Source organism: Apus apus, chromosome 1 (assembly GCF_020740795.1).
Source record: "Apus apus isolate bApuApu2 chromosome 1, bApuApu2.pri.cur, whole genome shotgun sequence".
In the NCBI taxonomy this organism is placed as follows: Eukaryota; Metazoa; Chordata; class Aves; order Apodiformes; family Apodidae; genus Apus; species Apus apus.
In genome coordinates, this window is record NC_067282.1 from 45086590 (window position 1) to 45230768 (window position 144179).

Below are 144179 nucleotides of genomic sequence, written 5' to 3' on the forward strand. Positions count from 1 at the left end.
AAGCTTGATGACTTAATTTAGACTCCTATAAAGCATTTTCAATATATTTTTTAAACTTATTTCCACTTCTCAGATAAATAACCACCTAAAAGTACTCCTTTGAAAATATCTCTCCTGTGGCAATTTCCAGACCTAAGCCTGTTGTCTCTAAGAGCTGTGGGAGTTGTTCTCTAGCCAAACACCCAAGGGCATGGATCTGCACAATGCTCAGGGATGTAACATAAAAAGTAGCCCGCTTTACAGATACATGAAAATAAGTAGGGACTGAAGGCTTGCAAAAGACAGGCTTAAACTTTTAAATAAGATACTATAAGGATATTTTAAGGAAAAAAAAATTATGCTCTTTGGATCACCATATTATTCAGGCATTAATTTTTTATTACACAATCTGCAGCTGTACACAGAAGAAAAAGATTTGGGTAGATTTAGGTTGAGACGTGGCCAGATTCGGACAGGTGTAAACTGGCATAACTCCGTGGAAGATTGGCTCTGAATGAGTCTCTGGCTCAGGCTATGCATAATTGAACATACAGACATCATGACTATTTGATTTAACCTTGGTTAATGCATCTGAGCCTGCAGCATTGCTTAGGGAAACAAAATAAGTGGCTTTGGATTTAACCATTAGCTTTTCGCTGTCTGATTACTCCATTATGTTTGGGCTTTGACTGAGCTTATTTTTTTTCTGCCCAGAAGCCTCAAACCACATATTGGGAATGACATTGCACTGAGAAAAAGAGTATAGATAAGTAAAAAGCAGATTAATATATTAACCTTTTGTACTTTTCTTTGATAAAAAGACATTAAAATGCTGGAATCACATAAAGGTGATGTAGTGGCACAGTATAATACTGACAGAACCAGTACAACTTTTTAAGATCAGAGGTGCAAGTATGGGTTCTGACTTGTGGTCTTGTGACCTCTTGCTCCTTTAGAAGAATTATGAAGGAAGATGATTATATGCCCCAGATTTGTTTGGTGAGACACATTGTCAGTTGTGGATAATCAAAATTTTCACTGTAATAAATATTAAGCAAGGCCTTTTTGTGTCATATGTATGTTTTAGATTTTAGTAGTTAAGATTAATCTTTACTAAAATGTACATGAGCTAGACAAAAGACACATTCTAGAGAAGTCTTCCTTTAGTTTTCCATTTTTCTGGGTGAAGGGGGGGGAAAATAAGTAAATAAATGGTTTGGAACCTATTTCATTTTTAATATTGCCAGACAAAATATAAGTGTTTTCCTTCATGTGCTTTTTTTTTTTTTTTCCCCTCCTGACAAAAAAAGTCCTCTTTATAAAATATAAAATTGATATTTTATGGACTATGAACAATTGGACTTGGACAGGCTCAAGAGGAGCAGAGTTACAAAAGAATTAAAAGCAGAAGAGAAAAATTAATCTCTTACTTATCATAAATGGAAACTTATGTTTCATTCGTATTACACATGAACTAACAACTTCCATATTTTCTTTCTGAAAAGTAGAGGCATGATGGTAAAGATGGTTGAAATTTTATAGTTGTTTTTGCTGAGAAAAATGACTCTTTAACCTAATATTTTGATGACAGTTTGTGTTCCTCCTAACAAATAGAGGATTTGAAATCTCAGGTTTCAATGCCAAATTTCTTGTGTTTTCCTCTTTTACTGATTAATTTAAAAAAAGAAAAACCCACAAAGAATTGGTTGTCTCATATACTTTTTTTGTTATATTCATGATCACTAGGCAATGGTGCAATCACAGGCACCTTCCTCGGGGAGTACTATTAAACATATGCTGAGTTATAATTGAGTGAAGTGGTGATAAAATTAACACAAATAATCAACTATTCACACAGCAAATTACCAATGGGAACACTATCATAGAAAGTGAATAAGTTCTTATTATATCAAAGGTGCATCAGGAATACGAGAATGTCCATCTTTCTAAAACCAAAATGTGTCCTACCGTCTCCCTACAATCAACATGCACAGACTCTAAAGACATGTTTTATTTTAAAATATTCTCTGGGATGATCTTGGGAACATTACCAAACTTGACATAAACCAGAGCAATAATATGTGGCAAGAAAATAACAGATGTACTTGACTTAGGTCAACTTATAGTTCTATAAGAACTTTAATAGAAGACCAACCATATGTAATCATGAAGGAAGATAAATTACTTCCTGCCTACTTCTATTTTGCTGGAGTGGCTAGATGAATTTACTCTGAGAATTCAGGAGAAGAATGTAAAGAATGACCAATATTTTTCCATCCCTGCACACAAAATAATACATTAAAGGCAAAATGCTTCATTTACTGCAGCAGCATTTGGGAGATTTTTGACACAGACAGGAAACTGTGAGCTGATTTTCTCCTGGAACATTTGCTGTGGTTTCTTGGGGATAACATTATTAAAGGGCTCTTCATGAGGGTTATGCTGCATCTTAGTTGGGATGATGTCAGTCATTCTTAAGGCTTTTCACGTCTCAAAGGGAGAGGACAAATGGTAGTTATCAAGCATGCAGGTAGATCCAAAAAATATAGATAGCCAAGGATCAGAGTGTGAAGATTGCAATGAAAAAAGGAGAAAACACATAGGTAGACAGACATCTCAATGGGGCAGCAGAAACAGTGAGATAATTTATTCTTTGCATATTGTGTTCTCAACCAATTTATGATCTCATTATAGGAAAGACATGGACCTGTTGGAAACAGTCCAGAGAAGAACCATGAAGATGATCAAAGGGCTGCAGCACCTCTACTATGAAGACAGGCTCAGAGAGTTGGGGCCATTCATCCTGGAGGAGAAAGCTTTGGGGAGACCTTGTAACAACAGTCTTTCAATACCTAAAGCGGGCCTTCAGGAAAGATGGCGATAAACTTTCCACCAGAGAAGGTTGCGATAGGACAAGGGTTAATGGTTTTAAACTGAAAAAGGGTAGATTTAGGTTAGATATTAGGAAGAAATTCTTCACCATAAGGGTAGTAAGGCACTGGAATAGGTTGTCCAGGGAGGTTGTAAATGCCCCTTCCCTGGGGTATCCAAGACTAGGTGGGATGAGGTCTTGTGCAGACTGATCTAGTGTGAGGTGTCTCTGCTCATAGCAGGGAGGTTGGAACCTGATGATCTTTATGGTCCCTTCCAATCTTAACCATTCCATGATTCTATAAACTACAATGTCTCAAATGTAATACTGTTCTCATAGCTCTGCACCAGCAGCTAGCAGATCTTTCTTCAGACAATGAATGCAATCCAAGGTCTGGTGAGGTTAATGTGGCCCAAGGAATCCAAGCAGTAACTAACCTACATGACCAAGTGAATACGATTGGTATAACATGCTATTCAGTAATATTTAGACTCTAAAGAAAAAGGATTATTTTGAATCTTTTTCTATGATACCAAGGAGGTAAATCTGTGCAAAGGGATTAGAATGATGTGTGTTTCATTGATTGTTAAACTCTTTTAACCCTACAAGCTGAAATCACAGCAGAAATCCTTTTCAGGTAAAATTATTCCCAAACTAGATCTGTACACGATGTAGGTGAAGGATAAGGACAGTGATCAAAATCCTGAACTTTGCAGGCCAGGATATGATCCTAATTTTCTGATTGCATTGGCTAAGTTGTGGGTACTGGAACTTCAACACTGTGCTTTCTTTAATTAAATGTCTCATTCGTATATTCCTGGCATCTAATTATCAGTGGGGAATAACCAGGTCTGTTATTTGAAGCCACTGTCAATAGTTCTGTCACTGAGGTTGGACTGTGAGCTACTACTTTCTAAGAGTAGGTGTACAAAAATAAAACTAATTTTAACAAGTTTTGGAAGGCAAGTACGGCCTCATACTTGAGGGCAATAGTCAACCTCTATGGGATGTTAAAATAAAACTTTCCCAGGGCAAATAATATTTTGTAAGTGCCTATTCTGAGGTTTTTTGCTTCTACCACTGAGGCAGCTGGCAACAAACACTGATGATGGAGAGCTGGTACTCATGGTTTCTTCTTCAGGGGAAGACACTTCCTTCTCCCAGAAGGACAAAAAAAATGTATAGGCATTTATGTCTACAAATTACTTGTTCTTTATCTAGAATTGAATATTCCAGACTTTGTAGGAATTAATGAGAGCACTGCACTTAAACAGCTTTTCAGTGGTTGGTGTGGATTGACTTGACCTTTGTTAGCCAATAAACAGATATCATTGTGGCACAGATGGTATACGGAGATTATTACTCAGTCTGCAGTGGCAAATAGCATCAATTATTATATTAAATTCTACACAGAAATATCATGAGATAGGTCAGTACTTACAATCCTGTGCAATTCTTGAGTAAATATTTTCAATGAGCTGTTGAAAGTAGTCTCTATTTTCTGGAGAGAGTGCAGCCAATGTGCTGGATAACTGGCTGAGTTTTTCTTCCAAGGGACTTGGATTTGCAAGGAGAAAAACTGGTGTTTGTTGATTAGGAGGACTGAGATGAAGAAAAAAAATATGTTTTTGTCTGTAACTGAAATGGTGTAACATCTATATTTGTTTCAAGAGCTTGGAGCACAATACATGTTCTGGTCCAGATTTACTTAAATGAAGAAATGGATAGGAAATCATTCAGAAGCACTGACCAGAAGGTTTTGTCATCTTGTGCATTTGCCAACACACACCACTAACAAGAAAAAAAAGAAAAAAAAAAATCCACTGATGCAATTTGTCTCTAGATTTGATTACTAATTGGTTTTCATAGAATTACATGTTATATCACCTCAGGTTATGTCTTTTCCTGGCTGAGTCTATGCCCTTTCTAATCTAAGGTTCACATAGTGATGAGATCCAGGTGTGCACCAGCAAAAAAACCAATAAATATATATACACATAGTACACGCACACAATCTGGATGCACATGCACAGACATGTATATGTACAGAATTTGTATACCACATGTATAGCCTACCTGTCTTACGTATGCATGCGAGTTTCTGTACAGAGCAAATCCGAACACGTGTCTCTAGTAAGGGCAAGTGACAACCGAGATGGCTGGAGGGCAAAGACCAAAAATGTGCTGTTATAGGTACCAAAAAAGGAAGTCTAAATGTAAATAATAATAATAATAATGTCATAGAGCAATAAATGAAGACATTTGTGAACGACTAGGTGGCAGATTTTGCTATATGTATGACATGAATATTTTGATGTGTCCTAGCCTGTTACTGAATTATGAGTAAAGCTTAAGAAGTTGTTTTTGTCATTTAAAGCACTTCATGACTTGGTAGTAGGCTCAAACACTGTGCTGCATACCCAGGTGGATCAGAGCTGAGTCATCTGTGAGGTGAAAAACACAATGTTGTCCAAGTCAGAGACAACCAATTCCTATTTTTCTATGTTTATTCTTATAACAGTGAAGATGGAATTTCTTAACAGTATTGGTCCTTTTATTTTCCAGGACATTAATGTAAATTTTCTTTTCTTTTTGTACATATTTTGTAATTAGAAAAGCTTGTTGGGTATGCCTGGATACAATTTTATTTTAGATGTATAAAAGGACCAGGTCTGGAAAGTTCATAGAAGAAACAAATTCCTGTGCTCTGGATGTAGCTAATACTTTTTTTATATGCTTTCAAGTCTGAAAACACACTGTACCTGACTAGCAACATCCTATTTTTTGTGTAGTTAAATATATCTGACCAATATATTTCTAAAATGTCTTTCCTAATATTTTTCTACTAAATTTTGTGTGAAGGTAAATGACTATGGTGTGCAAAGCAACAAAGATTAATGTATCTTCTCTCTCAGATCACCTGATATGAGAATGTTTTGCATTATATATCTTCATTTAAAGTTTTTTCTTTTTTCCTTCATCATCACTTTAATTCCATTTTACATCAGTCATTTTGAAATTATCCATCTATGCAATATCTTCTTTGCACAGTCTGGAAATGGAAAGAGGTAAAAGAAAGATAGTCACTTGTTTGTAAGTTTAGATTAGATATTTGTCATGTTAGCTCTGAGCAAAAATAAAAGTATTCCAGTCTAGTTCCACTGTAATCCTATGATCATAGGATCATAACATCATAGAATGGTTTGGGTTGGAGAGGACCTTAAAGATCATCTAGTCCAACCTCCCTGCTAGAGCAGGGTCACCTACAGTAGATCACACAAACATGTCATAGAATCTTAGAATCATTGAATCATAGAATGGCTTGCGTTGCAAAGGACCTTAAAGATCATCTAGTCCCAATCCTCCTGCCATGAGAAGCAGCACATTTCATCAGACCAGGTTGCTCAAAGTTGTAATGGCATGAAACAGAGCATGGTATCATCTAGCTCACCTTGTTTAGGTCCAGTAAAATTTCACAAAGCTTCCTGAATAACTCTAAACAGGAACATTTTCTTGAAGGGATTTCAGTATATACAGAACACCCCAGGAGGTCTGTAAACCTGTTCAAATATTAAGAAAGACATAGCTTTTAAAAGAGCAGTTCTTAAATCATCTCCCTGGTGGAATATGAAGAAAAAAAACCTCCTACTGGTTCAAAGTAACAGTGTTGCATTGAAAGCTGATGTTGTTCAGTTCATTTAGAAAATACTATAAACTACTTTACTATGGGAATTTGGTAAAGAAATCTTTCATTAATAGGAAAGATTTGACTGTGCACTGCAAATTAAGTGATGTTTACATAATTTTGAAAGATCTTTCAAAGACTGATCCTTCTGCTGTGGCTTACAGTAAACAACAAATTAAACTTGCCATTTTTAATAAAATTAAAATGTCATAATTATGTAAGTACATTGTGAGGAACATGATTGCACTTTGAACAGATACACAATTAGATCTTTAGCTACTCCTGAGGTTTTTTTGTTTTAAACAAAAGCTTTTGCAGTAAAACGCAACCCCAAAAAGTAGCTGTCAGCATGTATCAAATTTAGTCTGACACCAAATTCTGAGGTTTATAAAATGTCAAGTTTTAGAGTAGCTAATAATTTGTTTAATTGTAAACAAAACTTCCCATGTTCATCTATGCCTGAATAATTTAATATTAAGACACAACATGAATACTCCTTTTCAAAGTTCAACTGTTCTCCTGTTAATGGCTTTTAGGAGATTCAATTATTCTCTAGAATGTTACAGGAAATTATTTTTACCTTTCACAGAATCATAGGATTGTCAGAGTTGGAAGGGATCGCTATAGATCATCTAGTCCAACTCCCCTGCTAAAGCAGGATCCCCTAGAGCACATTACACAGGACTGCATGCAGGCAGGTCTTGAATATCTCCAGAGAAGGAAACTCCACAGCCTCCCTGTGCAGCCTGTTCCAGTGCTCTAGGGAATCCTGCTGTAAAGTTTTCCCTCATATTTAAATGGAACTTCCTGTGTTCCAGCTTGTGCTCATTGCCCTTCATCCTGTCAGTGAGAACTACTGAAAATAGTCTGGCTCCATCCTCCTTGCACCCATCCTTTAGATACTTATGGGCATTAATAAGGTCTTCCCCCAGTCTTCTCCTCTCCAGGCTAAAGAGTCCCAGCTCTCCCAGCCTTTCCTCATAAGAGAGATGCTTCAATCCCCCTGTCATCTTTGTTGCTCTCTGCTGGACTCTTTCTAGTAGTTTCCTGTCTCTCTTAAAGTGAAGCACCCAGATTTGGATGCAGTATTCCAGATGTGGCCTCACCAGGGTGGAACAGACAGGAAGGATGACCTTTCTCAACCTACTGGCCAGCTCTTGCTAACGAACCCCAGGATTCCACTGGCCTTCTTGGCAGCCAGGGCACATTGCTGGGTCATGGATAATTTATCTAATTTATCTAAAATATCTACCAGGACTCCTAGATCCTTCTCAGAACTGCTTTCTAGCAGGTCCACCCTTAACCTATATTGATGCATGAGGCTGTTCCTCCCCAGGTACAGGACCCTCCACTTCCCTTGTTGAACCTCATTAGGTTCTTCTCTGCCCAGCTCTCCAGCCTGTCCAAGTCATGCTGGATGGCAGCACAGCTCTCTGGAGTGTCAGCCACCTCTCCCAGTTTGGCATCATCAGTGAACTTGCTGAGGATTGATGACTCTGTCCCCTTGCCCAGGTCATTGATGAATATGTTGAACAAGATCGAATTGGGTACCAACTGCCTGGGGACACAGCCGGCTACAGGTCTCCAACTTGAGTTGCTTCATTGATCACAACCCTCTGAGGGTTGAAACAACTCATTCAATAATAGGTTGAATAGATTGCCTCATAGTTTCCTCCATTGGTTGGTTGGTTGTTGTTATTTTCTTTGCAGAAACATGTTTTAATTCATTCCCACTGTCCCACAGGTAGGAGGACAGGTGAGACACAGGCTTTATGGCACCCCTTGTTTTTATATTGAGTTCATAATTTGAGTGGGTTTGGTTATGCACATTTCATATTAATTTTGAGATTGGAGTTGAACTCAGACTTTCAACAACCACACTAAGGGAAATGTAGATTTCTGAAGACCTTGTTGCCCCGTGAGACTTTGTGAGAGATTCTGAAGAGCAATGTGTATGGTGAGGACTGTGTGCTTGTTGGTGTGTTGAGGTAACCATTGCCGGGCCAACCAGCACAGCAGATCTCATGCAACCAGGAATAATAACCATTCATATGCAACACTGTGGAGATGCAGAGGAGTGCATTTTATATCAGACTTGGTGAAAATTAAATATTTAAATTTAGGTATGTGTGAGACGCATAAGTATTTCCAGATAGGCTTGGTAGTCTGGATTTTGTAGAGGCTTCTTGCTTGTTTTAAATACATGAAAATGGAGAGTTTTCAAGATAAAATATGTGAATTTCTAACAGAATCGAAAAAGTTTTTTTTATCCAACTTTAGGAACTAGCTCTTTGTTGACAACAATGAAAGGGAACTTGGGAAGTAGCAGAAAAAAGCTGGTTGAGGGAAAGGAGGGAAAAAGAGTTCAGTGAAAGAGAAAGATGAAGGAAGTATATAACTCTGTATATAAACAGTAATGAGCATTAAATTTAAGCTCCATTAAAGGAGATTTAAGATTCACTATGACAATTTTTCATAGATCTTTTAAGAGGGCATCCTTTGTGCAGCATCATATATAAGTGTAATGAATAAATAAATTAACAAGATACATGAGCAATGGATTTAAGACAATATTTATGTCCAATCTAGTCTCTCTTTAGTGCCATAGTTAAATTGATCTAATGTCTGGGATTTTCTGTATATTTAGGATAATACACAGAGTAACTTTGTTCACTTGTGTAGAGTGGAGAAAAAAAAGCAAAATGTTTTTGTAACTAGAATGAATGGACATCTAAGGTTTCTTACTTTTTAAGCTTTTGTACTGTTTAACAAAATCAAGAGAACAAAATTTGTCTTGAAATTTTGATATACACCTCACAGTACAAGGGCTGCAGCTCATAAAGAAATCCTGATTGAAAGATTTATCTTCTGGAAGAAATCCATGTGGATAAAGTGGCTAGATAAGAGAGGATGGAATAGCATACAGTAGAAATAGGTTCTTATGCTTTTTGTAAATGGCATTCTTTTGTTCATTGTGTAAAATATTCTAAAAGAAAGGTTCAGTGTAGGTATTAATTGATGGGATTTAGGAGCACCAGATATGAAGCCCACACACATTACCTCTGGTTGGCTCAGAAATCAAGTTTAATGGAGTATAACAAAATAATAATATAATGCTTTTTTCCTGGGTTATCTGAGGAACACCTGGATAGCACCCAGGAGGAATGTGTGCATAAAAATAGTAAGCTTGTCTTGTGGGGTGTTGTCCCAATAGGTAACACATTAGGAAGTAGGTTTGTTGTATAAGAAAAACAGGATTGGAGCCCGTTCCTATTTTTATCCATGCAGCTAAGCTTGTTTGTTTACTATACTAGTTAAAGAGCAGATTGGCTTTTGGACAAGAAAGCCCTTTTCAACTCCGTGTAGCTGAAAGTTCTGTCAAACTTGAAGTTACTCTAATAAAAACCATTATTTCTTCCTACAAATCTTGCTCATGGTGATGATTTGAGAAAATGTTTAGGTTTGTGCTGAAATCTGCCACTTTTAGACTAATGCCTAACTTCATGTCTGACTTTAAGCACATGTTTATTATATTCATTGATTTCACTAGGAGAAACACAAACTTCAAATTAAGCAAATGCTTAAGGCTTGTCCAGCAGAGGGATGCTTTCCAGAAGTGGAGCAATGATAATCACAATTAAATTAAGCTGAACATGGCTATCATGCACATACACTCCTTTACTACTTCATGCCTCTGATTACCAATAATCCTAAAAAAATATTGCTGCTTTTTATCAGTTTGACCTTATTTCACACATCTATAAAGCTTGCCATGGCTGTATTGGTAATCCCTTTCACAGTCCCTGACAGGGTTCACTTGTGAAAGTTGGAATAAACAGAAATTGGGTTAGTACAGAAAGGTTAGGAAGTATTTATATGGTCTGCAATTGTGGTTATCTGTATCCAGCCTAAGGGGAACCTCTAATTTTCTAGTTTATGTAATTTTTAACTGGTGCACACTGAAAAGCTTTTTTTTTTTTTTTCCCCTTGAAAGAAACAAACTATAATTATAATGCATGCAGGCTGCAACATTTAAATAAGCAAATAGTGGTCTATTCTTGACATTTCCTCTTCTGGAAGAAAAATACAAAACCAAGCCAAACTACACCTCGCTGCCACCCAGACCTGTAGGAAATACTTGAAGACTTGAATGTTTTACAAAGAAATTACTTCCTATAATCAAAATTGCCTTGCTATTTAGTTGAGGAATTTGGATCTAGTAGGCATACTAATGATTTTAAAAGACAACCAGATGCACGTTTCAGTTTACACTTTCCTTTTATTTTATTTTTTTTCTCATTTCAGTAATTGTACCATATGTTCTTTTCATACAAACAGTTAATGACTGACAGACAACTGAGAAACTGAAAAGCAATAGACGATCCTGGCTTGGAATCCTGCCATGGAAAATAAACGACCCAGGTATATTGCCGTCTCTTAAACCACACTTTGCTGATGGGTCTCATCTAAAACAAAGGAGAAAGAAAAGCTATTTGTGGTAACATGTATAAAATATTAAGATCTCTCCGGATACTCACAAAGAGCTGAGCTATGCTTCAAGGAAATCAAAATCAATCACAGATAAAGAAAAATGCTAGAAGGAAGGAACAAAGTCTAGGGATTAATTCTGTCTATATATACAGTCAAATGCACTAGAGTGAGCATCTTCAATAAGAAATTACATTTTACCTCTAATGTTAAAAATGAAGCAATGATTCTCAACCCATTTCCTTCTAAGAAAACTGTCACTGCAATGTGAATTAAAGGATAAGTGGTGGTTTTCCAGGCCCTCTGTGTGTTTACAAAGGGTGCTTCATGATAAACTGACTATGGTACCCAGATCTGCCATCCCTTAAACTGTGTGTAGGAGGTCTCTCCACATGCAAGGAACACTCACAAGCCCCTAAGGGCTTTACTTACCTCTCAGGCTGTGTTTGCTTTGTAGGCAATCAGGCTGTTATGGGACGCTTTCTCTTGCAGCAGTAATGCACAGAAGTCTCGTGGGTATAAGTTTAATTTTGGTTTAGAGGTTGGAATGGGAAATAATAACAGCTATATTGTACTTTAAACCTAGTCTAGTTCAATATGAACACTCGTAATTGGCAAACCTCAGTCACCCTGACTGGAAGAGGAATGATGTAGACATACTGTTTCCCATCAGTCTGTGTCCTGCCCTTCTTAAGGATGCCCCATCTCCAGCTTCCCCACTGACCTTGGTGGAGAGGACCACTGGGCTCATGTTTTTAGGCCAGAAGTGTCTGGAGAAGTAAATAAAACTTCTTTGCCCTCTCTCAATACATGCTGTTGCAAAGTTTTCTAGTAGCGTTAGATTCACAGAAGCCAGAAGGTTTCTTCTCGAAGATCCACAGAATAATGTCATCAGGGGTGAATACATTTGTCAGGTGAATAAAACCATGTGTTGGCTCAGTCACAAAGGGTTTAGGGAACATAGGAACATGGTCAGAGCTGGCTACTAGACCTAACTTAGAGAAACTCCGGTAAGAGAAAGTTATTTGAAACACAGAGTCTAAAATTTCACAGTATTCTGTTTCAATACCCTCAAACATAGATGTAGTACTTTCTTGCAAATATGGTGAATGCATTTGGATGTTTATCTCTATATATACTGATATAATGTGTCAGGCAATTCACGTGGGGACCAAGTCCACTAAAATGAAAAGGAGTCTTTGTATTGCTTTCGTTGATTTACGAATCAGACCTCCAAAGAATAATAGTGAGGTGAATTTTTAAAGTTCTGGGCTTGTCTCATTTTGGACAATCACTTAAAAGCAAAACTGTTTCTCCAGTTTCACCAAAGGCTACTTCTTGTGATTTCTAGAAAATATTCTGAGGTCCTGGAAGAAGTCGTATGGTTTAGATTCAGTTAATTTTCACTCTGTCTGGACTGACCTGTATCAAAGATTCTGTCGTTAGCTTTCTTTTCATAGCATTTCTGTTTACAGATTATCAAACATGCAATTCAAATTATCCTGGTCTCTTTGGCAAAATTCTCGGGTATTTGATAAGCCTTTCCCTGAGGGAATATCTCTGAAGTCTTTTGAATAACTTACTGGACAAAGCAGGACCATTTGCATTCTCAGGCTAATTTGCCTGCTATTACAGATGAGAAGTTTTCTGCCATATATTGATCAGGAAACAAAGGAACTAGGATAAGTAAGTGCACTAAAATTGAAGAAATAAATAAGTAAATATTAATGATATAGGAATGGAAAATGGTAGGCTTTGATCTAGAGAACTAATGTAATTATCAGATAATCTTCAAGAGGAAGTAAGATTGAAAATAATCAGGAAGAAACAGCAACTGTGGCTTAGGTCCATACTTAAGCATGGAAGACAACTGCTTTGTAGTCTTTACCTATATATTTGTCTGAGATGTCTGTTTTTTCACTGATGTGCATGTCAAGTAGGGTAATTGACTCCCCAAAGCCCAGAGTTCTAACTTATGTAAAAGCCTCACTGGATCTGGAACAACTTTCTTACAAAAAAAGGAAACTTAATTAACTGCAGCTTTTCCCAGTTCCTCTAAAATGCTCAGAGACTTAGGCCATTTGGATTCATTGCATGTCTCCTACACCTTCTTCGGATAGGGTGTCCAGTGAGAGCATCCTAAGCTATGGAAGACTGAGCATCAAGTCCATGCTGTGACACAAGCATCACGAGCTCCATCTTGTCCCACCTGGACCACTATAGACAGTGGACAGCTGTCCAAGTTTGGGTTAAACGATCCATATGGCATATACTTTGAAATATTCATTGACACCTATATATGATCAATCAGCTCCTAAAAGATCAAAACCACTTTCCTTTATTTTCCATGTCATTCTACTTATCTGGGTTTGGGCTACTTATCAGATGTCCAGTTCCCCTACCAATATTGGTGGAGGTCCTGGAAATATAATATGGTCCAAGAGGCCTCTTGAGATTTAGCTATTGAAGAGCTTAAATGTTTTTGAGCAGCTCATTTATGTACATCTGCTAGTTGAGACAAACATTTGAAAAACCCAGGAAGATTTCATTCTTCAAAAAGGTTCTAAAATATGGAATTATTCGACCATATGGAAGAGTAGCACTGAGAATTTACAGAGCTCACAGCTGCAGCAGCTGCTGCAGAAAGGAAATACAAATTAGATACTGTGTGAGAAAGACCGGACAATTCATTACCTTTTCTAATAGTACATTAATAGAAATTAATAGTATATTTAGTAGTATTAACATATATTAACTATACCATGAAGTTCCTTGCTAATTTATCACTTGGGTTGGAAGACGAAAATCCAATGAGAAGCAATTTGGAACTGCCCTGAGAAAAAGCTGAGTAAAACCTGCAGAGGAACTTTTCATAAATATAAAAGCAGATGAAGCAGGCAAAGTTACAACTGGAGATCACTGTAACTGGAGCCCATTTAAAGGAGGAAGACCTTGTTTGTGCATCAATTTATAGAAGAACGTACAGCTGGAGACCAGAAAGAAATTGCATCTCCTCATATACCATTCTGTATAATTGATAGATCTGTAGAAGCCACTGTCATTAGCATTGCTCTTTGTCTGACATCGGCTACTGCCAGAGGCAGGATGCTAAAGTGAGTCTCATTCTCTAGGATGTGGTCTCAGATATAATGGTTGTTGAAAATCGTCTCTCCATGCAAGAAGCAGAAATGCCTGTTCAATTTAAGAAGAGCTGTTGGTAAGAAAGTGACTTTACATATGCCTCAAGTGTGCTTTTATTCCATAACTTCTTACCCAAAGTGTTATGTTATTCAACAGCTTGTTTTTGTGGCAGATTGTTCTGATGAATGTGCTAAATTCAGTGGTAAAACAGGAAGAGAAAAAAGAAATAATTGGTAATACTTTAAGTCTGCTTCTGCTTAAAACTGCCTTCTTAGAATTCAGCATCAAAAGCCATGAATGACCTTAGATTGAGCAATGTTGATGAACACCCTTGAGGAACCAGTTAGCAACAGGAGAAGTTTAAGCCATTATGTTTAGAGCTATTTTTTGATTGAGTCCTTGTTTATTTTCTTAAAAAAAAAAAAATCTGTTTTTTAAATAAAAATGCATTCCCAATATTCATAAAAGGAATCTGCAATACAGGAATGAAAAAAAAAAAAAAACCTAAGAAGAAAAAAAGAAGAAAAAAAAAGAACATCAGAGCTATGTTTTATCCATGCAGGAGGCAAAATGAAGCCATGTCGAAGGGATAAATGTCAAACTGACCTAATGCACGATCTGACTGCAAGCAAAAGGGTTGCAGCAAGTACGATTCTGTCCCCTTATGCCTCTGACAAAGGTCTCTGTCTTTGAGATTGTGGTGCTACTGCTAACAGTAGTTACTGCCAAGACTCCAGCGATATTATATGTTATATATCTATTGTGTGACTTTTTCTACCAGTCTGCTGGGATTTCTCCAATTTCCAGAGTCTGTTATAAAATAAGCAGCATTCATCAGCACTGCATACCTGTTGTTGATGTTGGCATCCTGAAGGAGATGAAAAAAGAAAAAAAGAAAAAAAAGAAAAAAAAAAAAAGGAAGAAGAAGAAAGGAAAAAAGCTCCTACTTTATCTTTGAAGTGGCTGGGCTGCAAGGGGAAGTAGTTAATTCCCCATGGGTAGGCACAAACATTCCTTCACTTGTGACATGTGTAAAGGTTGCTGTTCAGAGCAGACTCTTTTCAGGACCTATTTCTTCTGGGCACTTACATTTCTAAACCCCTCAAGAGGGCTGTACTTGTGAAAAAGAGAGTGGAAGCTCTGGTGCTCTGGTCTAAGATTACACCAGCATTTTTGTGAACAAACTTTGGATCAACCCAGAGTTGGAAGTGAACATGAAAAGTCTCAGTAACTCTTTTATAAGTCTTTTTGTGGTCCATCTGATTGACCCACATTATGATGTACAATAGCATGAAAGAGTGTTAGTAATCACTGCTAATGAATACATGTACCTACCTGATTCATATACTGGGCATTACCCCTCACTAATGCTTTTGTTTTGCAGTCATTAAAATTCCCATCATGACACAAAATGCTGAACATTTACTATAACAAAAAGAAAAGCAAACAAAAAAATGAGACACATTTATTGCAAATTTCAGTCAAAAAAGATATAAATAAGGAAATCACATAGCACAAGCACATTGTCTCAGTCCTACTCTACTTTAGTTCATTAATTAATGTTTTTAGAAAAGATATTTACAGTGAGACCTCAGGCAAATGCTCTGAGAGAGCTTGTGGCATAATCCTTCTCTCTCCTCCCCAATTCCCCTTCCCCCACCTGCAAAGGAGACTTGTTACTCGTGTCTTTTTTTTTTTTTCCCTTAGAGTCCAGGAAGGACTTAGAGAAGTTCAATGTTCATGGTTTAGTTTTATATAAGCTATTTCATAAATCTCCTTCTCAAAAAAAATGTCATATGGAGCGAAATTTGACATGGCTTGCTGAATTTTGGTAGAATTATTATTGAAGTGGTTTTGATAAATATAAGATCCTACCAAAAATCTATGTATGTATATAAGCTACAAAAAGCTAATGTTTTACTTTTTGCCACAATATTTAGCTTGAAAAACTTGCCTCGATATAAAAAAACACTAGAAGTTTTCATTCCATAACAATTGAATTGTCTATTTGAACTGTTTTTAATACAAGCTATCATAACTTTATTTGACATCTGTTTTTTTTGTTTTGTAAAAACAAATGTTAATTTGAACATGACATTGTATTCTTTTAAACAAGAAAATATGTAACAATCCATTCTTACTACATGAAAAAAAATTGTCAAATGATGAAACATTTATGACTAGAGCCTTCACAGAGTGCGAAAGAAGGAATATGTAAAAGAGTTTTAAATAAAAGCCCTTTTAGTCCTTCTTAAATATAAGGGCATATTGTGAAAGCCTGATTTGTACTGATGGTGATTCCATGTACATTCTTATAGGTTACTGTACAATGTATTCAAGTGGTACAACACATCTACTCAGAAGCAAAGGAGAAAAAAGGTCTGTTTTGGGAAGGTACTTACTATGGTATCACAAAAAGGACCGGAGAATGCAAAATAGGCTGTAACAAGACAAAAAGGCTGCTCTGCATGTAAGACACTATCTCAAAGCAGGCTGAAAAACGAAGATTTTCTGAACTTCTCTGTTTTTATGTGATGATGCAAATCGTGATTATTTATGAGAAGTTCAGCAATGGAGAAACCTGGAGAATAAAGAGAAGTGGATGGCCAGCTATGCTCAGGGTCATGCAGCTATGCAGCTAGGAATCTTTCCCAGGCTTAGACCTCCAACTACAGGTGTACTTTTCAACCTGTTAGGTAAAACCAGGAAACTGAAGGTTTTTTTCCACTGAAAAATTTTATTTAAAACCAAACAACCCCCCACAAAACAACAAAGAGAAAAACCTCATTCTACTCTGTTGCTCAGTGCTATGACAGCACTAGCACTTGTGCTAGCATGTTCAGCCTAAACCCCAACTAAGAAGAGCTCTTACCATTCTTTTCTCAGCTGCCATGAGATCTGTTTGCTGAGGTGAGATCTATCACACTGAGCCCTCCAGTGATGTATGTAAAGAAACTATTAATTTGAGGATTAGTTTGAGGATTCCTCACAGATATAGGTATTGGAGTTGTTCTCACATTTCCTAGGATAGAAGCTATTGCAGGGGTGCACCAAAGCAGGTATAAATTTTCTAGAGAACACATAAACATTTTAAAGAGTCTTTAGGCATGAAGGAACACTATTTTATGCATGGGCCCCAAATTTGGGCCTATCTGTCCCTTTAGGAAACTGGACTTGTTCCGTGAAATGAATGTGGTTTCCCTATTAAATCAGCACAAGTAATTCTACTCAAAGCTCACTTTCCAGACAGTTCACCACCATTAAAACCAACTTGTGTTTGTTTGGGGTTTTTTTTAAGACTTTTTCTATAATTCAGATAATTAGCATTCTGATTGTAGCTATGTATGTAAGCCAACTAAGACATCTTGATTGTTACAATTCAGCTTCAATCTTATTTTGGCTGTATAACACTTTTCAGTACTTCAGCTGCGCTTTTCTGCTCTTGTCATAGTGATATTAGTATTTGCAACTCCTTATAATCTCTCAGATTATTTCCCTCTTAGGGGAAAATGTGAATCACAGAAAGCAAAGTTTTCTGGTTTATCAGAGCTTCTCAGAAGGTGCTAATATGGGAAAACAAAATCCATGCATTCTGATACTTAGCTCTGCGCTCCAAGAACTCAGAAATACCCAAATAAGTCAGGCTGATGCTGGAAACATAGCAATAACGACTATGAGAAGGGAGAATGTATAGAAGTTTTTTGTGAGATTTCACAAAGCACAGAAATAGTAAATAATCCTAGGTGGAGTAATTGCCTATTCTTGAATTCAGTCCAATTCTAGATAAACACATAACAATATATTTTGTTATGTATAATTTCTAGAATATTGGCTTCTGTCTGTTCCAGCTGAAGTGCAGATGCAGTGCTGTTGTCAGACCAAGGCTATCCTCCAGTGTTTGCCATAATTCTGTACAACTGAGGCTTGTTTAATGCTGGAAAAGAAGGAAAACAAACAGAAACCTCTAACCAAGAAACACCAAACAAACAAACCAAAAACTTTGTTTCCTGAAGAAGAACAAAAATAGACTTCAGCTGAACCCCACTAATTGGTCTTGTTGAAAGCTTGACTTTTTTAAAGTCACTTTAAAAAGACTGGCTTTTCTGAGGGGAAAATCTACTACAATCTGCCTGACACAGGGGAAGCCCAGATTTAGGCATGCTACATTTTGGACCTGACCCAAATAATCTGCTTCTCATCCTTATTTACTTCACTTCATGATATGACTCAACTCATTAAACATTTCAGACTCATATTACTTCCAAGAGAAAGTGTTTCCATCCTGCCAAGGCGTCCTAAGATGGAGTTCTATTATCCAGCTCACTCCTAAACAGGGATTTCCTCCTACTTGATTCTGAGTAATAGTTTGGAAGTGAGACCTTGGTATTCCCTCTGAATGACCGAGCTGAGATTGCAGTTCAGTAAGAATCACTTGTGTAGTAGGTACATTGAGGAGAGGGCAAATTGTGCTGTAATTGATTCTAATTTTGTAGCTGGAGTGTGTATTTCCACTCATTTCATTTGCTTCATCCGCTTCAGTTCAGCCTTCCAGCAAACCACACCCTTGTCAGAAATTGTTGCAGGAAGACGAGGCTGAGCAAGCATGGCCACTCATCTCCCTCAGGGCAAATTGCCTCTTATCAGCCTTCAGAGGATGCTCCTGTAAACAAAACCAGAGATCTTGTTATTTTTTATTTCTTGATTAAAAGGTCATTGCACCTGCTATGCAATGGCAATCACACCAAGATCCTGTAATTTCCAGCCTCCACCAAGCAATGCTTTCAGAGACCTTCCCTGGAATTCTTTCATTCACCTCCTCTGAATTCCTTCTGCTTCTGAATAGAAGACTAGTAGCTCTTGAGATCAATAACCTGAAAAAACAGTAGCTCAAGAGATTACACGTCAAAATGAAATTGGCCAAATGAAACTAGCTCAGAGGTGGCTGATACTCTTTTTGAACAGAGTTTCCACTATAGATGCTGAACTATGTTTTTTGGAACGTACCTTCTAAGGCTGCATTACAAATTCTCTAATTCCACCCTTTCTGTATTACAAGGGCCACAGAGCCAGGATTTGGGCCAAAAATTATAGTAATAAAATTTTCTTTAAGTACTGAATCCAGTAACAAAGAATTATAAAAGAGATGGGATCTGGAAAGAAATCAATCACCATTGTCAAAGACCAGGCCTCTTTTCCCTTATGAACAATCTGATTGTGCATATTTCACACATATAATAACTTATAAAAAAAATTAATGATGGCTACAATGTTTTCAAGAAGACTCAGAGGAATTGGAAGCCAGTTCATAAGCAAGCATCTAAATCTTTAAAGGTTCAAATGTCTGGAAGCTGTCACAGAGAAAAAAAATTAAAAGAATAAAAATAAACTGTTCATATTTAAATGTCCACATATGTGTTTAAGGCAAGAAACAAGAGGGGATTTATAAATTGTGGTGCTGAACATAGAGAGATGTCTGCAAGTTCTATGGACTGAACTGAAAACACTGAACTTAGAACCTAAGAACCAAGAGCCATGATCAGCAGAGCTAGTAGGCTCGTAGGCGTGGAACCTGGACTATCACTTCAAATGGTGAGGTACAGTATCCTTTGAGTAGGAAATGGTAAAGGGACATGTCTGAAACTGTAGAAAGAAATCTTATTCTGAGGACTCATGGATTTCACAATGGCCAAAAATGAACACTCTGCAAGAGGCAATTCAGAGCATCAAAATTTGGACTTGCAGGCATTTGATTTGCTTTTTACTCTGAACATATGTGAAGAAGGTGAAAAGCTATCTGTTAGAGCCATCACATGAGCCCTAGGAACCCAGGCAATGAACCCACTGAGTATGTCTACATTGCTAAATGAAAGAGGCTCAGGGAGAAAGTTGATCACTCAAGCTCTGATTACCCAGTGTTTAATTATTATCTCGCTCTCTGTGCTAGCCCTCTCCATCCAGATTTCTCCAATATCTATCTGCCTGAAGGAGTCTAGCTCTTGGCAGACAGCCAGCTTTTTGGCTTTCTCTTTTATTTACCAGTAGAGCTGCTGTGATTAGCGTAAGCAGTTGTTTTAAGTGAAGTAAGTTACCTCTGAAGGATTTGTGTTTATGCTCCACTGACTATCAGAACTCAGGCATGCACCTGGCTTCAAAAATGTTAGTTTATGTCTTCCTCATCAGAACTAGATGCCTAAAATTTAAGTAAGCCTGAAACTCCTTCTGTCACACTGGATGCTAGACTTAAATGCTTCTTATTTTCTATTTCACACACTTAAGCACATGTAGTGAAAACAAAATAAAAGCTGTACTCAAACAGGATCTGCATGCAGTTTATATCAAATCAGTAAAGGGAGGATAGAAAGAAACAAGAGAAAGGGAAAGACATATTTGTCTTCCTCCAAATCTATGAAGGAGAAGGTTTCAAGAGAGGCTCCTATACCTGGGGTCCAGTAAGATAGTCTAGAGTTTGAGCACTGAAACTGCAGATCTTGGCAGTCCATCTCTGGGAGGCCCAGGGGCCAGCTTTGTTTAAATTCTGCAGAGTGGCTATAGGGAAGTGTTTTCACAGCTTAGCTGCTCTCCTTCAGAAAGGAGATTATAATGTTAATTTTATCTGCTCTGTTTGCTCGTTCAGAGCAGCGTCTAATTCTTGTGAAGCAAGGTTCATAGCTGAACACGCTATGGCCCAGATCCTGTAAAGAAAGTCAGTCCTTTCAGGCAAAAAACCTGGCAGGGGAATAGTAGGTATTTCCTCGTTCAGAGCCTAATTCTGCAAGATGGGTGAGATCGTTGTTTTTTCACCTGTGCCTGCTACCAAGAACTGGAAACATGAGTGTGCAGCACTTTAAGGTAGTGCCCGATACCTTGCAAGTTATGCCTTGTATCCTTTTCACAGAAGACTTTGCAATTTTGGTTATCAAACGCAAAGTGTTGACACATCCATATGAAGAATATACAATAACAGGTGTCAGTAGAGCTTCTCTGTTATCTGTGCTGAAACCAGCTGAAGCTGGAGGCTGCTATACACCATTAAAATGTCAGCAAAACTACACAGAAAAATTCACTTGACTGCAGTGCCTCTAATTCATGGGAATTTTTCCAGGGTAAGCAGGGAAACATTTTTCTACTTTATCTTAGTTTGCTCAAGGAACTGAAATCATCGAGGACTGAGTCACATGCCGTTTGCAGAGCCCGTGACTACAGCAGAGCAAATTCTAAGAAATCCTTTATTCAGAGTGTCCTCTGGTTCAGCAAGGCCCTGGAATTTGGGTGACCACAGGAAGCAGTTGAGAGGTTTTCCAGCCTGACTGTATCAGCCGTCTCACCACAAGAACTTCCTATTTTGGCTGACTCCCTTCAATCAATTTGAAGCTGCTCTGTATGATCAATAGGAGGGAGTTTAAGGACAGCTTATTTGCCTTATGTTTGTGAAGTGGTTCTTGTTTCCTGGCTTCTCTTCCTTATGGCAGAACTACTCTCCTACTTGCTGTAAAGCTTTAAATCATTGCTAATTTTTACAAAGAGAAACAGAATAGAAGGTGTATAATATATTTCATACTAAGTCTCTTGAAAAGTTAATAGTAAAATAAATAATACAAAACAGAACAAAGGGAGACGTGTAAGATAAAGGAAACATTAATTGTAATATAGAGGATGATTTTATAGGTAAACTGCATTTAAGTAATGGCATAAAATACCTAAAAGATAAATATTAAAAATCTTTTAAAATTCTATTTAAATGGAAACATAAATGCAACTGCAAACTTTACAATACAGACTGTTGATATAAATATGATATAAAAATATGGCAAAATTAAAATAATAAAATACAAAGTACTATTTGCTTTCATGCAGCCCATGAAAAGTTTCATTATCATAGGGAGAAAACAACAGCCACAGCACAAAGCCATTAGTGTCTGATGAAAATAAGCTGGTGAAAGCTACCTCAGTAACTGAAAGATTCTCATTCATGGTTTTCTAGAGGTGTGGGTAAATGAATTATTTCAGTTACTGGAAAATAATATTTGCATTAGATATCTTAACATTTGAATAGGGCAAAAGGAGTGTGTCTTGTCTGTATCAGATCATTGCATCCTATCTCAAAAATAACTCTGAATTTGTTGGTTTTCATCCACAGAGAAGCTCTTCTTTTTCAGGTATGGGCACAGCAGAACAAATGTTTAATTGTTTTGCTTAGCTCATGATCTTTTAATCTCAAACTCAGCACAGACATATAGCAGTGCTTAGTGGGGCAAAACAGAGATTAATTTGATTGAAATAAATGTTTGATCCCTAACAGGACACATAGACTACCTGGAATACAGTGACTATCTTGTTCAAATGTTACGCACGTTATTATTAAGTAATTTAGTTGATTTGCAAGCCCTTTGAGGCAGAAGCTTTTTATCATTAGCTGCTTTTTAGAAAATCGGGCACTAAAAAGCTATAATAATAAAACTGGTGAAAAATAAATTTTATTTAGTTTTTTTACATAAGAACAGGGCATTAAACCATGACAACAAATATCCTTCCTCCAGCAGAGATGAAGGATATTAAAATGGAGGACCAACGTTGGTTTAGTTCTTTTAACATACCTACCACATGTACAGTATTGGAAATGAAAATATACTCCTTCTTTCCTTCAATATTTGTTTCCAAAACCTGGAATGAAGACTACCATGCATGAAAGGATTTTTGTTCAGGGGGTGTTCAGCTGCATAATGAATACGAACCAAAGCCCACTCTATGAGACAGAACTAATTCCTGTTAAGGCCCAGAGGCAAAATGTATAGCTGAGGAAACTTAATATGCAACTTGACGTAAAAGCATAGACTTCCAACAACTAAGATGGGTGAAGAGCAGAATCAACCAATCAACCCTCAAACTTAGCTTCCTGGTTTCACGTTCACCAGGGTTATAGGCCTGCATGTTTCATAAAGCATATCTTGAGAATTACTCTGAAAAAGATAATTTCACCTTAAAACCAACAGTGATAAACAGTGCATACTACCTCAGCAATTAAGGTTCTAAAGTAGTTCAATCCTCTTCCACTGCTATACTTTGTGCAAAGATCTGTTGTGACATTCCAAAAGGACACAAATGAAAGATACGGAGGTAAGAGAGTTTGCAAAAAAGTGTTAGGGCGTCTAGAAAGCACCCTAATTTATTATTTCTTTTTTTTCTGTCTAACTCTCAGATGTGCTAACTTTGCTCAATGTTGCTTGCATAAAGAAGCTTTAAAAGATGTGTGTGAATAGTTCCATAAGAATATTTCCAAGAAGGACATCCTCCTTGCACAACAAAAAGCTAAATTAAGAATTCCTCTCTGTTCTTGTCCTATCATAAAGCTTCCAAAACTGGTGGAACAAGAGCTGAGTTCTGTTATTCCCATGGCACACCTTGCCAGACCATTTGCTTCTGTCTCACCTGGCTCTCACTGTCCCCTTCTGCTCCAGGCCAACCCCATGACACAGTTCTTTTGGCTCCTTTGTCCAACAAAATTAAACTGATTTACAGATTTCACACTAAACTATTTTGAAGATTTGGCGAAAGAAAAGAGAGAAAACAGAAAAAATGTACATGTGGGATCACTTCAGTTGACATTGACAGAAATGCTCTGCTTCATTTGCCTCAAACTCACTGGATAATTTTTATTCTGGCATGTGATCACACCTGTGGCATTTCAGAGGATTTGCTTAGATTTGATGATGTTACCACAGGTCACAATCTGACTTACAGAAAGAACCTGGAAGAGAACTAAAACTATGGAGTGGCTATTCTTTTTCCCCACACATAACTATGGAGACAAGTTATTCTCCAAAATACAGCTTTGCTTCTGAAACCAAAGTTTGTCATCAAGAAAAGAGCTGATGAGAAATGCAGCATTACCAACTGAGTCATTGGCATTTGCTATATATCCTCCGTGCAGTTCACTATGAAAAGCAGTAAGTCTGAGTCATAGCTAAAGCTAAGAGTGGTAGAGAGAGATAAACCCAAAGATTTTCTCGAGTAAGAAGAGGAAGAAAAACTCTGGAGACTCCACTAGCATCACGTTTATTTGCTAACCTTTAGCATATAGAAAGTCAAGGAAAATGTGAAAGCATAAAAAGGAAATCAGTTGGACCTGACATTTTAAATGGCACTAAAATCAATTTTTTGCATTGCAGCAATGCATCTTGTATCAGTGTTTTCTCCATGATGAAGTTACAAATTCTATTCTTCAAATATTTATATTAATCTGCTGAGCAAATTCTATTAAAATTCACAATTGCCTTACACATCGTGGTTCCTTGAAATAAGGTCATCATGCTTTAATCATTTAAGACAGCCTCCTTCCTGCATATGTACATATAAATATACTTCTTTTTTTTTCTTTTTTTTTTTTTTTTCAATAACAAGCACTCACTATTACATGGGAAATATTTGGCTCTCTCTCACAGCTTTGCATAGCTGTAAGGAAGCAAGTCTTTCCCTGCAGTTTAATCACACCTTTCTTTTGTCACTTACACTTTGAGACTTCCACATGCTGGCAATTGCGTTTTCAGCTAAAATCAGGCTTATAGAATCCTCTTGTCCCCTGGACAGACCATAAGCCTCTTCCAAGGTGTTTCTGGTAGTATGGCTGCATTCCTTTATTTTAATGTCAAGACTAGGTGGACTACAGCCAAGAAATAAAATTATACCCAAGTCCCTGCATTGCCGCCAGATAATCTGAGCCAATGACTGAAATACAATTAAAATTAATTTTCCTTCTTTCTCTGGAACTACAGCGGACATGGAGTGCAGCTGTTGTAATCCAGTTTACAGGCTATCATTCCCACCTCACTTAACTCTTACTGGTGCATTTTCAAAGTGAAATAGTAGACGTTCTTTCCGCTCGTTTAATGGAAGTTGTATCCTCCAGATTTCACATAATAATTCTCCTTCTTTATAGAGTGTCACGATTATTCAGGTTTCTTTTCAAAATAAGTAAAAAGCAAGGTGAGTGAATTCTGCTCACAATTATAGTGGTGTTACCTGGCATTATTCTATTTAGTTCAAAGGGATAAAGCTGGATATGAATCATTATAACAAAACAAAATATAGACTAAAATCCATTCACTATTATACACTATGCCACTAATTCACACATCAAAATATTATATATATTATGAAAGAGAGTTTGCTGCATGGTAGGGTACCCAGATTAATCTACTGAGAATGCAACACTGATGACACTGAGACCAAAGTCCTGTGTCACACACACCATTACGTCCCTGGTACCGGTAAAAAGGATTTCTTTCTTGCTCAGGAGGACAGTGTCAGACTCCCTGTCAGGAAGTCTGAATACTTGACCCTGTATTGGTACTTCCTCCAGCTTCTATCCATTTTCATTTAATGGATTTTCTGTCAGAGTTTCTGTGGGCCTTCTTACAGGAGCACTGAGATTATTTTGCCAAGATGCTGTTACAGTGTGACAAATGAGGGAAGAATACATACTTTGGTCTTCAAATTGTGCCTGAATTATACTCTTTCTTTCTTGGACAAGAATTGATAAAAAAATAAAACCTTTCTAACTATAATTTTGTTCTCTAGTAGTGATAACTGGAGACCTGGATACAGCATTTCCTTGAAAATTGGTCTTTATGATAAGCAAACTCTGAATCACCCCAGTGTTGGTGGAGGAGACATAGTAAATATAAGCTACCAAGCCAAAAATTACTTTGTACTTGTTTCTCACCAGTTTTCATTGGTTTCCACACAGAAACAGTTGATTACATAGAATAGAAACCATTTTCTGATGGAAGTGTTAAAATTCAAATGGATTTAGATAATTAAATATTCTTTTTGGCCTGGACATTCAATTATTTTGTATCTGCATATGCACTATTTTAGATATTTCTTATGTGTGTTCACTACTGTATGCAAATCAGTCACTATGCCATTTGGGAAACTTTTAATTGTATATCTACAAGGGGATGATACAGTGACTGAATGAACCTGTTAAACAGAAGTTTGGGCTATGCCAAGAAGAATCTCCCAGGCAATCTCTGCATGTTGTCTGGAAGTTAGTACAGAGCAAAAACGCCTCCATTGAGCACTCTACAAGCCCCTATGCTTCTGGCAGGTGGAGAATTCAGCTGGGTGGATGAGGACTACACTATGCAAGTTGGACTATCATGTCAAGTGTTACTGAGCAAATGCTGAATAGCAGTACCGATGACAAATGACCTGAGACTTTTATAGCTCTCACCTCTCACAATAGCCTTTTAAATGCAAAGCAAAGCTGGACTGGCTTTATTTGTGTTATATCCATATCGCAAATGTGGATAACTTTGACCATTTTTTATTCTGTTTCAACAAATATCTGTATTTCAAGTCAAGCTTCCTTTTTTTTTTTTTTTCTTTTCTTTTTCTTTTTTTTTTTTCCACTTCATATACCAGTTGTCTGCTCATGGTTCTCAGCTTATGAATTCTGCTAGTTCTTTAATTTTATTATTAACACAGAATAGGATAAGTCAGATGGGAAGGGATCTCAGGAGGTCTCTAGTCTAAATTTGTTCTCAAAATAGAGTCAGCACTGAGGTCAACTGAAGCTGATCAAGTCTTTATCTAATTGGGTCTTGTACGTTTCCGAAGAGCAAGATAGCACAACCTCTCCAGCAAACTTGTTAGTATTACTTGTCTTAAATACAAGTTTGATTTTATACTTAATTCAAAAATTCAGACAGAATACCAAGAATTTAGACTATTCTTTCTCTGGCTGAGAAGAGTAAGAAAATGGCATACAGCTTTTTTGTTTTGTTTTCTATTTAACCCTCATCTAAACTATGTATCACACACTTTTAAGAAAGTACCAGAAGTCATTAATTCTGTGTCTACTTCCCCAAGAAATTAACTTCACTTTTTCTGTCTTGTTCCTAGTAGCAGTGATAATATCTGCTGTCCTTTGCATATTTTGAGACTTTCTTTCTAGTACTGAACAGGTTTCTTAAGCCATGGTTTTATGACAAAGCAAAGCTATCTTCTAGAAGCAAGATACAGTTCCAATAACTCCTGGTAAGAGGAAGAAGAGTTTTTCCAACATTATTAAATGCTTGCCTACTGAAAACCTACATTTTCTTTTGTTCAGAACTAAATGTTATGAATTCCAGCAACCCAGGATTAGACATAGTTTGGAATTAAAGTGTATTTATAGCTGTTGTTTCAGTGATTGGAGTGATATGTTTGCTCAGTGAAGTATATGGCTTTTTTAATAGGATTGGGAAAATACTAAAGCTTACAACTGTGTAGGGGTAGGTGCAGAAAACAGTTCAGCAAAGTAGTTAGCAAAACTGGGCAATTTAGTGAACCTATATGGAACTCTGCTACACTTAGTGAAACTCTTTTAAGTTCTGTAAGAAGTTAATCCTGCTCCAACAACTTGACTAAAGACTGTAAAAATACTTTGCCAGGAAAGGGTATCAACATTTTAATCTACTTAGTTCTGATAAAGAGAGGAAGGGGGTAGGGGCTCATTTTTGTACAATAGGTTGGAGGTGAAACAAAAACCTCTTTGTCTGAAGAAATATTGCACCTGCATTAAGTTCACTGCTGATTCCTTAACCGAAATTTGATTTTTTCTCCTCTCTTCCTTCCCTTCATGAGTTTCAGCACTCGGGAATGTGAGGCATGCAAGCCATCCTTCTTGTCCCTGACAAATTTCTTTCTTCAACTGTGAAAAAGAATAGACCTTCCTCACCTAAGTTACCATCAGCAAGTCATCTCAGCAATGCACCTGTACTGTGTAACACTATCTTATACTTTCCAGGACTTCATATTTGCATGACAGACTTAAAAGATCCATTTCCTGCTCATTTTAAATCTATGGTTAGGGGTCCTATTCTGACTAGGAAGGTGTCTTAGGAATGTATTGTGGTTTCCAAGCAAGAAATCAATGGAGAAATAAATACTTTATGTGATAAAGAAAACTCTTTTCATTAAAGGAGAAGGTGCAAATTTCGTTATACTACCTTTCACCAAATGAACTTAAAGTGCCTTCAACATATTGCATAGAAATTATTTTTTTCTTGGATCTACTTTTCTCATACGTTTTACATTTTAATATGGAAAATTTCTGGTAAATCTATTTACATATGTACAAATAAATACAGTATATATAAACATACATATAAATGCACCTATATACATACATACACACACACACACTCATCCTTAACAACATCAGAAGGATGTTTTGGTTTGAAAGTATCTGTAAGAAACCCTTGATGGCTTTTATTTCTACAGCACCATATTATTTTATAGCATGCTGTTGTATGGAGGGAGAGAAATTTTACAGAGGACTCTATTGAGGACCAGATTATTACTCAAGATTCATAGATGGTAAGGTCAGCTCAGACAGAGATCTTCACAGATATTTTGGTGTCCATGGAAACCCATAAAAATAGAAAATCCACCTAGACTGGTATGATAGCCCTAAACAAGATTACAAATTGTGTAGGCAGGCAGGCACACAAAGTTGAGTAGGAAGCCTTTATAAAGGCTGTGTGATTATGAGGACTCAATAGATTACACAATCTTGCAGTAGGTAATCATGTACTTTAACTTATCCTAATTTCTTAAGACCTATTGTGCAATGTGCAATCTTCAGTGTGCAATCTCGGGGCCAGCAGAAACCTGGGAAGATTTATCTTCCAGTACCATCCCCTGCTGATGCACCAACCTGATACTGAAAGGAGCCTACTGATGTAAATGCGACTAATTTGTTTCCAGTTTGGATCTAGTTCAGACATCCTGAGTGGGACAATCTGTGTATCTTGCTGCAAAGAATAGTTAGCAATATTTCAATATTTCCATCTCAAGCTTGCAGAGTATTTCAAATAGGATTATCCAAAAGTCTATCCTTAGCCTGGTTTTGTTCACCCTGTGCAATAACAACTTCAGTGATGGAATAGAGTTTATATTGATGCCTTTCACAGATGGCAGCAAGACCACAGAGGGTGTGTGCATTCAAAAATCTATGATGAGATTTTTTTAAAGCTAGTGAAAATTGAGAAAATGCTCAAATTTAGCAAGACATAATTTTGAAAAGAGTGGTGCCTTACATAGGAAGCAGGAAATAAATTCTTTTGGGGAGTAAAAATCCCAAAATACTGCCTAGGAGGTTGCACCAATAAAATAGTATCAAAATAAGTTCTTAAGTCAAAATGGAAAGCAAGTTCATTGGCAGACACAAAAAAAAGTATGTACTTTGTATAGAAGCACATGTTAGTACTTGCTAGAAGTAATATTTCCCATTCTACTGAGCCATAATATATTCTGCTGGGACTTTCAGTGTCCCTTTTAAGACAAAATTATAGCTGTTCTGAATAGAGACCAAGATGACAGTCCAGAGGGCAGCAGTTAGGAAGATGAGTGAAATTAAGAACAAACTAATATTTTTTAATATTGGAAAGACATGTACAAAGACCAATATTGTCTCAGCACGTTATAAGATGGCAGTGATTTGTTTGGCAAATCTTGCCTTTTCAAACTTGTTTTCTCAATTTAAATTGAGAAATTTAATTGAGTTTTTAATATAATTTAAATTAATTTTAATATTCCCCATAAATCTCTTAAAATTGCTATTACTTATGTTAATATCTTAATTTTTTCCATCTTTTGGATGAGGGGCAATGGATTCAAACTTGAGCACAGGAAGTTCCACCTCAACATGAAGAAAAACTTCTTTACTGTGAGGGTTACAGAGCACTGGGACAGGCTCCCCAGAGAAGTTCTGGAGTGTCCTTCTCTGGAAACTTTCAAGACCTGTCTGGATGCCTTTCTGAGTGATCTGCCCTAATTTTGGAGGGTTTCGTTTGGTCCCTTCCAACCCCTACCATTCTGATTCTGTGTGATTCTGTGATTTTTTATTGATAAGATCCCATACCTACTCTCCCTTATATTGACTGCTTTGCTATCTCTATCTAATATTTATTATTTTTTTTGTATATTGAAAAATAATAGCTTTCTTCAGCCCTCTGGCATTTCCCATTTTCCAAGACTTCTTTGAAAACATCACCAGTTCTAAAGAAACCTCTTCCAGATGTTTTAAACATCTAAGGTGTGAATTTTATAGTCTTACGACTTAAAGTATCTAATTTTAGAGCCTGCTACTTAACATCTTGATGAAATGGAAAAAATCTCATCATTATCCTTCGTGACAGAAATATTGCCTGTCTTTTCCTTCTGAGTCCTTAAGGTTTTGTTGTTTGTTTGGTTTTTTTTTTGTCTTTCCTCTCATTTTTACTTCTAATTCTGCTCTTTCAGAAAGTGAGGGAGAGGATTTTTAACCAAACTGAAGACAAAATCGGAAAAGAAAAGGGAAGAGTGGTAGCATCTTATAGCTCTTCTTATGTCTGCAGCAGTTGATGAATTAATGATCTCAGCTCCATTCCCACAGAAACACGCAGCTCTGTATAACTAAGACACATGTAGGAGGGAAGATATGTCAACCATCTCATGAGAGGCTAATTGTGGATGCATTCGAGTGTCTGTATATTCACACAAGTTAAGCACTACCATGAGCCACCACCATGAGCTGAATTACATTACTTGGCGTTTATAGCAGACTATGACTATTTCTTGATGTGGGTCAATGATGGACAATATCTTCTTAAAGTGCAACTTGATGACGTATCTGAGATCTCAGGCTGTGTTATTAGAAGAGCTTTGCAGGCTCTCCTAAGGATCATTTGTACCAGATCTGACTGAAATATTGAACCATGTTCCGATTTATGCAGAAGATCACAAACGTACTTGCATACAGACCTTTTCAAAATCTGTTTCAACACAGAAACAGTCTTGGGCACAAACAAGAAATTTTGGTCACAGAAATGCAGTCTGTATTGGCAAATGTTTGTGGGTTCCTTCCTAATATAGTTTGTGTAGGTTACACAGATGAAAAAATGTACACTGAAAAATTCTCTGTTTTTAAAAAAAAAATATTAGGCTATTGTCCACATTGATATCTATGTTTATTACAGTCATTAATGTTTTCATACACTGGACTGACATGAAAATGTCAGCAAAATCAGTTCTTTCAGCTCTAGAGTTAAAAATATATGAAAGGGTATAATGCATTATAGAAATTCTCATAATTGTTACAGCTTTCCTGTCAGTCAAAACCATGGAATTTTAGTGATGTATTGTGAGCATGACCATTCCCAAAATACAATTGTCACAGGTATTAAGTTAATACATTAACTAATTCCTCTGACTGGAGCTGTAAGAATTGCCTGGAGAAAGACTTCAACAAGACTTCTTGTTGACCAGTTATTAATCTCTGGTAAATGCCTTCTACCTTGGTCATTTTTCCTCCTTAGTGCTGTAACTAGAATGTTTTGTGGATCACCAAAGTTATAACAAACAGGAAAGGACAGATATATGCATGTTTTAGACATATATACTCTTGTATAACATTTTGCAATTTGTTTAAAAGTCGATGCCACATAGTATCAGTCTTATCCTAGACTCCCTAGATATCATGTGTTATATGTTTGTCTTCACTCCTAAGTATGTCATTTGATAATGTTCTATTTTAAAATTTCCAAAATTTTCTTTCCTACTGTATATTGGTTTGTTATCATGTTCCTTCACATCAATGTCACTCTAATTGATTTTCTTTCTGGGTGAAGAAATTAGTAGGTGAACTTTCCAGCTGAGACCAAACCAAATCAACACTCATGAGTAGATCCCACATGTTTATTTATTGGTCAGTATTAAAGTGAAAGAAAAGAACCTGCTTTTAAAAACATGGCACTCAATTCTCTTCTGAAATGTTGTCTGAAGAAGAATTAGTGTCCCCAGTGAATGAGAATATCTTTGAAAGGTAGCTTTTTGTCTGAAGAGTTATCTGAATTCTGAGTCTGAACTAGTGGCGAAGACTTGTTCAACATGCAGCTACACAGTAATGATTCCTTTAATGCCAGGAAATTAATAAAGCTTGATGGATTATAAGATTCTGCCCCAATGGATGTAGAACAACTGATAAAACTGTTGACACTTTAAAGACCTCTATTAAGGGCAGGGTCACCGAACCTGCAACATTTGTTTTTTGTATTATGGCTTTGTGTATTCAGTTCCAAAAGGCTCAAACACTCACCATTTTTCATACTCCTGGTTGCAAGTAACAAAGATGAAAAAATGTTTCCTGTTACTTCTCCTCAATCATTTCTTCCTTCCTCAGTTCTTCTCCTTCTTAGAATTTGAAAGAAGTCAAGAAAAATGTGTAAATGCCCTTCAGTGTAGCTGCTGAACTGTGCAAAACCTGGTCTGACATCAGAGCTGTCCCTGCTAGGAGCAGCAAGTCAGACTAACGGACTCCTGGATTCCCTTCTCACCTGCATTTTCCTGTGATCCTGTGACCTTGAAACTTGCCAGCAATTAAAGACTCAAAGAAGAGCTGAAGGTACTTAGTATTTACGGTACCAAATCTCAAGCACATAAAATCTTTGTCTTATTGCCACACGTACCTTATCTCTTAGGATCTCTATACAAACCAATAAGAATTAGAGAAAATACACAATTCAAATACATGATCTCCATATAGATCTGAAACTGCTCAGTTAAACACCATTGGAATCTTCAAACAAATCACCACATTCCAGTTTCCTTTCAGCTTCAGTTATTTGGCATGTTATCAAAGATAATGTTAAATGCAACACATACTAACAATGTGGTTGACCTTAATGTAATGATGTGAACTTATCTAAAACTATCCCATATTCTTTAATTTGAGTAGCAGTTATGATTTCCCCCCTTTAAATAGTATCTTGCGGGATGTTCCCAGATGAGAGGCCTCAAACAACTGGAATAATATTGTTTCATTTTCCACAGTTCATTTCACCCACAACTACAGCAAACTTCATGTAACGAGGATGCATGAGGAACAAACTGGTTCTCCTAGAGACGTTTGACTCAAACATAACAGGTTAGACTCAAAGAGTTAAGTCTCTTAGTGTTGTCCACTAGAAAACAATAAACAATATAACTTGATACAAAATTTTGGAAAAAAACCCCACAAATAGTTATATACTTAGACCACCAATTTCTGTCCACTAGCACTATCTGAAATCCCCACTAATCTTTGTGACAGATATTTGACACTTATTTCTGAATTCCCACTTACTCTCTTATTACAAAAAATATAAATAAATTGTAATGGTGCTAAATTTTCTACCTCATCTTCCATATTTTTGAGGGGTGTTTGATACTTTTGCAGCCTAGGAGTGCTTAGATGACCCATTGGGTTGATTGGACATGATAGGACAAGTGATCTGACCTTTCACACTGCATACTAATTCTTTTAACTTCTGCCTTAGGAGGAAAGGCAAAAAAGACCTAGGGCTTTTCAGTTTAGACAGGAGAAAACTGAGGGGGGATCTAATTAATGGCTATAAATACATGAGGGTGGGGAATCATCATCAATCATGAACTGAAGGAAGAACTCAGAGAGTTGTGGTCAATAGGACAAAATCTAGTTGGAGGTCTGTGACTAGTGCAGTCCCTCAGGGGTCGGTACTGGGACCAGTACTATTCAATATTTTCATCAACGACCTGGATGAAGGAACAGAGTGTGCCCTCAGCAGGTTTGCTGATGGCACTAAACTGGGAGGAGTGGCTGACACACCAGAAGGCTGTGCTGCCATTCAGTGAGACCTGGACAGGCTGGAGAGTTGAGCAGGGAGAAACTTGATGAAATTCAACAAGGGCAAGTGTAGAGTCTTGCATCTGGGGAAGAACAATCCCATGTACCAGTACAGGTTGGGGGCTGACCTGCTGGAGAGCAGTGTAGGAGAAAGGGACCTGGAGGTCCTGGTGGACAGGAGGATGACCATGAGCCAGCAATGTACCCTTGTAGCCAAGAAGGCCAATAGCATCGTGGAGTGTATTAGAGAGAGTGTGGTTAGAAGGTCAAGGGAGGTTCTCCTGCCCCTCTGTTCTACATTGGTGAGGCCGCATCTAGAATATTGTGTCCAGTTCTGGGCCCCTCAGTTCAAGGACAGGGAACTGCTGGAAAGAGTCCAGCACAGAGTCACAAAAATGATTGAGTGGAACATCTCCCTGATGAGGAAAGGCTGAGGGAGCTGGGTCTCTTTAGTTTGGAGAAGAGGAGACTGAGATGACTACCCTACCTGTTACACTGGACTAAGTATCACCTATTCCCTACTGTTAAGATCTGAGGATGTGGGAAGCTGAAGGGTTTTGAATATAACTCGGTGTGAGAACTGTAGCAATAAATAGACTTTTCTGCTTATTGGAACTGTTAAGGGAAAAAAAAGGAATATCACCTTGAGTAGAATGAAACATTTAATTCTAAATATGAGAAGTTATTTTTATTTAAAAAAAAATTAAACCCCCCAATTGAATAGATAATTATGTACTTAAAGATGATAAAATATTAAATGTCTTTAACATGAGAAAATCAGTAAGATAGAGGCACAAATCATACAATCACAACTCTTCCTCTTGTTTCTTCACATACACTTTCTGCCAAAAGGATTTTAGCCAAAAATTGATTTAGTATTATTTGATATCTTTTTTGGTTTTGCTTCTGTCTTTGTAGGTCAAAAGAACCTTTTGATACAGTATACAGCAGAAATATAATTTTCCAAGCATTTCTGTCTATCATTTGTAAATGGCTCCTTTGACTAGATTAGAATAATCCAAAAATGCTGAGGTCATATTCTAGTATGTCCTTAAAAGCCTGGTTTTCAAGCAAGATGAATGTATATTAAAATTAATGTCAAATATACTGATGCTGTACAAAATATGGTTTAAAAAGTGTCTCAACTTGATTAAATTCAAACCAGTGCTCTTTGGTCCAAATTTCAGCTTTCTTTACTTTGGCTTTATTATTAAAAATTATTGAAATTTTTAATATTGGAAGCTGATATAAAATGTTTTATAAGTACAAGTAGTTCAGTTTCACTCAGCATATAGTGTGGGTAGTGACTAAATTGCTTCTATTAAACAGTGGAAATTTCAGACAGATATGCATTGCTGCATTGCAGAAATAGACATTAGAAAGAAAACTGTTGCACAAACTTATCTTAGAACTTCCTGACCAAAATAGTAGTATCATTTCCTGGGAAAGGAGAGAGTGGGGAGGGGAAAGCAAAACAGACCAAAAAAACCCCCGAACAATCAAACAAAACATAAAACCAAAAACCCAAAAATGTACCCTTTGGATTTTGCTTTGATACTGCTCCAGTATCTTATTTTCTATATTGCTTCATTAGGTTTCTTCTCTCTCTGAGTTTTCTTTTCTGCACAGGGAGGCCTATATTATTTAATCTCAGCTCTTTCCAGCAGCATGTCAGGTGGTCTATAGGAGCATCTGCTTTCTAGAGATTGTCCTATAGTTTGTGCTTTCACTTGCTTTTGCTGACAAAATATTTCTTTACTATCACTTGAAAATGAGTCACAGTCAATGCCAAGTCATCTCTGTTTCAGGTAAAATGCAAGAGACATTTTCTCATGTGAATGCATTTTTTGAGGTTAACATGATTCACAGGCAACAGAAAGTCCTCTGAAGTTTTACATTAATGAATTGGCACTTCCAGACTCTTAGAATCATTAGAGGGTTTAGTAAGTTGGTGCCAGGCTATAGTGATCTGAAATGGCAGTGACAGAGTACATTAAACCATTTGGGTTTTACAGTTTTTCTGCTTCATCCATTATGTTAGAAATAGAACTAAGCCTGTAGACTTAGGTTATCCCATGTAGCATTTGTCCCTGCTCCAAAGGCCAGAGTTCAGTAAGACTAACTGAAGTACTAGGTTTCCAATTTGATCTTACTCAGAAGTTCCAATTTGAGTTAGTTCCAAACCACAATTGAATCACAGATTTCTTCCAAGTTGCTACCATCTTGGAAACATCATGGCTTGTTAGCGATAAGGAAAAGTATGTGAAGTACATGGACTACAGATTAAGTACATGATTACATGTATAAGAATACTAGGGTACATCCTGTCCTTATTTGTCACATCTACTGTTTGGGTATTGCTTGCTGTCTTTTTCTGCTTGGAGTGGTTTTATTTTTGCAATTAAAATTTTATTGTTTAAAAACCTTCTGGGAAAGCAATGTGCAATTTTTCCATGTGCCACAAAGCATAAAAATACTAATATCAAGTCCCTTACATACTGAAGTGCTAACAGTGGATACTCAGAAGGTTTCTCAAATCTGCTTAACATTAGACCTAAAAATAAATTGAAGTAAAAAGAATGTTTTTATGTGCTCAGATATTAGGACCAGCTTGAGCTGCAGATCATCTTGGCAACCATTGCTGGACCTCCCTGGTGTCTAAGGAATTGCAAACTCCTTTCCAAATCCTTTCGGAAATTGCCAGTTTGATAGAATAACATTGCAGGAAACCACTCAAATTTAACATATTTGTTGTTTCATGTTTTGCCAGAACAATGACAGGACACCAAATTAGGTCATACCTCAAAAAAATCAGAGACAATAGATTCAAGTTCTGCATTTTGTTATTTAAAAGATATCTTTTATTTTTGAAAATGTGGAGTGGGAAGAATGTCTTCAGTTCCCTATAGCATTCCTTTGTGGCTAGTTTCACTATAGCATGAACATTTTGTTTCAAGGAATAAATCCTACTACTTCTTTATAGGAAAAAATGTTATTGTGTAGCTGAAAGGGATATCATTTGTGTTTTACATTACTGGTACTACATAGAAATGCACTGAGAGAGGTGATTATCAAAAAAATAATCATTTTGCTCCCAAAAGTTTCTAAATTGAATTACGGTACAGCAGAATAGTTCCAACTTTAAAATTACTGCATTTAGTTTACAAAGTAAATTGAAAATTACTACTTAACTGATTTTGCTTGTAAATTTAATTATTGTGCAAATTTAAGATAACGTTTTATTTAAAAAAACAAAAAAAAACAAACAAAAAAACCAACTGAAAATTTTGCAAATAATCATAGAATGGTTTGGGTTGGAAGGGACCTTAACAATCATCAGGTTCTAACCTCCCTGCTATGAGCAGGGCCACCTCACACTAGACCAGGTTGCAAAAAGCCTCATTCAACCTGCCTGAGGGCTCCAGGTGCAGTCAAATAATAACCTACTTCTGCTGCTTGAAGTTGCATTGGAATAAACTGAAGAAGCTGAAGGACTTCAGCAGCAGGTTCTAAGTGAGCAAAACTCATATAACCCAGAAACAGGCAGACAAATGATACCTTTGTAGGTATAAATTAAATGTATTTTATTTGCAGATGTATCTTTGTGGAAACTCTTAGTAAAAAGAAAAAAAAAGTTTTTTTCTGCTCCCTGGCTTTTTAGAGATTAATCAGCAAGATCAAACTTAACTAATCATGGATCTGGAAGGGTTATGTGAAAGGGTGTGACATGCTTTGAGAGCTACTGAGCCTTGCTTTAAAATACACTGAGACCATCTATATTAATTCCTCAGAAACAAGCAGTTTATAGCCCATATGTATTACCATGAGTAATTCAAGTTGTGCTCCCATGGAATTATACTGGCAAATACTGATCCTAAATCTAGTAGCTGAAGGAAGATGAAGCAATTCCTTTGCTGTTCTATGGCAGTAAAGAGATTCTGATTTCCTCCAAAAGACGGAACTTCTCTATCAAAATTCTGGTCTTGCATCTTTTTGTGGGATACTGAGCACTCAAAGTTAAGACTGATTTTGTTACCAGCCAAGAATGCTCAAGTCAGGAGTTTGAACATCTCACGGAACATCTTTCCACAAATAAATGCTGAATCAACAAAAGGAAAATATATCCTGAAAAAATATTTTTAATGTCACCACTTTCCATGAAAATATCTTGTTTCAAAAACAACAAAATATTTTGCTTTCATTATGAGTCAACTGCATTCTTACCTAAAGGAGTATAAATTAGAGTGGTTTAGCTTTTAGATACTTTGCTGTCAATAATGATAATCCTATTAAAAAATAAATGCTTTCAAAGAAAATTTACATTTATGATTTTTCATTCAGATTAGCATAATTTTTCAAAAAGATTCAACTTGAATTCTGATGGAAACATTCAGTATCCACCAGGACTCATCAACACAAGCTTTATTTTTCCTTTGATAGCTGCAGAGCAGAAACTATACTGTTTCATGGGAGTGTTGGACTCTTTGGAAGCACTCCTATCTTCTGCAGTTTTCAGTTCCTTGTAACCTTGACAAATAAAAATGCTTTAACATAAAAAAAAAACCCAACAAACCAAAACCCAAACAAATTATTTTAGCCCTTAGAAAGACTTTTCAATATAATACATAGAGGTTGCTATCTTTTTAAAATGTTGGCTCGTCTCTTTTATTAAATGTATTTGAGACACACTAAAAATGAATGGAAGGAACAGTCTATTTTTCTTTCACATCAGATAAGAGGCCCTTATTTCACTTTAAAAAATTGAAATGGCAGCTGTTTTGGCAGCTGCATACCCATGTAAACAAGATACTGTTTTCAAGTTTCCACATATTTATCATATTACAGGCACTGGGAGACTGAATTGGTAAAACAAAAACTCGAAGTAGAGGTTGAATGTGTTAGAGTACCAACAAAGGGATGTGTTCTAACTATAGCTCAAAAAAATCTAAGGCAACAAGGAATGTAAAGGTTAAAATTAAAGCACAGTTTACTTCCTAAACAGAAGATTAGTATTTATCTGGAATATAATGAACTGAATGCACAAACAGATTAAGACAGAAATAATTAATATTTTAGGTAGCTCTTGGTTTTTTTGTGTTGTTTGTTTGTTTGTTTTCCAAAAAAAGGAAGCAGTAAAAGTATTTGCTAAGCAAAATTACTTACATAAATGCTTCTAACAAGACTAAAATGCAGAACAGAGTAATAGCTATCTGCATTTTCTTTCATAGAAACGTAGTAATTAATTTATTTTCTCCTTGTATTGATAGAAAAGTGGTGTAAGAAGAATTTAAAATATTCAGCTGGAAGTGTAGAGGGTAGAATACAAACTGTTTTTACCAGAATAAATATGAAGATATCTTTGGATTGCATTTTGAATGCTTTTGTATCTATTTTCCAGCCCTATACATCTGAACATGACCGTGTAAGACAATAGATTTTGAATGCAAAGACATAGATAAGTTCTGGTAAAAGAAAATATAAATTATGCAATTTAAACCAGAAGAATGTAGCAACTCAATAAAGCGGTTAAGCACTTGTTTACTTTAAGCATGTGAGCAATCTCACTGACTCTAATAGAACTCACTTTTGCTCTACTCTCACTGATAGTATTCAGATACCCAATGTTCTGCATACTTTTATTTGTTTTGTTGAATAGGTAACTATGTCTTGTCTTTCTGCCATATTTGGCAACTTTGTGTTCTCCAGATGTTAGGAATTTTGCAGAAAACTATTCCTTAGATACTCTTCAGAAATTCCAAATTTTACTTAATGTCTCCACCTTTAAAGAACCTCAGGTTATTAAAAAGCTGACTGTAGAAGGCTTTCAGAAAGTGATAAAACCTGTAAAAATGGATGACTGAGAGTTTAGTCTAGAGTCTAATGGTTTCAATATTTCCAGCATAAAAACAGCTGGGAAACAGGCAGACCCCATGAAGACTGACTTGTTTTGGATACTGTGGAAATAGAGTCTTTTGTAATCTAAGAAAGCAATCAAAAAATCTTATTCCCAGCATACCCTGTCTTATATGTAGTCAGTGTTGATGTTTTGGATCACAAAGTTACCTAAGTATACATATACACACAAAGGTGTGCTTATTTAACTCCCTGATATGCTTGGACAATCTGGTCTTTATGTCCTTATGTCCCTTTTGAAACTGGTGATACACTCTATATAGCAGGACAAACCTAACACTTCTGATTCTGCAGTGCTGGAAAAAAAATTACTTATTTTTTAAAAATAAATAACTAATGAAGTATAGATAAAGATGTATAGCTGCAAACTAGACCCAGTCTTTCAGATAGTGTTCTGTCCTCAGGGAAGAAAGACAGAAATGTTTTATGGTCACATAAATAAGAAAATGTGGCAGTTGTCTGAGGTCACTCAGATGTATGTTTTGTTTCCAAGACCTGCCCTAAGGGATTCAGGAATATGGAGCAAAGGCTAATGAGATGTAAGATCTGTAAAAGCATGTAATACAGTTATGGTGTAGCTGTCTCAAGATACTTGGACATGTGGCATAACTTGTGTGTGTGTGTGTGTGTGTGTGTTTGCTTGTATGCGCACAGCACTCGCAAACAGCCACGTACCAATATATGCACATGCATACATACTTTATATATATATATATATATAAGCTTTTGAAATATTTTATCTGAGTGCGTGGCAAGAAAATAAAATTAAAAAAAAAAATCCCAGCAAACCTATCTTGCCTAAAGCACTGAACTTCTAAGGCTGGGCCTGACTAGTAAGTTAGTTAGCATCAAATGATGGCTTCTTGTGCAAGGACTGGACCACAGCATGTTTAGTGTTCATTGGCAGCTTGCCCTCCCTTAAGGCAATAATAAAATGCCTCCTTTAACATTCAAACAAATAAAACTAATTAAAGGATTAACGCAAAAAGGATATAAATTGGGAGAAATTAATAAATAAATATATGTATATATATATATACACACATATACACACACGTATATAGGTTGCTTCTTCAGTCATGCCAGAAGGAAGAAATATTGCATTCTTCTTTTAAATGTAGGACAGAGAAATCGAAACAGGTGTTAGAAGCAAACAAGGTCTGCATCCCACAGGCAGTGCTGGAAGGCTGTATGTGCCAAAGCTGAGGTAAGCCACTGGTGACAGTATTCCTACATGGGTGGTCAGGCAGATGCCTATCAGCCCAGAGCTGAAATGTAGCCAGGATAGCAATTTTGACTGCATCTGAACTGAGCTGCAGGTGTGCACCACAGTATGTCTGGAATCAGAAATCTGGTGGAAGCATGTGATGGCTCCCATCCAGACAGCATTTCCAGGTAACCATCATAAGGAGAATAGATGAGACAGAGAAGACTTGCTCTGGTTTGGAGGCAGGGCCTTCCTCCAGACCTATCAGCTCTGAAGTATTCCCAGTTCTCCTCCCAGCTTGATTGCAGACGCCAGATTTTCAAGCACCCACTATACTTCCTGTCTATCTGCCAATTTGTACAATAATAATAATCATACAGTTTTCAGGGTGGAGTAACAGGTCTACGTATCTCAAGACAGCAATTCAGTAAACTATTTAGACACCTACTATGCCATTTAGGACTCTAAATTTTAGGAAAAACAACCTAATCCACTTTGCACTTGATGTATGGTAAGCACCTAACAGGTCATGCAAAAGCCTGTCTGTATGCTTTGCTTTGAAAAAGATATAAATGCTACCTAAGATCCAGTCTGTGTGACATGAATGTCTGAAAATTCTAGTTTTAAATGGCGTCTATTTCCTGTACATTATTTGCTAAACTGCTTAGTAGAAGATCTAGACTTAGTTACTGCATCTTTACGATTGACAAGTTCCACATCTCCCTGGTCACCAGAGAGTGAAACAGTGAGATATGTAGTATCATTATCCTACCCAACATCTGAAATGCACCTTTCAGACTTGAACAGGTCAAAATTACTGTTTCAATAGCAATCAGTACATGGCGGTTCTTTTTATATACTCCTGCCTACCTGGCTACACTTCTTAATGAGACCAAAATATCAAGCAGTTGCAAAAAAAAAAAGCCCAAACAACCAGACAAAAAAAACTAAAGAGCATGAAAAAAAGTTTCTAATTGTTTCAACTCATTCCTGCAAAAACTTATTGGTGCAAATAAACCCGCTTTCCCTCTTTCACCTTCTCTGCTACAGTTGATAAGCCAACATTGCAACATGGTTTGAAGCTGAATAAATATTAAGTGGCTTATAATTCTGGGAGAGGGATTTGTACCTACTCAGCAGAAGTTTCAAATTTGTGACTGAACGGCTGCCACATCAGCAGCTAAAAATAAGAACCATAATTTTTTGTAGATTTAAGGCAGCTCTGATTTAAGCCTGTGACTGCTATCTGGTCTTCTCTTCCATGTGGTTATCTCTCAATCTGTCAATCAAGCCAGGAGTTTTCTGAGGACAGAGAAAAGCAGCTGCAGATTCAATAGGACCTCTGAGTAGCTCATCAGCACAGCTGTTCCCCTACATTTGTTTCCAAAGCAAAAAGACTTCTGTGATTATATTAGGTAAAGAAATGTACTATTTGTGCCTATGAGACTTTTCATTAAAATTTCTGAAAGGCAAAGGCAAAAATATGCTTAAGAAATGGAATTGTATAGGAGGACAGTTTTGGATAAGAATCTAATTCATTTCAATTACGTTTACTTTAGTAACAGCTTTTGCATGGGAAGTTAAAGTTAATTTTCTTAGGAATAAAATGCACGTTAATATTGGGGAAGTCTTTTACTATTGTGCTTCTAAAGAGAATCATGGCCTGGATGTCAGTCAAAATACCTAGTATGTATCCTTTCCCTTCCCTTCCCTTCCTTTCCATTCTCTAGAGGAATAGAAGACAGTAACTACATTTAGAAATATTGTATTAATACTTTAATCTGTAAATGCAGTGCAGTCATGGTATTGCTCTCTGCAGTGCACATGAGAATAGCACTTGTAATTTAAAACAATTGGGTTTTTGGTCAAAATTCTGAAGCATTCTGCCTCTGAAGTTTAGGGAGAACTGACTCTAGTCTTTCATCTTCATGAGAAAAACCTCATTTTAAGAAGAGGGACTTTAAAACTTATTCCTGCACTAGAAAGGTTAATCTGACACTGCAAGAGAGATCATTCTCTGATTTCTAACCATGCCAAAAAGATTACAAGTTGTCTTGATTTTGTATTGCTTTTACTCACATAAATTCTTGCATCACCTGTTTGATGAGCCTAACTAAAGTGATTTGTGATTTGTGTTGTTTTCTAGCAAGACTTTGAAGCAGAGAGACTTGTGAAGTCTCTGCACACCAAGAGACAAAGTGATTTCTTATTAAAACACATCAAAAATAACTGTTACTACATATTTCTAAAAAATACATGCCTGGATCAGTAGTTTTCCTTTTTGTCTTTGTACATTTCTATCCAGCCGTCGATAAAAGGACTGACCCAAACCCATGAAAATCAATGGAAGTTTCTGTTGACTTCCAAAATCTTTGGACCAAACCCAGTGTACACATTCATGGCTTCAAAGTAGGAGACCCATTAAAAAAACATGCAGTTCTTGGTGACTAGCGCTACAGTCTTTTGTGTTTTCATTATAACAATTACAACAGAAGATTTTTGTGCCAGATGTTGGGTCACTCACAAGAAACATCTGTTACCAGCACGCAAAACCTGGCTGGATCAGGGCCATTAGGAAAAATAAACAAAAATACATTCTTTGTTTTCATTACAAGAATTATTGTAATTCTCCCAAGAACATGATCTTTCCCCACGAGAGGAAGATTCTGTGAGCCATATACACTAAAACCTGAAGACATGACATCTGTGCCAGCAAGAGCTTTCCTGGAAACTTCTAGACTTGTTTGGATCTAGCCTGACTCAATGCAGAGAACCAGCTCCTCTTTTCCCAACATTTCTTGTTTTTCTGCTGTCTGAGGATAAGAAACTAGATTCAACAGAAAATATGGGTAGCATAAGGGCATACACAATTCCTTTTTTTCAGCTATTTTTTTTCTTTTCTTCTCCTTTGTAGGCCATTTGGACTGGACTATTTCAAGCTGCTTAGATTGCTAAAGGTATAGCGAGAAGTTCAGTCAGGCTTCTAGTTAAAAGCCCTGTGTCAAGTCAATTTTTAAAGGTGAGCAGCCAAAGTTCTCACAAGGTAGTCATGTACCCCAGAAGCAGACGGGAATCAGTCCCAGGGGATTTGCTCTTGGCAGAGAGTATTTGTACTGGTTTGTGCTAGTGGGAGAGCTGTGGCCTGGGACACAGACCGGAGGTCCTCTCTCTGGGAAGGGTCATGTGTTGAGCTGAAAACTTGGGGCCATGCCCAGCCATTCTTAGTAGCTGAGCTCACATCTGCAAAAGATCTCTGAGAGGAACTCCCAAAACTATCCAGACATACTGATGGAGAAAGGCTAGTTTCCCTTCGAAGAAGCATAGCTATAGTGCTAATAAAATATCTTTAAATTGATGAGGGAAGGTGGAAAGCTGATTGCATAGAGACTGTGATGTCAGCAACAAGCCAGGTGACAAAAATTAAATGCACTGAGGTCAGTGGTGATGGTGGAACATAGCCAAGAGCTGCAGTAGGGTTACAGTTTGGTTTATTTGAGGAAGAGGAGGGAAGGGACTATCTCATCAAGATCTCTAATATAAAATGTTGAGGAGATAGAGGAGTCTGGTGAAAGTGAAAATTTCTCAAAATTCATTGTGTTTTAATATTAATATATTGCTTTTTTCAGTGGAAAGTGTGAATTTGAAGATCAACAGTTATTCTAAAATCAAAGCTGACATTTCTAATAATACAATTGAAGAAATGTTAAAAATGCAGTAAAATCAGTAGTTTTATAACAACCCATTCTCTTTTATCCTTATTTTTCCCAAACTATATTTGGTCACAACATTCTTCTCAACTGTGCCCCCGCCCCCCCTTCCTGTTTTTTAATAAAGACCTTCAGTTATTTCTGGTACAAAGAAAGTAAAACTGGCCTCATGTGTATCAGTTGCCTGTTATAGTCTTGGTCCTGCACACACACAGGTATAAGATGTATAGAAATTCCATTGCTGTTGACAACTGCAGTAGAGAGGAAGCTTAAGGCAATATTAGCCCTCTCCTCTTTGTATGTGCATTTGCCTGTGGAACACATAGCACACACTGCCCACGTGGGAGGCTGCAGATGTCAGGCCAATATTTTTCATGACCTGTCTCAATATTATTCTCTGCAAAGACCTCCGGGGTGATGCTGTGAATCCCCTTAGTGAATTTTGCTTTTGCTGGCTGACACTGTCTCAGTACAACTTTCCTGCCTGGAAGGTCCTGGTCATATAAGGGAAGGAAACGCAGACGGTCACAAACCTCATCCTCCTGGAATGAAACAAAAACATGCCTCTCTGGGAACACCTGTTACTGGTTTAAATGTCTGTTTACACTTACTCTTAAAACAAGCTGAAACTCAAAGAAGGGTGGAGCTTGGAAAGGAAAAGACAGCTGAGAAAGATTTGTCCTGCATAGGGTGAGGATTTATAATTTGCAAAAAATAAGAACTCAGACAATACTGTCTACTGGTATCTTGATGGGGCAATGGGAAGCTGAGCCACAGAATAAAACTTTTGTCTAATGTCAAGCCAAATGCCCAACAGGTGTAAATTCCTATCAGTCACAGGAGCTTTCCTTCCTTATGCCGTATTGCTCTGTGTTGTGGGGCATACAGACAAGTCTCTGTTTGGATTTTCTATAGGAGGTTGGAGGGTTTTTGTATGACCTGCCTCCTGTTTTAGACATCTTGCCATTGCTGTGTCAGACAAAATAGACCAGTCTGAAGTGCTTTCTTTAACATCTTTTACTCACTCATTGCCTCCTTCATGTTCATGCTCACGCCATTCACTGTCCTCTCTCACTCTCATCTCATCCTTTCGTAATCAAGTGCATGAAATACATCTCCAAAAAGAGATGATCTTACATCAGCCAGTCAGTGTGATGTCTTGACAACTTCATAACCAAAAATGTCCCTTGTTTCCTGGACTCACCCCCACAAGTCTTCTTCATAACTCCTTTAGGAGCAGAGGCAGATGTGCTGTCCATAGCCAGCACGTGTTCCCTGTCTGAGTACAAGCTGTCAGGAGTTAGTCATTCTGATTTGGAAGCAGAATTATTGTTTACACTTTCAAAATGGTAACTTTACTGTTTTAATTATGAGTTTTGCAGGGACATGTGCAAGACCCTCTGCCACTGGATTATGCTGTTTTGAAAGGTTCACCTCTGACTGATGATGAAAATATTTAGTTTCTCAATCTCTGCTTAGCTCTGCTAACCTATTTCTTTATTTTGTCTTGAGCATTAACTGTTCTGCCTTGAACATATTTTAAGAATTAAGAATTGCAAGAAAACTGCTGGCTTTTCTCCACCATATGAAAGTTTCTTGGAATCTATTGACAGCCTGGCTTTATCTATTTCCAATACAAATTAACTGACTGAGCAGAAATTACTATTTTTTTATCCTTAGCTATAGGGTGCATTTTCTTCCTGAAAATGCAGTTCAGAGTCCAGGTAATGGAGGTAGATTTCTGCACACACTGGGTGAAATAGAAGTTAATTCTTACAGAACTTTGAACCTGTCCTTAAAAAGAGCAGGAGCACAATATGTCTGCTCTGCAATGGGGCTAAGGAAATGTAGAGAAAAAAACTTACAGGTAGAACACTTTATCATTTCTAGGGAAACATGGATCTCAGAGCTTTACTTTTCCTTGTAGGTCTTGCAACATTCACATTAGTACAACAATGGAATGGTAGAGAGTAAAGATTTTATCAAGTCAATCTGCAAATGAACAAGTAAGTGCTTTCCTGAAAAGCAGTCACTGCCTCAACGGTTTTGAAGTCTTTTTAAACAGAAGCCTTCAAAAACCGGACAGAAAAATTAGTTCAGTTAAAATGGGAGACCAATTTTAGGCAAAACAAAAGTTTGCTAAATGCCATAGAAGATTTTGTTTCAGCATAAGCAATATAATACCTTTCAATAATAGCCATACTGACCACATAGTGATTAGAATGTGTAGATGCAGTTTGTGGAGTAGACGTTATTCACTGTATAAAGGTATTCAGTGATTATTGAAAAGAAATATGAAAAACTGAAATTCCAAGTCCTTCAGGTAAGATCTTTTCCTACAAAAAATCTGGTAACAAATATTGTTAACATATATTACTTTTCCTTTTGATATTCCTCTTACTCATAAAAGCGTAAATGAAGAGGCTCTGTAGCATTTTGTTTAGCTCCAGATGTAACCCAAATGCTGAAATTCATTACATAGATTTTCAGATTGTATCATTATGATTTTCACCCTAAAAATTAAAGTGGACATTTTGTAGAACAGAAAATTTGAAAGATAGACTATACCATGTTGTTACCGGAAATGTTTATGTGTCTTCTCATCCTGAACACACCTCTCTTGAAATCCCCAATTTCAAGCCATGGTTGATTTTCAGCATCTGATTAAACAGGTAGTGAAAAGTTGAAAGAGAGTGACTGACATGCATAACATTGTGTCTCATCGATATAATTATACAGGCATATCGCTATGGCACACGATAAACAGCAAACAATATTAGGCAATTAATTATTTAAATTTCTTTTTTAAACCCTAGTGTATACAGAATATCATTTAGACAATCAAAATCTGGTATATTTTATGATGAGCTCTGCTAGTTAACTCCTTAAGTATGAGGCTTTTTGCCACCAACCAGCCCATGGTGAACAAACAAATGGCTCCTCAAGACTCTAGCTCAACCAGGGTGTGGAAATAAACTTTTGGAGACATGTCATAAGCAGGTGGGCAACAACAAATTGTTGCACTTCTTTTAGCTGAAAAAATACACATCTTGTCATTGCAAGGCTGCTGAGTCATGTTTTTATGGTATAAAGCAACAGTTTGAGATGTTGTTAGCACAGAGCAAATGCCTGTTCCCTTTGGCCTGACCCAATGCTCACTGAAGTCTGGAGAAAATCTCCCACTGATATCAAGTCATTATGAGCATACACAGGGCTTTTAGCATTTTGAGTGGCTGCATTGAATTATTGTATATTAGTTGTTGCTGTCATTTTTATCCCATGTTGATGCCAAGAAAGACACTGAAGCATAGAACTTTTCAATGGTCAGTCATTAAGCACCATAGATGTTTTTAGGGTGACCAGCTAGGAGAAACACACCCACATTACTAAGTAGCATATTTTTGGCAATGCTGAGCAGATAAATATTGTATTGAAAAGTATAACAGGTTTGTTAGCAGCAAAAAGGCTGAAAGAGACTTTGCATTAATTGAGGTATTAAATATTGCAGAGGTCATGACTCATTAGACCCTTTCTGGCACAAAATATGCATCGACAAAACATATGCTCATATTTTGAAAGTCTTGAAAAAGCCTTGTGGAAATGTCAGGCTTCTTTTGGTGAGATAATACATTAAAGTACAAAGTGCAAGTGAGAGGAGCAGATACCAGTTCTATAGACCATTTAGCCAGACACAACTGGAAAAAAAAATGATCTATTTAGTGTATTTAGGTTAAACTTTGGTTTTAATCTCAAGATGAGGAGTTCAGAAACAGCTCTATAAAAGATTGTGAAAGAAACCCAGATGTAGTTCTGGGCTGCTGAAAGGTGCAGATAAACATGTTGGCTGACAAAAAAAGCTGATTACCCTTTAATTCTGTACAATAGCAGGGCCTAAAAATGATGTTGAAAGTCAAGAACTACATTTGGGTTTATGGCAGCTATGGGACCCCTTCTGGTTTAAGACTATGAAAAAGGATGGAGTTCCAGCCAGAAAGGGTGTTAGAGCTGGTTTTTAACATCTGTAAAAGCATACAGAGACAAACTTTGAGAAAAACTAAGATCAACAAAGCAAAAAAAACCCCAAAAAACTACCTGTGTTAACCTGTTAGTATAAATGTCAATGAACAAATGCAAAATCTCCACCCACCAAAATTATCTCTGGTCTCCCCAAATAGATTCCTGTGTAATTAAGACTCATTATAGTAAGAGCTGTGATCCTCATAATCTAACAACTTCTAATTGGTGTATGTAAGCGTAGACAGAGTTTTATTATATGGTTTCAGAGGCTGGTTCCATTGTACCTCATTGTCCCTAGCTTTGGCTTGATTGTCTGTTGCACATTATAACAACTTTGTGATTAAGAGAATGGAATTATCTGCTGAGCATTGCTCAAAGCATGACAGGATAAAAATGGAAAGAAGTGTTTCAGATCTGATGAGTGGCTCATTAAAGTATGAATAACTGACTGCTAATAAGAACACAGCCATACTTTCCTTATGAATATAAGCCAGTTAAATGAGTAACTCTTCTGTAAGTTTATACTTGGCAAGGCTTGTTCATTAGTCTGCAAGCAACTTCTCTTCTGCATTCAATGTAGAAGTTATGATGAGTTAATAAAATGGGGGAAAATAAAAATACCACAGAGTGATTCAAGCAATGAAAGTTAAATTATACCCTTGTATCTTTTGAGACCAAAGCTTTTACTCAATTGCTTGTTTTCCTTTCCCACTGACATCAAAAAGCATAACTAAAACATGTATTAAAGCAGAACTTAGCACTAGAAATTGCATTATGATATGCCACATTAATGTTTCAAAGCTGCTGATAAAATGCTAGAAACTACACAGTAAAATACTTGTATTTAAATAACAATACAGGTCAGAGGCTGCAAATAGGTATTATTGTCTCAGTGAAATATTATAATTAATGTTCACTTGTTAGCAAAATCCACTATTGTTCACGAGATGTATTTCATGTCTTGCTATGTCTTTGGGACACTTGAGTTGATAATTTACCCAAAAATTACTGAGCTCCCAGGGTGGTTGTATGCCATGGTTTATGTGATTTGTCATGAAAACCTGATTACAATTAGTTCATAGCCAGATTCTTCAAAAACTAGTGGCAGAAAAGAGATCCATTTTCCAGCCACTTAGTGGTAATGGGAAGCCTTTTTCACACAGTGCAGACCCTGGTCTAAGGTCATTGCAAAAAGGAATCATAATCATAGAATCATATAATGGTTTGAGTTGGAAGGGACCTTAAGGAGCATGTAGTTCCAACCCACCAGCATGGGCAGGGACACCTCCACCTAGGTCAGGTTGCTCAGAGCCCCATCCAGCCTGCTCTTGAATGCTTCCAGGAATGGGGCTTCCACAACTTTCCTGGGCAACTTGTTCCAATGTCTCACGACCCTCACACTAAAGAATTTCTTCCTAGTATCTAACAAATATCTCCCCTCTTCAAGTTCTGATCCATTACCCCTTGCCCTTTCACTACAAGCCCTGGAAAAAAAAAAAAAAATCCCTCCCCACCTTTCCTGTAGGAGTCCTTCCAGTACTGAAGGCTGCTATGAGGTCCCCTCAGAGCCTTATTTTTGCCAGTCTGAACAACCCCAACTCTCCTAGACTGTCCTCATAGGAGAGATACTCCAGCCCTCAGATCTTCCTCATGGCCCTCCTCTGGACTTTCTCCAGAAGGTCCATGTCCTTCCTGTACTGGGGACTCCAGAATTGGACACAGAACTCCAGGTGGGGTCTCACAAGAGCTGAGTAAAGGAGAAGAATCACCTTCCTCGAGTTGCTGGTTATGTTCTTTTGATGCAGCCCAGGACACAGTTGCCTTTCTGGGCTGCAAGCACACTGCCAGCTAATGTTGAGCTTCTCATACACCATCATCCCTAAGTCCTTCTCCTCTGAACTGTTTTCAATCCATTCTCCACCCAGCCTTTATTTTTGTTTGGAACTCCCCCAACTCAGATGCAGAACCTTTAACTTGGCCTGGTTGAACTTTATGTAGTTCGCACCTGCCAAGCCTGCCAAGGTCCCTCTGGATGGCGTCCCTTCCCTCCAGTGTGTCAACCTCACTACAGACTCTGCTGTCTTCAGCACATTTTCTGAGGGTGCACTCAATGCCACTGTCCATATCACAGACAAAGACATTAAAATAACACCGATCCTAGCACCAAGCTTTGCGGAACACCACTCATCACTGGTCTCTGGACACTGAGACACTGATCATCACTCTTTGAGTGTGACCATCCAGCCAGTTCCTTACCCAACGAGTGGTCCAACCATTGAATCTATACCGTTCCAGTTTCGATACCAGGATGTCATGCGGGACAGTGTCAAAGGCTTTGCACAGGTCCAAGTAGATGATGTCAGTTGCTCTTCATTTGTCCACTGATGTCATGACCCCACTGTAGAAGGCCACCAAATTAGCCATGCAGGATTTGTTCTTGTTGAAGCCATGTTGGCTGTCACAAATCACCCCTTTATTTTCTATGTGCCTTAGCAGAGCCTTCAGGAGCCCTGCAGGCATGTGCACATCTGCAGTTTCTCTTGTTTATTCCCCATGCTCCATGCATTCACATAGAGGCATTTAAGATGGGCCCCCTTTGAAGCACTCATGCTGGCAGGGATAACATTTTGCAGGTCAGATGCTTTTCTGTTGGCCTGTGATCCTCCTAAAGGAGGGCATCTTTTATTGGTTCTGTCTTCCATGTGGTGGGTGTGGGATGAATTGTGGGTCCCCTCCCCCCTCATCACTAGTTTAAAGCCCTCCTAACTAAATTGGCCAGCCTCTGGCCAAAGACCTTCTCCTCATTCTTTGACAAGTTAATCCCATCAGTCCCCAAGAGACCAGGTTTACCGAAGTGAGTCATGTGGTCTGTATAACCAAAGCTCTCACTCTGGCACTACTCCTGTAGTAATTCATTAACTTCTCCAACTCAGTTGGCCCTTTCCAGCCCTTTCTCTTTGACTGGAAGGATTGATGAGAACACTACCTGTGCTCCCGAGCCCTCCATTGCTGCTCCCAGCTCTCTACAGTCTTTTCTGATAATCTTCAGGTTACTCCTATCTGTATCATTGCTGCCCATGTGAAACAGTAGGAGAGGATTATAGTTGGTGGGCTGTACAGGTTTGTGTAATCTTTCTGTTACGTCTCTGATACGAGCCCCCAGTAAGCTGCAGAGCTCTCTAGCAAGTGGGCCTGTTGTGCACATGGGTGTCTCAGTACCCTTGAGAAGAGTGTCCCCCATGACTATTACTCATTGCTGCTTTTTCTGAGCACTCATTGTTATACGATGCTCCAAGTGAGCTGCCTTAGTCGGCTCTAGCAGCTTATCTTGCATGAGTTGCTTTTCCACTTCAGTCTGCAGAACTGTGAAACAATTCTCTAGGTGCACCTTAGGTTTTGAGGTCTCTTCTTCCCTTGTGTCTTTGATTTTACAATATTCCGTTTCTCTTTATCATTTTCCACATCACTCACTTCAGAAAATTGGAGATGAGAATGTAGATCCACACCCTGGGATAGATATATTCCTCAGGATTAAAGAAATCATGAATACAAAAATATCTGTGGTGGCTCCCACATAGAAAGCAATAAGGAGGGTCAACTGGCTGTAAAATAATACCAGCAACAAGAGGAGTCTCAGCTTTCTGAAGCTCTGAAAAGTAAAGTTGATGAAAAGGCCCTTGAGATGTTAAAATGTTACTTAGTCCAGCAAATGAAAACAGGTGAGCCAGGAATTTGGGCAAGAGAAAAGGGGAATAAAGAAAAATCCTTCCAGACATTTCTTCTTTTTGTTCTCTGTTTATCTAGATGTTTATGAAGGTCACTACTGTTATGAAGCCTGATGAAATCTTAAGTATTTAAGAACAGATGTAATAGTTTATCTTCTCTTTTTTCCCACTCTGAAGCAAAGCAGTATAGGTTCCTCACATAGGATTTTCTTCAGCTACAGCAGAAAGATACAGTTAGCTCAATATAATTGTGATTAGTCTCTCACAATGATTGTCCTCTAAAAGAGGAGGGATATTTTTCTCTCATCAGTGTAAGTCACTTTCAAAATGGCATACATTAAACTGGAAAATGAATGTACTTCATCCTGAATATTATATTGATATTTTTGAAATAACAGCAGTTCTTATTCATGACTCACCTTTTGTGATTTGACCTTTGCAGACAGACAATAATAGAATCATAGAATGCTTTGAGTTGAAAAGGACCTTAAAGATCATCTAGTTCCAATCCCCTTGCATGGGCAGGGACACCTCCCATAAGATCAGGTTGATCAAAGCCCCATCTAACCTGCCTTTGAACGCTTCCAGGAATGAGGCATCCACAACCTCCCTGGGCAACTTGCTCCAGTTTTACCACCCTCACGCTGAAGAATATCTTCCTAATGTTTAATCTAAGCCTCCTCTCTTCCAGTTTTAATCCATTACCCTTAATACCCTTACATAATCCTTGAATCATTAGACTTTGTATTGATTTGCCTTTCTTACCTGAACATATGGATATGAACTTATTGTAGCTGAAAAGATTGCCATGAAGGCCTGGTCTACATTTGTTAAAGCTGGGTACTCATTCACTTTTAAAAGATATTCCAAAATGTTCCATAATTCACATGCTAATTCAGAATGTCTCTGTATGTGCCATGAGAAAAACAAATAGTGTTTGTGCTCAGAATATGGGACTATCTATAAATAAGGTTTCCAAAATATAGTAAAAAAAAAAAAATAGAAAACCTAAAAACCTCAATTTATTAAGTATTTCCTGTTGCATTCCTAGAGCTCAAACTCCACTTATATTTTTGTGAATCTCAGTTTTCTAACAGCAATCTCTGCCAACACATGAAACTCATTTGTCCCTTGAAAAAACAGTATCAGAGATTATGTTAAAGGAAGCCAATGGATTTCAAAGCTGGCTAAAAGAACAGAACAGCACCTACACAATATATTCACAATAGATCTACACACAGAATTTAATCTTGTTGCAAGAGGACACAATGTAGTAACAATCCCTGACTGACACCTAAGTGATACTACCTGTTCAAATACTACCACTGGTAGTGTTGTGAAAACAATGTGTAGATAAGTTTCTCTACTTGAGAGGGATTACTTGCAGTAAGGATGTATTCCTTTGGAATTTTTATAGCTAAATCAAAATAGCATCTAACTACTAGGAGACTGATAATAACTACTCATGAGATCTACAGTTCAGTGCAAATTATTTTTTCCATGTGTGGGAGTCTCACACAAGAGCAAAACCATTCATTGAGCACTGATCAGTCAGATCAATAGTGAAGGCAGCTGAAAAAAGGTACTAATGTTTTTTGAACAATATGGTTATGTGTCTTTAAGATGAAAAGGTTCTTGGGGTACACGTCCCTAGCATGAAGGTTTATAACTTTTTAGATGTTTACAACTTTTCTGAGCACGAAGCTAGAGAGTGGCCAGGTTATACGTCAACAGAGAGTAATGTACTTCTCTATTGCTTCATGGGAATTCTGTTCTCATTTTAAATCACAGTAGTTGTTGCACACACACACACAAACCCAACTTACTTTTTCATGCAGTAAGATTTCATTAGCCAAGATTAATGACTTAAGTGACAAGAATTCCAAACACATTTTTGAAAATGAAACTACCATCCCACTTCCCTAAACTGTTCTCTGGGATCAGTGACATAAGGGAAGTTAGGGATCTTTTTTTAATTTCCCCATCCTTTATCCACCACAAATTTATTTCTAGTTCTTTTTTATGTTCTCAGCTTTATAAAAGCTTTGCAATCTTATGTTGGCTCTCTCACTTCCTAATTGCATCACTGCTCTTTGTAATGTAATTTTTGTAGTCACTCTCTACTGTGTGAGTGCTCAGACTTTCCCATGAGCTGTATAGGTTTTTGGTCATCTCAGCTTTTAAATACTGCTCATCATAGAAGTTTACTTAGCTGGTGCTGTGGCAGTGTAGGACATTGCTTTGCAGTTATGCCACTGAGAGCCTTTCTCAAGCTTTGGTAAATTAATCATAGGCATGTTCTAGTAATTACTCAGGAATCTTCCCACTTCATTACACAAGTCATTGATATTTAACGTTTAATCTATGCATGAAGTTTCTTCAATGAAAAAAACTTTACCAAAGAAGCAAGAAAAAAGTCCACCATAAATCACTTGACAGAAATCTCGCATTCCTGATATTAAATCAGGGGTCTTTTTAATTTATTTTTTTTAACTCTCCAAACAGAAGCTGTATTGACAACATTTATGCCTAGAAGTGATAAATGTATTCTGCTGAAAAGAATGCTAGAAAGAGAACAAGGTGTATGTAGGGTGTCCTATTAACAATTAAACAAGGAGCTTACATATGCATAAAAAAGTATTTTTGGTAGTCTGTTTTATAAAAAGACAGGTGAGAATGTGACAGTCAAAAAGTTGCTTTTTTAGGACACTGAAGTAGGTACCTTGACGTTTTAGAAGTTTTTTAATTAAAATTGGTAAAACTTTCACTCTTGAAAAAAATCCTGGCGTTTGGTGTTTGATTATTCTGTATCTGTGAATATCTACTCTCAGGGCCAGACCCAGAAAAGAGGGTTAAGTACATGAATAATGATTTAGGCAGGTTGCAGACATTTTATTCTACCAGACCAATCCACAAGATGTATAAAAGTTTTCTTATTCTTTCTTGAATACTTGTAGAAAGCCTGAGGTTGTGTAGGCCTGAGGTTTTCATAGAATCATAGAATAGAATCATGGAATGGTTTGGGTTGGAAGGGACCTTAAAGGTCGTCTAGATCCAACCCCCCTGCATGGACAGGAATATCTCCCACTAGATCAAGTTGCTTTCCTAAATTACATAGGTTTCCTCAAAATTATGCAATGACAGGGACTCCAGAGCTAGCTCTGATCTAACATATCCACAAATAAGAATGAAAAATTGTCCAGAGATGCTAGTTTGTACCTCAGTAGCTGTGTTAACATAACTCTGAAGCCCGAATGACAAGTCCTGTCTTTCAAAAGGGTAATTTTAGGCTCAATTATCTGTTGACAAAGCTATACAGTTTGCGATCTGGATGAAGCACAACTAAAGCCAGCTTGGAGGTCCCCACACCATGGTATAGTCCAAGCTGCAAACAACCAGAAATACCACTAACATGGCTGAACTGTGAGCCTGCAAACATTTTCACCAAAAATCAGTAGAACACTCTTATAGTTGGAACCAGTGTTAAGTGGACATCAACAACAAAAAAAATCTTTTGTCTTGACTTAAAAAAAACGCACAAAAACCAGCCATTAGTTAGGTCCAGATAAATACATATTCCTCATCTAAGATACAGAGTATATTCTAAGAATTATGTGGTATGCTGCAATTATTTAAGTATTGTCCCATTAGTGTCATCAAGAAATAATATGATAGAAAGTGATAGCTGAAAAAATGCTGGTGTTCCTTCTTTAGTAAATTACAAAGATTTTTTTAGATTTTCGTTGTTAGCTTTGCTCTAATTACACACTGAAAAAATGAGATTAAAATCAAGCTTATTCTCCAATACACATTTGTAGGAGAAGAAATTATGACTCTTAAAAGCCATGGATATAGAAACCTTTTACATTGTCTCTTGAAGATGGCTGACAGTTTTCAAAATAAACTTATAGCCCGTTCCAACATATCTATTCTACTGGGTTTTATTTTATGAACCTCTGAGAGATGTAGATTGTTCTAACATTCATCATTGATGGACTTAACTTTATTACACAGGAAGTAGTGTTCCCTCAGAATAGGTTTTGCAGGTCAGCCAACTGAAAAAATGGTAATATATTCCTCCCCATTAAATACAGAACACTTAGAAGTAAATGTGCGGATATCAAAAGCAAACTTTGTGTTCCTTTGTTACTCTGCACCCCTGCCTTTTCCCTCCAATAAGAAGCACTACACACAGATCTAAAAAGAACATACCATTTCCTCTTCACAGGTTGTGAAAAGAGAGAGCACTTTTACCTGAGTTTAATAGGATGGCTGAAGTAAATCTGTGTACAGCTGTTCTAAGACTTTGTAAGTCTCTATAATTTAAAAAATTAGAGTGCTCTGTACTCAAACCAGAGATAATTTCCTGACTACTACTTAGCGTATAAAAATCTTAACCTCTTCCAAACCCCACAATTTGAAGGCATACAAATTCCTGGAAGTGATTACTCTTCTTTCCATTAAAAGGACAAAACAACAGCAAAAGTGAAGTTAAAGGCTTGAAGAAATTAGTAAGTTCATGTATTTTCCCACATATCAAACTGTGGTGAAAGTTCATAGTTCAGTTTAACATATTTGTAGCACATAATGGATGAAATGGCCATAGAGGTTTCTTCCTTTCCAAAAAAAAGATAGCTATATGGGCAGACAGATGTGACACAGAGCCAATAAGAGACCTGAGATTTTCAAAATGAGTACTAGGAGACTAGAGTTGATGCTTTGGAGTGCACAAAAGACCAATAGATGCATGTTCAGGTAATTCAATCCCAATCCCAGCTTCAGTGATAAGCATAACACAAATCCCAAATGATTTTCTAATTTACAACATAAAAAATAAGGAGACCGCTCAGGCTACAAAATCAACAATATTTTTCTTCTCTACGTTCAGGTTACAGTCTATGAGACCAGAGACTACTGTTTTGCTACCTAAATGGATAACCATTGTGAAATTAATTTATTTTATTGTTACTTTTCTGTAAGGAAAATATTCATAATGAGCTTGCAAATAAACCTTATTAATCTGCTTCTGTTCACAAAGCGAGAATTTCTGTAGTTAGTAGTAGCAGACTATATTTTGAAACTACAAAATACATTAGAAGCAAAATAACAAACAAAGTAATAGTAGCTTTGTTTTGAACTCTTAGAAGCAGAAAACCTGTATTCTGTATAAGGAAGATCATATTTCATAGAGACTGATTCAGGCAATAGAAACCATAATGAATAGTTAGAATATGTTTGAGTAATGTTCAAAATCTATTTTAGATGCCTGTGGTAAGTAGCGATACAATGATATTTGTGAAATCATCCTAATTCATATTCATAAATTGTTGCAAAAAAATATGTAGCTGAGAGTTGTGAGCATAGGAACAACACAAAGTTAATATGCTGCATTATATAGATAGCCAAGGCTATCCAGAGGAAATACTAGGCAAATAATGCCATGGTTCAGGATATTTTACTGGGACTCTACCTGAATAACTTTTAATGATTTCTTAGTTACCCAGAACTAGGCTATTGGTTTGGCAATAACAAGATGACAACACCGAGGCCAGGCTGTCTTTAAGATGGAGAAAAAAAAACAATCAAACAACAAACAGTTAGATTTGAACCATAACATGACATGCTTCTATCACATTGGTTATTTCTGGTTCATGAATATCCAAAATAATAGTGAAAACTAAGAACATAAGCTTGGGTATTAACTTGGGATATCAATTTTGATTTAAAACCTTCAGAAGAGCTAAGACTAAACCCAGTTTGCTTATACTGCTAAATTAGTTCAAATTAATTGGCTTGATTTATGCCCACTCTGAATTTAAGCAGTATAGACATGCCTTCAATGGGTCCAGTTTTGCAACCCTTTCTCTTACATAAACAATCCTTATTCTTTTAAATAGTCTGAATTTGTTCACTTGACCTCTATGCATTAATAAAGTTCACCGAGTCAGGAGGCCTGTGCTAATAAAATATAAGCTTAGAAATGTTAAATATTAAGTATATTGGAGTTGAGAGATATTACTGTGCCAAAGGGGCAAAACTTCTCAGAACACAAATGCGACATCACTTTATCAAAAGAACTGTCAGGCCTAACTGCAGATCCATGTTAGGAAGTTGCCTTAAAAGCATATACTTAATAACAGGTGATTATCTAGGCAAACATGTACCAGCACTTTTAGCTGGTTTTGTATACTGAAACTGGTTTGTTTATGGAAACTTCAGCCTTACACACTATTAAAACGGCAGAGTTTTCCGATATTTCAAAGTATTTCTCCAAATGTTCAGAGTAATGGAGTTTGTTGCATATTCTGAAAAACGCCATTTACGGCAGTGTCAAAATATGTAAATCAGCAGCATATATGTATCCCAGAACAATGAAATTTTTTTTACAAATTGTACTACAGTGGTGTGAGAGCAAAGCAGGATAATGTGTCTTTGTCAAATTAAGAGTTAATATCATTAGTTTTGTCAAAGGGCTCATGGGATACCCTATACATATGGGTTTTTCTAGATACATAGTTTATGCGCAGCCATATGTGAGTCAAGTTCAATAAAATGCATAGCTGTTGTACAGAGTCAGCATTGAAAAAATTTTGGCACACTTGGGACTTTGAAGCAACTGTAACATGGTGGAAGTCTGGATCTAAATGAAATAGATAAGTGAGAGTCTGATATATATTTTCATTGATCTCAATGGGAATTGAGCCTATTCAGTTTTTCCAGAATTGATTTCTGACTGTAGACACTGCCTAGCATGATAAATACCACATTTTCTGTGAGACTTTTAACTGAATTCCAATATCTGCACAAACCATAAAACCAAAGGTACAGCCCTTCCCTCATTAAAAGCATTTTCACTTAAGGCTTCCCTGCAATCATTGCAACCATTAAAGTTTCTGCATGTGTTTAAGTGCTCTCCTAATTGAGGGTCATACTAAGGTTGGTTGTTTTCCAAATTATCTTTGACAACAAGCACAAATCCACATACTCAGATTTTTATCAGCTATGAAGAGATGAAGAGCTTCAGGTTTCCTCTAAAGAAGTGGTTTCCTGATGTTTCCGGCTCTTCGTTCTGCTACTTTCTCCTCTTTGTCCTGCTTTCCACTAACCAACCCCAAACCACTACCCCTTTCCTCCACTCTGACCCCACCCTCCAAATTCCTTGTAGCTGTCTTCTTCTGCTGGCATCAACTCCTAAATAAAACGTGAGCTAATAAACCCAGGACTTAACTTGGGCTGTCCTCATCTGTATTTTGATTGTTTGATTGCCTTGCTAGTGATAAATTGGTCCTCATGGTTCAAAACCAATGTTTCACCCCGTACTTAGAGCTTCACCAACATGAGCTTTTCCACAATCAGACTTGAGACCTGAGGCAAAATCTTCTCTCACCCATGTCATTACTAGTGGGCAGAACTGAGAGCCACTCACTTTCTCTATAACACATATGAGACTTTTGCTGAAATATCACATTAAGGAAGCTATCACTACAGTTAAGTCCATAATAATCCATCCAACTCAAATTATGTAAATTCAGGAGAGAGACTGGGTTGTCTCATGGGCTACTGGTGTGCATGAGCTAAAGGTTTCAATAAGCAAAGAGCCCATGTAGCTTGATATGGAGCTGCAGGAGGAAAAAAGTCTCTGTTATAGTTTCCACCACAGTAAAAAGGACATCCACTTCTTATTTGAGACCTGTTCTTTCCCAAACTGTTTCATTAAATGTAAGCACAAAGGTGTCTATCCCTTCCTTTTCTTGGGTTCTCCTTTCTAACCTTTTAAAATATGGGCATAACATGTCCTTTCTTCCAATCACCAGGGACTTCACCTGACTGCCATGACTTTTCAAATATCATGGACAGCGGTTTGGCAACCAGCTCCGCCAATTCCTTCAGGACTCTGGGATATATCTCATCAGGTCCCATGCACTTGTATATCTTCAGGTTCCTCAGATGGTCATGAACCTTATCTTCATTTACAGTGGGGATGTCACCTTTGTTAATTAATCTATATGCAGTTGAAATCAGAAGATGGCCTTGCAGTTCATTGTTGCAACTGTGATTAGTATTTATTCCTTTTTAATCACAAGTGTCTTTTCCAGCTGCTGGTTTAGCCAAGTAGAATGAGACAAACTCCCCAGAAATGAGAATCAGGAATCAGATGAGTTGGAAGGCTGCTGGTCTAGATTTCTTGAGTTTACTGTTCTCAGAGTAACCAAGGTAAGTGTAGCATAATCCCTGCCAAGTTATCCTTTAACACACTAGTATCATTAAGGAAAGGCATGTGGCCTTGCATGTTCTGATGACACTTCATTGGTCTTCACTTTATCAGTCTTCTTTTCACAGTTGTGTGCATGATTACTTGTATATATTCTATGTTTCAGTAAAAATTTTTAAATGGAGTGAAAGAAGCCTATTTAATTTGCATCTCATTTTTTTTTAATATAAAGCTGTATGTGGATCTTTCAATTCACCTTGAATTAGCCCCTCCTTTTTCAATCCATACCTCAAATTAATTTCACCTGAAACAAGATGAAAAAACAAATTGGCTCAGACTTGCTTGGAATTGGATTTAACACTTTACTTTTTTTTTTTTTTCCTGCAAATTGCAACAAAACCTTCAATGATCAACAACACAGTCAGCAGCAATGGAGGTGAATCAGAATTATGAGTGTGTCTTAAGTTTTGCTCCAAATATTTTCCACTCTCCTTGGGGGACCAGCATCATCCCTGGTTTAATTCACCCGAGTCAGTGAAGTTCTACCAAAGAATAAATTGGCTTGTTAATTTTTAACAGAGTGCTAAAGGAAACTCTGATTGCATTTTGCAACTCCAGCTCTTTTCGTTCAAAAAGAAAAACAAAAGAAGAAATATTTTTACAGAAAGAATATCGAAGCATCACCTAGTTAGTAAACCATATACTGGTGTGACATTGGGCACATTTGCTAGTGTAGCTTTAAAGTTTTTGGAGAATGCATATGTATTACTGAAGGGGGTTTTGGCACTGTCACTTGATATCTGGATTGCAACAAGCACTTCTTTTATTACTGACAAATAAAAAGCATGTGTTTGGCTTTATTTATTGTTTTCTGTGGAGCATGTGTCAAGTTCTGAAAGTGTGCATTTCACTAGTCACGTACTAAGTTTAGTTGTTATAATTAAGTTGCTAATATCTGGCATGGTATCCAGTCAGCGGGATTTGATTTGACAGTTTGGGAGACTGACTTGACACCTCTGGAAACTGAGGGAGACACACTCAGCAACACACTGAGATAAATACCATCACTTTCTTAATGATTCAGACCACATCTCCCAAAATAGTCATTCATTCCGATCCTTCCATTCCTGAGTGCAAAAGCAGAAGCTGCCCATCAGTAACCTCACTTGGCTAGAGCTGTGTTTCCAGCTTCTAAAACTGAGGGGTGTTTTGAATACAGTTCTTTATGTGTGTGTGTTGATATTAAGGAGTTTGGTTTTTTTTAGAATACAATCAAGATTTCAGAAACCTAACACATAGTTTCCCCTAAAATGGTAATTTCAACATTTTCCCCCCTGATTGTGAAATTCCTAGAGGAGCTGGTCAAAGCTGAGCATTTTTATTCCATGAGAAAATCTCACAATTCCAGATTACTTTACATTTGCATTGGAATGAAAACAAATTACTTTGGAGCTTTGAAAAAAAACATTTCCAAGTGAATTATACTTTGTTTATTTTTTCTTACTATTATCACTTTTATATATGTATGTGTGTGCTTGAATAATAGAAATAACATCGTTTTGAAATGTAAAATAAAAATTATTATTCTTAACATTCAAACCAGCATCTGGTGTTTAACTGAAATTTCAGGTAGGTAAGTATGCTTCTACAAAACATTTTTATTTTGAGATTTTTCTTTCAATTGAAATAGCATTTGAAATACATTTAGCCTTCTGGCTGTATTTCATTATGAAAATGAATATGAGCTACATATTCAATGCTGAAGTAGCTAGCAGGTTATAAGTGTTATACACACAATGAAATCTGGAGTTAAATGCTACTTCTGGGAATTTTTCTTTGTCTCTTTGTTTCTTCATAATGTTCTAAAGAATTCAAAGTATTCAAAACACATAGACATGTAAATGGAAATTTGCATTAGCTTGACAAAATAGTCATAGTGGTTGAGATGATCAGAAAGGCCCTATTCAGCCTTTGGTTTTTCATATATAAATGATATACATTTTATGGAAATCAAAAGACAAAAATGAAGTATGTAATCTTAGGTTACATCTGTACTACTAAAGAAAACAGGTCAGGGAACTAGTCTCTGACCCTGGGGCCAAGTAGCAGGGCACAGATTGCCTCTGCATAGCTGAACTGCTAGCTAGCAGAGGCCAAACCTGCTCAAGGAGTATTGTAAGCAGCATGGATTATTGCAAAGCAGTGCTCCAGTCTGTGTCCCAAATCTGTATTATTGATTAGCAGAGACACTGCCTCAGTGACAGTTGAAAATTTTCCTTTACTAATAAGGACCTTGATACAGTGACCTATACAGAGTCTGATAGATAGTTTGATAGTTTCAGCTCAGTAAGTTTGCAGATGACACTAAGCTGGATGGAAGTGTCAATCTGCTTGAGGACATGGACGCTCTGCAGAGGGATCTAGACAGGCTCGACCAATGGGCCAAGGCCAAGTGTATGAAGTCAAATGTCAGGTCCTGCACTTCAGCCACAACAACCCCCAACAGCACTACAGGGCTGGGGAGGGGTGGCTGGAGAACTGCCCAGCAGAAAGGGACCTGGGGGTGTTGATTGACAGCCAGCTGAACATGACCCAGCAGTATGCCCAGGTGGCCAAGAAGGCCAATGGCATCCTGGCCTGCATCAGAAATAGTGTGACCAGGAGGACCACGGAGGTGGTCCTGCCCCTCTACTCAGCCTTGGTGAGGCTGCACCTCAAGTACGATGTGCAGTTTTGGGGCCTGCAGTATAGGAAGGACATTGAGGTGCTGGAGAGGGTGCAGAGAAGGGCAACTAGGCTAGGCTGAGTAGGTGACTGGAGAACAGGTTTTATGAGAAGAGGCTGAGGGAGCTGGGACTGTTCAGCCTGGAATAGATGAGGCTCAGGAGAGATCTCATCGCTATCTACAATTACCTGAAAGGAGGCTGTAGTGAGGTGGGTGTTGGCCTCTTCTCCCTGGTGACTAGCAAAGGGACAAGAGGAAATGGGGTCAAGGTGCACCGGGGAAGGTTCAGATTGGATATTAGGAAAAATTTATTTATAGCAAGATTGGTGAGGCATTGGAACAGGCTGCCCAGGGAGGTGGTACAGGTACCATCCCTGGGGGTATTTAAAAGACATGTTGATGTGGTGCTTAGGGACAAGGTTTAATGGTGGATTTGGCAGTGCGCTAAGTTTATGGTTGGAGTTGATTACCTTTAAAGGTCTTTTCCAACCAAAATTATTCTATAATTCTAAAATGGAGTACTTTGTGAATGGCTATTTGTTCACACTATATAGGTAACTAGGCCTTGCATACACATCCTGTTTCCATGCAATAATTTTTATTTGATACCAATAATGACCACTGCTATTTTAGCAAATTTTATTACAGTGACCATCTGCTAGGATCTGTCAAAAGGAGGCAGAAAGAGCTCAAAATAATTGTGCACACCAAACAGGAGTCTTTTCCTTTAAGTATCTGTAGTGCTATCAGTCACATTAACATTTTCCAGCCACTCTCACTCCTGGTGCCCCTGGTTTAAGTTGCTCAGTTATCTGAATTAGCAGGGCTTGCACAGGTGTGACCGAGGGCAATAATTAGCCCATTCATTCCACAGCCTGTGCTTCTCTGAGGATCCCCAGGGAACATATTACTGGCAACGGGTATTTGTGACACTTAGTAGTTTCATGTTCAAAGCTGAATACAATATCTTACTGTGTAAATCTCCTAGGATTAACACTTTGATTAAATCTGAGACTGGACATGCTTGCCCGGGAAGAATGGGGAAGACTTTGCTTTGTGTCTGCCTGTGTTTTATAAGCCTAAGGAGGGAGCATGATTTTCCTAGGCTACTGGTTGATCAGACAGGGACAAACCGTTTTTCCCTTTCCCAGCAACTGGTTTAATCAGAAAGCTAAAAACTCAGAAAATGCAAGCACTGCACAAAATGCATCCAAATGTGTGGACTAATCCTTTATGTCTCATTTCTGCTGCTCCAGGTGGAGGGAACTCTGCCTGAGGAGAGTCAGTCGAATTTCACTCACCGCGCACTGCCAAACTGGAGCTGTTGGCTAGAAATATTTTGGCAAGTGTGTTGCTTATCACAGTCCAAGATGCATTATAACACAAAGAAGCTGTGGCTACTAAACACCTTGCTCTGCCTAGTCAGACCAACGTCCTGAGGCCACCATTCCAGTGTTTAAAAATTCCTGTCACACATGGCCTTATCAGGTGGCCCTATTTACATTCAGCTACAGGTGTCTTTACTCATACTGCATGACTAACTTGGGTGGAGATACCTACAGAAAAGAATTTCTCTTCATTTCCAAGAGCCACAATATACATCTTGAGCTGGGCAAAGCAGTCTAGGCTACGGGATCAGAAGTTTTTAGCACTGGCTTGATTGCTCCTACTGCAGCGGCTAGAAATTTTTTAATGTTTTGAACTCCTGAAAATCCCATTACATCTGTTTTTTTATATATTCAGCACTTGAATCTGCTTGCTGTCTTTGGAATTCTACTATTTCAGCTAGCCTCCAGATTCAAAATATAATAATCCCATGGGTGAACTCTGCAGTATCTAATGAAGGTCGTGCTGGAGGATCTAATCTTATTATGAAAATTTAGACAATATAATAACTCAGCCAAAGTCTTCTAAATTGATGGGCACAAGAGAGAAAAAGCTTCGCTGTCATAAACAGTGATGACAGCATGCCTGTAGTTCCCTACAAAGCCAGACTAAGAAAAAGCATTTAGAGAAGGTGGGATACATTCAGCAGGTTATCCAAGATTTTTGGGATAAAGCAGTGCTTTTTAATTGCAGGAGGGCCTATTGAGTGCTTGTGAGTTCTGCAGATGGCTAATATGCAGTGCCGGACACCTGCAAAGAAGAATAGTGGGAAAGGGGTTAAAATTATGGTTTATGAATAAAGAGATGTTCTCTGTCCAGCCAGTGAGTTATTATTCCTCCAGGCCCCATACTGCTTGTCTCTGTAGAACTCTGCTGCTTGCGTTTTCCATAGCTGCCTTAGGCACCTGGTTTTGTGAATCCTGAACATTTCCATGAAGCAGAACCACAGGAAAATTCAGAATAAAAGAATTTCTGTGCATGGGGAGAAAAAGAAGAAAAAATTAAAAGAACTGAAGCTTTGATTGAAGTTAAATATTGCTTGTCCATTACCAAGCAATTGGTTTCCTATCGATCGCAATAGATCCTTGGTCTCAGCGCTGTTCCTGCTCCTTATCTCAGCTCCGTGGGCATGCTCAGAGCTGGCACCTCACATTTCCTGTAATTAGTTTTGATGAATCCAGCTCATGGCTTGCACTGCCACTGCCAGTTTGCTTGCTGATTTTATTTTTTCTGGATTGCATGTGAGATATTACTCATCAGTATGACTAGTCAAGTGATTTAACAAGTGAAGCATCATCCAATGAACACACTCTTGTACTTCAGCCTGACTAAGCCAGCTGTCAGGGACAGCAACAGCTGCTGATTCATGAAAGGAATGGAAATAATTCTTTGTCAAATCGGAGCATATCCAGCAAAATCTGTCTTAAATGAAAATGACTGATTACAGCTATGCATCAAATAATCCCGAGTGGAAGTCTAGGGGTGGGGAGGAGTTTTGCAACTGCAGAAATCTGTTCTAAACCAAAAGTTGTAAAGAAAGGGAGCACTGATCCTCTGTTTTAATTTCCCAAGATTTAACACAAATCCCAATATAGGCAGATGTTTCTACTAGGTAAAAAAGACCACATACAGATCCACGCTGTCTTCTGCATCTGTCAGTCCTAGTCTTAGAATTCTGTATCTCTCATTTCTTGAGGTGTTGCTGTCCCTATATCTTAAAAAGATAATAATGCATACCCTGACATAGCCTCATTTTCATAATCATTATTACTGTCTGCGTACATATAAGATCCTGCTGAAAGCTGTTTTTCCAAGGGTGCTGAGGGAGCTGGCGGAGGTCATTGCTAGTCCACTCTCCATCATCTTCGGTAAGTCATGGGTAACAGGAGAGGTGCCTGAGGACTGGAGGATAGCAAATGTCACTCCAGTCTACAAGAAGGGCAAGAAGGAGGACCCAGGTAACTATAGACTGGTCAGCCTCACCTTCATCCCTGGAAAGGTGGTGGAACAACTTGTCCTTGGCACTATTTCTAGACATATCAAGGAGATGGGGGTCATCAAGAGCAGTCAACATGGTTTTACCAAGGGTAAGTCATGTTTGACTAACCTCATAGCCTTCTATGAGGAAATTACTAGGTGGATAGATGATGGTAGAGCGGTGGATGTGGTCTATCTTGATTTCAGTAAAGCATTTGACACCGTCTCCCACAGCATCCTTGTAGATAAGTTGATCAAGTATGGGTTTGATGATCAGGCAGTGAGGTGGATCAAGAACTGGTTGAAAGGAAGAACTCAGAGTGTTGTAGTCAATGGGGCAAAATCTAGTTGGAGGCCTGTGACCAGTGGAGTCCCTCAGGGGTCGGTACTGGGACCGGTGTTGTTCAACATCTTCATCAACGACCTGGATGAGGGTACAGAATGTACCCTCAGCAAGTTTGCTGATGACACCAAGCTGGGAGGAGTGGCTGACACACCAGAAGGCTGTGCTGCCATTCAGAGAGACTTAGACAGGCTGGAGCCTTGGGCAGGGAAAAACCTGATGAAGTTTAACAAGAGCAAGTGTAGAGTTTTGCATTTGGGGAAGAAAAATGTCATGCACCAGTACAGGTTGGGGGCTGACCTGCTGGAGAGCAGTGTGGGTGAAAGGGACCTGGGGCTCCTGGTAGACAGGAGGATGACCATGAGCCAGCAATGTGCCCTTGTGGCTAAGAAGGCCAATGGCATCCTGGGGTGTATTAGAAAGGGTGTGGTTAGTAGGTCAAGAGAGGTTCTCCTCCCCCTCTATTCTGCATTGGTGAGGCTGCATCTGGAGTATTGTGTCCAGTTCTGGGCCCCTCAGTTCAAGAAGGACAGGGAACTGCTTGAAAGAGTCCAGTGCAGAGCCACAAAGATGATTAAGGGAGTGGAACATCTCCCTGATGAGGAAAGGCTGAGGGAGCTGGGTCTCTTTAGTTTGGAGAAAAGGAGACTGAGGGGTGACCTCATCAATGTTTACAAATACGTAAAGGGTGAGTGTCAAGAAGATGGAGTTAAGCTTTTTTCAGTGATGACCAGTGATAGGATAAGGAGTAATGGATACAAATTGGAGCATAGGAGGTTTAAGGTGAATATCAGAAAAATTTTTTTTACTGTGAGAGTGACAGAGCACTGGAACAGGCTGCCCAGAGAGGTTGTGGAGTCTCCTTCTCTGGAGACATTCAAAACCCGCCTGGACGCCTTCCTGTGTGATGTACTCTAGGTGACCCTGCTCTAGCAGGGGGGGTTGGACTAGATGATCTTTTGAGGTCCCTTCCAACCCCTATGATTCTATGATTCTATGATTCCCAAATCATAGAATCATAGAATATGTTGAGTTGGAAGGGACCCATCAGGATCATCAAGTCCAACTATTGTCCCTCTGTGAGCAACCCAAGAATCACATCATGTGCCTGAGAGCGTCATCCAAATGCTTCTTGAACTCAGGCAGGCTGGGTGCTGTGATCGCTTCCCTGAGGAGCTTGTTTCAGCGCTCAGCCACCCTCTGGGTAAAAAACGTTTTCCTGCTATCTAACCTAACCCTGCCCTGATTCAGCTTGCTGCCATTTACCCGAGTCCTGTCATCGATCACAAAAATGAATAGATCAGTACCTGCCACTACTTGCTTAGTACCTGTCTAGATCATCCAGTTCCAAGCTTCCTGCATGGGTAGGGACACCTCCCACTAGACCAGGTTGCTCAAAGCCCTATTTGACCTAGCCTTGAACACTTACAGGCACAAGATATCCACAGCTTCCCTGGGCAACATGTTCCAGAGTCTTACCACCATCATAGTGAAGAATTTCTTCCTAATGTCTAACCTAAATCTACCTTCTTCCAGTTTAAATCCATTACCCCTTGTCCTATTTCTACATGCCTTTATAAAAAGTCCCTCAAAAAAAACCCTCTTCTTTGTCATCAAACAGATCCCCAACTTCACAAAATGCAACATCAGAAGTAAACTTACTGTGGACCAGTAGATGCCATGCAAGAGACTTACTAGCATCACTGTTATCCACACAGTAACAGCTTCCAAAACCAGAATCATTCAAATTCTTGGACCTTCTATAAATCCTTCCCATATTGTGACATATTTCTACATGGCAACAAATGCTCTTATAGAAAATACAAAGATTAAACAAACCATCCATCTTGTACCAGAATGAAGTTCCTCAAGCTCTCAGTAAAGAACTGGATTACTCAGTAGCTGGGAGGAGAATATCCTTCACGAAATTCCATCACTAGCATCTCAAGTACAGAATACTTTTCTAAGATGAATCTGGACATTAAAAGCACGGACTCAACTGATGCATGTTTCATCATACATATTGATTTCTGGCCCTCATTTCAAAGGTTTTGTTTCATGGGTTTAAAACACCTTTTCTTTGCATGATGGATACCAAACATTTTTTTTTTTTTCCTCAGATAGCTGATTACTTAGAAGGGTTGCTTTTTTTTTTTTTTTTTTGCCTTTTTTTTTGTTTGTTTCAATTAAGCTAGTTAATTCTGAAACTGTATTTAGCAATGAAATGTGTTTCTTCCTCTGAGAACTGTAGGCTTCTCTGAAAGTCTGTGCTTCTTTTCCAGCTCCTTCTGTTGGCTTTGTAAAAGGTATTATCTACCACAATATCATTTTCCTATGTCACATAAAAGATCATCATCGCTACAAACATAGTAATACTACTTTATATATTTCTTTTTCACACAGTAAAATCCAAAACAACTTAAAAATATTTCAATCAGAAATGTCCACCTCTAGAGGTAGTAATTATTGAGATTCCACCTAAAAACTTGATCTGAAAAACTGCAGGTTCCAGAGATCAGCACTGATTTACAAATACAGTTCAATTTGTTATGTTTATTCTATGTTGTCATCCAGGAACAAAGGTACATTCAATAAAATCGAAAGTTCTTAATGTATTCTGAAATTATAAAGCTTTTCAAAGCCTGATTATAAGCTAACTTAATTTTGCAGTGGTTGAAAACAGTAGAGCCAGTGCTTTGACTTTCTTAGTCTTATTATGTGCTTCCTCACATATTAGCATTATTCATAGATTGAATGATGGTTCTCCCATTACTTCTCCTAGAAAGATTCTTTCTGTACATCGAAAAAAAGTATTTAACTGTTTGTGCATATTTTATCTTCTCATACAATATATTATAGTGTCAGATGTGTGCCAGCATTTAGAGAGAAGGATGCAGAAACTCTTCAATGAAACTGCTGCGCTGCAAAATATTTCTGCTTGCTGCAAGAAATACATTTCTTGCTGTTGAACTATTGTTTCTAAAGCTAAGAGATGTTATGCCACAACAACACTGGGGAAAAACTGAGGGTCTTTCCTGCAGATAAATATATGTTCTACCAGCAAGTATGTTTGCCCTTGATATTTTTAGGTTTGTTTTGATTTTGCAAGGCATTCCTCTTAGCAGGTTAGTTAATCTGTCCTACAGAAAATGGATGTGTTGCCAAGTTTCTGTTTAAACAAAGAAGGAAGTGAATATGAGTTTACTCTCTGAAAAGTAAATGTGGGAAACAGCCTTCCGTAAGAGGAGTGATTGTCTAAACTATTGGTGCCGAAAATCTTTCCAGTGAATGAAAATTATAATCTGTCCTAAAGTGGATACATGCTTTTTCAGAAGATGAATGTATTAATGCTCTATTTCTACTATTTCTTCATTATACTACAATAATTATGATAATTATACCTTTACTGTTCAGTTATTGAACTTCAGTAGGCAGAGAGGCGAATAATATGTCCCACAATAAATCAGCCCTGGAGTGGTAAACCTTTGTCACAATGAGCAGACTGTCTAGTTGCTCATGGCAGTCTTTTACAGAAGGTTTTAGTAGAATAACTGTAATAGCAGCACTTGAAGACAGTTTAAAATTTCCCTATTTCTTTAAAATCATACCAGCTTTTAAGTCTCCCTCAGTGGGAGGAAATGTACTATTTTTAATACATCAAAGGACAGGAATATGGTACTATTTGTATAATGGGAACAAAATAAACTCTAGATAATAATGAAAAAAATATATAGTATATAATGGATAAGTCTCTTACTAAGAACCAGAAGGAAAGAAAATTCTAGGGATTTGATCTTGCTCTGTGTTGTTAAAAGGGCAATTTCTCATTGACTTCTAAACACATAAAGTTAGGATTTCAATAAAAACAAAACCTCAAGTAATCTAATTATCTTTTTTTTTTTTTTTTCCTGTACAATACATACATGAGAGTCTCACAAACCAGCACAAAGTTCATAGCTTCTGTGGCTATGACATGTGAGATGGTGGATAAATATACACATATCTAACAAGAAGCCAAAAACTCAGCAATATTTATCTGTGAGGCAAACACCACTGCTGATTATGGATTTAATAGTGAGAAACAAAGACAAGGACTGTATAATGAAAGCTGAAAATCTAGATAGACAGCTTACTAAGATTTGAGCTGACTTAGGCTGTAAAGACCAAAAAATGTATGGTGACTGTCTCTGAAAAGACAGGATGTAAAAGGAGCACAGCAAAAAATTCCCCTTCTAGTTTTGGCTTTACTTTTACTTTGTTGCTCTACTGTGCACTGTATGCTCTGATAGGTAACCACTGATGCTGGATTTCTACATGCACTCATGGCCCATCCTGTCCCTGTAGGCAGGACTGATGAATGTAGATAGCTGAATGTAGAAGAAAATTATTAATTCTTTATTCCCAAGGGAAAAAAAAAAAAAGGAAAAAAAAAAAGGAAAAAAAAAGTGAGCTAAAATTATTTTGAGTTTGTTTTGGGATGTTTTGTAGGTTGGGCTCTTTACTTCCATGGAAACTACTTCTAACTGCATGCTTTGATCTCCAGGCTATAAGCATAGAAAGGGACACATGTCATATCAGATCTGTTTTGGAATTATTACCTTTCCTGTTTCACTCATGGCAATCAATGTACATAGTTAGAATGGAATTCCTTCATTAAGACTTAAGGGTCTTCTTCAGACATTTTGTTCAGTCATTTAACCTCCTCTAAATCTATCTTTAATATAAATCTTCACTGATAAAAATGTGATATTTATTTTCTCTTATAATATACATGGTTTATGGCAGAGTGATTTGGCCAGACCAGAGAAAAACAGTACTAAATAGCCCCATGGGTATATTAATCTTATTTATTAACTAGTATAAAAAAAGAGCTGTCTATAGGGTAAGGTACAACTGTGATTGTGGTGAGGAAGTTTTACAAAACTGAGGGCCCCACCCCTCCTCACATGCCAGAAGGGTATTATACTACATGGTCCTAACACAGGGCTACAAGGTCTTTCCCTCGTACTTTCCCTTCCCCTTTGCTTTCCCCTTCCCTTTCCCTTTTCTGTACAATCCAGGTATAAAGAAGAAAAAGGGGAAAGACAATTAATAAGTAAAGAGAGAAGAAAAACATTAAATAAGTTTCATAATTGGAAAGAGAATACACAGCCAGAAGTTAAGAGACTAATTTCTGAAAACTTCCAGTAGAATTCAGCCAGAAAATAAAGTGAACATGCATGGTTTTCTAAGGAGGTTTTACAGTTGCATTTTTTGACTGCTGTATCTGTAACTGCCATATTATCTTTGGTAAAAAGCAAGCTATATAATTGGAAAAAAATTGCAAAATTACTGTCTTCTCACTAATGTCTTCTCTAACTTCAAGTAATAGATACTAAGTGAAAGACTGACATTTCCTGGCATAAGCATCTCAGGCATGAAGGGAAAAGTAGTGGTCAGCTCCATCTACCTGACTTAAATCATATTTTCTTCCCTGTAGTCCACCTATGGTGGGCGGCAAAAGACAGAACAATTGTCCGCATCTCTACATTCACTATTCCTAAAGATCAAGTAAACATTGTAACTGTTACTCTCGCTTCTTTCTCTTTCTTTCTTTCTTTCTTTCTTTCTTTCTTTCTTTCTTTCTTTCTTTCTTTCTTTCTTTCTTTCTTTCTTTCTTTCTTTCTTTCTTTCTTTCTTTCTTTCTTTCTTTCTTTCTTTCTTTCTTTCTTTCTTTCTTTCTTTCTTTCTTTCTTTCTTTCTTTCTTTCTTTCTTTCTTTCTTTCTTTCTTTCTTTCTTTCTTTCTTTCTTTCTTTCTTTCTTTCTTTCTTTCTTTCTTTCTTTCTTTCTTTCTTTCTTTCTTTCTTTCATGTGATACTAATTTATCTTTCTAATCTATGACAGTCAGTTCAACAATGATAGTACAGGCTTCAGTTCTGCTCTATTACATCTCTAGAAACCGTGAGGTGCATAAATTAGTAACACAGTTGTATCAGATGGTCTTCATAATAAATAGTGAGAGGGAGACAGAAATCTCACCATTGACATCCGAACTACCCCCCAGAGACCAGAGTCTCCAGTCATTGCAAGGAGAGTTGTGGATAACTCCATACCATCTGTCAATGAAAGCTGGGCTGGACAGAATGAGATACGGTAACTTGGTGCTCACTGAAATCGGGGAGAATTAAAGTTACATTATCTCTCCTGAGGCTAGTTTGTTTGTGGGTATCCTCATGTGAAGAGTGGCAACAGTCTTCCTATTTTAATAAGGCCTCAAGAGCAAATGAATTTGGTCCAACTATAGCCTGTAGTTATCAGCTGCTAGACAGGATTTTCTTCTCCTCAAGTGTTTAAAAAATAAAATTATTGAAATCCAATAACATATTGCAGCTTCCATTTTTGTTGGTGTCTCGTTCTTCTCTTTCCTTTTTTATTTCTCATTACTTTTTTTCCCATACATTTTTTTTCCTTTATCTGTCTTGATGCAATTTCAGCAAATCCAAGTCTTTTTGTTTTGAACAGAAGAGGGGTATAAACAATCTTTTCCATCTTTGGTCAGATTAGACTTTCACTCTTTCTTGTGTTTTAGCAGAATTGCAGTGAGAGATAACAGAGACAGGAAAAAAAATCCTGCTGGTTTACATTTATCATGTTGTTGGTCTTCCAAAATTACTGCATACTTAAAAGCAGATGATCATATCCCTTAAATGTATCATACTTCCATACAAAACAGAACATTTAAAAAAATGTTCACATTCAGCAACCCTAGGAAGAGAAAACAAAAATATTCATGGCATGAAATGCGAAGAGAACAAGGAGAAATCAAGAAATGGTTTCAAAATTATGAAAGGTTCTTAAGTCTGAAATAATCCAGCCAGACATAAAGCAAGTACTTGCTCCACTGTGCAACAAAATGCTCAGAGACTGTGAAGCTGTCCTCATATTTTAGTGACTGTTCTTGTTAGTTCAGTGCTGGGTGTTTATTGCCTTCTGCAAGACATAGTTAATAGCAGACCAAAATGTCTTAAAGATAAACAAATGGAAAGAGTCTGTGAATCTAAGTAATGTATTAAGAAAGACTAAAAGACTGACAGGCAGACAACCTTTCTCACTAAAAAAATATTTAACAAAGTATTAGGAGATGACATTTTATCTGAGAGTTCATAGCAGAGGAACTGTTTTATTTCGTCTGATGTTTATACTGGCTGCATGAAGGAATCCCTTCATTACCATTGCAGAGTGGATTCATGCAGCAATTTTATCATCATCAAATATTCCATTTGTAAGCTAAAGTAGTCAGCTGCTTAAGTGTCATGTACTTCTTTTACAAATATTCATAGATTTGTTTTAATTAGCCAATTCATTATGTATTGATGATACAAACAATTTTCAAAACTTTTTTTTAATAAAGAGAAAGGTCTCTTAAGCATACTTTGTAAGCTATGTAAACAGTCAAAAACATCACAACTTCCTAAAGGTGACTCTCAATATATGGCCATCTGGCTACCACAAGAGTGGTAAGAAAAATAAAGGTAAAGATAATATTTTTTTATCTTTGTTTCTAAACCTACAACATATTTTCTTTAGTTAAACATTTCTTTGTTGTCACTATACTGAAAAGATGTGTCTTCATTGTTGATATGACTCCAAACCACTCTGACCAGTGGCTTTCCAATTTAATGGTAAAATATGCTTTTCTCAATATTTCTTGATAATAAGCTATTAAACTAAAACTTCTGTCTAGCAAAACTGGTCAGTACATTGAACAACAGCCAAACCTCTCCTTATTTCTTTCCACCGCCCTCCTCCTCTCCCCCCCCATTTATTTAATCAGGTTGAAAGGCAACAAGTTTTTCTTCATTTTACAAAAACCTTTCTGCAAAGGTGGCTTTTCCTGCAAGCTTTAATTATCTCTGTATCTCCATATAGTGAGACCTGTAAAGACTGGAAGGAGATCGGTAAATCTAGGTCTTTAGTCTAAATGACCTCTGATGTATCTGCTCTCACACCCTGATGTGCATGTTCTCTGATGTTGATGCACATTGTTGTTAGTTTCCCAGGCACTGCTCCTTTCCAAAGTTTGGTACCTACAGGTTTTCACACAAACTCAAAACTTCAGTGGCACCATATTTACTGTGGGAACATTCCTTTCAATTTAGGATGCCTTTCTTGAAGTAACTCCAGAGGCACAGAAGGAAGGAATAAATTGAGCAGCTTCCTTTCAGGAAGCTGAAGAGAGCAAGCTGGATGGCTTACATGACTGTGTAGTTCAAAATAGGGGAAGAAAGTAATAGAACTCATCTCACAATCCCAGAAAACTTGAAGAGCTCTAAATGTTGTTCCCAGAACTGTTGCTTTTTTTGATCGATAACAATTTGATGCAATTTGATAACTCTCTTTACTTAAAAAGTCATGTTGATGTTTCCAGGCAAAGGCAGTAGAAAAGTGATCTAGACAGCAGTTGTATTCTGACAGTGGTCTGTCATTCCCACAGCAAACCATGCATCATCTTCACTTATTTATTTACAGGACTACATACATATGGATTCAATCAAAGGAAATATGTAGGCTGAAGTTTTTTTCACTTAGGAAATTCATTGTTCTGAGAAGTCCCTTATGCATTCTGCCCATCTTTTCAACATCATCCTACATCTTTTTTGTCTTATGGAAATCAGTGAAAAAAAAAAAAAATGTTCTATGTATCAAAGTTACTGTGCACTTTAGAAAGTCCACTTTTTGAAAAATTTGGAAGAAAGAGGGAAAACAAAGATTTCCAAGAAATAACAGCTTATTTCAATTTATTTTTCTATAATTACATTCTTCTGCAGCATTTATTCTCCTTGCAGTCACTTGCAAAATAAAAGTATTCTGCAGAAAAAATTGTTTGAGCTTAGCTGACAAACCAAATCCTGCAGGCTTAAATACTATGGAACTTTCTAGGCCAAAGTGCATGTTAGCAAAAGCAGAGGTAGTCATTCTGGTAGAAACATTTTCATTACATTATAGAATAATTTCCTTTGCTTGAGAGAATAGCTGTAGCATGTATTCTACAAGAACTTGCTAGTGGTTCTTCGTGCTCTTTGATGCTGCCAATTTTGGCCGTTTTTATACTTGTGCTGGAAGGATCTTGCTGCCAGAATGCCAACACAAGTTTCTCAGCACACTCAATATTCTGTAAAATCATTTATAACACAGACCATCTCTGTATATGCTGGCCAGAGATACATCCTGCTGGTGAGAACACTGTTTAAAAGAGTTCCTTTAAAAATATTTCCAGGACAAGAATAGACCAAGCATTTTTTCCCCATTCTACTTATCCAGATTAAAAATAGAATTATTTTTTTAAGGAAGTTAAAGGTTAGATATCAGGAAGAAATTCTTCACTACAAGGGTGGTGAGGAACTGGAATGGGTTGCCCAGGGAGGTTGTTGATGCCCCATCCCTGGAGGTTTTTAAGGCCAGGTTGGATGAGGTTTTGTGCAACCTGGTCTAGTGGTAGGGTTCCCTGCTCATGGGAAGGGGGTTGGAACTAGATGATCTTTAAGGTCCCTTCCAACCTTAATGATTCTATGATTCTATGATTCTAAGTCATGTTCGTTTCAGAATGGTGTTCCAGCCTAGGTCAGAAAATATTGGAATGAGACAGTATTTTGCAGTACTAGAGCACCAGGCCCCAGAGGTAGAGGTTAATGGGTCGTACTCTGCCTGGAGGCCAGCTAAAAGTCTGTTAGAATCCGTCCTGTTGAATGTCATTATCAATGGCATAACAGAACACTCCATCAGTCTTGAAGATGGCATCCAACTAGGGAGGTAAGACAATATGCTGAAGGGCAGGGCTGCTTTTCAGATGGACCTAGGCATTCTGAAAGAATGGACCAACAGGAAACACGTTCTTCACAGTGTTGTCTGGTGGGAGGATGAGAAGCAACGGCCACAAACTGAAACAAGCTGGATGTAAGGAGAAACTGGATATAAGAACAACAGTCAGAAAGAGTGGAATAGGTTTCCCAGAGAAGATTTCAAGACCCAATTGGAAAAACCACTTGAACAACCTGATCTGACCTCAGTTGCTCTGGTTTTGAGGAGGTTGGCCTAGTGACCTCCAGAGGTCCCTTTCCACCTGAATTACCCTGTAATACTGTGATTGCATCTCTTGTCTCTTCCAGCTACTTCTTCATACTCTGAATTTCCATATTGATGGCATTTATGATGAAGACTCTTCCAAAGACATTGTGTAATATTGCTCTTCTGCCTCATTGAGGAAGGGGACAGAAGAAAAAAGTAAAACTAAAAAAAAAGTTATAAAGAAGTTATTTGGTTCTAACAAATCAGTTTCAGACTGAAATAACTTCTGTCCTTAGTAAACTAGAGCAATTACTAGGTGTCACTGAAGGTTCATCATGTTATTTTTTTAAGGTTTTTCACTGTAGTTGAATGTCCTTGTGCATTAGTAGATTATTTAGATTTCTCACACACTTGTGATTTCGTTTGGCAAACTTTATCTTTCAGCATTTGGAGTAAATGTCATGTCTGTCTGATCTGCTGTTTCACAAAATATCCAAACCATTTCATTTCCCAGTGGCAGATAACATTATTTTTCTTTTGACTGGTAGACTTATCTTAACTCTCTCAATGTGTCTCTCTGCCCAAATTCCTGCACTCATTTTCATGTATTGCCAAACTAATTGGATTCTTTTACTGCATCGTCTCCGTTGTAGCTAAAACAGAAATGAAGGATAACAAACAAACAAACAAAAAAACCCAAACAAACAAAAAACCCGAAACAAAACCAAAAAACCACCACCAACAAAAAACAAAACCAAACAAAAAAAAGGAGAAAAAACGCCAAAGTTCAGTCTAATGCTTTTGCCTTATTCAGTGTTTTAACTTTACATTCTTCCAAGTGAGGTTTTATTCTCCCACTAGTGTTGTCATCTTCCTAGTTACTGTCTTTCCATGAAAAAAATTCTGACTAGTATTCTGTCACCTTCTAAAAGATCATATCTTAATAATTCTATTTCTTACTTCAGCAGAAAGTACAAGATTTTCATGCTTGTTTCGTAAACAGCTAGCTAGCTGCTGCTATGTCTGTTTTTTAAGTACACTATCGTGTCTAGGGACAAAGCACAGGTAAAACAAACATGATGTCAGTGAGTAGATATACATTCTGTCATATGATGAAAAGGCCTCAGAATTGCACCATCAGTTTGAATGAATATTCTCAAATTCAGCCTTTTTGACTTAGCTCTCAGCAAAATTGAAGTCGATGAAGGTCTTATTTCCCACACCCAAAGACTGAGCAAAGCCAACAAAGCAATATCACTGGGATAAAATGTATTAATTTGCTGCTTTTTTTTTTTTTTTTTAGATCAAAGATGTCAATTAATATAAGCTCAGCTGATTTTCATGAAATGGCTTGGAAGCATTCTGAGATGTCCAAAGTTTACTCCTGCTATGTTGGAATCATAAATTTTTCGGTAACAGAATGTGAAATACTGATTTTAGAAGAACCTTCTTTTTGTGGCAAAATGGTTGAATTTATACATACTATATTTTTTTTATAAATCTGGCCAAAAGTTTTGGCCTTGAAGATGCACCCTAAGAAGTGTTGGAAAAGGTTTGAGTCCCATAGGGAAAGGTGGCTCCAGGAAACCAGGGGCAGACTCTGTAGCTAGTCAGACAGGAAACTAACCCAAGATGCAAAGGAGACTTGTTACAGTTCTTGGTTTTCTGGATTTGGAGTGAATGAGCTGGAAAACATTACTCTGAGTTTGTCAGAATCTGATTGGCATTAAGAGGCTCAAAAGGTTTTCTTCTTTGTGCCAAAGTGGAACAAATACAAGATTCTGGAACCATGCAAATGACTATGGAAGAGAACTGTCATCCCCAGGTCAGCTGTCCCTGATTATGACTGCTTCCTGACAGCTTGTAATGGAGATTTTTAGCCAGTAGCTGGATCTTCCCCCTGGGCTGCCAAGCATTTTCTCATGGAACCGGTTTCACAGTGGACTAATTTGCCCCACCGCCATCAATTTAATATTGAATTCAAACTTCAGGCTGAAAAGAGTGACCCTACAACAACAAAATGATCCAAAGTGTCATGTCTATGTGTCACATTGACATTGTTCTAGGAGAAAGAGGGAGAAGAAACTTCCTTGTTTGGCAAACCTCATGGTTACTCAAAGACTACATGTCACTACTGCCAGGAGAAGAAGGAAAATAAACCCCAGTATTTAGATCCATCAGCTATTGAGGTTCTGAGGGGTATAAAAGGATGGAAAAAATCAAAATAGGTCAAGGTAGGAAAATAGCCTAGTTTCAAATACATGAAGACTCCTGCTATTCTGATTACTATCAGTCAAGTAGCTGCTGAGCTACTCATTTCAAAATTAGATTTTGCTACACCTGAAAACCAGCTATGTTTCTATACACACTCTCTCAGTAACTATAAGACAATGACCTATTTCACAGACATTTCCTAGTCTAAAGTGGCTAGCACAGTCCCATTACTTAATGGTATTTGCACAATTCACCTGTTACAGTAACAGCAAAGAACTCATGGATGTGAATACCTGAGCGACATTTGTCACTGTTCTAAAATTTGTTGCATTTCCAGTGCTCAGAGAATGTAAGATCTCACCTTGGTCTTCTATGAAGCACAAATTCTTGTGTATATTGCAAAGTGAGTTCAATCATAGAATTGTATTGTTACAAAAGCAGGGTAAACACCATCATATTTTGTGTGTTTTCTGTGACCATCAATACAAATTTAGCTTCTGAAAAAAACCAAACAAATAAATTGTAACTCAGGGAGAACAGATCAGACTGAACACTTTTTTGAAAGACACAATTTCAATCTGCATTGACCCTTACAAGATTTAGAAAACAAGCATATATTTTTATTATGCACCTACACCATTTATGAGAGAACTTCTGCACCATACATTTTAGCTTCATTCATTGCACCTATTCAGCAACCTATTTAAGAGGGAATTAAAAAGAGAACATAAACACTTAAAGCACATGTGTAGGTGCTAAAGAGTCCACTGCATCAGCTTGCTGTGCAGTGTTGGGGACTTCAAGCATTTCTGTATGGAGTTTAGTACAGTCAGCATACTCAGTGTGCATCTGTCTAGAGCTAGGTAATAGAAAACACAGAGCTCATGGATACATCTTCCCTTCACTCCTGAGTTAAAGTGATGCTGAAATTGCTCTACACACTTGGTATCCTGAGCCTGGAAACAGTTCCTGTAAGAAAATACTCCAAACTTTTTATCTAGGGACTGACTGAATTATTTTGGCTCAGTGATTCTCCCTATTAAAGATATTTAGACCTTGTATTTTTGTCCGAGAGTGATCTAATCTGATGGTACTATTTGGTTGGAGGAGTGAGGAAAGAAAAGGAAACAAAAGTCCTTTCACTCAGCATTGCCAGATCTCAGATTGAAGATCTACTGAATCCCCTTGTAGACACCTATTCCAGTCCTTCAATTTCACCTACTAATTTGATGGTGCATTTCAGTCACATGATGTTATAACTCCTAAAACCCAAACTGGGCTGTTGTGTCCATGTTTTACAGAGCAGGGCTTTGGAGTGGTACTAGCTTAAATCCTGAGACGAGTGCAGTCCTATGGTGCAGTCGTACCACTGTCACTGTGCAGCCTCAGGGATATGGCCTGCTCCCACAGCTACTTTGCTTTGTGTGCAAAGGCAACCTGCACAAGATCAGCACCTGCTGTGCAGTGTAGACACACCCTAAGATTCCTGTTAACAAGTGAGATTACACAAACTAAATGTCTTTACATTGAAGTGCCTGTTTCCAAGAGACACCTCAGCATCATATTAAAGACTATAATCTCACGTACAGATTTCCATGCAGTGGAATCTTAGCAAAAATAAAATTATGAGAGAAAAAAGAGTAAAAGCTTATTTGTAACAAAATTTCCTGTCAAACACAAGTGAATACATTCTAATAGGAAATTCTGTTTCATGGTAGTTCCTGGCATTCTTGCTGGCTTTGTAAACTCGATTTAGTCCAAGTTTCTCTAATATTTGATGAAAATCTGAAGCCATTACTGCACTCAATATTCTACAGCAAACAAAAGTTAACAGCAAGTAGAATGGATAGATACCCATTTCAAAGCCTCTGGAGTGATATTAATCTCTCCCTTAGTGTCCGAGTCAATTCTCCTCTGTATCTCCCAGTTGCCCTAGCTTGCAGGAAGGAGGAAACAATGAGTACTTTGCAAGTGGAGCAAGAAGAATGACTAAGGACACCTCAGCTGAGTCCATTTTGCAAGTTTATCTTAGCTGGAAGAGGTCTTCCTGTTGGGTTACTCTCTCTCTCAAATAAACAGACAGACCGCACCAAGAGGAAAGAAATTGCAGTCACCTTTACACAAACATAAACCACTGTAATCTCAGGGTTAGAGTAGACACTTAGATCTACAGTTTTCTGGAGCCAATTTGAGAACAAAGAAGGTTTACCTTTCTTCAGTCTATATCATTACCACTGCCAGCATCAGTCCCCTTCTCCTTTACAAATGTAAATCTGCATCTTTGTTGAAATTAATGGCTCTCCCCAGCACATTGTAAACCTGCAAGGAGAATCAGATTCTGGATATCTACAGTAATAAAACTTGCAAGGTGAATGAGAGCTTAATTACCACTTCAGACTCCTTTTGCCTTCTAGAATGCAAATGGAATGATTCATTGGCACAGGGTATGCCTGGTAAGGTTGGATGTAAGGGAGCAGACAACAGCAATCCCTGGCCAGCCTGGTAACCAGCAATGTGGCTACATGCTAGCTTATATTATTTAAAGGAATTTATAACTGTTATGGATCCATATTTTTATTTGGGATACAGAGATAAATGACAGGCAGTAAGAAGTGTATGTTTTCTTAATTATACTGTGAATTTTCTTTCTAATGGTATCCTGCCAGTAAATGCCATACAAAGCTGATGACATGTGACTCAAGATGAGGCACAGATGCACTTTTATAGAACAGTGGTACATATGTAGCACTACATATATAGAACACATGCATTTGATTTTGTAAAAGCTGTACTGCCAGAGGCAATCATTATTTTAATTTTTTTAACCTTACATATTGAGAGAAGCGCTGTCTGTGTTGGAGGATTCTGGCAGTCCCATTTCCAAAAAAAACCTGTAATTAATGAGCTAGATGTTACATGCAAGTTTGCAACCACTCTTGTATAGGTGTCCATGCTACACTGAGACTGCCTTTGCATTCAGCAAAGCTAACCACTGCATTCTCCACCGTCTATAAATCTACTTCTTTTCAGTGCAAATCTAGACAGTAAATATGGATATAGAACTGGATTAATTCAGTAGATGCTCCTCTTGCTCTCGCAGCAGATACTCTGCTTTAAGGAAATCCACTAGTTTACTTCAAGTTGTTTAAATTATATCCCAAAAAAAACCCAGTAATATAAACAGGAATATACAAAAAAAATCTGCTTCCTTCCGTTTTGCTTCTTCTTAACAAAAAACAAAAGGCATCAAAGGACCCCTCCTGACCAACATAAAAAGCTCAACTTTTTACTAAAGAGAATCCAAAATTAAAACAGATTCCATTTGTGGTCAGTGGAAAAAAACGTCTTTTTAAAGCATTTAAAAATTTTTCTCTGCTTTTTGTAAGAACTAAACATTTTACTTTTTTATCCATAGTTGCAGGAATCTTTATTCATCTTAAAAGGGGAAAAAAGAAAATGAAGTTATAATCACCACAGCAAACAAAAAGGAAGAGAAATCCCTTCACAACCCTGAGACTGTAGCCTCTGGTCTATGCATTTTTCTGGTTTCAGTGCAGATAAGATAGAGAATTATTTCTTGGCTAATAGAGATTGAGAAGAAAACACAAATAAGTATCAGGAAAGAAAAAAAAAAAAAAGTCTGGTCTTTAAAGACAAGGCACAGAAGTACTCTGTGAAGTAGATCCCAAGTTTCAGTGACTGAAGTACCTGTCCATTCTCCAGATGGTAAACCACCTGATAACTGGTGCTTACAGGGCTATTTTTAGCAGAAAAAAATACTGTGATAGGAAATAAGCAGATTTTAGCCTTGGGAAATTCTTTGCTCAGCATAATAGAGAACTGTTTGCTACTATATCAGAGTCAAGAGAGATCAAAAAGTGCATGAAGAGGACTTGGGGAGGAACCCCCCATTTCCAGGCAGCTATAAGAGGGACAGTGTGTTACTCATGGCATTCCTCTCCAGATTCCCTATGGAACCGCTAGCTCACCACACCACTATTGATCTTTCATGTGCATGGTAACCAACCAAAGGGCACTAGAGATATCAAAGTCATAGGAGCAAATGTGTGCCCAAATCCTGCTGAAAGGACCTCCTGGAGGGACCATCTTAGATCTAACCCTCTCCCTGAAGAGGTCAGTTCCTGAACCCTGAATAACTAATAAGCAATAATCTGCTAGGCCTCTCATTACTTAAATACTTGAAACACAAGTTGGGAAGCATGGGACCTTCCTATCTTTCTACAGCCTTGTTGTCTGGGTAGGGCTAGTACCCCAGGGGTACTGTGATGGGCCTAGAGTGCATGGTAGTGGCTCCACCCTGCCCCAGGAACAGTGCAGGGCAATAAGTCTTTTCCCTAATGCACAGGCTTAGAGCCTCAGCAACACTCTCCAACATAAGCCATTAGGCCTGGTACGAGACAGCGATGGGATTATAGGCAAAAGAAACAAAAGGACACTATAGTTATATAACAGAAACAAAAAGAGGCAGAAATTATTAAATCTGAAGGCGAAAGCAGTGAGGAGAACTGGTCAGGCTGATGGAAAAGCCAGCCTATTTGCATGGAGCTACAGGAATCTTTTGTACCCAAACAAGTTGCAGGTACCAGTCCAGAACTACCTGCAGGGTGTCTGCATGGTCACATCCCAGCCAGCAAGCTTGAACTCTCTGCAAATACTTCACTGCAAACTGTGTTTCCTTTCAGACCTGACACTATTTCCATGAAATGGAAATGGATAAGGATTTGGCTGGATGGTTGCACTCAGAGAACAGCAATCAACATGATGTCTAAATGGAGACCAATGATGAGTGGCATTCCTCAGGGGTCATTACTGGGACCAGTGATGTTTAACATCTTTGTCAGCGACGTGGATAGTGGTATTGAGTGCACCCTCAGCAACTTTGCTGATGACACCACGCTGTGTGGTGTGATTAATACACCAGAGGGAAGGGATGCTATCCAGAGGGAACTTTACAGGCTTGAGAGGTGGGACAATGCCAACCTCGTGAAGTACAACAAGGCCAAGTGCAAGGTCCTTCACCTGGGTTGGGACAATCCCAAGCACAAATACAGGTTGGGCAGAGAATGGATTGAGAATAGCCTCGAAGAGAAGGACCTGGGGGTGTATGAAAAGCTCAACATGAGCCAGCAATATGCACTTGCAGCCCAGAAAGCCAACCATATCCATATCCTGCATCAAAAGAAGAGTGGTAAGTATGTCGAGGGAGGGGATTCTGACCCGCTGCTCCTCACTCATGAGACCCCACCTGAAGTACTGTGTCCAGTTCTGGAGCCCCCAACACAGGATGGATATAGAACTCTTGGAGCAAGTCCAGAGGAGGGCTGCAAAGATGATCCGAGAGCTGGAGCACCTCTCCTATGAAGACACCCTGAGAGAGTTAGGGCTGTTGAGCCTGAAGAAGAGGAGGCTCCAGGGAGACCTTATAGTGGCCTTCCAGTACCTGAAGGGGGCCTTCAGGAAAGCTGGGGAGGGAATTTTTACCAGGGTTTGTACTAAAAGGGTGAGGGGTAGTGGTTTTAAACTGGAAGATTTAGGTTAGACATTAGACATAAATTCTTTAGTGCAAGGGTGGTGAGACACCGGAGCAGATTGCCCAGGGAGGTTGTGTATGCCACATCCCTGGAAGTGTTCCAAGGCAGGCTGGATGGGGCTTAGAGCAACCTGGTATACTGGGAGGTGTCCCTGCCCATACAGGGAGGTTGGAACTAGATAATCTTTAAGGTCCCTTCCAACCCTAGCCATTCTGTGATTCTATGAAATGTACCTGAATGGGGAGAGAGAGTGTGGCAGCCATTTTCTCTGTCCCATAAACTGTGAAGAAACTATATTCACAATGTATTGCAGCTACTGTGACAAACTGCTGTTAACAGAGTAATGCTGCACTTGAAATTAAGGTAGCTTGTACTTATGCAGTCCTGTGTATTTGTGTGTACCTTGTTGTGCAGATAATGCCAGAGGTTTACTTGTTTACTAGCAGCCATCTACTACTGCAGCCTCAGCTCTTCAGCAACAAGTGCTACACTAACATCTTCCTGTGACACTGAAATCCCAGTTTTCAAACATGAAACATTCTAAGTCTTTTCTTTAAGTGATAGTTGCATGAGGGGGAAAAAAAGAAGATAGACAAACTGAGGTATAGAAGCATAAAGTGATATATCCACAGTCTGTCATCAGGCATGCAACAACACTAGAAATAGAATAAATACTTCTGGAGTGCTAGTTTAGCACTCTTGCTGGTTAGAGGGGCAGTCTCCTCTGCCAACAAGCATCTCATGGTTACCCTACAGCTACTGCTTTGTTTTAACTCCTCCTTTGGATAGGGCAGGAGGAGGAGTGACTTTGGCTGTGCCAAGACCTGAAATGGGAGACTGGTGTAAATGGCAGATAGCCAGCAGCGAGGAGACATGTGGGATAAGACAAGGCGCTAAGGTGTGTTGTACATAGTTATGAAACTATTCTACCTTTGTTTTCTGTGTAATGTTATATTTTTAAGAACCATGCCTGCCTGAGGAGACAGTAGTGTTTTTGTTCTCTGAATTGCTGTAGCCTTGAGGTGTCAAAGTCATTCAGTGCAGAGGGTTGAATTCCATGTTAAATTATGGTTCGTGGGTCACAGTATAAATATACGAATTGCATACTTCCCAGCACAACAGCATCCCAGTGATGTCAGTGGAAGTTCACACAGAGATAGGCATCACTCAGCTGAACAATTTGCTCCCTTTTAAGATCACAGCTGTCCAATCTCCGTATTTCCCTCTTTCTTCCAACTCCCAATTCCAGCTCCTTGAGAGATGTATTTCTGCCTTTTCGCTGTTACTTGCTGCAAACAATCAACCATGATGCAGACATGCATTCAGAGAGATTGATCAGCCTGGGAGTGTTTCAGGCTGCCTGTGGACAGCAGGGTATGCATCTCCTGTCAGCTATGTGGAGTCATGCTTGGAAGCTTTTCTTTGTAACCAGGAAGTCTAAAAAATGGAAGCAGGATTTTATATCCTGTGCCCCTGGATACGGCCTACAGAGTATGTTCCATCTCCTTATTAGACAAAAACAGGAACAAATTCACTGCCCTTAGTAACTGAATGTTTTTATTTCTCTCGCTCTGGATCCATTTGAACCAAGGACACATGCATGGAAGAAAAATACTTCCACAAACACTCAAGTCTGTTTCCTTGTAGATTTGTGCCCTGTGATGGTCTCACTTTGCTATATAGGAAGGTTCAGCCTTTGCCTACTCCGACTGAAAGTCTCCCAAGCCTCTCACATGTGAACTCCCTTGTGCCTAACAGTGCAATGGAACATACTCAGCCTCACCCTTTATGACTCTGGTTGCATTGTTCTATAAAACTGCAACATAATTTTTCTGAGTCTTTTCCCCTACTTTGTTTGAAGTCATTCAATGTAATAGAAGACAGTTTGTTTGCTTGGAAGAGAAATAGGAATGAGAGCAGGAAGGAAATAAAAAGGAGGATGCAAAACTCTGTGACAGAACTGGTTACTGTTCATGCTGCTATTAAGACACTCCAAATGCTAACATTAATATTGGGCTGCTGCTCCCCAGCACGGAGCATGAGTTGCCTTGCACATAAAAGAAGGGCTGACTTTCTGCATGGGGATGTGTGCTTGCATAAATCTCTGTATATTCATGTCCTTAAATCTCAGCTTCAGCCCTCCTGTCTTGTTGGCTCATCCCATTCCCTCCTCCCTTTCCTCATGTGGGATGTGGATGTTGTGAGAAGATGTTGAGATTGGAACATCGATTTTCTATTCTCCCTCACAAATGAGCAGGAGATTGCTTTTAAAGGTATTAAATGGACACAGGTGGGACTGTAAACTTAAGTGCCTCCACATGGAACATCTGCTGCATGTTCTCCAGTTCCTGTTATCTTTATAGCAGAACTTGATCTTTTAACCCCTTCACAACTTCTCCCCTCAGTATTTGTGCAAAGAAGAAGTGCAATGGCTTTTCTTTGATGTTCAGAGATGTCACAATGGATCTCTGTGATGTGACTGGCATATGGCATAGTGCTTTGAGCTGTGGTGTGCTTAGCAATTTGCACAGGTGGGTGGGGGAGGAAGACAAGTGTTGTCCAGGTGTTCCCAGTCTTGCTACAGATAAGAGGATTCCAGACGTACCGCAATACATTGAATATCCCCATTCTCCCTCCTTCTCCCCTCCCTCCTGCAGTCTCTCCCACCTCAGGAAATGTCTTTCTTGGGGGAAGGGCATACTTATGGGACATTCCAAGCTAGCTAATATAATCTTTGCCATTTGGGGTTAAAAATTTATTTCTAAATGTTTGCTCTGGATCCAAAGCAAGTGATTTTTTCCTTCACCTCCCAAATCCATTCCTTCTGTCTTTCCTCCTGCTTCTTCCAAGCCTTCTTGCTTTCAAGTTTAGGTACAAAATAGAAACCTGGCCTGTGTTGATGTATATTTAACCACTTCACTGCTGCCTCTCACCACTCCACAGCATTTGTGCAACAGGGCTGTATGGCATTTTCCTTTGAAGTCCTAATTAAGTCACAGTGGATCCCTGTGATGGAGCTGCAAGCTGGCCGCCAGGTGAAGCATTCACATATCTTTTCCATATGCTCAGCCTGAAAAGAAAAGGAAAAATTGGCTGAAGGCACACAAAACATGTAGCTCCAAACTAATTTTAATGTAGAAGATTGAAAGCTGTAGACTCAAAGTGTGTTTTAATACTGGTTGATAAGTGTACCTATATGCTAAAACTGTTGATGCTATGTGCATGAGCTCATTGACATCTGGGCTGGTGAAGGGAGATGTCATGGCATGAAGTAAGGAAGGGCTGTATTGGTGGAAACCACAGTTTCTTTTAAAGCTGGTAGTCATACTGTATGGGAGGTGACTCAACAACAACCTTGTGTAGACAAGGTCCAGCATTGAGCCATGCGAGCAACAATAATTAGACCTATTTCTCAGCTATATGTGTGTATAAGTGCAAGTAAAATATACTATTCTGATTAGCAATCTTACAGGCAGTTGTACAGTTGTTCATGCTGAGGCAATTGGATGAGAAAGAAAACAACCAAGACCAAACAAATATTCCCAAGAAACGAGGAAGACCTCAACTGTCTTTGAAAACTTATGTCAGTGTTCCCCATTCTGCTCTTTCTTTGCCAGGAATTAAAATTGTGTGTTGTTATGTTTCAGTACATCCAATACTGCGGTAAGTACTTATATTCTTGTAGTTTTTAGGAATGGATTAGCTTTCTGGAATAGGTATTGGAAAAGCAGTAAGTGCGTGCAGATCTCAGGAAATGTTCCTTGGCCTATATGTTCTCTCTGTATGTGACTTGAACAAGTGTAGGCAAAACTCTTCCATAAAGTGGTAGTATTTTGGGCATTTTAGCCATGGAAATTCTAATTGACCTGCCAGTTTCCCTCACCATCTGATGGTAACCTTTTCCAATAGGGTGGTTTTAACAAAAGCTATGTAATAAAAAAAAAAAAAAATCAGTGTCTTCACTTTTGTAACACACTATTGCTACTTTTATAAAACATGTTAGGGCAGGACCAGGGACTGATATCAGAATAGTTCACTACAACCTATCTTCTCACAGCTCCTGAACTGCTAGCAGAACTGCTCCTTGGGCTGTGCAGGAGATTCCCGTAGTCTTTTCCTAGATGATCTCTCTGCTTTGGATTAATTCCACTTCTATTCCAGGCTTCTTCCTCTTGTGCCATTTCTCTTATTTTCTTCATCTTTCAATTTAGTAAAACACCATCTAACAAAACCTCACCACAGGAGTTTAAGAAAGTGCCACTTCCTCTTAGAGAAAAATGAACAAGCAAACAACCAAATACCCTTAAATCCAGAGGACTTACACAAACCATCACTCCACTCAGTATGTATTCCATTGCTTCTCTCCAGCCCATTGTCCAACTTGTTTACTTAGATTACAACTTTCTTTTGGATAATAAATCTCTTGCTCTGCCTGTACTTACCAGCAAGGGCATGCCATGATACTCTTCAGGTCCCCACAATGCCTACACCTGATGCATCTTAGAGCAGTTCCACCATTCACCTGGAGCATTTGCCCGGGCTGAGCTCCACTGGGGAGCAAGGACATGGACAGTGCCTGCTCCCAGGGTGGGGACTTGGAAGCACTCCTGGGCTTTGCAGCCTAGAAGTCTCCTCTGATATTCTCTGTGCCCTGTTCTTGACTGGCCCCTCGCAATCTTGTAATTTAAAGAAATAATTCTCCAAGAACATATGCCTGGCTGCCATTCATAGGATAAGCACCATTTATGAATATTTTTTATTTTCAACAGCTACACCTGTGTTTTTGTTTTGATATTAGAAAAAAATAAATTAAAATAAACATCACTATTTAAGCAACAGGTATATTTGAAAACTGCTGTTTCTGGGGTAATAAATGGGACCGTTTTTCCAAAAGTGTGTTTAAAACACAAAGAAATTACTGTGGCTGTCCTGAGAGACACCATTCCCAGAGACTGTTAATTCAGCATAATTTTGAGTGATACCTTCCAGTGAAACAAGTCTTACTTAGAAGTTAAGAAGTACCTCCCTTATTGTAAACCCTGCAAGAGGTGGCAAAGCCTCCTGTTCTTTATGGTAAATGCCTTAGGTCAAAAAAGGCTTAGTATGTAAAGGGACGCATAATTTGTGTTATCCTCCTGTCCTGAATCCTGGCCCTTTTAACTGTAACAAAAATTCTAAGCCAACCCATACTTTTTGGATTACTTTAAACCCCATCACAGAGCTTTTCTTAAATCACTGTATTTTGAATAGGAATAGCTCAGTGAAAGGACTCCGATATGGCCTGAAACTAAATCAGTTTCAAGGAAATGCAGCTGGAAGCACACTAATATAAAAGCTTCCCAGGCAAAGCAGCACAGGCCTCTATTCTGCAGCGTCTCCACCCCTAGCTGAAGTGCACCAGGGCTTTCAGAGATCCTTTAACCCTTGCAGTGCAGCATTGCTTCACCTGCAATACTGGGAAGAAAAAAAAAAAAGAAGAAAGCAAGCATATTTCCTTTCAATGCCATCTCTGTATGGCATGCAGTTTTCATCTACTCAGCTGGGTAGAGGGTGGAAGAGTATGTTTAAGTTTTTCCAGATCTTGTATGTGGAACCGCAATACCAGTTCAATCCCTGGGATGCCTGTTTCTGTCAGAGGCTGCTCCTTTGAATCCCAGAGATGACACTGTTCCTGTTGTGTTTTATAACACCTCTTTTTCCCACCTGCTCTGCATGTGGGACACTTTTTTGTGCAAATACACAGCCTAGGTTCATGTGTGTCAGGTAAAGTTGTGACTGATTATTTTTTAATTTATTTATTTTTAAGTATTTCTGCTGTTTATTGGAGGATTCAAGAAACTGTAACTGACAAAAGTGTAAGTTTGAATTGGGAGCAAAGCCAGCTGATGATGAGAGGATTGTCAGAGGGGAAAATTCCAGGAAGTCTGCACAGTAGTTAATCCTTCCATCTTCACCAAAACTCTTTTCTAAATGAAGGATGCAAGGGAAGTGATCTGTGTAGATGAATCTGGGCCTAACCAGGCTGCGGAATGTCAGAGATTTGTTTTGCTTTTCCCATATTATGCTCTCATCTGATTTGTATGCCCAAATTTTTCATTCTCTTTTTACTACCTTCAAACCAGTTGCAACCCACACAGCTGTCATGGACTGTTTCAGAATCCAAGCTATTGATATGTCTGTGCAGAAGATGGGTAAGAATTTCTTTGTGGTATCTTGAAAGATTTCAAGAGGGTTCAATTGCCACAGTTAAGGCACTTCCCTTGTCGCAGAGCCCTTCCAGCCATTTTAATTTTGATGTCCCTGGAGCAATGATGACTTAATGGAACAGATAAGCCTCAACTGCTTCATTTCATGGCCTGATATATTAACATTCCTGAGGAGTTACTTTGTCTTCCATTGAGCAGTTCCTGCCAAGAGCTGTGGCCTTGGGCACAGGAGTGGGACAGGCATATGGCGATGCCCCAGCAAAACCCACCTGTAGCAACAAGAGCAAGCCTTCAGACACCACCATGGTCCTGGCAGCTAAGGTAGTGCTGACAAACTATCTTTTAACTTCAGCTCTGTGAAAGTGCACTGCTTTTGCCCCTGGAATTTGCAGTTTACACTAATGAGCTCATTGAAGCCCATCATTGGTATGATTCTGAGCTATTTTTAAAGGCTCTAAAGCCTGTTTTTCCTTAGAGACAGTGAAAGTAGAGAGCACAACAGCTGACCAGGTGATTTTATGCTGTGTCAGGTGATGCACTTACTTTTACCCCCACAATTGTTAATTTATTTATTTCTTTTACTTTTAGCTAGCAGAGATAAGCCTATTTAAGTGCCAACAGTCTTTTCCACACAGTTTTATAATTAATAGCTATGCCACATATCACAGTGATGGGGACAAGTACTTCAGAAGCTACAGAAGTTACATGATCTGTTTTGAACCTTTTTTTTAGTTACGTTTTCACTTCTCTGTCTACATATATACATATCCATATTTATAAATATGGAAAGAGATTCACTGATATAAGTTAGATATACAGGAATATCAGCATACTACAGTCTCAAATAACAGCATGTCTGATTTTCTGTATTATTTTCTTGGTTATAATATCTTTTAAGTTTTCACTGCGTTCTTAAACAAGGCTATCAGTTTCTGTTATCTTTTGCAAATGTTTTTCACAAGTTTCAATAGAAGCATGTGGAGCTTAAAAAGGTGTAACTGCTATATTATGAATGCTTGTAGTAAATAAGAACTAAGTTAGGCCTGAGAAACAAAAGGAAGGAAAATAGATTTTGTTATTGTTACCCATCAGGACCCCTTGCTCTTTAGTTAGAAGCAGAAAATTAGTTTATTTAATGTATGAAGGATTTTCCTGTACTTCTACTGTGAGGTCACATACTCTCATGATTGAGAAAATTGGAGTCCAACCCAGAAATGGCACTACAAGTACACTGCCATCAGAAGAATAATCCTGCCCCCCTTGTCCAAATAGCCTTGTGCCTCAATTGATGGTTGTGCTGACATAGGGTCCTGTCTCTTGAGAAGGAGCTGCTGGGGAGGGGATGGGAACTTGTGGAGAGAGGGGAGCATTTCTCTGTCTTGCTGGAACCACCCCACAGTTCTGTAAGTGCTAACCCGGTGATGAAAGCCCACCTTCTCTCCCAGCCTAGCCATGGACATGCTGCAACTTCTTCTGCTTCAGTTCCACCTCTGTTTGTTTTGTTTCCCCCTTGTCTTAGTTGCTCGCATTTTTACATAACCTCTGGAGGAAAAGTTTGTTCCTGTTTACCAAAGTTGCTGTCTCGGCTCTATGCATTGCTTAGATGCTGTAAAAAGGAGAAGGACCATCCAAGTCTCTCCCTTGAAGAAGCCGGCCCCTGATACATGTTTTGCTAAACTTGCCTCAGCCCAGATGTTCCCCCAAGAGTGAGCACTGCAGCTTTAAGGCTATGGTCCCAGATCCACATCACACCCACATATTTGTCCTCTCTTTGCACAGCCAGTGCCAAGCGGTGACATCTACCATAGTCTCTGGGACACGCTGGTCTCTGCAGCAGAGGAAAAACGGGGTGTGAGGGAGGGGGAGGGGGGCTGGCCGGGAGAGAGCACAAATCCTGCTGTGTTCCAGGAGGATGAGTCACTTCCTCGCACCAGCTCTGCGATGCTTTATTTATTGCCGCTCTGCTGATAGGAAGGCCGGCTCCCTCTCTCCCTCTTCCCTCAGCGGCATCCCGGGCCTGGCCTCCCGGCCGGCTGCCCCATTAATCACGCTGGGCCGTTGGGGAGTGCTCACAGAGCAGGAGTCCTGCCCGCCAGCAGCCTTTGGCTGTCTCCAGTTCAATGAAATTACCTTGTGTGAAGACTTGTTTTATGAGAGATTGGTTTATTTGTAACTAAACTACTTCCTCCATTATTTGATAAGCTCAAATATTTGCTACTGATAGTCGGAGAGTGTCACATTTATTATCCTGTTTCGGGCATTGCTTAACTCCTTTGTATCAGGCTTCTTTAACCCCTTGGAGGACTTCAGAAAAAAATCTAGAAAAGTCTCATTCCTCTTGCTTATGCTTAAAAACATAACTGGAATTTATCTTGTAAGGGATGTGCCTTGATTAAATTAAATTTCTTTACAGTGATTCTTTATATGCTTAACACAACATTCAGCAGGGCTGACTCACACTGCTTCTAGAAATCCAAAATAAAATGAAAAGTGAACAGTGCCCTTTTGTTCCTTTATATATTGTAACACTTTGAGGTTTAAACGGCTGCATATGAACATATAGAATCATCTAGGTTGGAAAAGACCTTTAAGATCATCAGGTCCTACTCTACCATGTTCACCCCTAAACCATATCCCTAAACACTACATCTATGCAACTTTTAAACATGTTCAGGGACAGTGACTCAACCCCCTTTCTGGGCAGCCTGTTCCAATGCCTGACAACCCTTTCAGAGAAAAAAAAATTCCTAATGTCCTGCATAAATGTCCCCTGGTGTAGCTTTAGGCCATTCCCTCTTGTCCTGTCACTATTTACTTGTGAGAAGAGACCAGCAGCTACCTCTCCACAATGTCCTTTCAGGTAGCTATAGAGAGAGATAAGGTCTCCCATAGGCCTCCTTTTCTTTAGTCTAAATAGCCCCAGTTCCCTCAGCCACTCTTCATAAGAATTGTTCTCTAGGCCTTTCACCAACATAGTGGCATTTCTCTGTACCCGCTCCAGCACCTTGATCTTTTTTTTGTATTGAGGTGCCCAAAAATGAACACAGTACTTGAAGTGAGGCCTCACCAGTGTCAAGATCAGGGGGAGGATCACTTCCCTAAACCTGCTTGTAAACCCGCTATTTCAAGCCAGGATACCGTTGACCTTCTTGGCCACCTGGGCACGCTAGTGGCTCGTGTTAAGTTGCTTGTTGATCAGCACTATGAGGTCCCTTTCTTCTGGGCAGCTCTTCAGCCTCTCTTCCCTCAGCCCGTAGTGTTGCATGGGGTTGTTGTGGCCCAAGTGCAGGACCCAGCACTTGACCTTGTTAAGGCTCATACAAATTGCCTCAGCCCATCAATCCAGTCTATTCAAGTCCCTCTGTAGAGTCTCCCCACCCTTAAGCACATCAACACTCCCTCCCAACTTGGTGTCATCTGCAAACTTACTGAGGGTACATTGTATCTCCTCATCAAAGTCATTGATAAAATATTAAACAGAAGTGGTCCTAACACTGAGCCCTGAGGGACTCCACTTGTGACCGGCCACCAGCTGGATTTAGCTCCATTTACCACCACTCTCTGGGTGCAACCATCTAGCCAGTGTTTTTTCCAGCAGAGAGCATGCCCATCCAATCCATGAGCAGCCAGTTTTTTCATGAGAGTGCAGTAGGAGACAGTGTCAAAGGCTTTATGAAAGTCCACTTAGATAAAATCCACGTAGACAAAATTCCCTCATCATGTTGTAGAAGGAGATCAGGTTTGTAAAACAGGACCTGCCTTTCATAAACCCGTGCTGACTGGGCCTGATCACCTGGTTGTTCTCTATTTGGTGTGTAATGGCATTCAAGGTGATCTGCTCCATGACCTTCCCTGACACAGAAGTCAGGCTGACAGGTCTGTAGTTTCCCAGATCCTTCTGGCTTTTCTTATAGATGGGTGTCATGTTTTCCACCCTCCAGTCCACTGGGACTTCCCCAGTTTGCCAAGACTTCTGGTAAATGATGGAAAGAGGCTTGGTGAGGACATCAAGCAGCTCCTTCAGTACTCTTGGGTTCAACCCATCTGGCTCCATAGACTTGGGTATGTCTAAGTGTTGCAGCAGGTCCCTGACCATTTCCCCTTTCACTGACAAGGTTTGTTTCTGTCCCTCCTCCCTGTCCCCCAGCTCAGGGGGCTGGGAGTCCAGAGGACAACTTGCTTTACTGATATAAAGCTGGGGCAAAGAAAGCATTTAACACCTCAGCTTTTTCCTCATCCCTTGCCACTAAATTCTCCCCACATCCGATAAAGGACTGCGATTTTCCCTCATCCTCCATTTGGTGTTGATGTATTTATAGAAACATTTTTTTTGTTGTCTTTAATAGCTGTAGATAACTTGAATTCTAGTTGGGCTTTGGCTCTCCTAATTTTCTCCGTGCCTTACTAAATCTCTGTACTCCTTATGAGAGGCCTCCCCATTCTCCCAAAGGTCAGAAACTCTCCTTTTGTTCCTGAATTCCAGACAAAGCTCTCTATTCAGCCAGGCTGGTCTTCTTCCTCACCAACTCATGTTTTGACAGCTTGCTTCTGTGCATTTAGGACTTCTTTTTTGATGTCCAGCCTCCCTGGACTCCTTTAGCCTTCAGGACTGCCTCCCAAGGGATTTTGTTGATCAGTCCCCTCAACAGACCAAAGTATGCCCTCTGGAATTGCATGGTAGAAGTTCTACTGACCCCTCCCTTTCTTCCCCAAGAATTTCATGATCACTGTGCCCTAGATGGCCTCCAACCATTACTTCCTCCACAAGTTCTTCTTTGTTCACAAGGAGCAGGTCTAGAAGGGCACCTTCCCTGGTCAGTTCTCACACCAGTTGTGTCAGGAAGTTATCTTCCACACACACTCCAGGAATCTCCAGGACTATTCTCTCTCTGCTGTATTGTATTTCCAACAGACATCTGGCAAGTTGAAGTCCCTGTGAGAACAAAGAATAGTGATCGTGAAACCTCTCCTAACTGCTTATAAAATATTTCATCAGCCTCTTCATCCTGGTTAGGTATTCTATAACAGACTCCCACCACGGTATCAGCCTTGTTGCCCTTCCCCTTAATTCTTACCCATAAGGACTCAACCCTATCATCACCTTCATTAATTTGCAGGCATTCATATGTCTCCCTAATATAGAGAGAGGGCCACCCCGCCACCTCTTCTTCCTTGTCTACCCCTTCTGAAAAGTTGGTAGCCATTGATCACATCACTCTAGTCATGTGAGTCATCCCACCAGGTTTCTGTGATGGCAACTATATCATAGTTTTCCTGCTGCACAACAGCCTCCGGCTCCTCCTGTTTATTGTCCATGCTGCATGCATTGGTGTAGATTCACTTCAGCTGGGCTAATGGTCCTGCTACCTTTTGGGGGGAGAAGCCTTATCACCTATCTAACTCAGTCTCTTCCACAGTTACTAACATATCAATGAGTCTTGTATTTTTGCTGCCACATGGATCAACATCCCCCACCTCCGCTGAGGCAGCAAATTGAAAGGCCTTACCAGCACACCATTGCACAAGTGCACTGGCCTGCTGCACACAAGCCTGCTGCTTCTCTCTCGTCAGCCCAGTTCCATCCCCTTCACCCTTCAAGTCTGGTTTATAGATCTTTCTATGAGCCCTGCCAACTCATGTGTGAGGGTTCTTTTTCCCCTTTGAGATAGCTGGACCCCATCAGCTGCCAGTAGACCCGGTGTAGTGTAAACCTCTTCATGATCAAAAAACCCAAAATTCCATCAGTGGCACCAGCCTCTAAGCCATATGTTAATCACATGAAGCACCATGGTCTCAAGGATGGGGCACATATGTAATTGCTTTCTTCTATTTGCTCTCTTCTCGTTAGTGGCTATGTTACCTTGGAACTCTTTGTGCCTCAGTCTGTGTTGTATTAAGCCTGGCTGGAAAACAGACTTAGGTTTTTTCAAGAGATCTTTGGAAAAATTGAAAAGAAAACCCTTCAGCTTTAAGACTTAAGAAATACTTTTATAATAACCCACTTCCATACACTGTCAAATTTTGCCTAGACTTTTTTTTTTTTTTCTGGTGTGAAGGTCAAGGTGTTATCAACTATTTGCTTCTGGGGTCTCTAGCAGTAAATCACAGTCCAAATACAAAAAGGTTGTTGTATATGTTAGAAAGAACTAAAGTGTTTAAGTGTATCAGAGCCATCTTTAGGAACCCCACCTACCCACTCTGGCTCTGCAATTATTCTTACAAAACTGTCTTAGGAACTTGATGTTCCAGTACCATACATGCTATACGCAGTGCTGCCTTGTCTAATATGAGCATTTCAGCTTCTACCTGCCAACACCACAGATTTCTACATTACTATTCCCCAGAAGTTACACTCAAATGAGGATAGGGCAGGGAAATGACAAAACAACCACTCTCTGTCTAATAAAGAAGAATAGGAGCTTGAGGTCTGGGGTTGTGAGATGGAAAGGTCTCCAGTCCCTTTTGGTGCTTTCATAGTATTGCAGCTTCAGGACTTTGAGATACCTGAGGCCAGAGGAAAAACCTGTAATAAAAAGCTTGTGCCTGCTGCAGCTGGGGTGTGTGGTCATATTTCTCTAATGAAAATTAAAGAATGGTCAATACTCATTATTAGAAAAAAGTCATTACCCTCTAACAGGGATGGTGTCATTCCAGGACTGCTCACACATTTTGAACAGAGAATCTTCAAGGCATTTTGTATTGGAGCCAGCAGGCTGTGGGGAAGGGCTTTGGGCTGGGGAAATAACGTTGAGCCCAGAGCTTGTGGGGTGTTTGAATGCAGGAACAGCTTGATGTCTTCATGCTTGTCAGGGGCTGCAGTGAGCCAGTCCTGCTGCTTAGAATACAGTACACTAAATCCTATCTGAAATTAATGGGACTGCTCTGTATAAAATAAAATAAAATAAAATATTTTAAAAAAAGAGAATGAAAGGGCTAATCTACTGAGAACAGGGTGAGACTCATCAGAAGCCTCTTTCATGTGAAGGAAATACAAGTTTTGTGAAAATTATGGCTAAAGCAGACTTGGATAAAAATAGACCAGTTTGCCATCACAGATATTACTTACCTGAATATGATTATCTTCTACCTGAGTTTCAGTTTTCTGAAATAATTCTGGATGAGTTCATAAAAAAATTGTAAGTCATGAATATTCAAGTGACGCTTTTGATCTTGCTGCAACATTATAGTTCCTCAAAGTTATGGGAATTTATTTTGTTTCTTTCTCAGGTAAAAATTATTACAGGGAAATGCATGTTCACTGTGTTAGGTAAGAAGGAAGTAAAGGTTCGTTCTTTTTCTGACAGACATACAGATACATGCAATCACTCGCCTGCTTACAATCAGATGTAGCAAGCTCACTGCACATGGCCAGATGTCTGGTGTAAAAGGAAATATTAAGCCTATCTGAAATCATAAAAATACTAATGCTGACTTAGAGTTGTGGCTTTCCAGAGCCTCCCCAGGGGATACCAGGCCTTTCGCAGGTGGTTAAGTTGATTTCTAGCCAAGAGCTCGGTGGTGAGAGTCCAAATTGGCCATTTCAGCTGAGGTCTGCCCTGGAAGACAGGGACTGAGAACTGAGCCTGGGGAGATCAAAAGTTCATTAAGTGTGTTTGTCTAGGACTGACATGAAGATGCTGCTGTTCCAGATGCAGCTGAACTCTTAAGGCTGTGGACTTCTTTGGAGATACAAGAGGAGCAAAGCCTCAGCTGTGTTGTTTGTACCACTACAGGAGCTCACAAAGACAGCATTATCCTTTGACATGATTTTTTTTTTAAAAACCCCAACATTATAAAATCAAGATATGTTGGATTTTTATGAGAGTATATTCTTTAGCTAATTGCAATTTTAAAAGCAGATGTGTATTCTAGATTCTACTATGTGTTCACTATAACGAAGTTAAATCCAGATAATTGGTGAGTTTCCTTTTGATGTAAGTTTCAAGGCACAAATAAATAACACTTAATATAGCATGAAGAGACTAACATCGTATCAGCAATTGCAAACTACAATAATTTCCAAAGCTTACATGCAAAATGAAGTGCACAGCCTTTTGTGTTTTGCTGTTGATCAGAGAAGTGTTGTTGGGAGTGAGTCTAAGAATAAGGTTTCTTGAAAGAATTAAGTTCTCTCAAAGAAATTAATCTATCTTTGGCTGCAGCAAAAAAATTCCACCAGATGCCTCATTTTTTTAATAGGTGTGAATTGTATCTGTTATTGCAATACCTAAAATAATTCTCTGTGTGCTTCTTCCAGACACCTTCTATATTTGGGATTTATTGAACGGGAACAGACTTACACCTTCAAAATATGGATATATACTTTTTGGGCAGAAAAAAATCCATGTCCAGGCCTGTGTCCATATGGCTAAATTAATTTTCTTCAAAAAAAATATTAAATTCTAGTTTCCTATTGGGTACAAATCAAATGTGTGCTGTTTGTGCTTGTCCCTATGTCTTTGAATTCTTTCTCCAGATCCATGACTGCTACTGAAAAGTTACTCATTACCTTACTCCTCTGATACATAGAAAACTTCTGTTTTCTCTTCTGCCCCAGTAATACTTCATACTAGTTTTTGCTAGTTCCATGATTAACTGTTAGTTTAAGAAAAAAAAAAAAAAAAACAACACCTTTCTATCTATGATGTTTAACTTCTTGCCTGATTCTAAATAATGCTGTTTGGATCTTAACAGGCTTAGTTTTTGTTTTGGTAATCTGAACAGAGCAAATTCTTCTAGCTGAATCTGATTTTCAGGGAAAAATCTCTTTGTCTGTCTTTTCAGCAGATCTGCATCCTTGCAGGCAAAAATATCTGTTGTAACTTTTCCTTTTCACTAACTATCTGGGAAGTATTATTTTATTATTAAAATATATGATCGCCAGTAGTGCAGAGCCTTCAATGCAAATGGTAGAGACTAACAGCCTACAGCCAAGAAGACACAGGCTAACTTATTAGCTACTCATGTTCAGCATCTGGGCAGGAGCAGAACTTTTATTTGCTGCAAAAGACAACTAGTTGAAACCAAATATATTTCTCCCCCAGGCTCAGGTGTTTTCAGCTCCCACTGTTCCTTCTGTCACTTTGAATTATGAACCAAACAAGTACTTTCTGCTGTTGTTCCTAACTCTCATGTCCTTATTACAAGTTTTATCTCTACCATGGAAGACAATGTCTGACAGGACTTTATTCCTCGGAGCTATATTATATGTTCTGCTTATGGGGGATGGAACTAGATGAACTTTAAGTTCCCTTTCAACCCAAACCATTCTATGATTGTGTGATTCCTCTCACTCTAATGGGGTAACTGCTGGAGGATTGTTCATTGTTGCTTAGCTCTGCCTAGATCTAAAACTTTCTGGTTTTAGGATGTAGTAGTGTACTCCAGCCTGCTTACAGCAACACTGTGTCCTGTCTTTCATGTTTGCAAAATTCAGTTCTGCTATGCTTTCCTATTGTTAAAAGAGCTATGTTTGTCACTAAACCACATAAGCAATTAATATTGCTAGCAGTGGTTAGTCTAGCTACCATCTGAGGCTATCTAGGAAGAGTTCAGAGTCCACACAGTGGCCATTTGCTCTGTTGACATTTATTTCAGCTAAAAATGTCTTAAACAGTGTTGGGAGTACTGGTACTGGGGGTACCTGGGGTTGTTCTTCCCGAGATGCAAGACTCTACACTTGCCCTTGTTGAATTTCATCAAGTTTCTCCCCGCCCAACTCTCCAGCCTGTCCAGGTCTCACTGAATGTCAGCACAGCCTTCTGGTGTGTCAGCCAGTCCTCCCAGTTTAGTGTCATCAGCACACTTGCTGAGGTTACACTCTGTTCCCTCATCCAGGTCATTGATGAAAATATTGAACAGCACCGGTCCCAGTACCAGCTCCTGAGAGACTTCACTAGTCACAGACCTCCAACTAGATTTCGTGTCATTGTCCACAACTCTGACTTCTTCCTTTCAACCAGTTCATGATCCACCTCACTACCTAACCATCAAGACCACACTTCCTCAGTTTATCTACGAGGTTGCTGTGGGAGATAGGGTCAAATGTTATCCATGATTCATCCATGGTTTATTGCAGTGGTGGTTTGTTGTTGTTTTTTTTTTTCCTTCTGTGTATAAATGGTGGTAAAATGTGAAGAACTTAACCCCTTGTATTGGGATTTGTTACGTATATCATGAGATATTAGAACATGCTTTATCATCCACTCTCCATAGTGGAAATCCTTGTTTCTTTTAGCACTGCCTAGGGAATACTTGTTTTTACATCTTAACATAAGATTTATTGCAGTGAACATCTTTGTACCATGTCAGTATGGCAATGAAATTGATTCCATCTTCATTATTTTAAAATCATGCACAGATACACAGTTTCTCAACGAATACCTTGGTGCTGCAAATTTCACATGAATTAGTCTGCCAATAACTTAGGGAAAGAAAAATGACCAATTCTGTTAGGGCTGGCTTGTTCTTCCATCGGAGTCAATGGGAATTTTGCCATTGACTTAAGTGGGAGTAGGATCAGGCCCTTAACACTGTGTATTTATTTTATTTAGGCCAAAAGACACAGAGAAGAGACTGTTCAATGGTTGCAGTTTTATTCAGTAAGCTCACTGCTTGCTGGCAGTATGGCGCCTCTAATGGAGCAAAATATTACAGTGTTAGGGATTGCTTTTGGCAGTGTGCATATGATAACATGAGTCAAAACAGTTACAGTTATGTTTTTAAAGATGTAATGAAATTTTAGCTGCTAGACTGAGAAACTACTTGGAAATGTTAGATTGAAAGCCTGAAGTTGTTGGGAAGAGGTTGATTCTTAATGGGTTTTTTATTTATTTATTTATTTACTTTTTATATTAATTAAACCTGTCTGGGTGACAGACAAGAAGGTGCACCTTGAGATCTGTATTCATTTCCAGAACTCTGCCCTGGACATCCTGTGTGACCTTGAGCCAATCATTTAGTCTCTCTGTATTGCTGTGCTCTGTTTGTAAAACATGGATAACAATTCTTCCTTTCTTCTGACCCAAGCCCTGCCTGTTTAGCCTGTAAGCCCCTCAGGGAACAGACTGTCACTTTACTGTGTGTGCCCTTCCTCCCAGATCAGGGCCTTGGCTTTGGCTATGACCAGAATGTTTACAATAATAAAATAATACTTACTGTTCCTTTCAAGGACATATCACTTTTTACATGTGTATATTGAGCTTTAAAACAGTTTAATTTAAACTGATTATTTTTCCCTTGGCTGAATCTGTTGATGTTTGTTTGAATGACTCATCTATCTACCCCGAGAGTCTGCAGGGCTGCAAGCCTCTGACTTGTCTTTCACAGCTCATGCTTTCTGGTTTAGCCTCTCCTCTGCCTAGGTAGGGTTGCTGTCAATTTTGATTACCCTCAGGGAACAACTGCTTTGCACATATAAATAAGCTGAATATGTGCAATAGCTCGAACACATCCAGAACACTTGAGACTTGCTATACATGTGTGAACAGAATAAGACGTCTGAGACCAGTTTGTGCTGGACACTGAAGGGACCATATGTGAATATATCAGTGGTAAGGTGCTTACCATGGGGATCTGACACTACACCAGACCTGGTACTCAGGCACTGTTAGTTTATGGAGAAGTGTGAATCCAGCGTGTCCAGGATGCACTGCATTTCCTGTGTCTGCTTAACTCAGTTGTGTTTGAGCAGTAAGCCAGAGGCTGGTAACTGGCAAGGTTATAGAAGTGTTTGACAGCTCTAAATCTCATCTCTCATGTACCTTCACACTTCACTTCATATTATGTATATGAAACACCTCAGTAAAATCAGTGAGCCATATTCATGCATCAAGTTTTGCTTGTAACTTGTGGGGTGTGTTAGATTTGCCCTGAAAATGCTTCTTGGATAAACACTCTAAGGGTTTTTAGGAAGGATAGGATGTCTTTTTTTCTGGATCCTAACCTAGGATCCTGACAGGATGTGTAGTGAGCTACTTTGCCATGCCAGGAACGGTGCTGTTCTGGGTATATGCAAAGGCATAGCTCTGCATGCCAAAGGAAGGAGTACGTAAATTTAAAGTGCTCTTGTTGAATGGCAGTGTTTCCATAACTTAGGAAATTTGGTTTCACTTTAGCCTTTTGGGAACCCAATTTAATTTTTTGGATATAGCCCTAAATTATTTCCTCAAACATAGGAAAAGAATTGGATCTAGTGTCACTGAAATAAAAATCCAGTTCCTGCTAGAGCCCTTTGAGAATATTGAGGTCATACTTGGATATGCCTGGGTTCATAGAAGAATGTGACAGTCATTTTTATTACCTTCTCCATACCTCATGCTGTTACATCTCTTGGCAAAACTGGAAGGTCCCATTATTTATTCCCAGGTCACTCAACTCATGAATATAGAAAATGAATTTTTTAAAAAAATATTTTTCTTTTTAAGGAATCCATCTGTCTATAAACCAGGCACCACAGCCCTTAGGTCAGATGCCAGCTGGGGATAATGGAGAGCACTCATACAGGTCCCAATTCAACCCAGGAGATTGGTACCAGAAAGAGAGGCAGCACAATATCCACAGGCTGCAGTACAATAATTCCATTGATGTCTTTGAGCACTGTTCCTTCCATGGATTACTGGCTTGATCTGGTGCAAAAGCCAATTTGCTTAATGTATTTTACAGGAAGAACAGAACCAGCCTTTTTTGAGGGAGAGAAAATCAATTCTTCCTGTCTTTGGTGGATTTCTTATCTCTGCATGCATGCCAAATGGGGACAGGATGAACACCGTTAACTTACATGTGACAAGTAACTTCAAACAGAGTGGAACCTGTGCTCAGCAATATTTCTATTTGATGTAAATTATTTCAGAGGGCTGGAAATAGGTTTGATAATGCAAGGACTCCTTGTGTTCTGTGGTGTTACTGTGTGTTGAGGCCACGGATATAGATACATGCAGCAGAGTTCAGTAACATATATATCAGATACCTTATCAACATTTCCAGTGTCCCCCAAACCACAAAAACAGGAATAAAATAATAATGATAGTGGTGTGTTTTTTGGCTGAGAAAATATCAGTTCTTTAAGACCAATAACACACCACTAAATCTTCATATGCCTCTGTTCCATCATGAAGACCTGCTACTATAAAAATACAGAGCTTATAGACTCAAAATGGATGGCTGGATGAGGTGATTTTTAGTTCCATAGGTCATGAAAATAGTGAATTTATTTATTCTTTTATACTTAGTGTGTTTAGGAAAAAGAAGCACTAAACATATAACATTAGATTTTTCCCTAGGGCAAGAAGTTGTTATTGTCACTTAGTGTGTCATGTAATGCAAGCTTAGAGCTTCATTCTGCTCTTTCAAGAGTTACAGCTTATATTGATTTTTATAACAAAATAGGCTCAGTGACCTTTAACCCCAATCTTTGGGGCTGCCAGCTTTGTCAGAAAACAAGATTTGTGCTTCAAATTGTGACGCATACTGAACTCCCACAGATTCATTTGCAAAATATATGTCAGAAGTAGTCTTCTCTCAGTAAGTGCTAGAAGTCAAGCTATTATGCACAATTTAGAGGGAAATTAAGTTTCCAATGCTGAGACCTGCTGTGTGACTGACTATGTGATCACTAGTACAGGAATTCACCAAACTCATCTAATATTCCGTTTAGTCTGTAATCATTACCAATGCTTGGCAGGAGCCTTGTGAGCAGCCTTCATTTATCCTCGTCAGCCTCACTAACAGTGCAGTCATTGTGCATCACCAAAAATGTACGACTAATAGAGCTTCCTCTCTTTTGGTCTCCCTTCTTGAGTGGAAAGTCTGTTGCTGTAAAGTACTTTACACCAACCCCACGTTCCCTGTTGTCATTTTATTCTTCAGTGTTCAAAGATGTGTCTGTATTCCTAAATAATTCTTTTCACTCTGCAGTGTTTGCACCTTTCAGGTATTTGTATACTTATGTCTCCATGTTGAAGAGTCCTGGCCCTACAGGCAAGATTTTCTGGTTTTGCTACAGAAATTCAGTGAAGCAAAACCTGGCAGCTTTGCACAGATCCGTACACGTACAGTACTGTAGGTCTTCTGTAGTGTAACTGTAGGTTTTACCTTGTACAGTTTCACAGTAACTTTCATTGCTTTTGGCATATTCATATTCAATATTCTTCACAAACTATTTATCTAACCTGCCAAGGAATACTTTGTGTGACAAACTCTATTTTAGACTGTATTTATTCCTATAAACATGTCAAATACACTACTTCTTTATTTTTAAAATACTGTCCCTCTATTAAATCATAAGATAGATTATGGTTATCAGTGTTCCTATATTGTTTTTATTTCTTTTTAGAGATAAAACTAAGAGGGGAAGAAGGAAAAAGCTTTACTTTGTTCTAACAAAGCATTTTATAGAATCATAGCATGGTTTGGGTTGGAAGTGACCTAGTTCTAACCTCCCTGCCATGGGCAGTGACACCTCTCGCGACACCAGGTTGCTCAAAGTCCCATCCAGCCTGGCCTTGAATACTTCCAGGGATGGGACATCCACCTCATCTCTCGGAAACCTGTTTCAGTGTATCACCACCTTCACACTAAAGAATTTCCTCCTAATGTCTAACCCAGATATCCGCTCTTCCAGTTTTAATCCATTGACTCTTGTCCTGTCACTATATGGCCTTGTAAAAAGTCCCTCCCCAGCTTTTCTGTTGGCCCCCTTTGGGTACTGGAAGGCTGCTAGAAGGTCTGTCTGGCACCTTCTCTTCTCCAAGATGAACAAACCCAACTTTCTCATCCTTTCTTCATAGGAGAGATGCTCCAGCCCTCTGATCATCTTTGTTGCCTTCGTCTGCACTTAAACAGATACATGTCCTGATGCTGGGGGCTCTAGAGCTGGACAAAGTACTCCAGCTGCAGTCTCAGGAGAGAGGACTAGAGGAGCAGAATCTCCTCCCTTAACCTGCTGGCTGCACTTCTCTTGATGCAGCCCAGGATACAGTTGGCTTTCTGGGCAGCAAGTGAACACTGCTGGCTCATGTTGAGCTTCCCATCAACTAATGACCGCATGTCCTTCTTCTCTGGGCTGTTCTCAATTGACTCATCTCCCAGCCTCTATTTGTGCTTGGGATTGCTCTCCTGACTCATCCGCACTTAGCCTTGTTGAACTTCATGAGGTTAGCACTGGCCCATCTCTCAAGCCTGTCAAGGTCCCTCTGGATGGCAACCTTGCCCTCCAGTGTGTCGACCACACCACACAGCTTGGTGTTGTCAGCAAACCTGTTGAAAGTGCACTCAATCCCACTGTTCATATTGCCAACAAAAATGATAAACAGCACTGGTCCCAGTACCAACCCCTGAGGAACGACACTTAATTTCCCAAAATTCTATTTCAGCACTTCCTTGCAAAAATTTCCATGCTTCTAGAAGGAAGGCCACAGAAAGCATTTGGAACCCAACAGTCCACCCCATTTCAGCATACATGAATTTCAGTTCACATTATTGTTTTTCATTACACACTGGCTGTCTGTCATCTCTGGACAAGATGAAACTCCATTGTCCTGGTGTTAGTATGAGCATATTTCAGCTGTGACAGGGTAACTACCTGCCAGAGTTTTTCTAGAGAATGATAAAAAAAAAAAAAAGTATAGAATTCATTCTGACACTGTGTGACAGAAATGCTTTAGCAGTCACAACGTGGAACTCTTTTTCCGTGTTTTTCGTACAGATGAGTGTACTCTTCCCCATGAAATAAAAATAAAATAAAACTACTCACAAAGGTGTATCACACAGGACAAACCCTTCTCTGATGCCAGCTGTCTCTTTGGAGCTCTTCCTGGAGTGCAGAGCATGGAAATCGCTGAACTACATCTCCACCATTTCCAGGTATGGAATGAACCTAAACGAACCCAAAGCTGCACCTGTGTGATTTTTGTTCAGCTAGGTCCTTTGATGAACATCTCCTTTGTTCCCATTACCCTGTGATACTTGGCCCAAATTCGGTTTAGTAAAGCAGATGTAGAAGAGCATTGTTGTTCAATGAAGGGCTACAGGCACCTGGACACAGATATGAATTTTATGTTAAACTGGTCATAAATGCTGAACTCCATAAGGAGATGTGAGAGGCAGTATTCATTGCCCCTCTTCAGAAACCTAGTCCCACATTCATCCCATCTATATACATGTAGGCACCAAGCTTAAGAATGCAGTTGCTTCCTCCTTAAATAGAAATCAAGTCCTCAAGATAGTGATTTAAGTTTCAAACTAATTGAATTACACTCAAATAAATAAATTCTCTCTACTAAATATGTATTTTATGCAGGACAAGTGTGATTCAACCTTAGGTACTTGAATTATGTGGTTAAACTTGGGGATGACCCAGTACCTGTTCCAGTGTCTCACCACCCTCACACTAAAGAATTTCTTCCTGATGTCTAACCTAAATCTACCCTCTTCCAGTTTAAGACCATCACCCTTACACTACCCTCTCTGGTGAAGAGCCCCTCCTCAGTTTTCATGCAGGCCCACTTCAAGTACTGGAAGGCCGCTATGAGGTCTCTCCAGAGCCTTCTCTTCTCCAGGCTGAACAGTCCCAACTCTCTCAGACTGTCTTCACAGCAGAGGTGCTCCAGCCTCTGATCATCTTCGTGGACCTCCTCTGAACTCACTCCAGCAGCTCCATGTCCTTATTATGTTGGGGGCTCCAGAAATGGACACAAGTGCCTCAATTAGCTTAAATTATTACTTCATTCTATTTAATTTTTGCAAGTAACAATTAAAGAAACTTTTACCTGCTACTTTGAATAACATTGTTTATCTCGACATCTCTAGAAAATCTATAGTATTCAGTGATTTTATTTATTTATTTATTTATTTATTTTAATCAGCGGCATAAACTTAGTAACTGCCACATTTACAACTTCAACACTTGCTATAGATCTTTTAGGTAACTGTGTCAAATAACTATTATACACCTAATACCGTCTCAGGCACCTGGAGGTCAAAATTAATTCTGTCTTGTCTTTCCCAAAGTTCAAGAGGCTTCTGAGGTGCATCAGATAAGCTTTCATTTCTGAGTAACTAAGCATATATAAATCAAGTATGAAAAAAAATTAAATACTTATTTTATCAAGTTTATAAATCAAACTCTCCTTTTGATTATCACACTTAGTTATTCACTGACATAATCCAAGGTACTAGTAAGGAATCCCAAAGCTTTGTCAGTATGTGAAGCTGGTTTCTGCAGTGGGTGGTGTGTGTTCAGGTGCAGTTTTGATGCCATGGGAGTACTATTGGGTGATGTGAAAACAAAACTGCTGTGAAATGTAGGAGTTCAACCACAGCACACTGACTTTGTGTACTCGTCTCTGGAGTAACCTTTATTCTTCCTGATGAATATTTACACCAAGGATTCAAACATTTTTGTTTCCTCCAGGCTCAAGAGAACTGCTTGTTATTGTGATCTGAGGCTGTTTTCAACTTTTCATCTATTATAAAATTTCTTTTTTCCACATCAGTTTTGCTCTCATGTTCAAGTTAAACTATATTTTCCTTTTTGTAAATAACAAGAAAATTATAATCAAATGGAAAATGGGAAAGAAGCATTGCTCATCCTGTCTTTTTCCATGCTGTGGAAGCTGCATGGTATATTTAATAATTGCTGCCTTAATCTTGCCTCCATGGGGCTGTGTGGGGCTGCAGCAGTTTATTCAGAGAGATGAGGACCCCAGAGGTCTCATAGCATCACAGATGACACCCTCACCTAGTCAAAAACACAATTATGGCCTCAGAGTCATATACATCATCAGAGGGGGTAAGAGCAAGGGACCTGAAATTCATGTTAAGAATGGTTTGATTTGTAGCATGTTGGCACGGTGGCACTGGGAAAGCCCATGCTACCATTTGCACGTGTTCAGCTACAACTTCAACCCTCAATGTTTTGCTGGTGCTCTAGTTCATCATCTTGATGCACAAATGTGGGCTTTTTCTCCTTCAGTATGGAAAAAGGTCAACTCTGGGTCAGAGTCTTGGCAAATACATCGTACTTCTTATGTCTCAGGATTTTTCCCAGGAAGAGCTGCACCTGGGGCCATAGCTCTGCAAAGAGGGTACAGCACCCATTTCTGGGAGGTTCTTGTGTAGTGGAGGTAAGTATGGAAAAGCTTAGGAGAACTTCCACCACTATGGTATGATTGGGTTGTCCATAAGCTGCAGGGGCACACCATAATTAGGCTGGAAAGAGTTTAAATTGCTTCATCCAGACTCCCTTTTTATATCTATTTTCTTTGCCTCCACCTGCCTTTTTCTGGGGTTTGTTTTTCTTGTTTCTTATGGCTAAGTTTCCCACTCTGTGCTGGATTTCAGCCAAAGCATGTTTTTATAGGCTGGGAAGAACTTTTCTTACATTACAGACTGGCACCTAGTGGGTGCACATTAGTTGCCATCCTAGGAGCACACAGGAAACCTGGCTGGAGAGAGGACGTCACTTTATTGGAAATTTTTTGTGGCAGTCATATAGTTGGTGTTCCTAAGAAGCTAATTGAGGTAGTTACTATTAATGATGCTTCCCATCTCTCATAAACATTTTGCCTCTCTTTATGTATAATGACTGTGTTTTTAATTTATTCTTTAATTGGTTTCTGACAGTTCCTGGCTATCAACTTTTAATTCCTTGAAGTATTTTAAAACTGCAGTTGTCCATTTCTTTAATCGTGTTATGGCTTTTGTTGCTGAAGCCAGCATTATACTGTTCCAGAAACCTCCTGTTATAGCTTATATCACCTTCTATAAAGATGGTCTTAAAATCTTGGCATTTTGATGGCCTTTGGAAGGCCTTTTCTAAGGCCTCTCTTATTTCTACCAAAACTGAGTCTGTCACCTTGGCTTGCTGGGTTCCTCCTGACTTTGAATGAGCTCAAGCTCTTGTCCTGTTGCTAAAAACCCAAAGTGAAGTGCAAGGCTACTGCTTTGTAGCCGATCCTTTGACCCTTTTGGTTTAAGAAACCCTACAACATTTTAAAATTTCTGAACAGCACAACTCCTGAGGCCATTAGTACACAAAAAACTGTCTGTGTTGTCAGTGTTTTCTCTTTATGCAGGAATACCCATCAAAGCATTCTGTCTTAGGCTGTTCCTCCACTGTGGAGAGTTACCTGCTCAGCAGACGTTTAAAAACGTTTTACAAATACTTTGACATCTTTATCTGTTTATTGATGTTTCTGTTGTTATCACTGTTTTTCTGTTCAGGTTAAAAGGAGACATGAGGAAAAGAACAAAACAAGATTCATGTGTTGGACACATAAAAGCCATTGAATGCCATTTCTTTTACCAAAGGTGATAGCACAAAAGCTATCAAAACTTCCATTGTGTACACAGTAGGTACTGGTGACTTGACTGGATTATTTGTTGGATTTTTTTTTTTTTTTTTTAAGTGCTGCTATAAAAGATATGGATACATAATTCTTCCAGTGACATGTTTTTAGAGAGGAACTATATTGTGTGAGTAATGAACTACAATGTTTACAATTTAGATTTGAACAACAAGATGTACATTTATAGCTAACAGGTTCTGTAAGAATTCTTCTTTTGTTTTCCATAACCCTTAGATTTATGCCACTAAGATCATTAACTTTATAACATGAATTCCATATGTTGAAAATGTTGGCAGAAAATACACTACCTTAAATCTGATAGAAAAAATGTGATACAGTTAATCCATAGATTTCTTTTACTTTCATCTTCTATACAGAGGAAAGTCCAATAGCACTCAAGAGTGATTTTGCCAGACCCTATTTTTATTGCTCTTCATACTGCAGTTCCAGGGAACTAGTATATATTTCTAGGAAGTACTCATTACCAGTTTCAAAGAAACATTTTTTTAAGAGACTTCAAAGGATTTGGGTATATATTCTATTTAAAAAAATAAAAAGCACCAAGGTATCAGAAACAATTAATGTACTGTTTCTGACAGCTGATAATTTGTATACTCACAACCAGCTTTAACCCACCACAGAATCCTTCCTTTTGCAAATGACTTTATGGTCCTAAGCAGTGCTTTGTCTAAAGAACTGTATGTGACTGTTTCCCAGAAGTACATCTTCATGATGGAAAATGTTGGGGTACTTTTTGCCTCTACTCTTTATGTGGAAGAGCTGGTTAAAATGTGGCCTTTTTTGTATCTTGGATATTGCTTGTGACTTGATCTGTGTGTGCATGGTTTCATAAATTGCTAATAATATCAGTGCGTCAAATCAGGGGAAAGGGATGTCATGGGCTTTCAAGCATTCTGCTGCCCATGTCCGCATCTAGAAGGTTATACTGAGGAAGGTACATGCTAAAGTGTCCAGACAATGTAGTCTGACTCAACAGTCTGAACTGTGGCCTGCTTTTTCAGATCCTTGAGGTGGGAAGTGGAGGAGAAACTTCCATAGAGCTCCTGCCAAGAGATAGTGTCTCGTCTGTTCTGACCTACGAAGAGGTGCCTGCCTTCACCAGGGCTGCTTACCTTCTTTTCTCCTTTGCCTACATAAATAGTAGAGCTTTCCACAAACAAGTGGGATAAAGTTGCACAGAAGACTGCATAAGATCTTGGTTTCTGCTCTATATTTTTTTTATAGACAAGCCAACTTTATCCAACAACTATCCAAACAGCACTGGTTTTGCAAAATTGGAAAGGCTTTGAATATTAGGTCCATCTGTAAGTGGGAAATACATATTTTACCTTTTCAATGAATTACTTTTATTAAGTAAAAAAAATAGAAAAAAAGTGCAAAGCACAGATTTTGAGGTTTCTGAAACTCACTGTGAAAATTTTGCACAGCCCTGTGTAATAGTAACTTTAACTTGACACAGCCCAGTTGTTCTAGTTCTTTATTTCAGGCTTCTTTATTACATGCACCTGTTTCAACTAACTTGTAGCTGTTTCTGAAACTCCTGATTGGCCTGCAGCCAGGAAGCACTGTGTGTTCCCACAGTTAATATGATCTAGGACTTTAGAGGGTTCATGGGGATGTGTGTAATATGAAAGTCCAGACAGATAAAAGCTTTTTCCTTACTTCTGCTCAACAATAGCTTTGCCTGTTTACTTCTTCTGGTCTCACTACCAAAAATTTGGGAGAAGAGGTTGGTCTTTTCAAATGTCTCCTGCATAGGCTGCACTTCAAGTTCACAACAAGTTCAGGGGAGTTTTGCACGGTTTTGGATTTCATTACGACCAGTTCATGCAACTCTGGACTAATCCTGTCTGTCCAGTTCCATAGTAAAAAATGTGGGCCTCTAATGACATCAACAAATAAAAATAACCAGCTAATTTAACAGTAAGTACATTATGTAGTTGAAAGTAAATGCAGAGATGCATTTTCTTTTTGTACTTTCATGTTGGTTGTGGGTAAGATTAGGTAAAGTAAAGCTTTTAGTAAGAAAATATGATATGGTCACCTGATTTCTGGAAAAATGAGGCTTTGTGTGAGAGTATTCTGTGGCTGTAAAGTGAGGAATATGGTAACAAGTTCTTTGGAGAGGGGTTTGCCTACTGAATTCCAAACAACTCACTGTCCACAAATGCTCACCATATTTTTTGTTTGTAATATCCTTATAAGAAGCATGCCTCCTTCTCTAGTAGCAACTCACCATTTCAGCATCTCCTCACAATCAAAAAAAGAGGGCAAACCTGTGTTAAATTAATTATTAACTTTCTTCACACCATTTCATTTTTAACAGATAAACATGAATAATCTGTTTCACCACTTCCTACGGCACAAAGAACACGTATTTTCACGTGTCTCAGGAATATCTTTCAGAAAACTCACCCCACTAGAAAGTATGAGTTTTTTAGAGGATTTGCTCTTTGATATCTATGGAGAGATCAATCAAGAGGAGTAGACAGACTTTAAGTGCAGGTATGAAGGCAAGCACTTAACAGGGTGTTTTTCCATTCTGCAGCACTGTGGTTGCATGAAAGCAAAATGTGATACTTGATGAGATCAGAAAATCAGAACCTGAATCAATAATACTGCAGTTGTTTTGGGGAGGGTCAGTTTAAAGAAACAGAAGCAAATTGTGATTTAATGATGTTGAAGCAGAAACACTGCATTGTAGCTATGAGAAGAGTTTATTTTAATGTTAATAAGCATACTTTACTAATCATTTGGGAGAAACTGGAATTTTTTCTAAGCCTAAATCCCAAAACATTTCTAAATGCTATTAAAAACTTGAAAAAATAGTTATCTAAAGTCTGTAAAGTAAATCTCCTTACTGATTTCTACATATAAGGAGGAATGCACATAGACAAAAAAGAGGACATGGGCAGAGGAAGAAAGTACATTCAAGTGAAATTCAATTTTATTTTTGCATTAAAAGCCTCATTGTCTAATTGCCCAGCTTTATGTAGAAATCAGGTTAGTGAGAGAGGAAAGTGCTATGTTTTGAACAGCACAAGCAATCGACTTGAGATACGTGTGCCCAAACTGCTGGAAACATCTCAGTCACCTGAGGTACAAATGGCCTTTGACAGAAGAATGCGGGTGCCTCCTCTGGCAGTCTGTTCCACTCTTTGCTGTAGGTTACCCTCTGCTAGCAGAGCTGGTGGAACAGAGTTTGCTTTCCTTCCTGTTCTGGTCACAGTTTACAATGTTTTAAATTGGAAGGTGGGTTTCATATTAAGAGGCTGAGAAGTGGAGAAACTGTGGTGTCCCATTTTGCCAGCTCTGGCTGCAGAAGACCAATAACAAACAGCTGCAGTGCAGAGCACTTTTTCAGTGAGTCACTGCTGTGAGAGGATTGCTAAGACTAGCCAAACCAGCCAGAGGACTACTGCTGGTGGTCAGTGGTTGCTGCCCAAGGTTTACTGAGATTCTGGAACCTTAACTTCCTTTTCAGTCTGTGGGCAGGAATGTGTGCCTAGGACAGATTTTTCTGTCCCGTTCCTCCCAGCTCTCTTTTTGCCCTGATAGTTTCTCCGTTAGTTGCTTTCTGCCTACCAAGGCTTCCCCTCCTCCCACTGTCTTGATGTCCTTTTGTTTCTGGTATTGCCCACTGGTTCCCTCACCAACCCATTCTTTTTTTTTTTTTTTTTTTTTTTTTTTTTTCTTTTTTCTTTTTTCTTTATTTTTTTTTCTCTCCAAGCCATTTCCATTTTTCTCCAGCCAGAGATTCTTTTGTCAGACTGGATTCTCATGTTCATTTGAGGATCTCATGACACCTCTGGGTCATATTTTTCTCATTTTCCTTCTGGGTTCCCCTGTCCCCATGCACCTTCGCACATATCTCAGTGTTGTCACACCTTTCACACAACCACTCCCAGAAATTCTTAAAACCATCTCCTGCATTTAGATCACTTTTTGCAGTCCGTCATCACTGTCTTACCTGATTGCTAGGTCTGAGTAACCACATTTATTTCCCTGGCTTCCAAATCTAATCTCTACTCACCCAGCCTTTTTTCACCACTGAGCCTACCTCTTCCCATCTGTTTCTCCACCTTCTTTAGCAAGATCATTTCCCCCACTTAAGTTTTAATTGTTCTTCTACCTACACATTTGGCATCAGCAAATGAGTCTTTTTAGTTTTTTCCCTTAATGTCCTGGAATAACTAGAAGAAGAAAACAAGCAAAATATTAAATAAATCCTTTAGAATAGACTGAAGTAGACACTTAACATGTTTATACCCTTTGGACATTTGTTTTTCAGCAGAAAGAGAAAGAATAATGAAGAATAATGAAGAATCTTTAACCTGTGCTATTAGCAGCTTACTATAGAATGACTAAAATACAAGTTTTTTCCATCTTCTAAAGATGTGGTTGTTTTGTTTTAATCTGTGGCTTTGTAAACCTGAGAGGTAGACTTTAATTTTCTAAACATCTGACTCTATTGACTTTAAATTTAATTCTCGCTAAAAATATATTGACTTTTACCATGGCTCCTCATTTCTTTTGGTACACTGAGTGGAATGGATTCTCAGGACAGATAAATTTGGTTCACAGGTGAAGAGCTGACCCATTCCAATTCCTGCCATGAGCAGATATGAGCAGGAAAAAGACAATAGTAATTTAAAACTTGTTTGTTGTTTAGGTTTTTTTAGTTATCTATCGTTATCCAGCTTGTAAAAAAATATGATTTCCTCATGTCTAGTGTTGTTGAAGTCAACTTCTCACTGGGACATCAATTCAAGTTTCAATATCTATGAGGAAAAAAGTTCTGGAATCTTCAGGAATAAATTGGGTTCTTATTTACTTTCTTAACTACTCTGTATAGCTAAAATTTTGGTTGTAGAAGTAACTGTTCCTGCCCTAGTTTAGCTGCTCATAAAACGAAAGTTATGTGTCTAGAATATTTTTATTTTCTTTCTTTTCTGAAAAGGACTAAGTATTGAAGTCTAGTTTGTGTTTCAGTTTCCACTGTGTAGATTGTCTACTACCACATTAGTGGGTGTGCTGTCTTCTGATTTGGAAGTCTAGGCTTATTAGGAATTAGTTTCTAAAGAACTGGTAATTCTGATTTTTCACTTCACTGTGGGGTTTCTGTTTCACCTTCATGAAAAATGGTTTAGTAATAATGGAAGCTAAAACTGTTTCTCACTAGCAAACCTTTAAAATGTAGTGGCCTTGTATTTAAGGTAATTCTGAAAAACATATATGTGCTTTTATTTGTATTCTAGGAGCAGCTCTTCAGCATCCCATGATTTTGCATGAATTGTAGAATGCAATTATAATATAATCCATCTTTTTAAATCCTTATTTGAGAGCCACTTCTATTTATCTCTTTGCTTGCTTGCTTATTTGTCATTCTCTAATGTTTTCTTTAGAAAAAAGACTTTAAAATTCAGTATTGGATTATTTCATAAGGAAGGAAAATATGGATGTTGCTCCTGTGCATGTAGCCAGAGGCTACCAGGCATGGTCACTTCAGTGGTTACACATCACTACATTTCCCCATCAATGTGTGACAGTGTTGTATCCGGTGCCTAAGTATTTCTCCTGTTTCCACACTAGGAAACAGGTGAATCTGGACATAGATGTATCTGGACCTGTAAGAATTAAGGATTCAGAATTAAGAATCAATAAAGGATTAAGAATTAATACACCTTCCATCCACATGTAGGACTTTATTTTTGTTTCCTTTTCTTTCAGGCTATTTTTAGCCTGTGCTGTTTAAGATCAAATTATTATACACATTCAACACCTGCAAAGGGTAACATGAGATGACTAGATTGAAAACTATATAAAGTCATACTTATATCAAATAAAAAGTGTTTCTGACAATAATGGAATTAGATTGAATTACAATTTCACCTTTTCATTGAACTTCTGGTGATCATTTAGTTTTATGTTTTGCTCTATGATAATGATGAGGCACTATCATGTTTTCAAGTATGAAGAAAAGGAGCTACATGAACACAATGATCAATTATAAATTGCTAAACTGAATTTCAAAGGACTTTAAATATAAAATGGTCAGTTGGGTAGCATTAATATAATCTGTATATAGAAACTGCTGTTTCAGAAAATCAGACATACAATTCACATACCAGAGCTCTAGTAATCTATCAGCATAGGCTTTGATTCAATTAAGTATTAGGTTTTCAGCTTTTCTATACACCCTGAATTGTTTCTGTCCTCTCCAGTTTTCTATTGTCGCTTCTTTCTCTCCCCCTCCCATTTCCAGTAAACCCAGGAAAGTAGCAAAATTTGCTATTAACTCGGTTTTATTTAAGTTACCCAAGATGGGAAGATACTGTGCAAAATGCAGAGCTCTAATCAAACCAGTATAAGCAATGTGGCTGCAAAATAAGTTTTGTGATAGATAGATAGATAGATAGATAGATAGATAGATAGATAGATAGATAGATAGATAGATGTAACAAGTTACTTTCTGAACAAGTAAACAGTTGTTAACATCTTCAGGTTTCTATGCTTCCAAAAGAGTTGATGATGTTCTAGTAGGCAGTATATGAGCACAGTGTGGAATGCCTCTCTTGACTCATTTAAAGAAAAGTGGAGAAAAAAGAATTTTGGGTTCATTTTAAGGTGAAAAATTGGAATTGAAAGAGCCTAGAAAACATAATATGATGTACTGCTGAATAGATTACTGGTCTATCAATTCACTGGCTTCTAGATGACAAAAAGTTATGCTACCTATTGTAAACAATTTCTATGGTTCCAGTTACTTCTTCAGTGTGGGGTGTTGGGATGGTGGTTTGGGTTGGAGGTTTTGGTTGGGGTTTTTTATACATGGATAGTTTGATACTTTTATCCAGTAGCAGTTCAAGGTTAAATAAAAGATAAACATTTCTATTAAGAGGAACTAGGCAACACAGGTCTTACTTTTTTTTCCTGTGAACTGGGGAACCACATGGGGTACCACAGACAAGCTCTTTCCTATCTGCTCTCTTTCTGGCCTCAAGAGTGGTACAGTCCTGAGAGTACTGGCCAGCTTTACAAGGGAAGGAAGAAGTCACATAAAATTGTGGTAGTTCAAATTCTCAGGGAACCCAGAGCACAGCTCAGTTCACGCTCCTGAATGCAGATCTCTCATCTTGCAAAGTTACTCAAACCACTAGGATATTTACCCATTTCTTCAACTATGTTTAAGACTCCCTTTCTGTACCTCAGCTGGAAAAAGTTGTTCAAGTGTAGTCTCTGAATAAACTACTATCTTCCAGGATGACAGAGAGGGTTTGAGACATGCTGGTGTGCTGCCTTACTCAGACCTAGCAGTCTATGCTGGTTTTTTAGACTACCTTGCCCATCCATGATGCTAGGATGCCTAATTCACCAGTCTGGTTTCCATTCTGGTTACTGGGAGACTAACTTTTGGGCTTACAGTATTCAGGACCCCTTACTGGATCTCATCTGTACTTCCATACAAGGGAAAAAAAAAGAACATATCTTCTACAGCTTATCAGTCTATAGATAAATCTCCTTATAAAGTTCAGCTTTCCCTTGCACTGGTATCAGTTCACAAATAGTGTGCAATTAAGCCTTCCTCTTGTTTACTTATAAGCAATATATTTGCATAAACTTTGGGTTTTTTTCAATTAGCAAAAATACCATGTGTAAGTTTTCTTGAAAGTAGTAAGGTGCACTGACCCTTCTCTTTGAGCAAACTTAGAATGTTGTGTAGTGGAGAAAATCAGAAACAATACACCTCCTTCTGTCTCCAGCCCTCTGACATGCTCAGAGATCCTGGTGACATGAAGTATACATAATTAATCAACAACCACTCTCTGAGTACACTTTCAGCATGTTTGCCAGTGGAAGTCTGCAACCTACTACTAAGCAATTTCTCATGGCAAGGTCAGGGATCAAATAACAGGCAGCTTAAATGATCTAACAGGCAGATTGGATAAAAAGTAGAAGACTTACCCAAAAAAGATGTTACCTTTTCTCCCTGCACCTCTAGCTTTGTCAAGAAAACAGCTGCTTATTTAGTAAAGAAAGGCCAATAAAGACAGTATGATGAAAACTTTGGTAAGATAATAATCTTTAGGGCAAGAACTCTATCCGATTAAAAAAAAAAAAAAAATCCTATTTTATTTAAAGGTAATGGATCCGCTTTTTATATATATATGATTATTTGGTGATGTTTTTCTTTCCTTTTAATCTGTTTGCTAACAAAAGATGGCCTTAGAAAATGAAAGTTCTATATTAGAAAGGTTATTTATTGAGATTTCAAGTGCATTTAATCTAAAATCATGTCTCCAGCAGCAGCTGGTAGTCAGGACTTTTAGTGACCTCCTATGAATTCCTTCATCAGTTAATCCAGGTGTGACTCTCTCTCAGCTCCAAGTTGGTAGGATGTGCTCCATTCACCACAGCCCATGGAAAGAACACATTGGAGCAAGGAGAAAGGAGCAGAAGAGAGAAACTGCTACATTCTGACTGTACTCACCTCCATCCTGAGCATCCTCACACTCAGGGTTCGTAGAGGAGCCTGGAGTGAAGGAATGATGCTGAGTCTGGGAGAGCTTGGAAGGAGAGGTATTGTTCTCATGTTTGTCTTTGTTTCTCACTAGCCAAATTGGTTTTTGTTGGACCTTGTCACTGTGGTCCTGAGCCTGTGGACAACTGAGACAGCCCTCTCAGAAGAAAAGATAAAGATAGCTCTCAACTGAGGGGCTAGTGCCCAGGATCTGCTCAGCTGGGAAGAAAAAAATCATTGGAAAGGCAGTCTTGCCATAATGGAGAGAATATGTAATCCTGAGCCAAAATATTTGACAGTTTCTATGAGGTCCTTATTTTCTCCACATGGCTCATGTATACAGTCAGGCAGTAGCCTGGAGTAATGAAAGCCCTAAGTAGAAACGGAGAATGAATAGGAAGAGTGCCTAGTAAAGGTTGCTTAGAGGGTGTAGTATAAGGAAACAGGACAATATTCAGTAATAGTATTCCCTTTCTGCAGTTAAGGGATTTCCTGAGTCAGAAGACAAGCCAGTAAAGCATCTGTCCTCCAACTTTGTCTAATTATTGCATCCAACTGCACATTTGCCTCCTTGTCTTCCTGTGGCAACAAATCCCAGCAATGCCATATCTTAAAATAAATAATTAAATAAATAAATAAATAAAGGAAAACTAAAACCTTGAATTTTTTTTCATTCTATGGCTGCTATTTTTATTTGTCACTTAGTTTTATTGCAGAAAAGAATAAATAATTGATATCTGTACATTTTCTCTGTACTATTTATGGTTTTAAAAGTCTGTATCAGTCATTTCTGTTCTAAACTAAAGAAGATACTCAGTTTAATCACTGCTTAGATAAAAGCTATTCCATAGTTTTGATCCTTTTTATGCCTTTTCGTGTTTCACTGTGGCTTTTTTGGGGCAAGTGACCAGAACCAGAAAACAGGTCCAGATGGAGCTATGATCCATAGCATAAGGATGTTTCTATTTTGTTTGGGGGCTTTTTATTGTTATTTTCCTAGGATTTTCTAATATTCAAATTGCTTTTCTATAGTTGCTTAGTATTCAAACACTTTTAAAAAACTATCTGTAATGACTCCAGTGTCTCTTACTTGGGTAAACATGCACAGTTGAAAGTGTATATCTAGTTAGGTTTATTTTTTCCCCTTCCATGTTTCCTTCTGATTATTCAGACTGAATATCACCTGCTGTTTTGTTACGCAGTCACCCCATTACCTTGTGATCCTGCTACATTTCTACTCTGTCAGCTTTGTCTGTCCTTAACAGTACTGTGTCATTGGCAGGCTCTGTCACCTGGGCATTCTCCACTTTTTTTTGTCAGTTCTGATTATATTGAACACAACAGACCACTGAGAGACCAACAGCCTTTCCTTGCTGTGAAAGCTGATCATGTGTTTACAGCAAGTGTTCCCAAGTTCCTGAGTGGTTGGATATCTATCTGATATCTGTCTGAGTCATGTGAAAGGTCTTTCAACTTCCCCATCATCAGTTCTTAAAAACTTTGGAGGCTTGTCACCTTTTGTGTGGCAACAGTGACAATCTTGGGAGCATTTTGTATGTCCTCAATTATGAAAATACCATTTTCATGATGAACACTGCCTTCACTGACAGCTCTCAAGCAAGAAATCCTAGAAGATACTCTGATGACAAGAAGCAGTCCCCTAACCTAGCTTGCCAAAAGCCTAAAGAGAAGAAATCTAAGAATTTTAGTGCACATTTATGCATAAGTGATTAATTTTAGCTATTTGGGGCTATCTCCTCAAAACATATGACTTATCCTCTCAAATCAATGAGTTTGTTGACCGGGGTGACTGTCCCTTCACACCTCAGAATGATGGAGCTCACAGTATTTTCTCAGAGTATTTTCTAAAAACAATGAAAAAGTTCTGGACCAGCAGCTTTATCCCCTGGTGCAGGCACCATAATAGTAACTGGAGAAAAAGGCATTCAGTGGTGGCTGGACTACATCTAAGCAAATTATAGTAACTTTTTTTCAAGATACTGCAGCTTTAGCACACTACTGAAGTCAGTCTCTAATTTGTGGAACCTGGCATAAATAAGAACCTATCCCAGGACTTGTGGCATTCACCCTTACAGAATTGGGCCCGTAAGTATTAGTGAAAGATTTATTTTTGAACATTTAAAATTAAAGGCCTTGTGTTCTCAGAAAATAAAGGTAAACTATATTCTTCCCAGAATATACACATTGTAGATACAGACTTTCCTGAAAGGAAATATTCTACAATAATTAATACCAAAAGCATAATTCTGTGCTTTCTTGGAAGAAGAGAGTGCTGGAAAGAAACCAAGTTATGTATTTAGATATTTTACATGCACAGCAAGGCTGATTATTATTATTATTATTATTATTATTATTATTATTATTATTATTATTATTATTATTATTTTAAATGCATATATTTTTATTAATACTGGGCACTAATTTGTGAGAAGGAAAGAACTTTCATTGCTTTTTATAAATTAGTGAAATTTGGGGCTGCTCAGCAATTTGCAGATTTGGATTCCAGTTATATAGGGTATTGCATAGCCAGATACCGAGCTGAAAAGCCTAGTTTAGCTGAAAGCCTGAGCCAAAAGAAAAGACTTGTTTAGAGTATGCCAAAGAAGTAAAATGAGGAGAGGCTTTTGGGAAGAGATTACGGATGGGTATAATTATGTGCAATATCAGGAAAACACTTTCTAATCATGAGGATTATTAACCCACAGACCAGTGTCTCAAGGGAGCCATTTCAGACGCAAAGGAATCTGCTAGCTGAAATACAAGCCTTAGTCTTTGCCTTTGCTATCATTCATAATGCTTAACTTTTCATAGTGTGTTATTTGCAAAAACTGTATTTTCTATTTAAAATATTTAATATATGTAAAGATTTCTATTTTATATGTGTATATATATATGCACATACACACGCAGCTTTTGTCTCTCCCCTCCTGCTCCCTCTCCATACCTTCAACAAACATAGCAGCTACAATATTTAATTTTTGCTCACTGTGCCTGGGACAAGGTCAGTGCTGCTTGGACTTAATTATGCAAACATTTACTCATGTAACTTGTCTTAGTCTTAGTCCAGTTACTCCACGTTGAAATCAGCAGTGTGTATGGAAGTAACAATTTCCATGATAGTGACTGTAACAATTTCCATGATAGTGACTGTTAAGAGCACTGGGCTTTAATACTGCGTTTCATACTGATATGTTAAGGAACCTGGGGGCTTGGAAGTGCAGTCAGCCATACTATTGCATTGCTAGAATGATCCCAGGCAGTTTTGACCTGTGACAGCTTGCATTCTCCAACACAATTTCTGGGCCCAGTCTGAAGGATAGCAAGCTCCCAATAGGTGAGGGACTGAGTTTTAAATAGTAAGAGAGTTTAATAATATAGATGTGAGCTATTCCATGCCATGTGGCCTCTGAATCACCGAATGATCTAGGTACTTCCTATTTATTGAGTTAACCTTTAATTTTGGAAATTTATTCCACAGCTTCTTATTATACAGAAATGTCTATTTAACATCTGTTGCCTCAAAGACACTTTGTTTTCTTGGCTACTGAAGGTAGTACTTGGGAAAAATATTATTCCACTAAAATTCTGTCCCCTTTTTCAATACTAAGTATATTTTAAGTGTGACTTTTTTTTTGTAATAATGATCTGTTTTTCCATAATGCCTTTGACGACTTCCAAAACTAAGTTTGTGTATAAGACCAGACCATAAAATTCTGCATTAATACCCTAACAAATATCAAATTAAGTACATACGACAAAACACATAATGCATCTGACTAATTTATTTTCAAAAGAAATGCAGCAACTTTCCTATTTCCTTTTCCTCTTAGGTGTTCCAATTACATACTTCCATTTTCAGCAAAATTTCTTAAAATTTTTCGGCTACTTCTCCTTTTTTTGGTAATTCAGGGCTCAGTACCAGTTCCCACCATTTAATTATTGTCAGTGCATCCTGACAGTTATCAGTTTATGCACAGATTTTCAGACCCTCCCACTCTCAGGATGGGGGTTCATAAGAAGTATTTTATTACTTTTTTTTTCCACCCTCTGTATCCTTCTGAGTCTTGTCACTCTTGTCCCATCTTTTACACCACTGTTTCGTGGTTTTCCTTCCCATTCTTCTGCGAGTTTTGTTCACTGTTTTCTCTTTGCCATCACCTGAAGACCTAAAAGTAAAAATAATTTATCATATGGTAGGATTTGTATCCTTTACATTTAGTATTTTAAATTTAAGATATCTAGCGTGAGGATCACTTGATAAAATGCAGCTATATGGAGGGCAACTATTTGCCAAGACTCCATTTATAGAACTCTTTTGCATGACACATTTTGCTTTAGAGAAGGTATTTAAAGCAGACCAGATTAATTGAGTCCAAAAAGTGCTTATTTCCTTCTTCATTATGGATGTCAGCAGCTGGATTTACATGATTCTTGCTCCTTCTTTACACAACTCATTCAAACTTGTTCTCTGTGGTAAAACAATATCTGAGTGAAGCATTCTTGTCTAGCTTTGACGCTTACCAGTATGGGTTAATTTGCCCTGTTGAGATATTTATTCATCTCAGCTGACTGCCAATGAAACCCAGACAACTAGGGTGGATGGTTGGACTTGATGATCTTGAAGGTCTTTTCCAACCTTGACGATTCTATGATTCTTACAAATTATTATCTAAATATTCAATGCTGTATTGTAGAGACACAGTTTCTGTGGAATTTTATTTCAAAAATTCTCAGTGATGACTTCTTATTACACACACACTTAATAGTGGAAGAAATTATGGGGAAATTTCCCTTTTCTCAGGAAATGCTTTTTGAAACACAGACACTTCAGAAAACTTCAGCCTGCATAAATTACATAATAAGTAATTCATGCTAATGAACAAGTAACATACAGATCTTTCTTCCTGCATTTGATATGCCAGTTTTATCTATAATTTGGCACATGAAAGATAGATCTGAATAACAAAAAACATAAGGTATACTCATTTTCAGAACTTGGTTGAGTCAGCTCACAGGTAGACTGTGATTTAGGCTATGTGTATCTCAGGTAACTTCTCTACAGTATCTCTACCAGTAAAACCAGACTAAAAACTATACAGCAGTTAAAGAACGGCCATGCCAACACACAGATATTCATCATGCGGGTGTCACAGCACCCAAGCAGACTCATTTTGGGAAAACTAAGACAATCCAAAAATATTTTTCAACGTACCCCAAGTCCTGTCACTAATTTGTTTGCAAAAATACTAGCACTTTCTTGACATTGCTGTACTTTCCCACACAATGATGCTGACTTTGTAGTATTCGGCTGCAAATGTATACTAAGGTGATTAATACTGTTATTATTAACTACACCATTATTAATAACAATATTATTAATAACATTTCATATGTTATTAATAATAAGATTAATAATAACTAAATGTAACTGAATTTTTATATGTAGAAATTACATTATGAGGAAAACTTTGGTTTATATGTATATAAAAATTGTAATGAATAGCCAGAAAACTAGGCAGAATAGCTGTAGTGTTATTGATCCACTTACTGCTGAATACACAAAATTGTGTGTGAAATTTGAACTAGCCCCTTTCCTCATTCCTTGAATGATTTCTCTCTGTTCTTTTCTAAATATGTACACATAGTATATACTGCATACCAGAACTTGTACAATATGCACATTCCTCTTAAATGGATGTTGCATTTCATTAGCTGTATCTGGAAACAAATTTATCCTTTTTTGGATTTTTACTTGATGCCAGTTTGATTTAATTTTTTTGCATGAACCATTCAAAAAATAAATTGACAAATTTTAGTGTTCATAACATAATTCTTCAAGAATGCAAATAAAACAACACAGAAAACAGGTCCCATAAACAGAACGTTAAATAATATAACCTCTTGCTGGAAGCTTACATGAATGATTCATGTGGAACCTCTGAGGGATTTTCACAGTATAAATATAATGGGTTTAGTCTAAACTTTAAGTAAGTAAGAAACGGCAGTGATGCCAAACTTGGCTACAAAAATCTGCTCTTGATGTAGAAGATCCTGTGTAGAGTCCTGCAGCTGGGGAGGAAGAACCCCATGCACCAATATAGGTTAGACCTGGACCTGCTGGAGAGCAGTTACAAGGAGAAAGATCTGGGAGTAAATTATGCATGAGCCAACAAAGTGCCCTTGCTGCAAAGAAGGGCAATGGAATCCTGGGCTGCATAAGGAAGAGTGTGGCCAGTAGGTCGAGAGAGATCATTCTCCCCCTCTACTCATGTGCCATGGTGAGGCCACATTTAGAACACTGCATCCAATTCTGGGCTCCCCAGTTCAAGATGACTGGGGGATTGGAGCATCGCCCTTATGAGGAAAGGCTGAGAGAGCTGGGACTCTTTAGCATGGAGAAGAGAAGGGTGAGGAGAAACCTTATTAAAACCTACAAGTATCTAAAGATGGAGCCAGACTGGTTTTGGTAGTTCCAAGGATGGGACAAGGGGTAATGGGCACAAGCTGGAACATAGGAAGTTCCATCCAAATAAGAGAAAAAACTTCTTTATGGTGAGGGTGACAGAGCACTGGAACAGGCTGCCCAGAAAGGTTGTGGAGTCTCCCTCTCTGGAGGTACTCAAGACCTGCCTGCATGCAGTCCTGTGTAATGTGCTCTAGGGGATCCTTCTTTCACAGGGGAGTTGGACTAGATGATCTCTAGAGGTCTCTTCCAACTCTGACAGTTCTGTGCTTCTGTGTGTTTCTGAGAAATAATTAGTCACTTTTTTACTATCTCCCTTCTCAAAAGAGGAAGAAAATAAAGAAAAAGGAAAAAAAAAAAAGAAAGAAAAAAAGAGCCTTCTGAGAAGTTCAAGGCAGAATGCCAAAGACAGCATTCAAAAGTAGAGTTAGTTAAAATGAAAGGGACTGGATTTGTACAAGTAGAGACTTAGCAGTACTACAAGTCACCCTACAGGCACATAAGATGCTTTTTTTTTCTTTTTTTTTTTTTTTCCCCCTAAATATAGAAATACATAAGGAAAGAAATTACGGTTTTGTGGGTTGAATATTGACCTGGGTTTGGTTCCTGTTCTGCTTCCATTCTTACTTTGAAGAAATCACTGAGGGTCAAACCACATTTGATGTTAATGCAGCACAGTCAATAAAGTCATGCTGCTTTAATCCTCCTGAAAATCCTGTTGGTAATATTTCTGTGCCTCAATTCCTTACTTGTGACATTATAGCTAATACTATTTCCTTTCTCCTGCCCTTTGTCAATCTTGACTGTTTACACAAAAAAAGCCCTGTGTATACTTAATTGTCTTAACGAATGCCTGTTAACACAGAACAAGATCCGCACGCTCGCTCACCCGCACAATAAAGCAAAGGAGTGTGCTCAAGGACACAGGACAGTTTATGCTCCAGTTTCTAATATTTCTAGAAAGCTGATGTTTCTGCACTTTTGCCATTGCTGTCAGTGCTTAAGCTAGCATGTGTGCAGGAACACACAACAGCTTCCCTATCAGTTGAACAGAGACAGCCTAAATCCAAAAATGTGCGGGAGTTAAGTAGGCATTTTGTTACGTTCAAGTACCCTGTAGTCCAGGTTGGCCATCTAGCTGATCAGTACAGGTAAATTTGCAATTCTAAAGGTGGTTTGAGGTACCTTGCTCCCTCCTTGGTCTCTACAGAGCCAGACTTGGGTTTATATATCACAAATGTGCATCTCTGGACCTCTGTTTCTGCAGTTACATTGTGTTTCAGCATCCAGGGATTTTCTCATTGCTTTTCACTGAAGTACAGACTGGTGAATGCACAAACCAAATTATTTAGTGTGGAATTCCTATCCCTAGTAGTTCTAGTTCCCTGGATTCTGAGTGGATCCAAGAACAGTCTCCTCACAATTATTTTATATTCTGTTTTTTTCTCCTGTGGCTAGGAAGCAGATATGCAAAGGCAATGGAAATGTGATAGAGCTTTATTCTGAGAGTTTTGTTAATTTATCTCACTTCCAGGAGAACTAATATCACTCCCACTATGCAGAACTGATGAAGCCTAAAAGTGAAAAAAGGATTCAGATTATCCACATAGGATCTGAGTACTTCTCCTCAGCCTGAATTCTTTGCAGTTTTTGTAAAATGCAAAATAACAGATAGACTGCTTTCTTCAGATGAATTGTATTGGATATCAGACAGAAAATTATCTCTTCTGAAAATAAAGATTTCACAGTAGCCAGTCTATTTTCATTTTAGGTTTGTTTTTTGTGGGGGTTTTTGGGTTTTTTGTTTTGTTTTGTTTTGGGGGTTTTTGTGGGCTTTTGTGGGTTTTTGAGGGGTTGTTAGGTTTGGGTTTTTTTGGTTTGTGTGCTTGTTTGTTTTAATGCATTAACTTATTAACTTATTAGTTCCTTCCCAGAGAAGGAATAATGAAACTTAGTCTTCTAACAAGTGACAAATAAACATATGGAGAAAGGCAGATCTCTGTTCATAAGAAAAAACTATGGACTGTGCTGTAACACAGTAGTCAGCTGTGCCAGTGATTTTGACATTCCTTTGCAAATTAGCCAGGCTTTGTGAGTACAGGTCTACTTTGCTGCACAGGGGGGCTTTCAGCTCTTGAAATCTGGCAGGGGTTCAAGATCAAAGTGTTGCTTTGAACCCACTTGTTAGCCATGCAAAATAAACACAATTCACCTTGCAATAAAAAGCATCAGTGAGGGGGGGAAATGAAAAAAAAAAGAATTTTTAAAAAAATTCTTCAAATGAAAATTCAATACTTACACTATTTCTACTAAATCAAACCAAGACAAAAAAAAAAAAAAAAAAAAAAAAAAAAGCTGTAAAATTGGTCTACAAGTAAAAGTCTTCTGCAAACAGGGATAAGTGACTTTTTTTTTCCCCCATTATCACAATTGCAGGCAATGCTTTAAAGCACAGAGAGCATCCTGATGTTGCCATAAAAAGTGCCCTGGCTAATTATTTGCCAGTACAACTGTTCACTTCCTGTGGTGGATTTATGCTAAATCCTGTTATTAGTCTTGCTCTGCAATTGCCATTGTCTGTGACTGGAAGCAAGGCTCAAAGGCTACAGTCAGCCTTTTATTACAAAACATGTGAATGGAGATTTGACCCAATGTTCGACCACTTCCCCTTTTGGTTTTATGTAAGCTGCTGAGCCTTTCCCTATAAATCACTATGTTGAAATGAACTTTTAACTTTTTCTTCTCCTCTGGCAACCCTTTAGGGTTTTGGGTTTCGGCTTTGGGTGTTTTCTTTTGTTTGTTTGTTTGTTTTTTTGTTTGTTTGGTTGGGGATTTTTGTGTTTTTGCTTTTTTTTAGTTGTTTTGTTTGTTTGGTTTTTTTTAAGAAGTCACCTACTTTCTTTCTTTCTTTTTATTCTTTCTGGTTTTCTTTTTTGTAAAAAAAGAAAAGCTTTTCAGAAAGCTTAGATTACAGCCTGTCACCAACGTCTCCTACATCATAAGAAATATATTTTAAAAATGCTTCAGGTCTTGAGAATAGTGCAATTCTTGTATTTTGTGTTTAAAAAATTGAAAGATGCCCCCCCCTTTTAAATATATTTTCTATAAAGTATGATTAAAGTCAGTTTACTAACAGGCAGAACTTAAAACTAGTTATTGTACAAAAGAAAGATTTCCTATAATATGCAAACTGGCCATGTATTTCCATACTTTATGTGTTCAAACAAAATTTGGCATACTTTTTTAGACAAGAAAAGCTTGCTAATGTCAATATATAGAGATGCAGAGATGAAAACTATTTGTAAGACCTAAATATAGTTGAGAGATTTAGTCATTACAGATGGAGGACCTAGTCCTGGAGTCACGGGACAGAACAAAATTCTTATTAAAGTGAAAGAGCCAAACATTCAGTAAGGGCAAATGGAGATCTACTTCCATAATTATATCCAAGCTAGGTACCTGTTTTTGTTGGTGATTGACTTTCATACCTGTTGTTCTTTTTTCTTTAAATTTAAATTAAATTATTTCAATGAAATAAGCCTTTGGAGCTAAAACTTATTATTAAAGCATTATTTGTAATCTTTTTTCCTCTTCGTACTAATATAAATTTGAATACTTGCAGTGAAACTAGTGCAGCTGAAATCCTTTTTTGTGCTGTTAAATTTGCTGAGGTTTCACAATGACTGCAAGTAAAGTAAAATCGAACTTGCAGAAGAGTGAAACAGAGGTGGATGCACAGAATTCATAAGCTGGACTTGATGATCGTAAAGGCCTTTTCCAGCCTTAGTAATTCTGCGATTCTGTAATTTTTAGACCAGTTCCTTTCATATTTCCAAAGGAGAAAAATAAATCCTCCAGTGATATCTAGCATAGTTGTGTACTGGTGTGATAACTGAATGCTAAGAAATAATAGTGTCATATTTTTTTAAGAAAAACCTAGTCATTACTATCCAGTGTATTTTATTAATAGGCAGCTACTTTTGTCAAAATGTAAAAAGTGGCAGAGTATAAGTGCCTCCCTCCATCTCCTTCCCTCTGCCAAATATACAGAGAGCCGTATCTGTTGTTTAGAGAAAGTGAGATTGAAAAGTAGCCAAAATAGCTTCTTTCTTTCAGATTCAAAATCTGAAGTGCCTGCTTCCACGGTCGTTCTAAAAGCAGCATCTTGATGAAGGCCACAGGATGGACTCACCCGTATTTGTTCACCCAGATGACCATTACATCTGCCTCTAGACTCAGCACATCGAGAGCAAAGAGTTCAAACCCTTATGGGCAGTGTTCATGAGGAGTTTATTAATAGTTGGTTACTACCTGGATTAACAGTTAATTTGTCATGCTAATCCTCTCATGCATCCTGTTGAGGCAAATCCTGTCTTCCCTGATTCAAGTCTAAAGAGCTGGGCTTTTCTTAGGAATATGCCTCAGGCAGCAGGATCGTTTGGGGTTTTTTTGGTTTGGGGTTTTTTTGGTTGTTTGTTTTGGTTGTTGTTTGTTGTTTTTTTTTTAACTCCAGTACCACAGAGAAGTAGTGAAAATGCTGTGGCTATTTCCACCGCAATAACAGCCCTACTAGTTTTGCTGTGGACAGATGCCCATCTCCCAGCAGAAAGAGGAGCAGGATTTTTCCCTTCATAGATTATGAAGTTACTGATGTTTGAGGATTTTTATTCTTACAAAAAATAAAAATTGGTTAGTTTGACTTCTGTTTTCTTTCTAAAGCAGCTTTTTTTTCAGATAGGTTTTTCAGTTATTTGTTAAGAAACAATGCCTAAAATCAGGAATTATATTGTGTAGATTTCTGATCTCATTCGAGGAGAATAAATTTAAGGAGAATGTTTTACACATGACCTTTCTGAGAAAGTCACAATTTCTTCATGTAATCTGAAGCGCCCATCATAATTTCTATAGACTTTGTTGACATCTCCTGCTGAGCGCAGGGGCTGATCAGCTTCTGACTTCCTGGGAAAGAGCTCCGTTAACAAGGCTGCTCCTATTCCTTCGTTTTAGCAAACGTTTCCGCCCTCTGGGTTGAATCCTCGCACTGAAGACAGTGGCAACTTGCTCTGTTGCTGTCAGGGGGATGAGGATCAGCGCGCCTTTGTCTGTGGGAAGCTCACAAAGAATCCGTACCTCCTAATTCCAAAAAAGCAACTGGGTTCAGTGCGATCTGACAATTTGGTAAACCTGGTAAATGTGACAGATTAGTTTTGTTACCATGTCCACAAAACTCAACATTTATTTAGACAAAACATTAGTTTGTATATTTTAGGTGAAAAGAGGATGTAAGGCCTCGTGGAAAGTGAGGTTTAGTTCCTAATTAACAATATTTGTCTCATAACTGTAATTGACGTACTGAATGCAGAATATGCTGAATTTTACTGTGTGCAGACAGTGAGGAAAAGAAACCATTCACAAGTCAATTAATTCTACACAATTTATTCTTTCCTGAGATTGAGAGTTTTGGTTTGTAAGTTCAATGTGACTATTTACAATGTTACTAAAAACAAAATTAGTCATGATTGAGTATGAAATTATTCTGAAGGTTTATCGTGTTTCACCAGTAACAAGACCACATGTAATAAAAACTCCTAAGAATCAACATTTGCCCATAGTTACTACACAGTAGGTATCTCCAAATATTTTGAAAGAACTGTTGTATAACTCCAAGTTGCAATTGTTGACAAATCCTCATTTTTATAGGAAACTTGGAAGATGGAATTTACAATGGGTTTATAGAAAACATATTTTTGCTTTAACATTTTTTTTTTCTATGAAAAGAAACGTTATTTTTTTAGATTGCCTTTTCTTCTTCTCTCTTTTTTTTTTTAATTTCATTGAAGAAAAAAAAAAAAGGTTACTGATTGTAGTTTATTTGGCAAAGAGGTATTTTGGGAGGTATAGTAAAAAAAACCAAACAACCAAACTAACCAAACAACCAAACCAAACCAACCAAAACCCAAACATAAATCTGTAGAGTGTCTAATTTTATTCTGGAAGTTGTAAAATATGAAAAAAATGAGAGAAAAGATAAAAGAATCTGCCAGTAACTACATATAAAAGCATGGTGGAAACAGTTCTTATGTAGTGAAGAGTGATGTTCAGAATAAGACTGACTCTTCTAAAGGTAAAGATTTTTGTCATGTTGTTGATGCACCCAGATGTGAAAGAGAAAGATAAACATTGATGGGTTGTCCCATGCTGTGCAGTTCTCCTACATCTTGAATGGATTATTTGTTTCCTTTAGAGAAGACTATCAAGTCTCAGTTACCTGTATGGAGAGGTGGCCCTGTTACAAAACCAAGAATCAATCAATCACCCCAAAAAGCTGACATCTGGACACTGTTTAGACAATATTTGCTGATGGCACGGAACTGGGAGTAGTAGCTGACACACCAGAAGGCTGTGCTGCCATTCAACGAGACCTAGATAGGCTGGAGAGTTGGACGGGGAGAATCTTGATGAAATTTAACAAGGGCAAGTGTAGAGTCTTGCATCTGAGGAAGAACAACCCCAGGTACCAGTACAGGTTGGGGGCTGACTTGCTGGAGAGCAGTGTAGGAGAAAGGGACCTGGGGGTCCTGGTGGACAGAAGGATGACCATGAGCCAGCAATGTGCCCTTGTAGCCAAGAAGGCCAATGGCATCGTGGAGTGTATTAGAGAGAGCGTGGTTAGAAGGTCAAGAGAGGTTCTCCTCCCCCTCTATTCTGCCTTGATGAGGCCACATCTGGAATATTGCGTCCAGTTCTGGGCCCCTCAGTTCAAGAAGGACAGGGAACTGCTTGAAAGAGTCCAGCACAGAGCCACAAAGACGATGGAGTGGAACATCTCCCTGATGAGGAAAGGCTGAGGGAGCTGGGTCTCTCTAGCTTGAAGAAGAGGACACTGAGAGGTGACCTCAGTTAGTCTTTATTGTCTATATTTTCATCCATAGGACAGTTTGCAGTGTATTTTCCATGTCATGCTATCTCCTGTATCTGTTTGCTAAACTATGTCCCACTACTCTTTACAGTCAAGTCATTAGTATAGCTTCATGTCTTCTATGATGCTGCAGGTGTAAAATAACCAAAGGTGTAAAAGAATCAAAATAATCAAAATAATCTCTTCATTCTTTTTCTCAAGTTTTCAAGTTCATGTTGCCTGTATTGTGTCATCCTCCAAGCTGATGGATCTTAGGCTGAAATTTAGATTACTGAACTTCCTCATCTTGACAGCTTAGAAGTCTTGAACTCCCTCTTGGGTCAATGAAAAAAAAAAAAAAAAAAAAAAAAAAACATTTCTAGGATGTGATTGATCTCATCCCAAAGCAGATATCCAAAATAAGTCACATGAATAAAGTCTTAAAACTGTTATTTTCCTCTGGTTACTATAAGGGGAGCCTGTGGCAGCTAATTCAGATATACACATGCCAAAATTTGCTTCAGTGAATGCCTCACTTGAGAAAGTGAGTTTGATATAAATTTGGACCATATTTTCAAAACCACAGAGGGTTCAATAGCTTCCATTGTTTACTGTATTCCATTGAGAACAATGGGAAGTGTTAAAAACTTCTTTCCATCATAAGATATGTTTACAGTGTATATTATGGGCATGCACAAGTAAGTTCTGCTTGTGTTCCAAGCTGAAAAGAGCCACGTGACAAAGGTACTACATTGCCAGACCCCAGCTAATACACTCTGGAAATGTTTCCTAATGTAACTCCCAAACTGCATGATTTCTGCTGAAGAATAACAGAAACAGACTTTATGTACTTGAAAATCAGGACAGGATTTGGTAGTTTCTTTCCATTTCTATTTTGCAACAGTGTTCTAGTTCTTTGTAGCTCAATTAGGATACTTACATTGTTTCATAATTGATTTAATGAGGAGGATGATTTAAATGCAATATGTTGAGACAAATAATTAACTACTGTGGGTTTTTTGGAACAATGATTAATGATGCTGTCCTAGATCCAAATGCACGTTCACAATGATGCATTCATAGGGATGTGACAGGTGATAATAAATGTGTTAACATTCAACTATTGTACTCTAGCATGATCCAAGCAGGATTTCCTCTTATTAACTAGTTTACAATAAAGTTTACTACCAAGCTGAAATGAGAGAGACTCTTCCAGTGATTTGTAGACCGCTGTAATTTTTGCTGTGTTGAAACCTATAATTTTATAAATTCCATTTTCCACCAAAATGAACTTTGAGCTAATGTACTTTCAGAGAACTAAAAGGACATTCACCTTGAAGGTCTTCAGCTGCAAGAATGGTACAATATGCATTTATTATGCTGACTTCTGCCTGAAGTCAGTGTTTTCAAGACTTGCATGGAAGAAGTGGAATTACAAGGGAGCCAGTGTGTTATCTTGGTTGGATCAGTGGCTCCCATTTGTCTTCAAGAAAAACTCTTAAACTGACTTGAAAATGACATGGTGATCCAACACAAACAAAATCTTACAAGAAGTCATTGGGAGATTTCTTGTTTCAGAGTTACATGAGAGGATCCAGGAAAAATTATTGAGGCTGTGTGCTGACCTGTATGGAAAGAGATGGGAGATTAGGGTGATTGCGTCAGCTAGGAGGGACAGAAGGTATGGAGAGTAAAATACAGACACAGAATCACCTACTTCATATCCAGTTGCTGTAAACACAGGAATGACTCTGTTGTCTGGTAAGCAATTACACTGATTAATAAAACGTGAGGTTAGTAAAGCTGCAAACTGATGATAGATTATTTTCCTGAGGATACAAAAGAGGTCACCCAAAAAATGTTTTAGTTAATTAGCATTTAATAATTTTTCTGGCTCTGTGTATGCTGCTTTACACAATAAAATTAATTATTCCTTTCCATTTATTAACTTACCTACACACTGTTTAATTATACATGCTCACAGAAATGTTGAGCATATTTGGGGTGCAGGCTCAGGGCCCAGCTTTTTAAAGAATGCACAAGATCCAAGGGAAGGCAGTTGAATTGTATAATAATGCCTATATACTTTAAAGACTTGCACCATAGCCAAAACATGTCTGCTTGCATTCCTCATTTCACTTAAGTGGCTTTTCTTATGAAAAGGTTTTGTTTGTATTCCTGGTCTTGGTCAAAAAGGAGCTGAATGCCAAAAAAAAGCCATTAAAACGAAGTAGAAAAGATCCTGAGAAGACCACTGCCACCTGTTTTAGTTCAGATATTAAACTAATGTTTAAAATATTTAACAAGTCTCTAGAATTTAACATTACCAGTTCACAGCTGAAGAGCTTGTGATTCTGAGGGGGGAAGCCCTCCTCGTGCAAGCAAGGGGACTCCAGAAAAGTAACTGCACGTAGTAATCAGTGAAATAACACATGTGCAAAAGTGTCATTTTTTGTTTTCTTATATAGTGAAACTGAAGCAATATCGCCTGTCAGAATTTACTCGATGTATTTACTTGCTACTGTAAAATTCCTGATGCAGTTCTTGTTGGATTTCCTTGGGAATGCAGAGTTCAAGTATATTAGAGAAGCACAAATGCAGTCTTAAGTAACTTCAGTCAGTTTGGGCAGGATTTTTTAAAGCAAGTTTAGTCAGTTGATTTTTCCCCTGTAACTCTAAAATGTGCTGCTTTCAGTTTAGCTATGTTAGATTTTTGCATTCCTCCTCTGAAATCTCACATACACATTGCAATCACTGTAAATATTTTCACATTGAAATTGAAGATGTAAATGAAGTACTGCCCTTCCTGTCTGGTTTTAGTTACAATGTCTGTTTGTTGACATCTCACATGAAGGCCTGCTGTGTCTCTGGCTCTGTCTACTTCATTTCCCCTCTAATTAGGCTTTGGCCTCAATTAAGTTAATGATGCAACTTTCCTATAGATCATTTGCCCCTTCAATCAATTAGCAGAATATGAAGGGTGCATCCCTTTTTGGCTTGGGTTTTGCTTGCCTCAGGGCAGACTGTTCAGTTCACAAAGTACTTAGGCAAAGTAAGCTGTTTGCTCTGAAATATACAACCTGACTAAATTAGGGCTCACAGAACTATGAACTTGATTTTTTAAAAAACAAACAAACAAACAAAAACAACAAATAAACCAACCAAACAAGAAACCACCCAAACCCAAGAACTAGTAGAATCTCAATTACTTATATGACAATACAGAAATAGATACAGCAATATGGAACATTAGAGAAATTATAGAAATGCAGCAGATAGTACCTGGCAAACATTTTGCAGAGTGCACTCAGTCATGGTCAAAAGTAGAGCAAGACTAAGAAGTGGCTCCCACACACACACTGTCTTGTAGAATCCTTCCTTTCCTACTGTCCCACCACAGATGCTTCTTATTCTCCCTTTCTTAAATCCTCTCTGACCTTCTCCCCAAGTGAAACTGCCCAACTGGCCAATCTTACCTCTGCAGAAAGCAGTCCTCAGTGTCCTGCACTATCATGTGCTGCTCTACTGTGTGCTGGGTTCATGACTGCTTACACATCCCATCAGATTTCCTGAGGTCCATGTCAGCCCATTCCTAGTGGAATCCTATCTTGCTATCCTAACACTGTAATGAGCTCATTGTTCATGCTCAGTTTTTTTGCTTCACCATGATGTGTCTCCAAATGTAGGCCATCTCATGTTTTTCCCTCCAGGTTCCTATTTCTCTAAATCCCGTCAATCTCTGCCTTGGCTCTCTCCCTATCACCATTCCACCTTTTATTTCCTTGCTTTCCTACCTCATTTTTCCTCCTGGCCTAATTACTTCAGTACTGTTAAGTAACTGCACATACTTTTATATATACATATATATATAGACACAAATATAATTTATTTTATATCTCCTCCCACATATCTCATATCTAAATTTCCCTTTTCTTCTTGAAGAAGAAAAATAAGCCCTGCATCCCCTCCTTTGATGTCTATACATCATATATCAGTTCTTATTTCTTCTTATTCCCAATCTGTTTGCTTCACAGACTTAGCTCTGGTGATAAAATAAGGTGTGATTTTTACCTTCAGGTAACCAGCAATTAGGAGCTGTCCTGAGGTGAAAACAAAGTAAAGATCAAAGCCCGTTAGTTTTACCACAAGGTAAACTTGCTGAGGTTAGTCCTACATCTTGGCAGAGGCTGACCTGCTGGTGAAATGACAGAGCTTGCTCTTCACTGTGTTTTTATACAGGAATCTACTGTGACTTTTAAATTAGGGCAAAAAAATAACCTCTTTTCAATAGGCAAGGGAAGCCCTTCTGTCTCTTTCTTAGCCATGTGTCTTTAACTGCATATGACAGCATTCTCTTCATTCATAAAGAACTTTTTGATTTATAAATAATCCTCTTTCTAAAACTAGGTAACTCCTTTTTCCTAACTAGCCTTAGCTTATTTTCTCAGCTGCTGACCTCCAGTTCATTTGTATTCATTCTCTGGTTTGGAAGACAGAATCTTTGGGTGCTTGTTCATACACATACATCATTCAAACATACACGTCGTTCATACACCATGCCGCAAATATACAAAAAGAAAAAAGTGGTCCTAGCTTCATAGCCTCCCTTCCTTTAAGCACTAGTTAAAACCAGAATTTTAACATTGCCTAATGCCTGTTATAAAGTATTTTTCTTACAAAAGAACCCAAGAACTAGTAGTCACAGTGGGAACATGGTGTATATGTAATGAAGAATCTTCAAATACCAATATCATAGGGGCCATCAAGGCAACTCTGGTGAGGTGAACCTGGTAATAACAGGGAAGGCTCTTTCCTAGGAGATGCTGGGTTTCATCCCAACCAGATCTTTATAACCTTGCAGAGATCTTCCTGAGTTATTTTACCCTTGTGCCAGGTGTCAGGAATGCATATGCTAGCACCAAGCCCAGCAGTGTAGCACACCAGAGTAGGAAGATTCCTCCACCTGCCTAACTAGCTCTTCACAGGAAGCCCCATCAGCTAAAAAGCATCAGGTTTTCCACTGGACAGGAATATTTTATACTGACTGATAGAGAAGTCTGTTTTTATACTTGACTGTATAGCCTTAACATGAAAAAGAACCTTAGGCTGTACTTCAGACCATTGAATCAAAGAAGTAGTTTTACAGTATAAATTTTATCCACCCTCCCTCACACCTTCATACCCTTCCTGGACATATATGTTTCCACCTTTCAAGACTGAGCATTGCTTAAATGGTTTACTTTAAGTGCACAAATGACATTCTGACCCCGCAACAATATGTAAGTAGATAAGTCTAAATAATGTCCATTTTACTAGGGGGGAATATAGAGCACAGAAGGTGACTTCTCTGAGACCACAAGGGCAGGTTGTTGTCAGCACTAAAATGAACCCAGAACTCCTTGTTGTATATTTGTACCAACGCCCCTGCAAGTCACATGTGAGTTATTTTTCAAATACATTATATTCAACGTTAACTGACTTCAGTTTAGAAATGTGATAAAACTGGTTTGTTTTTGTTTTGTTTTGATTTAAAGAAGTAATTGAAGCATGCTTGAGGGTCCTTTTGAGTAGTTTTATGTAACATGCTGTCTGATTTCTCTGAACTGTGTTGTTGTGTTCACTTGCCATTTCTGCATTGCACATTTCAGTATACACCTAAGCATACAATGTATGTGCAAAGTTCAGTTTGTAAAAGCATAACATTCTTCCAGTGGTAAGGGTGTTATCACTGTTGTTTTAAATCTAATTTGCACGTCATGAGACAAGCAAAGGGATACAATGTTTTACCATATTTTGAATAAGCAGATAACCAAAGGCTTTTTCCGGATGAATAAGAGAGAGATCATTTGATTATTTGATATAGATAGTCAAACAAGGTCATTTTTATAATGCAAGGGTATCTTAAAACTATACCAAACATGCAGTATTTGTTCCTATCATAGTTCATGCTGTAGCTTTACAAAGAATGACAAGGACGTTCTTAACACATATATACACTGCCCTTTGTAAGTCACAGCTTTCTTAAGTGAAACTGAATAAAATGCAGGACAGTGTAAAACTGGATTATTTGAATCAGCAGTTCATGGGGAACTTGAAAAAAATACAACTGAAAGTGAGATTGGAAGTATTGTGCAACATGTATTTGATACACCATATAATTAGTAACTAAACTTTTAATGAACAGATATTTACCAGTTCAGCTACCAGCAGTCTTAATGATTTTGGTAAACAATAGAGATAAGACAATCACAGAAACCTTGAAACATTTAAAGCAATCAAGTCAGAAAGACAAAAGATAGGATTCATGTCAACCAAAATAAGTTATCAAGTCTGAGTTGGGTTTTTTTGAGGCTCCCTATATCTACAAAGGGGAGTGATAGATATTTCCATAGGGTAGATCATCACTTCTTAAGACCAATGACTAATTGCCCACTGGAGGTAGCTGTTTTTCTCAATTGAGGGCACCTGAGTGACTACACCTAGATCTTTCTCTTCACACACCTTTCAGCAGCAGAAATTCAGCCCTGATCCTGCAAGCACTAAACACACATAAACTTAAGCACCTGGCTAGTCTTAGTAAAGTGGAGGATCCTCTCAGAGCATTTACAGTCAAACACATGACGGATTGCAAATTTAGAGACTAAAATATCTCTTCCTCAACGTGTTCTCAAAGGGGGGTCCCATACCTGTCTAGAAACTCAGACATTGCTGGGATTTTCCAAGATTATTATTTTAAGTCTAACAAAAATTATATATAATCAGCTGCATAGACCTGATCCTTTTAATTTCTAGTACCATAGAAACCTTTGGAGTAAGTAAGAATTTGTATCAAATTATTTGACTATTGGGTTTTTTAATCTTATCTACTCCAGAAAAGCAACAACAAAGTTGAGTTCCCAAAAGTAAGCAAGTAGAGATCTTAAAATTTTGTTCCATTTTGCTTATAATATGGTACAGCTGTCTTCAGAAAGGAATTTGTTTTATTGTGTAAAAGACAAAACCAGTCAGTAACACCATGAATGTTTGATCAGGTAGATAGCAGTCAACTCAGTTTTCCACCTGCTTTTATCTAGTTTCATGACCTAGGGAAATATGCACTAGTGACAGAGCACATATTTATTAGTAGAATAATAGTATTGATTATACTTTGTGTCATTTTGTGTCATTGCATTGCACTGGGTTTAGCTTTCATCAAGAAACTGTAAGTGTATGTCATGTTATAGCTATCAAGCGGACATAGTAAGAAGTGTGGATGAGTAGGAAGCCTTCAAAGAAATAATAACAAGCAGCTTCTCAAGATCTTAATCTTTTCAATATTTCCTTCCTTTTCCAAAGAGGAAATAGAAAAAAAAAAAAAAGCCAGAAGGACTTTTATAAAGAAAAGAAATTGGACTGAGTGAGGAATACCTCCAGCATGTGTTTATGCCTATATGAAAATATTCATAAGTAAAGAGAAAACACAGAAGTGTCTTTCTTCTCTCAAAATACCCAGGTCATCTGACATTATAAATAAATCAATAGCTAAAAAAATGGGGATCTGTTTTGATCAATGGTAATTTGAAAGTTTTATAGGTTCCAAAAAATCCAACAAATTTCAAGGGGAAGGAATGTGTCAGCTGACCTTTTTTCCCAGGACAAAGGTCTTAAGTTTGAAATGTCTTTCTTCCTCCTGAGCTATTCCCTCATCTCTGTAATGATTGAAGTTTTTTCTACACTGATCTGTTTAATTTCTCTTAAAAATCATAACATTCCCTCTGATTTTCCTTTCTCTTTCTTATCCAAAAGAAGAGACCATTTTTCTCTGTCACCTAAACAAGCCAGAGTTCTCTTCCTGTTTTCCTTCTTTCCTAACACATAAAAAAGCACTCATGAAAAAAATGAGTAATCAATTTCCTGTGGAACAGGGAGTTGGAAGAAACAAAAAGAGTTTTTGAAAACTGAGCTGGAATATATTTGAGATGGATATGGACAAAACATTTTTGTTTCCTTCGTCTTCTGTTTCTTAATCTATGGAGAAGTAATTCTTTGCCCATCAGTGATTCAACATCCTTGCAATAAGATGAAGTCAGCGGTCATGGGGACTCTCCACAGCTGTATGGGAATGAGGGAAGTTTTTCTGACTCCAGCATCAGAAACAACTTCTGTGGTGTTTGGACATAGAACACGGAAAACTGAATACCAGGATCACTGGTGAAGAAGGTTATCACTTTATGTGCAACACCTAGCAGGAAACGTAGAACTTCTGAGTACCATCCTTCCCATTCCCCAGGTATGATATACTATGGAAAATGCAGCAGTAGGTGATGGTGTATGGCTCATGACAGCTAAGAAAACCTCTGTGTAGAAGAACACAGACTAATAAAGGGTATGTGGAAGCAATAACGAGTACAAATGGAAGCAAAAGTTGAGAACTACTTTGATGTTATGAAGAAGTAGTGTTTGTGGCTTTTAAAACAAAACAAAACAAAACATATTTTCCTCTTCCCACCATATTCATGTGTCTTGTCTGGATTTTGTTTCAGCCATCTATTCTGCATCCATTTCCTCATTTCAGCAGTGCACCCGAGCAGCCACCTTGCACTACAGCTGTATTCCTTTCTACAGCCTTGTTCTGTGGGATGATGTGCAGGCCCTGAACCGTTTAAAGACTCTTGTGTCAGGGATTCTGGACTAACTTTTGGGACACAGGGAGAAAGCTGTGCTTTTCTTTATAGCACCAAAAATTTATAATGGCATCATTTAAAATGGAAAATAATAACAAAATACGTATTTCCCAATGGTTACAAGCTGATACTAGAAACCTATTCTCTTCCACAGGTGTGTACCTTAGGAAAAGACCAGTTGCAAACAGGCTGAAGTGAAGAGAAACAGTCTCAGTATCCAGAGCCTCAGTTGCATGCTTGACCACGGTAGTGCTGCTTCCTATAAAGATTCACGTCCCAAACAATGTCATCCTTAGCCACCACCTCTCTTTTAAGAAATCTTACAGTTGTAGATCTGCGCAGGAATTATTCACTTTTTTCAAGCTGTCTGATTGTCTAGCAAGGGTACAATATAACAATTCACTTTAATGGTGTTTGAGCTTATGAACTATCTGTGGGGATACTCAAAAGACTAACTTAAATAGCTGCTTAAAAGAGCAAACGCATCTTACAAGGGCAAGTTAGCATTTATTTACTTAGAAGTAGTCTACTACTAAGTTTATTGAATATGTTTTTAAGTATTGGCAGAGTACATTCTGACATTTTCACAAAGGTTTTTCTCATTAATCAGAAATAAATGTTTTCTGGCTTTTTTACATTGAAGGGTTGCCATGTTTCATGCACATAATTCTGGTTGTGTATTATAAAGGCATAAAAAATGCTTCAGTGTAAAAACAACAAAAAAGAGAACTCTTTTATTCTGTTTCACCTCGAGTTCTCTCTGCTCTTAAAAAAAGGACCCTGGGAAGGATTAAACACACAGTTTTTAAGGAAACTGCAAGCAAACTTGATAGCTGGATTGAGAAAAATTAATAAGCTACAAACCACGTGAAGAACATAATACTTTGAATATTTCATGTAGAAATTATTTAAGCACTTGTTGAAGGAAACTGTTTTATTTGTATTTATACAGAACTGCTACAGAGAAACCAGTGCCAATATAAATATCGCCTTAACTATTGTTCATTACATTTTCAGGACAGTTGAGGTATCACTTTGAGGCAAAGCATAGTTTTAGTTCAGGAAGAGTCATGATGGTAACCTTTGATCTTTATTTCCTACAGTTAATACTGTAATAATTCTTTTTATCTCATCGTGTACATACACATTCCTAGGACTTAAAGTCAGGGGTTGTGCAAGAAGCTATTTGTAGTTTAAATGAAGCACTTGGATGATAAATCAAGAGGGTTTATACAATACTAACTTGTGATAAATAATTTTTATGCTGTTTTACTCTCAACAGTACTGCACCACCTCCGGCTCATACCAGCATTTAATAGACTATGCATGAACTTCTGTCTGCTTTTTTATTTAAATAAATCACAACCTTTGAGGGGAAGAAGGCAGTTTCTTGCATGTTTGTATGACATTAAGCACAATCAGATTTAATCAAATTGAAATAAACAAAAATGAAATAAAATAAAGACTGGTCATTTTTGGTTAAAAAGAAGACATTTTCCCCAAGATGGAAAGTTACAAGTGGGATCCACTCACCTAATTTTAATCTTAGTCTAAAATAAATTAAATCTAAAATAGGTCAGCAGAATCACCATCTGGAAATGTTTGCTTCTTGATAATAAAGGGAGCCCAAAATGACTAGTGCAGACATCTACACTATAGACAGGAAGCGGTTTCCTAATCTAAATTAATACCTGCAAATCACACTGGAATTTCAATTTGACACTGCCAAAATTAAAATAATTTCTTCACAGTAGTGGTAGCCCATCAAACTTTATTAACAGAAATGCCAAATGTTCACATAGTTCGAAATTTAACTGTGTAAGTCTGTGTGAAAATCAGGCTCATTAAGGCCCTTTTTAAATGGGACGTACACATGTCCTCAAGGGCAGTCTGAAGCTATAGGTAAGGGCACTAGGACTGCAATCAGGAGTGATCTAGCTACATGATAGTAGCTTGTTGTAACACTGATCAGGAGGAGGAAAGAGATATTAAAAAGGGCTGTGTTGCTGCCCAACCACCTCCATGTCATGAGACATGGACAATTCTTCAATGTTATAAAACACAGTTCAATTGTCATGGGGTGTTTCCTCTGCTTCTACCCTTCCCCCTTCCCTCCCAACTTGTGATTTCCCCCCCTTTATTGGATAGTATCAGTCATCCTGTTAATGGCAGTAGACTTGAGATAATTTCCATCATTATTCATTTAAATAGGTCCTAAACTACAGGGGAAAGTAAAATTAAACAGATGTATAGATGGGGCTGTCTCTAGAAAGCATTTAACCTTATGAAAAGCACATAGAAATAACCCTTAGAATATGAGAAACATATAATCACTGCTCGTGCACATAATTTATCTTCTCTGTTGCACTTTGATAACTTATTATAGTCAATGAAGCCATTATGCTTTTCTGTGAATACAAGTCGTGTTTAAAAATGCCTGATGCATAATAGTGAATTATCCTTCTAGAATGAGAATGCAGTCAAAATCAATGTAATGCCTGATTAACACCACAGAAAGTTGTCCAGCAGTCAAAACAGTCTCAATGAGTCCATATACTGCATTTACAGAGAGGCAGATATATATATACACATACTTGCCTATTACTCTTATCATATTTGTTCCTGTTGAAAATTTTATGAGTCAGTACAGGAACAAATAGACAAGCGGAAAGGATAACTCAAATAAAAACATGAAAGGCTTTTTTGCACAGCTAACTATTCACAGTTAGGTATTACATATATTTCTCAGATGAGGCCATACACAACTCATGTCACACATACCATTGATATCTACGTGAGTTTTGAACAAAAAAATAAGACTGCTAGTGTTAGCCACATTTTTCCTGGTTATGTTTGCAGTGCTACTTTGATTCAACCTTGAATATAAACAGTGTGTAATTAAGTGGTTTAAATAACTACAACTAAAGGTTGTGTTTGCAAACTTTCACACACCAGAATAGTGCTACTGATAGATCCTTGTTAACTCAAAGTGCAAGAGAAGCTGCATATACACAGGAGTTTTCTTGGAATGGTAGATTTAGGAATCCTAAATTTAAATCAAAAGGGAAAAAAGTCTTCAGAAAAATTCTTCCCCCGGTGTGTATCTCTCTCATGTCAAAGTAATGTTAAATACAAGACTAATTTGTTGTGATGTTATGCTGTAATATTTCTGTTGGCTTGTGTCTC